Source organism: Fringilla coelebs (assembly GCF_963513975.1).
Source record: "Fringilla coelebs genome assembly, chromosome: 7".
NCBI classification, from domain to species: domain Eukaryota; kingdom Metazoa; phylum Chordata; class Aves; order Passeriformes; family Fringillidae; genus Fringilla; species Fringilla coelebs.
Window position 1 is genome coordinate 6,509,645 of NC_140035.1, and position 118,487 is coordinate 6,628,131.

A 118,487-nucleotide genomic window follows, 5' to 3' on the forward strand; every position below is an offset into this window, starting at 1 on the left:
CAAGCAAAACAAACAATAAAGAGTAATTAGGACATCACAAAATAGTTACATGCAAAACTATTTCATTTTGGTGTTTTTTTAGGTTTGTTTATAATATTTTTGCACATATCTTGTCATGCTTTAAAAAATTTAACGTGGTTGTTAGTAGTAAAACTACTAGAACAGAAGATGGCAGAAAAAAACTCCAGGAGAATGAACTCTAGGGGAACTCTAAATGACTTGCCAAAATATTTGAATGATTAAAGTGATTTATCCTCCTCCTCAGAAGTTTAAGTAAGAAACAAGAGAAGAAGCTGACTCAGATTGCTACAAGATCTGATTAATATTATGTACAACTGCAATGGTTTAGGGGTAAGGATTAGATCTGCAAAATTACATAAATACTGAATTATCCAAGTTAGATCATCCACCAGTACAAACAGTTGATTAGTCTGTTGAGAACATTATCCTTGTTTTCCACAAAAACCATTGTATCTGCTTTCAATCCATTTTTACACTTCTGAGCAAATTTACCCTAAACCTCAAAGGTACATTTCCAAGCTGACTGTTCCTAGACATTAGCTTTAGGAAGAAGAATCAGCACAGAAAAGCCTCTACTTTTTTACCCTCTGAGAAAATAACAAGAAAAGGCAGTTAGGATGAACTGATATATTTTCTCAGACAAAATTGTGATGATTTGTGTCACAGAACTGTAATGTTAATTACTTTTACAGCTTGTTTTATTGAGTTACATGGATAGCTTGCTTTATTGAGTGGATCAAGACAGAAGTATGCACATCAATTAGACCTAGGACATATGACTGGGTGAACTAATTGAGTCTCTTTGGTCCACTGGAGACCATTTCTTTTTACTGGCAAGATTTCTTTGGCCTTGCACAAACAAAGCCTTTTAGCAAACAAGCTCTAAGTTATCTCTCTGAGTTCAAAATAACTTTCAGTGACTGATTCTAGTTTTGTTCAGCTGGGAGATTTCTTGCATCTTTGTCCCAAAATTATGCCATGTTTGGAGGTTAAATTTTAGGTATAATCTATCTCAGCCTGTGTAAGAGAAAGCAGTCTGAACTAAGTAGCTACAGCTTTCTAAACCAAAAAGGAATAAATGTAGTCCATAGTCTTTATCATTAGCTGAGCAGTAAGGATGAAAGAATGAAAAACACCAAGGCCTTTTTTCTCCCCCACATAATTAATTGGCTGATGCCTGTATGTCTGGAGTGCTGTAATAAAAAGGGACATTTTTAGGGCACAAGTCACCAGATGGTGCTGTAACATACAGGTTTAGATTTTTTTTTAACCAAGCGAGCACTGTTTAGTTCATGAAGAAATATTGTGATGCTGCTTTCATGATACATTTTCTTTTCTGGAGAGCTGCTGCAAAAACTTGAAAAAAAAAATCCTCCTGTGTTTTCCCTTTGTCTACAACAAATATATGGGGCAGAACTGCTTTGTAGAAACTTGCCATTAGTGCTGAGGGAAATATCTGAAAGAGAAAGATGCCCAAAGGCTATTTATGATCCACTGTGTAGTTGAGTGATTTGGTAATTCCCAAAATCCCTGAGCTAACTCAGAGAAACATTACAGCCTAGTCAAGGCATGATTCTATGGTTCTGTGACAAGGCAGCATATTTCAGAGTCTGCAAAGGCTTTCTGGAATTACCATTAAATGTCTAATGGCTGGAGTTTCAAATACTGCTTTTCCAGGGTGAAAATGAAGTAGATGAAAATTGTCTAAATAGTGTTTACATAAATTGCCCACTATCTGGTGGGTTCCCAAGCTGGCCTATGTAATGTGTTGCATTAAACCTCCCTAAGAAGAACAACCCAGACTATCTCCTAACACAGAATCACAGAATAATTAAGGTTGGAAAAGACCTCTAAGATCATTGATTCCAACCATGAATCCAGTTCTGCCAAGCCCACCACTGGACTGTGTCCCCAGACACCACATTACACATCCTTTAAATCCTTCCATGGATGGGGACTGCACCAGGGCTGTTCTAGGCTTGACAACATTTCTAGTGAAGAAATTTTTGCTGATATCCAATCTAAACCTCCCCTGGTGCAATTTCAGGCAGTTTCTTCTTGTTTATTATTTGTCATCTTGGAGAAGAAACCAATTCCCCACTGGCTACAACCTCTTTCATGTGCTTGTTGAGGGTGATAAGGCCTGAGAGGAGGAAGCAATTATCATAAAGATGCTACTTGTGCAATATCCACTCTTTGAAGCAATTCAGGTGTCAGTTCCTTATGAAAAGTTCAAGATATTCAAGTTGTGTCTACTGGGAAAGTGATGTAGGAACTAATCAGGCCTCAATCTAAGAAAAAATAATCTTTAGTAACATATTATTTCTCTTACAAGAGAAATTTGGAATTACAGCGTTAATAAGAACTAGCAAAAATAATCGATCAGCCTAGAAATTCCTTCCCTCATCTTCAGTCTCCTGTCTTACCAGCCTTATTTAGTAGCTTGCATGGAACATGATGGAAAATAAATTTGCAAATTTGGCATCTGGTTAAATTTCTAAATGAGGAAAACTCCCTTTTCTGATAAAGTAATTGTACCAGTCTAGGCTCAGAGTCCTAGAGCAAAAACACAAAATGAGGCTGAAACATGGATAAACAGAAAAAAGGTATTAGAAAAGGAAACAGACATACAAGAAATTCTGTGTGTAAAAAGAATGTTTTTAATATTTGGAACAAAAATGAAAGGGCTTCCTCCTCCTTCATGAATGTTTTAACTGGAATGTGTGGTGCCATTTCAAGTCCAGGGTCAGTCATCCTTACTTCTGTCAATGAGTTCCTTAAAATTAATAAATTCTAGTGGGGAATAAATTGCTACTGAGAATGAGGAAAGTTATGGGCACAGCATATATACTTCTGAGTGTAAAGCATATCAGTTTCCAATTACTTTCAACAGATTTAAACCAAGGACTTAGTATGCTAAACCTTTTTTTGATATTGTTGTTGAGCACTTTCAGATGGACTGACAGAGAAGTTGTTATTCTAAGTGAAGCACAATGATTTGAGTTCCTTTGTGGAGGTACCTGACTGGTCCATCTCTTTAATCCGTACTTCTGGATCCCAGCAGTTCTCTTGAATGACTCTAAAAACCTTTCCATCCTTCATCATCTTTGCCTGTCCCTGTGGAATGACATTTCCATATATTATAAATGTGACAAAGTAGTACCTGCTAATTTATAGTCTCTTGATATATTGTGCTCCTTACAGAAATTCAGTGGCAAAATTTTGATCTTTGATTTCTATTCAGTAGGTATTTTTAAACAGAAACTATTTTAAAAATAGATATGAGTAAAACAGTCATTTGTAGTTCTGATTTAATTCTTCAGAATTATAAAAAAAAATTCTCTTCCTTTTGCAATGTACATCACTCTATATTTATTTGGAAGAGATACCAGGTACCTTAATCCAAGTTTATCCTCAAACCAAATTTTGACCTCAAAACAATGCTCTAATTAAATCTGTGCTAAATTTTCCCTTTGGGTATGTGTGTGTTGTTTTAAAGTCAATAGCATCACAATGATTCCAGTAACTACAGAAATAATTGTGTAACACAGTTAATTTCAGTCCAGTGATTTCTTAACATCAGTGATACTGAGACAAAAAGAGACCTATTGTGTTGTCTTCAGATTACGTTTTCTCCTTGTTAAGAAAAAAAAATATTGAAGAATTTGGAGAAGAAAAGTCCCAAACAAAACTTATACACAGTATAAACCCATGACCTGAATTAGTGTAAAACCTTTCTCATATGCCACCAACTCCCAGACTTAGGAAGTTCAAAATATTATCAGAGTCATGAAATTTGTTCCTTTATCAGCCTGTAAACTTTTGAAATGTCATATCTGGTTGATTTGTGAATCGTTCAAAGAGAGGCAGTGTCACCACATTAAGGAAATTGTCTGTTACAATTAGGGGTGCCCACCAGCTGCTACAGACACAACAGGATTTCTGCTGGCACAAATAGGTGAGATACAATTCACCAACACCTGCAAGCCCTGAGTATTTCTTGGTGGTTTCAATCTGCTGCAGGGGTAAATGGAAAGTCAGAGGATCCCCTGGTGCTGTGCATGAGGGCTGGGTCAGTGCAGTCCTGCAGCAGAGGCACTGGGCAGAGAACACACTCCATCTGCAGGTAAAACCCAAAGCCACACAAGAAAACCCAGCAGCCATTCCTTCACCTTCCCAGTAAACAGGGGCTGAGGGCAAGGCAGTCTTTGGGTCCTTCAAGAAAGGGATTTCTTTCTCTCTCCAAAGGCCACTTTATTTTTCCTCACAAAATTGGTCTTATTTAGGATCCTGTCAATTTTTCTAAAGAAAAGAACCTGTTAAATCAGAATATTTACAACCAGTGTGCCCAGCCAGGGTGGGGGTTCTGTCCTCCTCTTCTGAGAACTCAAACTGTTCTTAACCTTGAATTTGTTACTACCTTCACATATCATTCACAGATATACTGTCCTAATGAATATTTTAAAGCCATCCCCAACAAATCTAAGTGTGCTGCCTTGGCAACCTGTCAAGTTACTTGTTAGCTGTATCATGGGTTGTGAAAATTACTTGAAATATTACAACTACAGGGTCCTGATCCCCTGGTGAAATAATTCAGGTTCTTGTAAAACTGGTTTTCCAACCTGATGGAGAGGTTTACTGTAGCCATGCACTGAAATACATTAAGAAAATTTTAGTGTATTGATACAGGTTGTCCAATAAACAAAAGAATATTTGGGGTGTGAGAAAAAGACACAGTAGAACCAAACACTTTGTCACATATGAATAGATCACCTGGACTGGAACAGTAACTCTTCCATTCTATTCTCTACTTTTCTACTCCACCTCATCCTAAAAATTATCTAATATTTATTTTGATTAATGTATGTGGAAATTAAGAGAGAGACATTTAAAAATTGTCATGCAGGCTGATTTGGTTCTGCAAACTACATTTTAAATTCTCTCCTCACTAAACTCCTCAGTCACATCCCAAAATGCACTTTTCAAATATGCATGTAATTATTTTCTTCCAGTTTCACTCTGGTGCTTCTTCAGAGAATGCTATGAGAGGCCTTTGGGGTTTTTTTTTAAAATCTTAGGAGTTAACATCCCCAGCTCCACACGTCTGAACAGGATTTTATTTTGCCATGCACGTTTTGTCATGCAGAATTTTCAGACAGAAGTAGGCTGGATGGAATTCTTGGAGGAGCATGAAAGGCCATTATTGACTTGTCACAAAGTTCCTCTGCAAACTATTTTTAGCACAGAATTTTAGACCTGTAACAAAATGACCAGAAATGTGTCCAATCCCTGTCTCCTTCCTGCAGCTGTATCCCAAAATCTGTGCCATCCATGCTTTGGCTTTGCAGGTAGCTTGTTCTTGTTTATTAAAATATCAGTTCCTTTTGGGTTTGCTTGTCATACAGATGACTGCATCTAACTCAACCCAAATCTGTATGTAATCTGCTCTAGCCTGACCTATCTTGTTGGAAAGATTCCAAGTGTTAAAGTGAGATGATAAAGAAGAATAGATGCTGGTTCATACAAGAGAGTCTGCGTTTCATCTTTCAGGCAAAAGGCTCTGCTGAGGTATATTAGGACTTGGCCAGATACAACTTCATAGGAAATAGACCTCTAGAGAAATCTGTATCAAAGACAGAGCCAATCTTATTGCCATTTTGCTTCTCTAATATATCTCCTGTGACTTTCTATTCCTGATGATGACACAAGAACAGCTCTGAGCACCAAAGAGCCCAAACCTTGCAGTGATGATCCAGCTGTACCCATCCACCATATCCATATCTCTGTGGAGGAAAGAAGAGAAAGACAGGGCTAGTTAGCTCTCTGCAACAGCAGTAGTAATAATATTAATATTAATAATGATAATAATAATATTAGCAGTTCTTACAAAAATACCTCATTCAGGAGAAACACTTGCACGTGCTGAGCTTTCAGCCAGAGCAGCCTCACTGACGTCAGCAGAAGTGCTGGAGTGTAGCTGGACTGGACTAATGGTGTCTGTACAGCTGGAATTTTATTTTCCAGTTCAATAACATTTTTAAACAACTGCTTTAGAAATGCTTAAAGTTGCTTACTACATTGGGGTTCTAACTGAAATAATTTTGACACTGAAAATATTAAATTAAGCATCTGGCAGTGTGAAAATTGAGCCGACAGCTTTCCAATCTGTGATCAGTTAATCATTAGCACAAAGATGCATTGATTCCACTTTTCAGCTTCCATGACTCAGCAGCAGGAGTGAAGGTCAGCCTCTTGTCTATTAATATTTAAACAGGGAAGAGAAGCTAAAAAGGAGAAGCTTAGATGCTCATTGATTCTTTCAGAGAGATTCAGAATTGTTCATGCAAAAATCGCAAAATCTACATAAGATGCTGATTTCCTTTTACTTTCAAAAATTATCAATTCGAAAGGAACGAACTCTTGAAATCTCTGAGTGAAAACAACACTCACAATTCCCATTTCTCAAAAAAAACAAACATTTAAAATGAAACTAAGTAAGAGCAGGCACTTGTTTTGCTGAAGTGTAAATGATTTGGACACAGTCCTGAATTTCCTGTGATAGCAAATCATCACTCAGTGCCACTGTGAGCTCTCCTAATGTGGGTGTGAGGAGCCAAACCTCCTGACCTCAGCCAGAGGTGCAGTCACTGAGGCTGTGTGCTCTGTTTAACTAGTCAACTATGTAAATTTTATTTAAATTTATACATCTATGGGTTTATACACATGTAAAAATACTGAAATTTTGGGAAAGTTTAATGAGTGACAACTAATGAGAACTTTAAACTAGATCCATGCTAATTGCAATTGTAAGCTGAGCAGAAAACAAGTACCTGAAATGGGTACTGAAGGAGCCCATAGGCAATAGAGAAATTCACTGGTTTTGAACTTATTTTATTCTTTCTTCCCCTCAGGTATTAGTTGTAGGTATTGACAGTCCATATCTGCTTTTTCTGTGATTTTCTATACTTGTGATATTTTCCTAGGCTGTTAAATCAGTATTTTGACAATAGAATTTTCTAGTTTGAAGGTCCAGTACTTACAAAGCTGGAAGCAAGAAAGAGAAGTTTAGCACTAAATAAATGTGTGCATGTTAAGATGCCTCATTGGTTTTCCTTGCATGATCTGTGTTAATGGCTTGAATTTCCAGAGGACTCCAGGGAATTCTGAGAGTTGTTTTCTACTCTGAGCCCATTAATAAACCATTGAATCGCTCAGAACCGAGGGAAAAAAACCTAGCAGGTGGAAATTAAATTTTAAAAATTTGTTATTTGCCTCTTTATCTCTGTTTAAAGAAATGCAGTGCTGGCCCACAGTGTCTAACATTAGTGAATTTAGTCTTGATGTATATCTGTGAACATCAAGGAATTCTTGGGGTCATTTTATGTCAGTGAATTTATTGCCTTTTTAAAGTACTTACAGACAAAAATATTTATTTTAAAAAAAAACTTCATATAACATCAGAATGAATTCTGTAGGTGTTTTTATGAAGTTATTGCACAAAACCAACAAAATCTGAAATGTGCAAAAGCAACCTGTCTTTCTAGTATGGATATTTAAACTCCTATCCATTAAAAACAGACATAATTATTCTAAAAGTATCTGTATCCTCACCTACATTATCCAGTGTATGTGTTTTTCATCAGGAGCTCTTATTATTACAAATAGGGTGTTCAAATAGATATTTATAAAAAACCTTCCTAGCCAAACAAGGAAACAAACATTCCTTTCCAGGAGGTTTTGTGCATAATGATGTTATTTTTCACAACTAATGAAGAAATAATCCTATGTATGCTTTCAATGCCAGGTTTTCTCTTGACTTTTTTTTTTTCTAATATGCTGTTTACATTTCCCAGCTGCTCTCTCTCTAATATTGACTGAAACTGGACTGCTTAATATCACAGAAATGCAGAGCTAATAGATAAGAAATCCTTTCAGATTGATTACATTAAAACCTAAATGACATTTTTAATTCTAAAATGCATTTCATAGGATCATGAAAAATATTGTGGACAAGAATAAATTTATAACACTGAATTATAACAACAACAACAACAACAACAACAATAAGTTAACAGAAATTCACTTATAGCTTCAGTGTTCTGACAACTGAGATTTTCTATTTTAAATACAACAGGCTACTTCTTTCCAGTAACTGAAAAAATAACAGATATTAGTAAAATTATCATCATCAATTAGCTGTACTTAGAGTGACCCCACTCCCATTGAAGTTAATGATTTCATGCCTGTGGGTATAATGATGTGAATGAATTTGTCTTAGTTAACATTAATTTTGTCGAATATTTGATGATTTATTTTCTTTAAAACAAAAGTGAATACCATTTAGGAATGGAACAGAACAGCTCTATTTTTATCAAGAAAGTGGAATTTATGCCTTATTATCCAAAAAATTTTGTGTCTTAAAAATCTCAAGGAAAACTTTAAGAATTGCTTCAGAATAAATAAAAAATGGGGATCAGAGACCAGTTTTACATGCCCTTCTGACTGGACTCTTGCTTTTCAAAGTAGTGAAATACAAATATTATAGAGTTGGAAAAATATCCCAAATTAGACAAAATCCTAGAGATATTTACCCCAGAACGATTCATTAATTTTTCTTTCAAAAATCACATTGGCAGAAATGGCTGCTGATAACCTAAGGCACTGAATATCCAAACTCTTATTACCTTTTTCAGGTCAGGCCATTCCTTAGGCAGAATGTGGCTATGAATATCAATTTTCATTTTTGAAGTGCCAAAGGAGCAATACTCCTTCAGTGCTAATGTTTTGTGTGTCAGTGCTGCTATCCCTGCTGTCCCTGGGTCACAGGTTATTCCCTTTGGCTGCTGCCCAGATCCACCTGCTGTCCTATCAGGAGAATGGGATACAGTGGCCAACCAGGGAGCCTAATTCCAGAGGAGTGGCACTTCGAAAGAACAAAGAGTTTGAACAGAAAGTCCCCAGGGCAAAGGGAAAATACTTGAGCAGCTGGCTGAGGGCAAAGAGAAAATATTTGTTTATATCGGCACTGAAGGGATTTATTTTACACAGCGTCTAAAATGTCAAAAATAATTTAATAACATTGAGTTAGTGTAAGTGTATTAAGCATGCTGACTTGAATTTCCTCCTTTCTCCCTCTTAGGTTGTGAAATTATTTGTAGAGGGCATATAATACACCCTTGGAAGAGTCACACATCCTCATCTATTCTCTTTTTTCCCTTGCATTTTCTTTAAAGTTATATTAACCCACTCCAAAATATTGAATTTTAGCCAAATCTATGCTCTGCATTTTATATTCCCCCTCCTCATCATTGGTTCACTCAGGATATTTACACAAGCTACTGCATAATGGTGCTTACAGCCTCTCAAGATGCCTAAATTATACAGTAATACATAGATGTGTTTCAAATATACCAGCTTCTGCATCCTAAGTTAAGCTTAACTGGAGCTATTTCAGATTTCCTGTGAAACTACATCTCATCTTTTGCCCTTTACTCAATTTAGAACTACACTTTGCTTAAGATACCCTTGCTCTTTATTTGTGCTGTATTTTTGTCTGTAATTTATTCCCCCTGTAGTTTTATTTCAGTATATGTTACTCACACAACGTCCTCTTGTGAGTGTTTGTTAACCATTCCCTGATTAGTTTTTTTTAGTGAAAAATGCTGACTTTTTTTTCACAAACCCAAATGCTGTTGTGAATCTTGCAACTTGAAATCAAGCATCTTGAAAAATAAGCATCTTGGCCCATTTTGTTTTATCCTTTTCTTGACTTCTCTATTTTATTTGGGCTTGAAAAAAACCCCAGAATCTTGCATTTCCCTACTTGCTCTCTCATTAAGCAAGGATTTGGTCAGGTAACTTTCACAGGAATTATTTTTCATGTCAACTTCTTGTGACAGGGTTGGTTGGTTGGTTGGTTGGTTGGTTGGTTGGTTGGCTGGCTGGTTAGTTGATCTTGTACTTCTCTGCAGCAAGAGGTCACTGAAGACTGAATGTTCTGAAGAAATAGGAAGCACCAGTTTTGGGAAAGTATTCCCTAAATGAAGCAAGACAGCCAACAATTTGCTTTAACAGATCAAAACTCTGGGATGGAAAATAGCAATTATTTCTGTCTCAAAACCAAAGTCAATCTCTTCATGACCAGGCTGCCAGGTTAGACAGCGAATTTGCTCTCCTGGCCCCAGATGTGACAGCAGCCAGGCTGTGTGATGTGGCACTGCAGTGTCAGCCTGTTGACAGCAGTGTTCCTGCATGGACTACAGCTGCCAGAGGAAAGAAGTATTGATTCAGCTCTGGGAGCTCTGCATCGTGATGTGAGGGAAACACTTAAAGTGAGACCTCCAATGAAGAGATGTCTGGAAGACAATTCTCTGCTTAAGCATAGAAAGCAGAGTGAAGTGAGGGAGAGGGGCAGGGAGAGATTTGTGCACCTGAATAGTCTAAGACACTAAGTCTTCAGTCGCTAAAGCTGCAAGATTCCATGCAGAGCCCAGCTGCATTTCTTCAACACTGAGCTTAATTTTCCTCAGCTCTAAAAAAAGCTGTAGTTGTTAGTTACTGCTCCCAAGACACAGCTTAGCTTGCAAACACTGTAGTACTCCCACGCTGCATTTCATTTGTCAAAACACATCATTTGGAAACCACACCAGTTGAAGGCAAAATGTGTATCCATGTCACTTGATCAGAGGGCAGTGAGACATCTGTCTGTATCCAACATGATCCACTGGGTCAGCAGCAGAAAGTCCTTCACTGGTTGGGAACAAAAAGCTCTTCAGATACTCAGGCACCCAACGTACTCTAAACTGCAAAACATGACTAACAACTCCTCCAAGGACAGTCTAGCCAGAGACTGTTCAGCCAAGGCTGATTTCAGATACACACAAGCCTAGCAGATCTATAGGGTTTTATTTCACTGTAGGGACAGGCACTAAAGTGAAAGTGGTGTTAATTGGAGGGCAGTAAGTGCTCTCTTCTAAAGCTATTTAGCTGCTTTTCTGAATCAAGGGCAGAATGTGAGATTTGGAGTCTTCAGGATAGAAATTCAGTTTTATGTTCTGGCTTTGCCTGTCGGGGTGAAAAGTGTTTCTTTGTGTCAGTGGGAAAACCCTGACATCTTCAAAAGAGGCAGCATCAACAAACACTGGTAAGCCCTGCAGAGAGCTCTGCCACATCCATGCTCCAAGGCAGCCCGTTTTCAATTAGGCTGAACAAAGACACAAAGAGGCAAATTCAGGATGCTGATCTCAGAAAGGGCTAAAGTACTCGTGCCAGTTTTTTATACCTTCCATTTTGCCTGTTCCTCTCTGGCACATTGGGAGTGCACATTTGATTGTGCAAATTGGCCGTTTTACACATGTGCACAGCTACAGAAAAAAAAGTAGAAAACTCTTTGTGCTTAGTAGCTAAGATGAAGTACTTAAAGAATACGTTCTTTCCAAATGAAATAAATGTTGAGCAGCACACTTATATTGGTTGCTTAGCAACAGGTTATCCTTTGGCTGTGCTGGGGACTGCACAGGTCCTCTGAGACTGCCATTACAGACCTCCTTGGAAATGTCAGATTTGGAAAGGATGCAAAAGTCAGTAATTCTATTTTTTTTTCCTGTGGTAATAAATAATTAAACCTCTCCTATTAAATTAGCCTGATCACAGAACTTAAACCTCTTCTGGGACCTTAAAGCACACAGACTTCAGTGGGAGAGGTGTGGTCTGAGTTCTGCAGGGAAGAGCAACAATGGTTATGGTTTCCCTCCTAATGAGGAATTACATTATGCAGTTCCCATGCAGCACTTTCCATGTGTAGCTCTCCAGTGCTATTTTTCTCAGGAAGACATTATTTCACCTAGCAGAGCTGCACTAGGAGGACATATCCAGCTACAGCTACACCAGTAAAGTCCTTAACCAAGATGTATCCTGGAGAGTGAGTGGTATTATGATTCCCTGTTCTCCAGCACAATAAACCAGACACTCCAGCGTGGCTGCCTAAGCTCCTGGTGGCTCACAGAGCCATCTGGACTGCAGTGCCAGGATTTTCTTTATACACATTCACAGAAGCAACTGAAAAGGCACACACACCTCCAATCTACAGCCACCTAAACCAGCTCAAGGTGGCAGCAGTGAAGGTGTACTCATCATTAAATCCTGAAGAGCAGTAGATTTTTCACTTTGTTATTAAAAAGCCTTTGCAGAAACAAACAACTCTAAGAGCCTCTGTTTAGGCAGACATCAGAGCTGCTGCTACTGCTCTGTATCTTGAGCCCATTTAGCCTTGCAGAGCATTTGGGCTTTTTAGCTCAGGTGTGGCACTGTACTGGTGCCCCTCAGATGTTTCCAAGGTCTCAGCTATTAACTCTGCATAGTGAAGCTTCACGGTTGCACAAGCTCAGGGTGATGCTCTCCACGTGGGGAGAGCTGCCACAGCCTTTTTGTGTCACTAAAATTTGTAATGTAAAGGTGTCCAAGGTTGCTGACGCCTTTGGCAGCCCTGCACTGCTCTGTGACCACCATCCTGCAAGAGTTCTGATGAATCACACGGTGGTGAAAGCAAACACTGTCCTCTGCCAAATTCGTGACCATTACTGTGTTCTCTGTACCTAAGTGAAGACATTAAAAAATCCTTATTTCTAGAAAATATTACATAGTTGAAATTCAACTGCTATTCTAAAAGAATAAAAGAAAATTATATGGCTAACCTTCAACTAACATAATTATTTTCTTAATACACTACAGGCGCAATCCTGCAATTCACACTTACCATGCATTTATCTTGCATAGAGATATTCTACCAAAAATGTAAATTAAATAGATATTTTCTAAAATGTCAGTACGAGAAAAATAGAACTTTATTATTTTTTTCCCCATTATTAGAGTCAAGCAAATAAAAAATACTCTATTTAAGCATGAACCAGGTCAAGGTTCACTCCTGGGCAGTGACAGCAACCAGACAGATACCAGCAGTATAAACATGGACCAGAAAGAACAGATGGAATGAAGCTTACAGATACCAAAAAGTCACAATTTTCAAGTTAATACCCCATGGTAACATCTGAAATAGTTTCAATTATTTAGAAGGCTGGTGCCTAAAACAAATAAATACTAACTCCTACTGTATGTTGTCTCAACAACTTTTTTTCCTGTGTGCTAGATAGCCAAATCCTCACTTTTCCCTCTTTGCAGAGGCTTCTCTGTGGCACTCTTTGGGCACATCTGAGTTCTGGGGACAAGGAGAGTGTTCTCAGAGCTTTCACTGCTTCAGAGGGGAAGTGAGTGCCAAAGCACAGACCTCTGCACATGTTTTCAATGTAAATGTTTGGTTTTGCATGCTGCAGTACATTAATTCACTCATCTGGAGGGGGGAGTTTGGCAGAGGACTTCCTCCCCAGAACATTTCTGGAGCCTAGTTTCACTAGCTGAGTCCAGCTACAAACAGGCAGGTACTGCCTTTTGTTTTTTTATTCTGACATTAGGAATTTAATAACACCCTCTGAGGATGAGCCACCTTCTTCACAATTACTAAAATAGATCTGTGACTTCCTGGCTGTGTTTAAATGTGCTTTACTAATTTGCTTGATGTTTTTATTTTTCTTTATTTGCTAAAAAAGATTAAGAAATTGGCACTTTCTTAGTCACAACGACAGCCAAGACTGTATTGCAGATACACCAAAACATCTGTGTTAATTTCTCTGTGTGAAGATCAGAAAAAAAGCTGCTCCTAAATAAGATCTATTTTCCCCTTCAGGATATTGCCACTCATCTCCCTCTAATGTTTCATTTAAACTTTTTAACAATTGAAAAAAAATTCAGGTGTTTTAGAAGAGCTCTATGGTAATTAATAATTTCAGACCCAACAGAAAGATCCCTTAAGTCACCAGGAAACCCAGTTGTTACTGCAGAGATCAATCAAAAGGAGATTCAAAAAGCAATTTTGATCCCCTGGAAAGACAGACCCATTTAAATGAGGAATCACAGGTAAATGAGTTCAGTAATTAAACACCAGAGTGCTGGTTTTGGACTAGATGTGATGGCCCGTGCCAGCTTGGCGCCTCAAAAGCAAGATATGCATTCTAAACCAGGAATTTTTAACTGTTGGTGCAGCTCCCTGTGAGCTCTGCAGTTGGTGGAGCAGCGAGCAGAGCTCCCAGAGAGCACAGATCTCCTATCCATGGCCCTGGGCTGTGGCTGTGGGACGTGAGCCAGGCTGGCCCTGCCCTGTCCCCCTGCAATGTCAGAGCAGGATGGGGCAGAGCTGCTGCTGAGCACGGTGCTGATTTATAACCAGTGCTTTACACATTGATATCATGCACTGGCTGGGGAATGGGGGCTTTAAAATCCCTTTGTCTGGAGGAATTCAGCTTTTTTGGGAACAGAAAGGAAACAGGTGCCTCCAAATATCCATTTTTCTAACATGCTTGCTTGTCTCTGCTGTATGTTACTGAACAACTGGGTGTATTGAAATCCCCTGGGGAGCAACCATTAGGATCCCAATATAGAATGCATGCTTCAAATACCAGGATTGGCTGGTTGCTTTTCACTGAGTGTTCACCATTGACTAAATAATAAGGGAAATTTCTCTCACTAACCTTTCCATATGGAAATCTGTTAATTAGCAATACGATTTTATACCATTTGGGAAACGATCAAGTTTTGGATCCTAATAATGAAGCACATGTATTTATTAAAATTAATCCATAACAAAATTAACAATGATTAATGCCTATTAATTTATAATATTACTAACCAACCAAAAGCTACATTCAATCGCTTCACCTCAAGTAACAAGAGGAAACCAGCTGCTCTAATTCAGTGGATCTATACCTAGTTCATATTTGAAGTTTGCAGGTACTTCAACAATTTGGTTGAAGGCAGATCTCATGAGGTATTTTTATAGCAGTGTCACAAAAGGATTGAATCCCATCACCCATCATAGGCAAATACAAACCATAAACACTTCTATGTCCAGGAATCACACACTGCATTATCTACAGCCATGCACTGCACAGGACAATTAAACTCATAGTTTAGCAAACCTTAGACCATAGCATGAGTAAAATAAAGTTTTAAACAGAAAACACAATTTAACAGCCTGAGTTCATGGCGATCTTTTGGTAAGTTTCTCCAGGTGGCATTGATCTGTCCTCTGCACAAAAGCCAATTTAGCTTTTGTGAAGAGGAAAAGTTCTACTTTTCTATTTCAAACTTGACACAAAATGTGAGGAGGTACTCAAAACACTCATACTTTTCTCAAACAAGCACAAGTTCTACTTTTCTATTATTTGTTCCAACAGCATGAGAATTTAAAACACCTTTTTAATACTAAGCTAATATTTACTTGATTTCTTGTCCTTGGGTACTTTTCCATGATTGGCCCAGGCTAACTGAGCTGGTTCATCCAGCTCATACTCTACACCTCTCTTACAGTAAAATGTCGCAATATTGGATTGCCCCTTTCCAGCCTGGAGCCTCTTGCATTCTACATAAAGACTAAAGAAAAAATCCAGCTCAAAATACAGAATACAGGGAAGTGAACCCTGGATAACACATATCTGATCAGTTCTGTTCAAGGTGTTGGACTTCTGCTCCACCTCAGATGGACCTTCACTGATCAGGACCTTAGGTTCTAGAAGCCTCACTCTTGAGCACCACATAATTTTGTAATGGGGTTGCTAATAGTTCTTCTGGGTAGAGGAAACAGCAGCATGTCTATATTTAAACTTGAAGTGATAAATTATTCTGATTACCTATCCTGAATTAGCTACTAAATTAAAAAAAAAATCATGTGGGTCTCTTTAGTTAAAAACAATTTTCAGCAGCTTTACTTAGGACACCTCCCATCACTTCAGCTGAAGCCATGCAGCCAGAAAGGAAGCAATCTGCAGCACTGAATCACTCTTTAAATGTTAAATGCAGAAGTGGCTGGACAAGTTTTATTCTGAAAAGCACATTGCACACATGATCAGATATTGTTGCCATGGCTGACTTCCTTTATTGCTTTGAGTAAATCCATACTTAATGCTTTAAGGATGGGTTGGGTTGCTGCAAGGTAGAAGTAGGTCAAGTGATTTTTAAGCCACAGTTCTAAGCATAGAGTAAGAGCAAACACAATAGATAATTTCTTATTTTTTAAATCTTTATCATGTGCAATTACAGTCAACCTATTATTAACTGGCACTTAATGCATAATGCCATCTAGTGGGAAAATCAACAGGTCTAGATGCAACAAGTCTGGATATCCCAAGCTGTATCAATCTAACTAGTGTTGCAACCACTGCACAGTTTTAATATGGAAATAAGTTTAACGCAAAAGAACCTCCACAAAAACAAAACTTCACAGATAATCATTAAGGTCCCTTCCAACTCAAATTGTTCTCTGACTCCATGAAAATGTAAATATCTTCCAAAGATGTTTTATCCTCAGTGTTAAGATAAGCAAGACAATCTCCATTCTATTTAAACTTCTCTTTAAAATGATTATGGGATGTGAATCAGACCTCGGTAGCTTCTTGATTTTATTTCCTGATTAAATTTCATTTAGAGACTGAATTTTTGGTAAACGCAATTACACAAACTTCAGGCTGATAAAGGAGACAATTTGAAGTTTACTGATATATCAGCCAGAACAACCTGTAATTCCAGAGAGTTTCACAATTAATGATCTTCATAAGCATGAGGTCACTTTTCTGTACCCATAAATAAAAAAGGAAACAAACTGACCAAAATTCAAAGTTTTATAAGGTAAAGGCAGTAGACTTATCATAAAAAGATAGAATAGAATAAGGGGCTTAGATAGACTATAAGGTAAGTAATGTACTCCATTGAGAGCCCTTCTAAAATCAACAGTAAAGCAACAATCCAAGAAGAGTAATTCATCAGGATTTTATCCTTCAGGAAAACATAGCACTTATCCTTTATTGGTAAATTAACCTGCTCTTAGGCTGGAATTATCACTTTCTCTAAACCTCTTCACATTTTGTGTCCACCTGCTTTGACATGACTTTATTTATCAGTTACAAGGTAAAACCTTACAGCAGTATAACCCCTGATGTTTATATTGGTTAAATCAAAGAACTTTGGGCCTGAAGGACCCTGTGGAGATAATTGAGTCCAACCATTTTCTCTGGGCAGGACCATAAGCACCACTATCCCAGGTCAGCTGTGGTTACCTGTGGCTTTTGTGGTAGCTGAACTTAGAAATCCTCCAAGGGACAAGTTTCCACCACCTGTCTCAGTAACCTCTTCTGGTGATGCACCAACATCATAGTGAAGAACATTTTCCTCATGTCCCACCCGAACTTCTCATGATGCAGTTTGTGACTGGCTCAGGCCATTCATTCTCATTCTCCCTCCTCAGTTTTGAAAAGGGAAGAAGAACAAGAAGCAATTCTATTGTAGCAGTAAAAGAGATTTTGCACAGCAGAATAATGGAGAAAAAAATTATCTTATTAAAAAATTGACTGTGTCACCCCCCAAATTCTCAGCATGAACGTAAGGCTCAAATGAGTAAGCCAAGAAAGAGCTATCCAGAGAAAAATTAGAGGAGTGTAAGTTAAGAAATACAAATAAAAAAGCCAGATCTATCTTATAACTAAGTAACAACTACACCCAAACACGGATAATCTCTTGCAAGTCTTGTCTGGTGCAAGAAGTGTGCTCAGCTGCTCCAAGAGCAGAAACTGGGCTCCTTTTGCACATGAAATGTGCTGTGGGTCTGTATGAGTGTTTTGAGGCTGTCACTGCCACAGAGAGAGCTTTATCTGCTTCACAGGTCCACCTTACAATATTGGTCCACTTGTTAAAAGTCCAGCTAATTAAAAAACACATCACCTTGCCTCCATTAGCTGAATTTCAAACTTTATAGGAAGAAACTTTTTTTCTTGTGACACACACAAAAAAAATCCTGCCTGACCCAAATATGGCTTGACTCAACCTGAAAAGTCACTTTGTGATGCATCTCCTGCTAACAAATTATACATTGATATCCTAAATGTGACAAACCCCAGATAGGTGAAGTGAAGACACTTTGGTACGAAGACAGGACAAATCTGTGAGCAGGTTTTTAATTAAGGAAAAAAGCGAAGAAAGCAGGTACTTTTGGAAAAACAAATCCTCAAGTCAGGAAGACAGCCAGCTACACTTGCTGAGTATACTATTTGGAAATTAATTAAACCAGCTGGTTTAATGAAACTTATTATTTCTCTTTACAGATATTGCCTCTGTTTGCCTAAATATATAACTACAATAGATTTCTATAGCCCAGTATCAGCTGTGCTAGTCAGTGGATAGAGCAAAAAATAATCAAACTATATCAGTTCTGTCAGTAAAATACAACCTGTTAAAATTTAAATTTGCTAACTGAAGAATATGAAAATTAAGTGAAACTTCTGTGGCTATTAAGGCATCCCTGCACCCCAATACCAAAAGTATCAGTGGTCTTGATGATGGAGAGGGAGCTGCCTGCATCACTCTGTGACTGCCTGTCCCTTGATAACTTTTAGGCCTCATCAAAAGCTTTAGACACAATCTGAAAGAGACAGAAATTGACTTTCATCATAGTCTGATCAAATTATATGACTGACATTGTCATCTTTCTTTTTGGGTACAGGACAATTTTATTGCAGCAGAGGTTCAAAATTTCGCTGGTATTTCGAGCTTCAAACTTCAATTGCATTTAAATTTTAATTTTACTGGCTGTTTAGGAAGGCATTTGTAGGTGGAGTGGATTTAACACTCTTCATTCTACAGAGAAAAGTTCTTCAATTTCCTAAAGATGCTCCTCTCCCTTTTAAAATTGATAAATGCTAACAGCCAGGCACAACTGCTAATATAACATAAATGTTATATTGGAGTTATTAACCAACTACCTTATCCATCTTCCATAAATCCAGATCTGACAGTCTTCACTATGGATTGACAAATGTCAATATTCACAGTGTTATTTCCCCATGCAAGACCAAATAGAGATACATTGCTTTTCCTACTGCTGCATGCAGAGAAGGGCCTGGCTTTTGGATTCAAACTTTTGGGGTTGAATTCCACTAAAAAATGGCCTCCATTTCTTCTTACAAGAAGTACAACATGAATTATGTGCTTCACTCTTTAGGAGGATGAGAAACAATCAATATACTGTGAAAATAAAGAATGCAGAAATCTATTATCACTCCCCTGCAGGCTGTTGACAACATTTCTGCCTCTTCCCAAAAATTAGTACCTAGAGAATTTAATTATTTTACCTACAGCATCTCCCTTCATTAAAATTAAGTATTCAAACCCAAATTATATGTCAGGGCTCAGGAAACTAATTTTATTTCCTCCAGGAAAGAAAAGCAACCAGAAACAAAATCAAACAGGCAAGAAACATTAAGTGGGCAACAGATTCCTCTAGGTATTAGAAATTTTATGTCAATCAAGACCTAGCAGAGTTTGATTTAAAGTGTCAAATATCTGCTTGAGAAGGTGTCCAAAAGCCCTCAAAACTGGCACACAGAGAGATGTGAATGGTTTCCTGGCTATGAAGAACATGTTTTACAAAATACTCATTTTGGCAGTGGCTATCAGGCTTTTCCCAAACACTCTATATAGTTATCCTTGCTAAATACTCAGGTGGGAATGGGCAGATCCCCAGGAACAATTCATTTGGCATCAGAAAAGGATAAAATACTCTTCAGTAAAATGCAGAAATATTATCATCTCAGAGAGTTTATCAAACAACTTACAGCAATAGTGAGCTGTACTTTTGCTGTGGAGTACTTACTCAAGAGCAAAGAAGAAGCAATTGAAGAGGAGTAGAAAGGTAATTCCCTCAAACATTCACAGAGGGTCTTTTGATAAAGATGAAAATACAGCAATAAAAAGAAATCGTGTTGCTGATGACACAAGGAATAACACACCAAACTAAATCACAAATTAGAGCTTAAAATATGAGAAAAGATGTGAGTTGGGCATTATTCCCCATAAAATCTATTTTTTCTTTTTCTGTCTTTTCTGACACAGGCATTAGGTTCTTACCTTCAAAGTAGGGATTACCACTCTTGAATTTTTTTCATTTTTTAAATGCACAGGATAAAATTTATAAACTATAACTATTTCATACATGCAAGGGGAGAATCTGAGAATGAAGTATATGTGTATCTACCTTTTCATGCAGCCTTTTTTAACAAAACCTGGGTCTGGCATGTTGGGAAAAGGGCTCAATGGACTGGTGCATCAGGAGGAATGGACTTAGGAAGAGGAAAAGTGACTCAATCTATATACAAAAAAAAGAATGTTTTGTGACTCCTGTAGTTCACTTATCTCATGTTTAATCATATGAACTTAATGGAAAATTGTGTATAAATTTTCAAAATGAATGTGAGAAAACTTGAAGTTATGCAAATACGTTGGAAGTGTCTGGTTGCTAAAATGCTTTAGGATGGGAATTATCATCAAGTAATTATAAGCAATTGGATAAGTTTATTACAAAATTATATTATTTTGCTTCCTAGGAATTTCCTAGCTTTCTTTTTTTCTTTGATGCAAAAATGAAATATCAGCTGCTTTAAGTCACATCATCCAATAGGCTATGGTTAGAGTCTCATTGGGAATAAGATCTCTCTACATGCTTTGGAAAGCAGGAAAAAAATAAAAAAGAGGAAGATTATGACTTAAGTAACAGGTTGTTACCTCTTGAAAATTAATTTTCCCTTCCATTTCTCTTCAATACTTGTGAATATTAACAACGAAATAAAACCACAGTCAAATAAGCCAGTTTTATTTAGTTACACAAAACCTGGAAACCAGAGGTCTGCAATGGTATAAAGAAACAACATTGTTTGGAATAGACACATTCAGTCTCACTTAACTGCAAAATATTTCTCTGAACAAAACAATGAGATTAGTTTTTATGGTTTCTCATATTTACACCGCAGTTTTATCTCGAACTAAGAATGGCTCTTAAAATAGTCGGAAAATGCTCACTGTAAAGAATCTTTTCCAAGATTTTCTGCTCATTTTCAGATTATATATTTTGTAGCCTCTTTTTATTCCTCCTTTGTTGCCACAATGGAATCTGTCAGCGCTTGTGGCTCATGCTGGCTGTGGCATTTTTTGCAAATATGATCCTGCAACTGCATTCTATAAAGAAAGGGTAGGTGCTTATGTGAGGTCTCATCAATTACTTACCAAGGTCACTGCATGCTGTATTCTCTGGGAATCATTATTATGTGCACTCTTCATAGCCTGAAGGAAAAGGTACTGAATTATCAAATTTTTTTTGCCAAAACAACATTCTGATTACTTTTGACCCAAGTTAATATTCAGTCTAAAAATGCCAAAAAGAGACACAATTTCAATTTAAACTCTATTTAACCCAGTGCAAGAGAAAAAGCACTAAACCACTGACATATCTTGGATAATAATTTAAGCAAGTTCAGTGGTTTAGTGTAGTGTTGTGTAGCAACATCAACATTATTTTTAGCTCTAAAGGAAAGAAACAAGGTGACAAATACTAGGCTGAGAGGTATCTAGACCAGGTTAAAAGAACCTGCTGTTCTGATCCTACTGACCACTGAAAATGCTGTGGGGCTACAGGTGAGCTACAGAACAAGAGCAAGATCTGTGTCTGCCTCTGCCTGAATCCCACCAAATAAACCAGCAAACAAACAAACAAACAAAGATTAAAAAACATCCTACAGTGTGTAGCCTAACTTGTTTGTAGAAGAAAACTGTAGGAGAAAAGAAGGCTATGGCAGCCAATGTAGCACAGGACTGTTGAAGGAAGTGATAAGGTTTGTGAAAAAAAAAGTGAAATACAGAATCTAGAGGTTTTCATCACTAAACAGACATATTTAACCTAGTCATTGGAGAAGGACATGTCTAAATGATCTCAAGTATCTTATCACCTTATCCACAAAAAGACATGAATAGGGAGCTGTAATGCCAAATTACTGAGCACTTAAGCACCATAAACACGTATGGAAGGCGCTGCCTTTTGGAATACCAGGAAAACTCAGTTTCAGACTTTAGTTCTGGAGGAGAGACACTGAAGATGAGCTATAGTGATGACCTTTATGGGACTGATGGGCACCTTTAGAACTGGATTGGTTCTTAGTTTTGTTTGAGATGTGTCCCTGTATCACTGCTCCTGCTGTAGGGCCATGAAAGGCATATTGATCCAGTAAGAAGTGAGGATTTTCTTTTGACTCTCAGCCATGAAATGTATGATAGACCAAACTAATAAACCATCCTGGCTGACACTTGCACTTCCTGCAATACAATGCCACTGACAAACACAGTATTTTGTTGCCAAAAAGGGGCAGTTTTGTGTTTAGTGCAAGGTGTGAAATGCAACCCAGCAAACAAAATGGTGTATGGGATTACCTTGCTCTTATGCCTTTAAGCACAATAAAAAGTAATCACCAGGTCAGCTGACCAGCTCTTTCCAAATCTGCAAGAGTGCTCTTAATTTAAGTGCTGCACTTAAGATGTTGGTCAATATGGAACATAGACAAGCTAATATCAATGAAACCAAGCAAAATTCCTTTACAGGAGCCTTTGAGTGCACCAATGTGTTCTGCTAATTCAAGTGAAAACATTCCAGTCAGTAGTGCAAAAACAAAAGGAAAACCAGAAATTCAAATCCAATTGACATTATTCATAGGGAGGGAGGGAGGGAGGGAGGGAGGGAGGGAGGGAGGGAGGGAGGGAGGGAGGGAGGGAGGAAGGAAGGAAGGAAGGAAGGAAGGAAGGAAGGAAGGAAGGAAGGAAGGAAGGAAGGAAGGAAGGAAGGAAGGAAGGAAGGAAGGAAGGAAGGAAGGAAGGAAGGAAGGAAGGAAGGAAGGAAGGAAGGAAGGAAGGAAGGAAGGAAGGAAGGAAGGAAGGAAGGAAGGAAGGAAGGAAGGAAGGAAGGAAGGAAGGAAGGAAGGAAGGAAGGAAGGAAGGAAGGAAGGAAGGAAGGAAGGAAGGAAGGAAGGAGATAAAAGAACCACAACAAAAGCAGAGCACAGACAATACAGATAAGGAAGAAGTTCTTTGTGTTGTTGCTGTTTGCTGTGGTGCATGAGACTTCCATCTCATCTGAAATCTCCTTTCTCTGGAAGTCAAAATATAATGAAAATTACAGGCAGCTCCAGCTGGGAACAGAGTTCTGCAAATGTGTATTAATCTTGCAGCAGCTACAGGAGATAGGGTGGTGTCAGTCTAGTTAGACTGAATCCAGAGACATTGTGTTGTTTTTTTTTTAACTGATTTTGACTTTCCATTATTCCTATCCAACAAAAGGAGGTTTGAGGGACCAAGAAATAAAACAATGTATTAATATGGCTATTAGAGTGAGGCTTTTTATCTTCATTAACTTTGCCTATGGGTTTCATGCACAAGATGTCCAACAGGGCTGGAAAACAGGATCCATGACTTTAAAAATCTAGCCCTACATCTTTATCCAATTGAATACACTTTGTGTGAATGGCATGAGAAATAAGAGGCAATTCTGGAAAGCAGCTTCCAGCAGCTATGATATGACAGTCTTTCTGCTCCTTAGTAGCCAGTTTGTGTAGACAATGGTGTGTTCTGAAAGGCCCTTCATTGTGGATCTGCCTAATGTTTTGAATCTGTATTTGCTAAATGCAGTGTATGACCCTTCTCATGCTGTGTTTGAAAGCACTGAAGAGAGTAATTTAAAAGAAACTATAATACTCTTTGCAGGCATCATATTCTTTGCTATAGCCTGAACACTATAGCAATTATACAATTAGAGATAGCTCCAGTCCCTGCCAGACACAGTTTTATGTAAGAACAGCAATTGAGGGCAACTGAAAAAAAGAGAAAGAAACCCATTAAAGTTTAAAATTTGTGCTCTGGTGTTCCTAGTTCCTATTTTTCTCTAAATCATTTGGAAACCTACCCCTTTGACCTCCTTTTAAAGAAATGGAATTAGGAATCTCCAGACACTTTCCTCTTGGTTTGATTTCTGGAAGTTCTAAGAATACCAAAATAGCTCGGAGAGACTAAGAGGAAGGAGGTAGTGTTCAAGGAGAGTCACTGGTCAGTTTCTCATTTATCAAGGAATAAGGAAGTTCTTACTGGAATGGATCAGATATGGATTTATCTCCATAAAAGAGGAGGGATGCTGCAATAACTGCATTAGGGAGCATTGTATCTGTGGCAGCAATTTCAAGGGACCCTTCATGGTTTGTCCTGGCTGTGCTCTGCACGGGAGCACAGAGGTGCCACCAGAGGTTTCTGTGTCCCTGCAAGGTCCCTAAGAGTGGTTGGTCTCCATTCCTTCTCTCTGACCAGGTTACAAAACTGCTTCTACTCATTTAAGGATTCTCACTTTACAGACACATTTTAAGTGAAAGAGACACACCACAATCTATTTTTACAGTAAGCAACAAAAGGTGAGGCTTTTCTACTTTTCCTTTACCTCTCACATGCATACATCCATCTGCTGTAGCATCTTGCAGCTTCTAGGTAACTTGAGCTTAATACAGAGCCCTTAAAGAAAAAAAATCCATTTTAAAAAAATGCAATTACTAGTTTTCAACCCCTTCCAACTCGGTCCAAACCTCAATATAACAGTTCCCTCAAAAGAACTCACTTGTGTTAACTTATGCACATGAGAAAAAACCTCTTTTGGCATTAACATCAAATAGGTATGTTGGAATTTATTATCCATTTCATGAGGAAAAAGCAAGTAATTTTGGCATTGCTTGCATTAATATTAATGCTGATCCAGCTAGAAGAGCAAGAGCTCTGGGATCACAAGGCAGGGGAGGATAGCTAGGGGTGAAGGTGACATTAAGGTGAGAGGCTTGAAGGCTTCAAAAATATTTCATACAGTAGGTATGGTACACTATACAGAAGAAAAATCATAAGATTAGGTAAAAACACCAATCCCTCACATTACCACAGCCATCTTCATTCCACAGGATAGCCAAAATGCCAAGCAGTTTCTAAACCAGTATTTAATGTAATTTAACATTTATTTATATTTACTTTCACTTTTTCAAATAATTAATGATTTAAATTTCAGATGGAAAGATTTTAAAGATTAGTATACAGTTTTAAGAGGCATTTCTTAAAATTAAGACATTTCTTAAAATTAAGACATTCTTAAAATTAAGACATTAACAATGTTGCACTGACCATTTTTAGACAGGTATTACTAAACAGCTACAAAACTTTTTTGTAAGGCTGACATCAGCAAGATTCTGACAGTTCATAAAATCATGTCCCTATGTTGGCATAAATATTAATTTCCTCCTGGCCTTTCTATACTCTCCAAATTCACTAATTTCTCAAAGGAGAAAGGCAACCTGATCTTCATACAACTTTAATTGGGATTGTACCCTTGTGTATCACCAAAGGACCAGGGCTGCAACGCTTAATTGTCTTTTGATATTTTCCTAGACAAATTTTTCAAGTCAAAACATGCTGCACCTTCAAAATATATCTACATGCTAGTAAGCACGCAGTTGGGAGACTGTGCTCACACAAAGAATGCTTTGTTTGTTTGCACCTCTCCATCTAGCCGTCAGAAACCAGCACAGAAGAGCAAGCAGCCCTGGCACAGATTTATCTGTAAAATTTTACATTTTTAAAAAGCATTTCTGTGCTCCTGAGATTTTAGTTTTCCCCCTACGTTCTTTTGCAGGAAGGCAGGTAAGCAATGTTCTTCTTCTAGGGAAGGCAGGTGAGCAATGTGAGGACAGCTCTGAACCCCATGCTTCAGCATGAGATCGCTGCACGTTCGAGGGCAGTTTTAAGGCAACTCCGAGTGTGACAGAACCTCAGTGCCGCGGTCGCCGAGAGGAGCCTGTGTGAGGCGACTCTGCTCCGATCCCGAAAAAGGGCAAAGGCAGAGGGAGAACGAGCAAATCCCCAGCCAAGTGGAGCTGTGTCTTTACCTGTGTGAGGGAAGGCGAGGTGGACGGGGCCTCGCTGCGCAGGGCCGGCACCCGCAGCCCTCGGGAGCGCTCCGGCTCCGTGCAGCCCCTGGACAGCGCTTCCCCCCGGGGCTCGGCTGCGGGAGGAGGAGGAGGAGGAGGCAGAGCCCGCCATGGCGAGGGGAGGCTGAGGAGGCTCCCGCTTCCTGAGCCGCTCCCGCCGGCGGCGGAGCTCGGCGGGGCGGGGAGGGGACGGGCAGCGCCGGGAGGCGGCACCGCGCTCCACCTGCCCCTCTCCGCCGCGGGCAGTGATGAGGCGGCCGCGGGCAGCGGCTGGCGCGGAGCACCCGGAGTTTGTTCGCTGCCCGTCCTCGTCTCCCTGATGCTCTGAGCCGGAGTCTCCTCCTCTCCCCGGGCTGCACCCGGGCTGGATGCTCCGCTCGCTCCTCGCTTCCCCGCCACAGCCGCCGGCCGCTTCCCGCCGCCCCGCAAGAAATGGAGCCGTCCGCTGCCCCTCTGGACACCACTCCGGACCCCGCCATCGTGCAGCCCCCCGGGGCCAACCCGCCGGGTGCCCCCCGGGAGCAGCAGCAGGAGCAGCTGCGGATCGGGGAGAGCGGGCAGTTCAGCGAGGGGCTGGAGGACAGAGGTGAGCGCCCGTCCGTCCGTCCATCCGTCCCCCGCCTTCCTGCACGGTGCCCTGCTCTGTGGCGAGCCCCACCACCTCCCCTGCGTCCCGAGGCGCCTGATACCCACCCCGACGGCTCCTCCGACACCCTCTCCGCAGCATCCTCTCGTTTGCTCTCCCCATGCCGCCGCAGCAGCCCTGCCCGTCCCCTCCCCTTCAGCCCTGGCAGCCGCACACCGGTTCTTGCCCCTCGAACTCCCCCCTCCAGCCCAGCTCGCCCACCCCTCATCCCGCCGCTGGCAGCCGCTTAACATCCCCTCCGCGCCGCCCTCGAAGCTCTGCCCCGTTTTAGCTCCCGTGCGAGCGCTCCGCGACAGCTTTGAAGTATTTTTATAAACTCTATTCGTGGCTGTTCCCAGCTCGCCCGGGAACTTGCCTGCCTGGCGGCGGAGCGGCTGCCGGCGGCACATGGCTCCGCAGGCAGCGCCCGGCCGAGGGGCGCGGGCGGCGGCGGCGCTCCCGGGCGGGCCGGGCTCTCCTCGGAGGCCGCTGAGGTGCCCAAGCCGGAGAGGTGGTCGCAGCCGCCCCCCGGGCAGGGTCACAACGGGGCTTTTCCTGGGGGTCCGCCCCAGCCAGGCTGGGGGTTGAAGTCGGGGCACTTGTCTCCCTTCCCCCACCGAGCTGTGCACTTCCACACAACTCGTTTTTTGTTATTTACGTAAATACCTGACCAGGTATTTGGAAGCTGCCTGCTTCCAGGCAGCGTAAGGCTTTAGTGAGAAGCACATCCATTTCGGACATCTGTTCAGGGCTCACTCACCTGCCGCCCACAAAGGCAGCTGCCATTTTAACCCTCCCCACTGCCCTGTCCTCCACAACGCCTCCAGCCTCCTCTTCCACACAATTTGTCTCCCTCTTTTAATTTCATCTATTGGCTTCCCGTAGCCTCTCTCTCTGTTGCCTTTTCTTCCTTTTCCATTTTGCTTTCAGCATCCAGGAGTCCCTTTTGTGTTCTCAGTGTTCATCCACAGCCCCTTTACATGTAACCCCTCTGTGTCCTGCTCTTTGCCCAGCTTCCCGAAGCCCGTGCCCGCTCCCAGATCGTAGACACAAAGTAGAGGAGTGATGGGGAAGAGCATTCACCACCTTCCTGACAGCTTCCAGTCGTGCTGGGGCTGGGGACAGCCCTTACTCAAGGGGTGCCCTCGCTGTCACTGCCAGTGGCTGAGGACAGACATTGTGCCTGCCTGGGGGCAATCTGAGCTCTCTTTTACATGAGTGAGGAATTTTGAGTATGGTTCCAACGCAGAAGTTTGGTTACAGAAAATTGTAATTAGTGCCCAGTATGACAGAGCCAAAGGTGAAAGCTGTGCCTTTTGGCATTAAGGGTAATTCCATGAAGATAGTGTCTGTTGTACCTAACCTATCTCTGAGGGAGATGAAGCTAAAGCTGCTGATTTAATTTCCTTCCTTGCCTCCATGCTCTTTCTATGTCCCTTGCAGTACCTTTCTTTTAGCCTTTCCTGTAGTTACTGATTCCATGTATACCAGGATAATTCACTGTCATTGTAGAGGGAAATCTGGTATGCTTTTTGCAGGTTGTCCCTGTTGAAAATGTTAGCAGTCTGTCCTTTTAGATTGTACTTTTTCCTACAATCCTTTCCAGTGAATCATACCAGATCCAGTTATAGAGATGATGCTTCCATGTTTGCTAAAAATAAATACTAACACTAAATTTTGGAACAAGATATTTGCTCCTTAAGAGCCAGATCCAAAATCAGTGGGAATTTTGTGGATGGGACCCTTAAATTAACATCCTTAGGTGAACAGGTTTTTTATTAGCCTTATCTCTTCCACAATTTCTAACTTGACATTTTAAAATGATCCCTTAGCCAAATAGAAAAGTACTTCTGGTAAGTCAGCATATGGTAAAGAATATCCTAGAATCACTTCACAAATATGCCAAGCTTGTGTTCTGCAACTGTTAGGCAGGTTTTTTTCTCCTTCTGATTTTTTTATGGGAAGAAAATCTGTTAATATGTGAAGATACTGAAAGATAAATTTAAAAATCCAGTGAATTTAGCCAGTTTCTTCATCTTTTCTATACCTTAAGGATATCCATGTGTTAAATAAATTATTGGCAATAAAATTACTCAGTATGTTAATTTCAGGGCGGAGGAATTTCATTTGTAGATGGTAGCTTTTGATTTTTGTAGCAGTGCAGGTCATACTGAAAGATTAACTTTCAGCCTCCTGTGGGTGCTTGCTTTCTTATGGTCAATGAAGAAATATGGAAGCTTACCTTGTGAATTTTGTTCTTGTGTGTAAATTAATGAGCTGTTGTTGCCTCTAAATAATTTTTATTCTATGGGCTTGGTAGTCATGTGAATGAGTTTGTATTTTTCTGTGCTGGCCTCAGGATGCTCCTGAGAATTATAGGATCTTTCTTGGGGGTGAAAATTTTAATGACAGAAAATGTATTTGAATTATTTCAGAAAGGAAGGGATCACATCGCTGACAGCCAGAATATGCCAGCCATTTTGAGAGACAGAAATACACACACACACAGAGCAGAAGTGGTTGAGTTTTATAAAGACCGCAGTCTCTGTCATACTGGACACGTGCTTGACATGTGAATAGTAATCAGGAGTGCTGCACTAGCTCTGGGGCTTGTTATTCATTCCTCAGTTTAATTAGGGTATTGTTTGATTTGTTAGTATCAACCATGTATGTTGGACTTCCCAGGTAATGTGAGCTGTAGCCATGAATTAAAAGATGTCTTAAAAGAAAGAAACAGGTGAGGATATCTGTCATTCTGGTCTGTGTTTATTTGAGGTTTGAAATATTGAGAGCCAAAATTGGCTGAGAAAACCTTTGCTTTATGTTCCAAAAAGATTTGGACCATAAATTGAAATCCTTGGTTTGGGGAGGGGATGGGAGGGGTGAATACACAAAATGTGAAAGGTATATTTTCTCTATGGTTAGATTAGTAGAAATCCCTCCTATGTTTCAAGATGTGTTGTTGAATTACCTCATAGCAGACAGCAATTAAACTGTACATCGTTATATATAGTAGCAGAAGATAGGCCAAACATTTATGGGGAAAAAAAAAATCTTCACACAAATTAAAGCAGGCATGTGAGAAATAACTGTGCAACACTATCAGCAAAAGACTCAAAGCTTTTAGAGTTGTCATCTATCAGTTTTTGTGTATTAGACAGACAAAGAATGCATGTAATAAGAAACAGATATAATTCCAGTATAAGGCCTGGTCCATGAAAGTTTGTAGATTCTTTTCCATTCATAAAGGGGGGAGTGTGTAGCACAAAGTGTGATAATATTTTAAATTTTCTAAAAATACAATACGAGCATGAAATTCTCAGAGTGGCTCTCTGAACTCCCATAAAGAAACTCTCTGTGCTTTATTGTAACTGGGGTGTAAAAGGCATAAAGAATTTTTCCAAAACAGTGTGTATCCCACCAATTATGCTGGCATTACAACCAGTAATTTTAACAGACTCCAAGTGGCAGAATAAAATCTGATGGCTCAAATTCGACCACCCGTGGATGCCTGCCCCTCTGCTGACATAATGCTGCCCCCAAGGCAGAGATGTCTGATTCAGTTCTGAATTGATTCCAAAACCATTGCAGTTTTCAGCCAGTGTATTACAGTCAGTTGAAATTAATATCTGTAAAGGTTAATAAACTTGGTTAAACATGGTGTGGATTCAGGAGTACACTGAGAACCAGATCAGATGTCCCTGCCTTGAAAGTGGCAATAGCCACCAGAAGGTGAGGGTAGTAACAGCTTCAACTCTTCTGGTCTAATCTGGTGCTGAGTCTGACACAGCCCCTGTTCCCCACCCTTTGTCTGAGACCTTAGAGCAGCTACTGGAAGTCGTGCTGTTAAACCAGTGTCTCAGTTCCATGCATTCAGTGCAGGCAGATCTCTCTGAAAACTGCTCATCATCTGAGAGGAGCCACCCACATCTTCTGGAGTAACTCATTAAGAAATTTAAAGCCATCAGGTTTTCTCTCCAGTTAAGCAAATTTGAGCTGAAACATAGTGGTGAGAAAGAATGTATGTTTCAAATTAGATTAATGTATTAAGCATTAACTAATCAGAATGGGATATACAGAATGGAAATTTGTAAAATTCTGAATGCATTTTAGAAGTGGCTTAAGACTCAGACTGAGAGAATAAAAACCAAAGAATGTTAATTTATGTTTAACCTGCATTCTCTGTGATGTAAGATCAGTGGACAAAAGACTTCCACAGACTGAAATCATCATGAAAGAGAAAAAACAATAGCATTCCTTTGTGTTCAACAGCCTTCTGCACTGATTGCAGCAAGGACAGAGCTGGTTCTTCAGTTAGTTCTCAGTGGGAATGTGTTCTTACCCCAAATGAAGGACAAGGTGCTTGAAGAGGCTTTTCCAGCTGTGATAGCTTTGATTCTGGGGCATGCCCACTTGTGCTTTGATGATCAATATGTGCAGTGTATCCCTGTGCTTTGGGAGGTGATTCCACAGGGACTGGTGAGCAGGAGTTTTTCCTCCTATGTTAATTAGCCCCAGGATCCTCAAGTTCTGAAACAAGTTTTGATCTGAGGGAGTATGGGACTGAGCCATTTCTTGTGTAGAGGTACAGGTGGAAACCACATTGATTTGTGAATTTCCATGACTGGAATGCAGTGCTCTTTTTAAGAGATTGATGTGTGGAGTCAAAACAGCTTGTGTGTGCTCTTCTTGCTTACTCACATGTTTCTGGTGGTCTCATTCACTTAACCTTAATAATGTGAGCAGGATTTGATTCTGTATTGCTTCTGTGTGTAATATAGAATGTAAATGTGTCTTCTAGGGCTGAACTAACACAGCTGTGTTTTTGAAAGGAGCAATGCATTGTTCATACCTTCTTTGCTTATTGCTTATCAGGTTTACTAGAAAGCAGTACAAGGCTAAAACCTCATGAAGCTCAAAGCTACAGAAAGAAGGCATTGTGGGTTTCCTGGGTCTCCATTATTGTCACACTGGCTCTTGCAGTGGCTGCTTTCAGTGAGTATTGGGAATATTTTAAATTTCACACCTCTTCCTTTTTGTTTTTCTTTCGGTCTCTCAGAATTTCTTTCTTTGTGGAAGCTTTCTCATTTTTTTTTTTTCTTTGCAACTGCTATAGAGGTTTTTCTCTAGACTGCCTGTGTCTGCATGGTGCTTATAAATTAGTAAAACTGTTGGGTTTTTTTCTGCAGAGTACAGAGTTGCTGAAGGTCGGAGAAAGAAACAGGAGATGTTGATTCCTGCTAGCATTTATACATGTGGAACTGTTCATTTTGGAGAATAGTGTAAAAATCATTATGCAGTCGGTTGCCTTTTACCAAAGAGGTCAAATATGACAAATCTTAATCTGTTTGGGATTTCTAGTGGGAATGCTACAATAAAGAGTGGTGAATTGTAAGGGAAAGGTATATAATTTATCTGTATTATGCTGACAGATAGCCTAAAACAATGCTAATGTGAAAGAGAAATTCCATTTTCTTTTTAGAACAGTGTTTTTCTATAAGTTCTATGACATTTTTCTAGTTTACCTTTAAACAAAGAATTTGAGTGGGAAAAAAAAAATCCAAACTAAACCCAAATCACTTTTATATGGGAAAAAATAAAATCTCTTTCTTTTATTTCGAAACAGGAAAAAATGCATCATTGTGTAAATACAAATTTTAGTTCAATGCAGATTTTCAAAATACGGGCTTTCTATCTTGGGCAAATAAGTAACACATGAAAGACAAAAAGAAACATGGAATGTGGAACAAAATCTTTTCAGTGGCACATTCTCTGTTTTAGAGAGGGGAAAAATCAGAAGCGATTGAATTTATGCTTTAATACAAACAAAAGGAAGGCTCTGTCTAGGAGACATCAAAGAAGTCCCAAAACATCATTCTTAAGCTTGATAAAGACAGACTTGTATTGTTTTTCCCTTTTTTTATTTTTTTTTATTTTTTGAATCACAGCAGCATGTCTTTTGTTATTCTAATCTGCATTGTATGACCTGCTGCTGGAAGTTGGTGTCAGCTCCCAGGAGAGGTGATTAAAATCTGACCAAATGGTCTCTGAAAACTCAACATATATTACTCAGAGCAATTTATATGGAAACACAGGTACAATAACTTGGTTCAGAAATAAGAAAAAAAGAGGAGGGACACTTAAAAGCAGAATCTGACACTGTAAAGAATTTGAATGTTAACAAGAGAGTGAAACAAGTTTCCATTTTGTTTTGCTTCATGGAAATACAGTGGTCTGTCTTTGCTACTGAAGCAACATAAAGGTAAATACTAAGTTACAGAATAACCTTGTTATCTCTTAACACTTTAGTTTTTAAGGAATATTGTGATATGGCTTAATTTTATTTTTCATTTTCATTTGTCAGGCTCACAAGAATTAAGTGTAATATAGATAACTAAAACTGTGTCTTTTAAAAGAATCCTTAAAAACATTTTTTTAAGATTATTTAGGCTGAATTCTGTTTTTCTTTCCTTGTTGTTGGCACTCTGGTAGTGTTTAGAGAAACAAACAACAGCAAAAGTGTAGTCCCTGGATATCCTGTGACTGCATTTTCAGCTGGAGGGAATAGGCACTGAACTACTGAAATCAGTAGCAGACTAATTATATGGTTTTGGAATGTATCTGTCCCCATGGTTTGCTGAGGCTAAATTTATGAGGAGTGAGAGAGGAATCAGCACACAGATACGTATTAAATCTGTATGGAATCTCTTATTAGGTAGTTGACAGTTAACTTACATGCCACAAAAGCCTTGCCAGGGCTTTTCATGTCTTTACTATTAAAATTTTTCAATCTTTGAGGAAAATACAGTGACTTCTGTGATCACTTTGCTGTCCCCATGCAATTTCAGAAGTTCTGCTCATTTTACTGCCTTGCCCTGGCTGCTGTCTTCCTCAGTGCTGTCCTTTTAGCAGGTTCCTCCAGCCAATCCATGAGTTGGGAGAGATGCCAGGTGACCAGAGTTTGCTGCCTGTTTGATAGAAATGTCTGGTTGTCACTTTGGGGTATCTGACAGTGACAATTCTTTGCAAGCAACTGCTATTTAAAGCATCCTCTTTCCATTTTACCTCCTGTCTGTAATGGTGAAGTGTTGGAAATACAGCCCTGATGTTCCATTGCAGTGAAAAACAGGGACCTGTTCTGGTAATTCTCAGGCTACACTGACTATTCTCCCTGCTCTTCCTGACTCCCCCAGAAATTCCCATTATATTGTTTGATAACTATAGGAAAAATGCTAAGGGGAGAGTAGGGAAGAGGTTCAGAAGCTTCTTCCAACCAAGTGTTTGTAAGCAGACTTCTTTCCTTTTTTATGGTCCATTGCCCACCCTTCCTTTCAAGGCTGGTCTAGTTGCCTCCAGTACTGTATTTTTCCAGCATTAGAGTAAGTTGGAATGGTTTGTCTTGACTGGAATGAGATGTTTTCTTTTGGTGGGATTGTGATGCTGTCCTGGCTGAACTCTGATCTTTCACCAGGTAATTTTGAAGGAGACTGAAAGATCTCACGTTGATCTGAATGCATAAAGTAGGTTCCTTATTAGGTAATGTTTATGGCAAATGAGGCTTCAGGTCATAGAATCATAGAATTTTAAGGTTGGAAAGGAAAAGGTTGGAAATTTTAAGGTTGGAAAGTCACGTTCATGACTGAAGAGTGTCCCTAAGTGCCACATTCACACTTTTTTTAAAAACTTCCAGAGGTGATGATTCCACCCCTTCCCTGTGCAGTCTTTTCCAGTGCCTGACCACCCCTTTCAGAGAAAGCTGAACTAGGCTAGGCTGGGGATGGAGCAGAATCATTGCTTAAGGGAAAATGAAGTTGTTACCTTCTGTTCACTAATATTGACAAGTAGGACTTAGACCATGAAATCAGCTTTTCCACTTAGCTGAAAGAACAGATCTCTTACTGTCAAGCACTTAATAAACCTAATTTTACTGCAGCAATGCTGTACTTGTAAAAGACCATTTGGAAGTTCCAGCTGCTGTCTCTGATACTGCTCCTGCCCTGTGGTAGCCACTGTGATCTCAGGGCTCTGAGAGCTGCTGCAGATGCTGCTCTCCAGCATGAAATTACACAAGGTTTCAGTAAAATCTGTAGACTTAAATGTGTGAGATCCTTGAAGTCAGAGGACCCCCATGTATCATCTTTAGTGGCTGAAGGTTTGGTGCTTTCAAAATATTCTGGCACTGTTGTTTTGTGCAATACTTTCATGATCAAGTGCTAATCAATGCCTGGTCAATAAATTCATTTTGCTCTTCATTTCAGTGCTGCCTGAAATATGCATACTTGTAGAATTCTTCAAGAGTGGATTTACTTTGTTATAAATATATAGCAATAAACAGAGTCTGAGCATGATAAAATGAACATTAAATTATTCCTTAGCACCCGTTGTAAGTGCCAGAATAATAGTTCTAATATAATTATTTCTGGATTACAGTAATGTAAGGAAAGAATGATAACAGAGAAAAGAATGATAACAGAATAAGAACTTTTTTTTTTTTTGCAGTGTATATCTGCGTAGTATGAGGCTGCAGTCATTTCATAATAACAACTATTATTTATTTCTGTAGCTGCAGTATTGTGTGTTCATACTGAGCCTAGTTTAAGAATCATAATGGAGAGCAGGTGGAATAGAACTCTGGTGTTTTGAAACCCATTATTCTTAGTTTCTTGACATTTATGTTACTAAAGCATAATTTTGAAAAATATACAAATACAGCTTCTGCTGTTGCAGTTCAGTTTCTGCTCAGGCAGCTAATCTCTGATAATATTGTCAAAGCAGAAGACAAGCTTGTTCTGTCTGGTGTTTTTTGTCCAGTGTAGACTTGTGATTCACAGAAAGCAGTGTGTTCATTCATCTCCCTGATCTGATCAGCCAAAATTGTTTCCCAGTGAATGGAGGACTCCCATCACTGCATCACAACAATGCATAGACCAAACTCTGCACTGAAGGCTTTCTTTGTGGTCAGAAACTGAGAGAAGGTTCAGAATGTGTGGGTTTGTAAATGTGAGCTTTGTGAAGGGCTGTGGCCAGGGCAGGTCTGACCAGCCCTGCTCACTGGGAGAGAGGGGCAGGGGCTGTTTACAGCAGTGGCTGCTCACATCTGTGCCCAGGGCTGCTCTGGAGATCCCCCCTTCCAGCCCACCACAGGCACAGGTGAGGTTCAGCTGCACAGAAATAACCAAGTGCAGCAAAGAGCCACATCCTGGTAAGTGTTTGGTCTGGTGCAGTAAGAGGTGCTGGTTTTGAGAAGGTGAATTCCATTTATCTGTATCAAATCTCAGGTGGAAACTCAGTAGGTAGAATTCTGTGAGTGGGACTATTTTACAGGATTGGCTTATCCATTAGTCCATGGATGAGATATTAAATGTAAATGCAGACACTGATTTTATATAAAAAATTATTTGTGTTTCAGAACGAATTGCTGAAAAATGATTTACCATAGTGAGCTCCCACATACTGGGAGGAATTTTGTTTGAAATATATGGTGCAAATGCTTACAAATTTCAGGGTAGGTTTTGCTTTCAGATTAATGCTTTATGCTAATTCAGATTTTAACAGTTATAAATGCCAACAAATGTAGAAACTGTGTATCCAGGCCCACTTTTTTCACTGGAATGACTGCACTGAGTCATAAAGTCTCATGTGGGTTAGCTACAGGACATGAGTACTGGTTTTCCTCTACTCAGGTGCATGCAAATCAAATTACATGGGACAAACATTGAGCAATTGAAGTTGTTGTCCTCTGGATACTCACATGTGGATGTACTGATGCAATCTGTCACTCTTCATCTCAGCCAACTGATTAATTTTTTGATGAATATATCATTTTCTCTGTGGGCCATTCCCGTTCATGCTTGAAAAATTAAATATATGTGGGCTTTCCCTGATGTTTGCACAATGCTTAGTACACCCTGGGCACAGCTGTGAATCATAATATTACTAAAGAAAAATGTAGGGGAAGGTTCATGGTTCAGAGGCTCTTTAGTTTGGATATTTAATTCTTCAAAGGTCATTAATTTCAGACAAATGATGGGCATTCAGCACTCAGGCTGAAGTTAGAGTGTCTCATCTGGGAACCTAAACAGAGCTCTCCAGGATCACAGAAAATGTGAAGAGTCTTGGTCTTTGTGTTTTCTCTTCTAGGAATTATACAGAATTGCATTCCTCACTTCTAAAGACCTGAGAGAAGGGTATTTTTAGATTTTTATTTTCTTGAGTAGAGCACATTGCATTTATTCAGAAACTTACATGTCAAGTGACAATTCCATGGAAGCACTTAAAACCAAGTAGAGAACTAAATAGAGAATAAAGCTCCTCCGTGGTAGTGTACAGATCCCTCACTTTGCCTGTTTCTCAGGGTGTTTAATTGCACCAGTTACAAAAAGACAGATGCTTCAGGGCTATGGGCTCACAGAAGCGTTAATGAAATGTGGAACTCAGATTCCCAAGGAAGAGTTCTGATATTGGTGACTCTTGTGCTTCCCTGTCATCCTCGTTACAGCTGCATCACTACAGGTGAAAATGGAGTTTGGACATAACCATGTTACACATAAAAGCTAAAGGACAAAAAATCCTAACCATGTTACACATAAAAGCTAAAGGACAAAAAATCCTAACCATGTTACACATAAAAGCTAAAGGACAAAAAACTCCATTGCCTGTGCAGCACTGGCAAGAGACAGCCTTTTGTATAGGTCAGTCTGTACTTAATAACAGCAAAATGCAATTTTCATTCACTGAAAATGAAATGAGAGGCCAGTAAGAGCCTGTCTATTTTTTTTTTTCCAGGCACACAAAGCTCTAAGTGACTTTCTTGGGAGGAGAAAATAACATATGGATGTCAAGTTCAAGACTGATAGCTGTTGAGCAGAAGTGTGGGTCTAAAATCTGCAGTGCTTCACACTTCATGAAATCTTTTCCTTAGCTGGCAGGGAAAATGATGGTAGAAGTCTGTGAAATCTAGAACAGGCTAGATAATGGTATAATGTATTTGAACAGCAAACAAATAAAAAATTATTGCTGTGGTAGAAGTTTGTTAAAACAGCTGAATTTGTGTTCAAATGCTAACCTTTAAAACATGCTAGCCTGTTGTATTTTTGCAGTAGAAAATTGCAATTTAATAATTGCTTATGTTAAGTAGTTACTCGTTTCTCATGAGAAAAGATCATCCCAAAGAATTTTGGAATTAAAACAGGGTGCTGCTGATGAGGGAAAACCAACACTGTAACACGACTTCATGGAGAATAAGAAACGTGCAAGGACATTGTTTAGGCTGCTTGGTGTAATAATCTCAATCACAGTTCTTTCCTTTGTTGTTTTATTTTTCCTTTCCAAGGTTTATTGGGATTTTTTTTTTTTTTTGTGTGGAGAAGATTGGAATGAGTCTGTGCAGCATTTAGACCAGTAAGAATGGTTACATCTTTCAAATGAATTTACATCTATGTTATGTAACGTAGGTAATATATGTTGTATTTGAATTACTGCAGGAGGTTTTAAGACACTTGAAATTTGGTGTTCAGTTTTGCCATCAGATTCCTGCTGGATTCTGTCAAAGACAACTCTGTGTTTGATGCTTCAGAGGTTCCAATGATGGGAATCAGACATTTGTATGTAGCAAGGTGCAATATACAAATAATTATAAATAACTATGTGTAGTTATTATTAAGTAATTGTATGGGTGTCATGGGTCCTCCTCTTATCCCTGAGAAAATTCTACTGTGCCATTACAGGCAGGTGTAGGTAGAGGGTTAATTTTTCTTATGGGAAAAGAATTTAACCCTGAATGGGGAGGGTTTTGTGCAGACCACTTCCTGCTAACTGGGTGCTGTGGGAACAATGTTCCCTACAGCCATCCCTAGCTTGCAGTGAGTGAAAAATGTGTATCTTGACTAAAAGCAGATGGAAGTACTTAGGAGAAAAAAAAAGTAATAATAAGTTTATTGCGCGTGATTGGTGTTAACTGTTATCCGTAAAAAAACTGCTTGAATTTTATGTGTAAAATTGAAAATAAATGATCCTCCAGCAAAAGTCTCAATTGTTGCTTTTGCTGTATTTGCTGCATCACACAAGTGGGTGTACATTTGCCCTTTGAAGGACCATCCCTGCAGTCTGAAAAGTCAAATGTATTTCCAATCAATTGCTGTAGAATCACTTCCACAAAGTAGTGCCTCAGCTGCTGCAGGCTTGTGCAAGGGCACAAATGTATTAACAGATTTCTGTCTGAATGCTTGCTATACCAATAGAATTTGGTTCTCATAGATCATTTCATATTTTCTCTGCTTTCCCAATTTAAAAATGCACTTCTTTGCTTATTGGCAAAGGCGAACTTGTAATTCTTCGTATCTGGAGCTGAAAATCAATATTAATGACAGAAAATGTATGTTTAATATTCATCGTGCAGTTTCACTTTATTGTTTGAATTTTGTGAGCTTTTAAAGCACTACTGGATTCAAACTTCACGGTCATGGTAGTGAAAATAAGGAAAATCAGTGCACAGCTTTCTTCTTAGGTTTCTTATGCCAGAAATTTTAAAATATTCATGTTTTTTAACTTAATATGCAACAGCATTTAAACTGGTAACTCAGTTATTTTTTTAATAGCACTTGTAACTTTTGCTTTACTGGGGAGGTTGATAGTGCTTGGTGTTCCCTTTTTGGCACTTATTTTCTGTGATTTTTCAGTAACAGTGTTTGAGTTCCTTTCATTGAACATAGAAATTTGTTAGATTTTAATACTTTCTCAGAACAGAATATTATTTGTAAATGACTCATTTTATTCAAACTGCACTGTGGGAGGACTTAGTAAAATAATCTCATAAATAATATGTGTTCTTTACCCTGCCCTTGAGCTCCCAGCAGCTCCATCCCTTGGAGCTGGATGTGAAGCCGTGGTAGTGTTTGGTGAGAACTGGGAGCATCTGGGAGCTGGGGGGGACTCACAGAGTGGGAGCAGAGGAAATAACAGAGAATGGGGTTGTGTGGATGGGTGGCACCACCCCTCACCCCTGGTGAGGTGAGCAGCCCAGTCTGAGCTGAAGGACACGTTGGTTTCTGAAAATGCCACCAGCAAGAGCATAAACCTGGTGCCCTGGGTGCTCCTGCAGCTCACATGCCACGGCACTTTGTGAGAGGAGGCGTATGAATACTGTGTGAAAAATCCAGTTTGGTCAGTCCAGAGGTTGGAAAACTTTGATGCATTGTGCTAAACGGGTGGTACAAGCTGGTCAAATTGGTTTGGTGCAAATGAACATTGTCACAGCCTTTATTAAAGACTGAAACGAGAAGTCTGGAGATTGGGAAAGATGAGATAACTTTTAATGGACACTAATCTTCATTTGCAAAGCAGTCTTCTTCAGGAAAACCATTAAGAGCTCCTGTGTATCTCTTTTGACTCTCATGTATGACTTCCATTACTGTTCTTTTCTTTGGATATTGGAAGAAAAGGGACAGAGAAGCTTATCTTCAGAGTTCAAAGAAGCAGATTACTCAGTGCTTAGTCAAAGAAGAATGACCAGAAATAGCCAGCTGGTATTTTGCTAGACAGAAGAACTGCAGAGGAAGTGGGATGGTCTGACAGATACCATAAAAATAGGTAGACAAGAGGCATCTGCCTTCCAGGAACTGTTGCAGGATAAGTGGCTTTTGGCACTTGCACCACAAGCTCTCCTTTCTAGAGAAATCTCTGAGCCATTTTTGTGCCAGGTGTGATGCTGAGAATGAGTAACATCTACTGCAGAACAGGATCTTTGGCTGAATCCTAAATGGAATTTTCTCATCAGATAAGAGGATTGTTTATCTTCTGCTATTAAAGGTTTTGCTTCTAGGAACTGTTAAGTACAATGTATCTTTGCAATATATCAAAGTGAAGAAAATACACATCTAGGTGCATCATCCCCAGACCACATTCTTTAGTGAAATATTTTAATGGCCAAAGAATGACAGTATTTCCCCAGGATATGAAAAGAAAAATTTTAGAAGAAAGATTTATCATTGTTCAGTGGGAGATTTAGTAGGATGGAAATGCAGCCTGCAGTGTCAGCTAGGATGCATAGTTGGGGAAAAAAAACCAAAACTCCATGCAATCCCATTCTGGTAGGGAACAACAGACAGGTTAAGGTATACTTGAAATGTTGATGTTAAATTCACATTTAGTGTGAATTGAGTTTACTCAATTGCTCACAGGTCCATGGAAGGCACGGGGCAGAGTCAAGGACCCAGCATCAGACCTGGCCAAGACCGTGGAAGCCAGAGACAAAACTGATGGTGATTGCAGTGGTGGCAGATCACCAGCTTCCTAAATACATGGCTCAGGGGCTGTGGGAAAACTGCTCAGCAGCTCCAGCAGCCTGTGCAGGGCTGGTTTATGGGCATCAATTTGCATGTGTGCTGGAGCGTGCTGCCAGGAGGGAGGAAGACAGATGTAAGGCATCAGTCTCAGCTTGTTGTGTAAAACAGGGCTGTGTGTATGCCCAGAGGATTATTGTGTACCTCCCAAATTGAGAGACAGCCCTATTCTCTGACTTGCTGCTGAGGCTAACATATATCAGGCTATAATGTCTAACTATGTGGAACTAATAGTACCCAAAAGAGCCAATTCATCTGCTCATTTCTGTGGTACATTAAAAACTGATAGTAAACTGTGTCTCCTTTTCATTTAGCATGACTTGATATTTGTGTGCAATTGCCTGCAACAAGGAAGGATTGTTTAACAATCCTCTCTAGCCATGAAAAACTCAGTCGGGAAATTAAATTATTAAGATTTTTAGTTAAAGAGGTAGAAATCAGAGTTATGTGCCCCTTACCACAAGAGCTCTGATTGTGGGAAACCCGTAGTTACTGCCTGTGAATGTGTCAAAAAACCAAACCCACAATTATTTGATACTGAGAAGTGGGCAGGAAAATGATTCAATTTTTGTATTTTGGGTCCTGCCACTTGAGCAAACCCTACTCACAGTGAAATTTCCTGTTACTCTCCCACTAAGAGATACTCACTGGGTTGTTGTGTGTACATTTGCCTGCTGAGAAACATCTGGTGGATGAAAACAAGGCTGTGATTTAAGGGATAATGTTGCAAGTGATCTTGAATGGCTTATGGAATCTTTAGACTTGGAATCACCTGAATACACTTAAGGTAATTTATAGGGACAGATCTTCAGCTGAAGGCCAGGGATTTGTTGACTTCCATGGGTTTATTTCAATTTGAAGCAAATAAGCATCAGTCCCTAAAGCATATGACAAATGACAGGATGAACTTGTACTAGAAGAGGTGTTTTCAGGATCTGTTTAGCATTTCCTTGGTGTTTTGGTTGTAAGTTGTTTCTCACTTTTGTTAGGAAATATTTGCTTAAGGCAGTCTGTCTTGACTCTTACAAGCATTTTTAAACACTGGGGAAAAAAGGTGAATTAACAGCAACTCAGATCCTGCTAGGTTCACAGAGGCTGGGCCAAGAATTTGCTCCAGGGACTGTTCTAATCCTGGGCATAGCCCAAGCTTTCTTTGTGGCTTTGGGAAAATGATTTTGCTGCCATAAGCTTGTTCTCCATATGCACACATCAGGCTTTGATAAATGAAAAGGTAACTGATCTTTCTGCCAAAAACTGGAGTGTTGCTATACAGTAGCTGACACATTTATATACAACCTATGTCTTTCAGAGCGACAGCATGCTCTGAATTTTGTGTGTGGAGGAAGGCATTGCTGGCTGCTCCATCTCAGTGTTAGACCTGTTGATTGGTGGGGTAATTTCCAGAGTTTGTTGTGGTTTAACTTCTGAGAGCTATTTCAAAGTCACAGAATCCCTAGTGCTGTGATGCACTGAATGCATTTAGATGTGTTTGACTCCTTGCTGCCTGTGCAGGGGTCACTCTGCTGTTTGGTGATGTGTTTTGGGCTGGTGGGTTTTGAGGAATGTGTTTTCATGGTGTAGTTGACCCAGTTACTGATGAGCTGGAATAATTTGGGGACAATTTAGAGTAAGAGGAGAGGGTTGGGCAGGTGTGTAGAGTGGTGGCTGTTGGTGGAATAGCTTCACTTTGTGCAGGGCCTCTCAAGGTCCCTGAAGTACTGAGGAGCTTGAATTTTCTTTTTTTCTGCCTTTTTTTTTCCCTTCTCCCTTTCATAGGTGGTAGAGAAAGGTAAATGTTATTAACATTGGTTTTTCATTGCTTGTAAGCTTATCTTTGTTCTCTTTCTTTGAGTAACCATTTTCATTGGTCAGGTAGAGGTTGGAAAGGATTTTTACAGCTTGAAACTGCTGCCAAATGAGTACTATTGAGAAATGAAAAGCACAGGAGAATGCTATGAGATAACCTGCCTGGAGTTCTAAGTGCATGAAGTTCTTGAGATCAAGGAGGAAATCTTTACAGAGGATGGCAGTTTAAAAAATTTGGAAGTGTCTTGGAGCAGCAGGTAAGATGGCTTTAACTATTGACAATTGTCTGGAACACATCAGTGAGGCCTTGAATCTCAAGGAAGAACCTATTTTGCCACGTCTTGACCTGATGTTCAGTGTAACTTCTCATGTTTGATGTTATTTTTTGCAGGGCTATGCTAGGTTTGTTGCATGTACTTTTTCTCTTTTTGGGAAAAACTGAGCTGGAGATTTTTGTAACAAAGCTCAGCAGTCCAGAGTTCAAAGTAAGGTTTGAAAGCTGTATAAAAAGTGCAGTTGGATTCCCTGAGGTTATAAAATGTTTTTCCTCTTTTTATTTTGCCAAGAGTTGAACAGACATTTGAGGTTTAGCTGGCTCAGGTGTGGCAGTCTAAAACTAGGTAAGTTACATTATTCACAGAATATATAGACAGATTGGTCACTGCATTTAATGCTCTGTAAGAATCTGCTGGTAATTTGTAACTGAGCTGTGAATATTTTTCAGGGCATGACACAGGGAAGTTAAATGGGTGTCTAATGGATCAGATTAGGTACAGCATGTATGTCCCTGGAGATTGCTGTGGTGTTAGAGGATGTTTCCCTGTCCCTTGTAGCTGAAAAAAGAAGCAAAAATCAATTTATGAAGGCTAAGGATGTGTGCCAAAATGAACACTGTCAAGCAGAAGGGTGTCCCTGATGGTTTTTTTAGGTGGCTGGAAGTTTGTATTCCCCTATTATAGAATGGAGAAGTCAGTCTTGCCATGTTGTTTTAGAACCATAATAAACAGCTCTCTGCATATGAATGTTCCCTTTATCTCTCCCCCTGGTGTTTTTAGAGTTCACTGTGAAATAAATGCTGTTCTGCAGTGACCATGAGGCACACTGGAGTTTAGTGAGTTGGTGATTTGTTACCCTGGCTGGGTACTCTGCACATTTTCTGCATAGGCTTCCTGCTGCAATGCAGGTTTCTGCTAAGCAGTAAAAACCCTTGCTAAGTTTTGCTTTTGCAAAAAGCCAAGTCAAAATAATAAGCCAACTTCTGTAGTAGAGGAAAAAAGATTTGCTAGGTATGGTATGACTCAGACAACATTAAAAAGTACCCAAATGCTGGGTTTTGTTTAAAAATTAGGGTTGATGGTGCTTATTACTGATGGAATCAATTTTTCATGACCAAATGCACATCACTTGTTTAAAGGACATGTTCCTGTGCTGCTGTGCCCTTTTCTGAGCCTGTTATACTTATTATTCCAGTGCCTGGCATGGAGAGGAACCTCAGGTAGATGATTTGAGGAAGAACTGCAAAAGGATTGTTCTCTTGCCTTATCTTTATACAGCTACTGCAGCCTTGTGTGGCACTTGAGGATGTGGATGGGAAGTAGGGAAGAGACACAGAGAAGTTCTGAGGAACAGGAGATTATGTGCTAACAGTGCATCTCTTGGGTCTGCAGGTTAATCCTGGGAAGGTTTCAATGTGTGTCACAAAGTCCTCTTGTCAAATCTTTGATACAGACTTTGTGTAAAGAGCTGCTTTCAGTCCCAGTGTCTTTGCTATTCTCATGTGCACTGGCAAAGCTCAGTGTTCCTAGAATGAGGAGAAGCCAAAGGTTTTTTTAATCATCATCTGGGCAGATGTCTTGGGTGTTTTTAGGGGTGGGAGTTGTTTTTGATGCTTGGTTTGCCTTTGTGCATTCTTGGTTTTACTGTGTTACTGCAGAGAGGTGAGCACAATCAGCCTTTCTTTCAATGGCACTCTTAAAAATGTAGTTGGGCCTGAGGATTCCATGACTTTCATGCAATTGAAGAAGCAGACATTCTCCCAGTTGGAAAGAAAGGATGGAACTCAGTGATGTCAGTGCTAAACACGAGTGGAAACAGACTCTTAAATGGATCATCCAGGGTAAGACCCATCAAACCTGGCAGCAAACTGCTTCACAAAGAGGGAGGTGATATTCCACCATCCTGCCCTACATAGAGGACATGTGGGAAAACAGATTGCACAACTGGGTTGCAAAGAGGCTGCAGGACTGACAAATTGGTTTGGAAGCCTCGTACAAATGCACAAACACAGAGTGCAGATCCTGTTGTTTAAAGCAAGGGCACAAACTGTGGGTGTTGCTAAGTACTATGTAATAAGAAATTACTTTGAGGGGATGTAAAAGCATGTTCTCAGTTCCAGACCAAGTCAAAGCTCTCAGGAGAGCTGGGGCTGCTGAGGGACAAGGGTTGTAAAACCAGGCTTGCACTCTTGTGCCCTACAGTCAGTTCCCTTGCTGCTTGGCACAGGAAGCAAGGGTGTTTAGGGCAGATAATGTTAAAATACTGGTTTTACTCAGGACTTTTCTACACTGTCAGTGTTTGAAACAAAAATCTTTGGAGAAAATACACTTTTGACTGGAAAGAATGGAGTTTTCTGGAGCTTCTGGTATTCAGCTGTGTTTGTTTGTTTTAATTTCTCATAAAAGTATAAGCAGGTTATTGAAGAGCAGTAGAGGTCACGTGAGGAGCTGATTACCTTTGCTTGTAATTAATCTATTTGACTGTCATCCAGGTGATACATTTTGCAGTTAGTTTAAGAAATGATATTGCTCCCTGTCCCTTACAGGCAGTTTCACAATTACAAAGCAGTTTCATTCCAAAAAGCAGCAGATTTGATCTTTGGTTTAAGTGTGTCAATCTCCGGGGTCCAATTAGGAAGGAATGGAAATGGTTCTTTACCTTTCCTGGTGGCCTGGGCTTTGCATTTGCTGGCAGATAGAACTGCAAAAAACATTAGTTACTACACAGTGCAAAGACACCTTTTAGACCTTAACATTTACAATCTGTTTTCTCAGTTCTTTCTGTGTGTGTATACAATGATTTCACTAGGTAAGGTGCAAGGAAATTAGTAAAATGTATCCCATTAATAATGCTGTGTAGCTCCCCTGCTCACAGAACATATCTGCCTTGATTTCACTTCTGTAACTTCAGTCAGAATTGATTTTTGCCTTTGTGTGCCTCTGTCTTGTGATGCTGATGAAAGGAGGATAAGAAATGTCGAGGCCCTGGGTCAGCAGAAGAAGTTGATAAAGGGGTTCTGTTTGGGAGATGTTTGGTACTCGTTATCTTCACTGCAATCAAGAGGAATCCTTTGACGTGGGACAACATCAATAGCTGGGAAGAATTTGACATGCAAAGAAGTGCCTGACTTTAGGCAAATCTGAATTCAGTTTCCAGTTCTGGTGCTGGTAGGGATTTAACTTTTCTGTCACCACTTTGCACTTAGGTTTTGAGGGCTGCATTTGGTTTTAGAAACTCTGATTTAGGATGAGGAATTTGAAATTAAATAGAAATTTTAAATTACTGAAGTTATTTGTTTTGTTTTCATTGAGATTATTCTCATTGTGCTCCTAAGCCTTAGTAAGATCCATGATCTTGAGCTTTGAGATTGCCAGGAAAGAATGTATTTTTCTAAGCGTAGATATAGTAGAATATGGTAGAATATAGTAGAATAGAAAATTCCTCCAGTTTTAGGCAAAAGTGACTGTGCTGGATAGTTATAGAAAGCAAAGAAATACAGGAGAAGGTACTTAGGATCTTGAAGGAGGTTTAGAAGCAATTTCAATGTGGTTTTGTTGAATTTTCACCTTTTAGTGTCATCTATAAAAAAAAACCAAACAAGATTGTTCAGAATTCCAATAGATAAGGACAAACTCCCTGGCCTCAGAGGTGGTGCTTTTGTAGGGTTTTTCCTATTTCTTCAATAGGTTCAGAATTTAATTTGCTAACAGTAGTAATGATTGCAAGGAGTATTTGGTTTTCAGAAAACATTCCCCTTGGCTCAGATGACCCTTTTGGAATTTGATTTCTGTGATGAAATCCCCAATGTGAATATAGTTTTCTGTACATGAAACATTTGTTAATCTTGCTGTGTCCATTTCCAGTGGTGGTTAACTCCAAGTGGAAGAACAAAACCCAATCCTTGATGTCCCACTGTTTTCAGTGGCAGCAGTACAGGGGTGTGCCAACCCTGATCTCCTCGCTCCACGCCAACTTTTGTCTGTTTGACAGTTGGAAAGAGGGAAGTTTGGGCACTGAGAGTTATTAATCTTCTCAAATATTCATTCACCTCCTTTGGCAAGGGCTGCCCTGCTCTGTGTTTCATTTCACAGCAGCTGTGGTCCTGAGTCACAGGGAGAAGCTCTCACGTAGTGTTTGCCTCCAGTGCCGTGCCCACTTCCACAGGCACTGGGGAGGGATGCAGAACATCCTGTTACTTTGCTGTTGTGTGAAATGGTGATTAAATCTGAGCTCTTTAGCAAATAACAAAGTGATTCATAACGCTGCACGGAGCACATGTTGAGTTTGGAGATTAGTAAAAATAGTAGGGATGGCTGCTTCGAGCAACTATCAAGTTTCTGACTCAAAAATTAAATGGCAATTTCTTTACTTTCTTCTTTTTGGATTATAGAAAGAGAAAATTTAGCTTTAGGGGATAGGAAAGCAACAGAACCTGGAGACATGAATTCTTTATGCACTTCCATTTTTTCCCATCAAATTAAACCATTCTTCAAAGTTTCTTAGGTTTTTAAATATTTTTAAATTTTTTATTGAGAAGATAGATGATTTATCAAACAGATAAAGAATATTAGGCCACCTCCTCTCTTCTGTGCTCACTGTAGAGGTAGTGATGCAATATTTTAGCTATTTCATGATACAGGACTGTCTTGCTGATGTAGTTCCTATGTAGTTAATTGCCTTTACCAAGAGTTAGGTCAGCCTTGAATGTAGTAGACTTCAAAGCAGTATTTTTGGATGGTTTTCATTCCCTAGCAACTGAATGGCTTATCATCCTAAAAAATTAAATTAACTTCTCCAGAAGTACTTGAGAAAGCAATTGTTTTGTAATTGAGGTTTAGGATTGGAAAGGAAAGGTTGGAGAGGGAGAGGCAGTCTTATTCTGGAAAAGAACATTACCCTAAATGCTGTTTGTTGGGCAAGAGAGAGATTGAGGGTCCTAAGAAGGACAGAAATTGTGTTTGCCTGTGCTTCAACCCCTGAAAGAGTAAACAAGTAGCTTCTGCTCCTCTCATCCAGATGGAGAGGAGAACACAGATGCAGCCCAAATTTCAGTTTTCTGAAATTTGAGATGCTACTGACTTAAAGGAAGATGAACACAAGCTCAGAGTCAGGTCTGGTGGACATGTTGGGTTGCTGGGATACTAATCAGTGGGTAACTTGTCCCCTCTGATATTTCTTCTCTTTAATTTTACCTTTAAAAAAATAGGGAAAATTTTTAATAATCTGAATAAAAAGCCCTTAGAAGAAAAACTCCATTAGAATCACATTACATACTTAGTAATATGAGATACTATTTTAGAAGTTATACCATTTTAAAGAAGTGCATATTCCCTTTCTCTTCCTCTTTTTTCCCCCACTGTACCTGTTGGTTTTCTGTTTTTTTTTTTCCTAGTGTCCCCTTGTTTTGAATCTCAAGTTATGCTTTGTTCAAGTGCTTAAACACTTCAGACCATTCTGATCACTGAAAACTTTATTTTTTATTACATTTTCATCATTCTTAAATGAAAGTATGTGGTCTTGATTTATACATACAATGATTATTGACTTCAGGGGCAGGTTCTTTGGCTGTTACCTGGCTTTAAATAAGATGAACATTGATATCCTTGCTGTGTGGTGTCAAGGGCATTTTAACCAGCCCCTCTCAAAAGTGCATATTCAGGTCCCAGCTCTGTACTGTGTTGCAGTATTTTATGCTTCTGGTTTATTATTTATCAGTGAATGCCTGTGGATTGGATCATATTTACTATTGCATGCCACTGGGAAGGTTACACTGAAGGAGAATAATTTGAATACTTATTTCAGAAGTTTGACTCTTCATATCTCAGATCACCTCTTTGAACATTCTCCCAGTGGATAGTTTTGCATTACACGATGTTTTCTTAAAATCTTTAAGAGGAGTTATAGAAATATTGCAACTTTTTCCCATATCTTCTTCATTTTAAGGGAAATTTGTCTGTAGTATTTTCACAGTTATATTTATGCTTATTAATGCTTAAGGACTCATAGGCCAGGGCACTGGTCTTCCATTAAATTTTTAAGATCTAACCCCTTGCTGGGGATTAGCAACTGAGGATTTCAGATTTAATTGTGTTTGTCATGGTGTGCCCTGTGCTAACAGGCAGCTTTGGGAATTGATCAAGTCAGGGATGATGAAGTTGTGAAGTTTGAGTCAATTCTCTGTCAGCACTCAGAATTTCAGGAGGAAGCCCATGAGTGGTTGGTTAGTCTCTGCTTGTGAGGAGTGTTTCTGTACCAGATATCTTTGGGAAACCCAGTGTTGGTTGAAGCACATTTCAGTAGGACCCGAAGATGAAGGAATGGGTGTGGAGCTGGTAAAAACATTAATGAATTAATGGCAAATATTTATGCATTGTTGGCTTCTGATCTGCAGCCTGACTTGGGCACGTGCTGGGTTTCCATGTGTAACAACACTGTAATTATCAGACAGAGCAGAGCATGGTGATAGTCCTCATGGGTACTTCCAGTAATAAATATAATTGAGTTCACTGAATAACAGTCCTAAATGTGCATTGATTTCTGAAAGGAGAAAGAAATAGCAAAATGATTTCCAATTAAATATTTATTTTATTAGTGCAGGAGTTCAGGAGGAATCTTATAAATTCACCACTATGCTTTGAAGCAATCTACTGGGGGAAATTGTAATTTTAAAAATTGCACCATGAGTTAAATTTATACCAACTCAAAATACCAAACTGTTTTAACAAGCCCAGTGCTGTATAAATGAATAGATTAAAGCTGTGTTTGTGTCAGAACCTGAAGGTGCTACCACTGTGGAGTTCTACTCCAGCAGCTTTCACACATCACATGGCAGCTGGGAAAGATGCATTGCTATTAAATCAGCAAGGCTATCAAAGAAAGGGCCTCTGAGCTGTCTGATCTGTTTCATCTGATAATTAAATGGTAATTATGCAGTCAGCCATTCTAGTGTAAAAGTTTGTTTAAGGCAATGTTGGAAATTAAGATCTTATGTAGAGCTAGAGACTTTTTTGGGGGGTATACTGTACTTTTTTCATCCCTAAAACTGGGTGTATCAATAAAAAATGTTAATGGATCTAGAATTAGAATGACCACTGAAAAAAAAATCAACAAAAAATGCTAGAAAATTTAATTTAATAATTCCATCCTTTAAAGCATCTTGTTGCTTTAAATGGGAAATGATTTTTTAACTAAATCAAAACCCTACTGTTGAGTTCCATACCAAGAGAAACATGTGACACATCTTTCTTTCATAAATATTGGAACTAGGAGAACTAGTGTGCAAGGACTGAAAGCTCTCCTCACTGAAAAATATTTTATAACCTTGGTACTAAGTTTATGCTGTGTAAAAATCTATATATTCAAGAATACATCCTATTTCCCCTCCTGCCATATGAGAATGTTTCCCTCTACAGTGAATTCTGTCTCCCAGATGCAGTATTTTAATTGAATAATTTTCTTAGCCCAAGTTTTCCATATTTTTTCCTAATACTGACTTTTTATTATCATCATCTATATATATGTATGTAGTCATTGAAGATGACATTGGAATGGTTGCACTGTGAGCCTCACTATTGACTTCATAGCATGAGTTTTTCTGGTTCTGATTTTGCAAGTTGAAAACATTTGGAGGAACTCGAAAATCTCACTTATATTTTTGGTAGCTAATATTTTACCTAAGGGGAACAGCTCTTTTCAACTTATGCAGTGATTATTTCTAATCCTGGAATAGTGCCTTCTGATGTCTTAGCATTTGGAAGTACAAGTGATACTTGATATAAATTATTCAGTGTTCTTGAAATATCATTTATAACATAATACAGTATAGTCTTACTGGTGGCTGCAAGATGTACTTGGCCTGTGGGCTTATTTTGTGCAGACCTGGACTAAAAGGACTGAAGAGAGCAATGAAACAGCAAATGAGATGGGAAGAGGAGCTTTCTTGGAGCAGTTCTTTGGTTTCTTGCTTATTTTATCCTTTGAACCTTCACCATTTACTCTTCTTGGCCCCTCCCTGAGCTGGGTGGCTGAGGCTGAGCTGAGCTGAGCACCTTACCTTGCAAAGGAGAAGGTTCAAAGCCTCACTGGGAGGAAGAAATGTTCTAGTGGATTTGTTGAGTTGATCACATCCTTTATTCAGATTTGCAATCAAACACATTTCAGCTCTTCACCCGTATTGGCTTCTGAAGGTCTCACAGCACATGCACAGAAGAGGTGTTTGGCTCATTTTCTGTGTCTCCAAGGAATCCTGCAGTAGTTCAGTTTCAAGGGTCTGCAAGGACATCACTGGTTCTCCAGACATGTCTTCAGCAAATCCCAGAAGTTTGTGACAGTATCTAAAGTTCTTGCCTTTTACAGAACAATGTTCTGCTTTGAAGAAAGGAACCTCTGTAAGTTATTGATCAGTGTTTGTGCCATTTCTGAAGCAGTTATGAATTAAAACTTAAGCAATGGACTTTGATGTCTGATATAATCAATATGGCATGAGGAACCTGAGTAAACCTTTCAGCATTTGCTCTTCTAATGCATTTATATTAAAAATCTGATGGAGTTGCATAGGCAGCCCTTAGACTTTTAGGATACAATTTAAGGATCTCAGCCATCAGAGATCTTTTGATAGCTGGGCTTGGTGTATTTTGCTGATGGGATAGTACTGGGTAGTGCATATGTATTGAATTACCCTATTATCATTAGTGGACTCTGCAGAGAAAAACAAAGTCCACAAATACAAATCATAAATATTTCAATAGAGTAATTTAAGTGAGGCTCGTTTAACCTTGTTTAATAGAGAAGAATCACTTATAAAGTGTTATGGGATATTTCATTTAAGGTTTGGTACTTTGTTTTTCTTGGAAGAGGCTGCTCTTTGGAAGCATAAGCACATTTTCTGCCATGAAAAATGTTTAAAGCTAATAGTTGGACATCATCCTTTGCTAACTCTCAAGTGACAGAGTGTAGCAGACAGGGCTTTGCTGGTGTCTTCCTGAACAGCATGCAGCATGGTTAACTGGACTGAGGACACCACACAAACAGAAACCTAGAGGATTTTCTGTCCCTCATTTCCCTCACCATCCCTATCTCAGTTTTTTGTAGTAGTCATGAGTGCCCTGGCTTTGCCAAAGTTCACTGTAGGACCTGGTAACACACCCCATCTACTGATGTCTGCTGCAAGCAGAGGGTAGAGATGTCTCTCCCTAGCAGAGGAGAGGATGGATTTTGTAGATCCACTGCCTTTCCTCCCTCCTGCTAAGCATTTTCTCCTGGACCAGGGTGAGTCCCTGGGAACAGTGTAGGTGAACACCTCATTTCCTCAGATTTGTCAGGGGTATGACACAAAATGGCATTTTGCTGTCTGTGGTGTAGCAGAAGCTTCCTTTTAGCTTTCTATTTAGCTGTTTACCCTAATGGTGTTTTAAGTGGTGTTTTTAATTTGGGACATCTGACCAATCAATGTCATTAAAATGCATTTTACAAGGAGGCTATTGAGTGATTTATTCAGAAGATGCAGAGCATGGACAGGAAATAATTGTGATCCTTGCCTATATAAAACTCACATTCTAAGCACCAAGTCTAATGACAATAAAAAATCCCTGAATTTGCAGTTGTAGCTATTAATCTTTCTTAATGAATGTAGGAGTTTTTATACCTTAGTTATGCAAAAACTGTTTTCAGATAGGAAGATTCTGAATTATTCATGTTCCAGTCATGCATCAACACATATGTGTCCCTTGAGAAACCAGTGCTGTGTATTCTGCTGTTTGTTGTTTTTGGGTTGGTTTTGTCAATATTTTGTGGAGAGACTGGCAATTAGTAAACCAGTGTAACAGAAAACTGCTCTCATAATGGCAGACATGGAAAAGATAAGTAACTTGACCCACTGGAGAGGATTATGTTTAAAATGTATTTGGATTTTATTTTTTTTCTACTTATTTTTTATCTCCCTGCTAATTTCATTCTTGTTATCTTTTAAATAAAATCAGCAGTAATAGGATTACAGATCCATTGAAATCCATCTCCTCAGACCGTGCATGATGGCTGTTGCCATGCAAAAGTGATGTTGTCTCATACTGAGAAGATTCCAAAGATTCTTGGTGGTACATTGTACTTAAAAAGCACTTTCCACAATGATAACTCATTCAAAGGTTGGTTTTTTATTTATTAAACTATGGGCCCTCCCCCAAACATTGCAAAGTACTCTATAAATAGGGCACAGAAATACAAATACCTTAAAATAGCTTGCATGCATAATGATTCCAAGCAATCCAATGATAACCTGGATTTCTGTGTGTATTTGGAGAGCTCAGCTGTTCTGACTGGAAATGCTGCCTGCCCTGGAGCTCTCCCTCTATTTTGTGGCCCACCAAGTATTGTTATTTGGGGACATACAAAATTATTTAGGGTAATTATTTAGGCAATACTGACTTCTGGGTTTCTTCCAGCAGTGACACTTCATCTGGTTTCAGGGACAAACTGCTCTGGTAACATGGATTAAATCAAACAGGGATCAAAGTGGTTCACTGATTTATCGATGGCAAGTAATTAGCTGGCAATCAGTGAATTGTACATTAAGGATCAATGCCAGCAGTGCAGTGGATAAGCCACAGCATTAGGCACTGGAAAAATGTCTGTTGGCAACATCAAACTCCCTTGTACAGCTAACCCTAAGCTCCCCAAGGTTATATGTGCACCCCCATCCCTTCATTGCAGAAATAAAGTTTGGAGCCTCCCCTGGCCGTGTGCTGGATGTGTTGCCACCCCTCCAGTGGTGACAGATGTGAGTGTTCTGTGCATCCTCCAGGGCACATCCCCAGCACTCCCTCAGGTCCCTGGGTGCTCTGGGTCCTGCCTGTGCTGTTCCTGGTGTTGTCCCATGGCTTGGAGTGCTGGCTGCACATGGAGCCTGGCAAGGAGGCTGCCCAGCAGCTCCTGGGCTGGGCTGTAGTGCTGGGGGGACTCCAGGTAGTGCCAGGCACCCTTGGATTGCAGATGCTCCCATGATGTTTCCTGCTGCTGTTAAAAATGCTTATCTTTCTTTCTTTCAAAAGTTTCTTCATTCTTCCCCTCATTTCATCCTCTTTAGCAAAGCCAGTTTTGGGCACACACTTTGTTTCTGCCTTCTCACCATTCCTGTAGGGATTACTTGGATCCTGACATTTTGTTCTCATAGACAGGGAATGCTGAATGTTCATCCCCTTTCAAGTAAGTGTTTCAAAGACAGATGGATGTTTCTTATTCTCTCTGTTGTGAATTCATAAAGGCAGGCCAAAACTTACAGAGCTGATTGGGCCCTGCAGGGATTGTTATGTTTTGCATTTTGTATCATTCTCTCTGAAGTCACAGAATCAGGCAGAAATGGAACCCCAGAGATCAGACTGCCAACTCCTGGCCTGAGTGCTGGAGATATCTTTGCCTTCTTGCCCTGAAATTCCTACCTACTCCAGCCTGATCAAGTTTTTCTGAAGTTCAAGATAAGTATTTAAGTTAGGGTAATAATTGGTATTATATCTGTTTCTTATTTGCATTGAAGTCTCCAAGCAGTTTTTTTCCTTTCAGAAATAGCTTGAAGTTTAATAGGTTTCATGTGGATGAGGGACCTGCAAAAAATCTGATTGCAGGAAGAGGATTGTTCCTGGGATTTGATTCTTTGTGTTGAGGAGTAAGAATTACAGCCTTCAGCATTTCTGGAAACCTTGGAAGGTGTAAGTGTTGGCTTAGCTAAAGAGCTGAGTAATTCACTCAGAAAACAGTGAACAGTCTGCAGAGTGGGGTTTTTTTTTCCCCCTCTTCTGAGCTCTGCCAATGTATGTTATGGAAAAATGGCTAAATGAGGAAACTCATGAAAACATTTCCTCAATTCACACCTCCCACTCAACTGACAGTTCAAAAACTGAGTCAGAAGGACTAAGAATTGCTCAAAAGTACTGTTGGAATTTGGCAAGGACTTTGCAGCTAGGATTTTATCTCTAATTTGTAGTAAGATAGCTACTGCTGTCATCAGCTGCCATAAGTTTTGACCAGTGAAAGTCCTTCACTGAACATTAATGGTTCCAATTCAGTTATTTTTTTCTAGTTCCCTTATTTGGATTTTTGACATTGGGAATCCTTTGAGGTTCTGTTTTGGCAGGAGAGTAGCAAACTGCTGTTGTGTTAAATCCAGCTTCCTCTGCTTGCTATGTATTTTATTAGATTGTGCTTAACTGCACTGTCCATGGCTGCAATCATCTAAAGTATTGAAATAGCTGCTCATGGCTGGGACTGGTGCAGTGTGCTGGGTAAAAGCCTGGCTGGACATCCAGTGAGTGGTGCTGACTGGAGTTACATCCAGCTGGGGCTGTCACCAGTGGTGCTTCCCAGGGCCCAGCCCTGTTTAACATCTTTACTGATGATCTGGACAAGGGGATTGAGGGCACTCTCAGCAAGTTCATGAACAACATCAAACTGGGCAGGAGTGTGGATCTGCTGCAGGGCAGGAAGGCTCTGCAGGGGGATCTGGACAGGCTGGATCAAAGGGCTGAGGCCAGCTGTGTGAGGTTCATATGGTGCCCATGAGAATTAGGTATAGTGAGGGCAAGAAAGGGCACCTTGTTCATACAGATTTGGTTATTGTTCTTTTTGGCTTCTTCATTGATAAATCCAAGGTTTGCTGGATTATATTCTTAGAATATCAGACTGGGTGGAAGGGGAGAGCATGAGAAAAATGGTAGTCTCAGAATATATTACTTATTTACATTTCTTTATTTGAATTTTTAAAATTTAGTTACCATTCTGCACAAACAGAACCGCCTCATTGCATGTGCTACAGCTTGACTTGAAACTGTTTCATGGTTGAAATCTGAATTTATTTTCAGCCCAGTTGTGTTAGCCATCTCCAGGATGATTTTAGACTGCAAGTTGCTAAATCATATAAAGGTCTGTGTGTGACTCTCCAATAGGAGTAGGAAAAAAGTAAGTTTTTTTCTAGGGACTTGGTATGTGCAGAAGTATTTTCAGCAGCAAAACTGATACTACTGTACCAGAGCAGGATGAGTTTTGTACTTGTGTTGAAATTTTACTCTGGTCTTTTGTGACTGCTTTCCTTTAAAGTGTAAAATAGAATCTGATCTGTTTGACCATACATGGTTTTTCTTCTTGTTTGGTTAAACAGAACTGGCATAACATAAGTGTGGAATTTTAATTCTAAACTCGCTATAACTTAGTTTTGATTTGAGCAACCCCTTACCCTATATTACACTTTTATGTCTTGTTTTTGAGAAAGGAATGACCACAAAAATAGAGTGGCTCTAAACCCACTGGAACATCCAGTACTTATGTGCAAATTTTAATAAGTCATTCAAGAAAAACCCTACCTCTGAGGTGAGTATTTAATATACTTTAGAAGGCTATGTGTTGCAGTAGACTGTAGTGGCATGACTGGTGTTACTAAGTGCATCTGTTTTGCTCACAAACAGATACAAATACAAATTATTTTTGTTGTTGACATTAATATTTATGTTTCAGGGTCTGCATATGTAATAGGAATTCTGCTGGAAAATGAAGTCTGTTCCAGGCTGCTTATTATACATATGAAGCTCTGTACCCGTTGTTTTATTCCAGTTATTTTAAAAATAGAAATCAAACAGATTTCTTTTTCCCCTAATATGCATATTGGATCTGATACAAGGACTTTTAGACTGCAGACAACTGAAGAACATAAAACACCTTCTATTTCATTATTTTAACTTGAAAACTTAAGTGCCTTGCTTCTTTACAAAAGCAATCCCTCAAGGATGTATAGGCAGTGCTGCGAGGTGAACATTTAATCTAGATGTTTCTAAAGTGCTCTAAGAAAGCCATCAGCTCTTGTTGAGCAGTTTTTGCATGTCTTTCTTTTCTTTCTGTCAAACCAAAAAGTCTTCTAGTTATCTCAGCAGGAGAGTGCTATCTACAAGGGCTACAGGAAAACAATATGCATTTTCTTGAGTTTACTCAATCTACAGTACCTCGAAATATCAGCACATTACAGCAGAAATGTAGCACAGGAGGTGTTTATGAATCTGGTATAGGTAAGGATTTTACCTTTCCTTTAAGTCACCAAAAGAGGTAGATGCTTTCTTTTTTTCTTTTCATGTGTAGGGAACATTCAGGTACACAACATTTTTTGATTTGTTTTTGTCCGGATTTCCAATCTATACCCAAGGCACCCAAATTCTCCAGCTGCATAAACCAATGCTTGACTTTCTCTGAATGCCCCTCTTGCCTTTAGTGACCCAGGCTCAAATCCAGTAAGTACTTGGAGGCTAATGAACTTGGGTGATGTCTTTGTGTAGTGCTTTTGGTTTGCCAATTTCAGATTTAGGATCAGGTCAGATAGGATTAGGAGAAAGGTTTTTGTGTCTCTGGAGCTCACACTTGGCTGTGTCTGCTGCTGTCCAACGTGCTGCAAATGCTTGACTCAGCAGCCAGCAGGGCTGTGCTCTGCAGCTGCCAGCCCTGATCCATCCTGTCTCTGCAGAGCTGCCTGAGGTGTCGTTTCGCTGGTCTCAGTTGCATCAAGTCGTGTTGCCTGCACATTGCTGCTGAGATTTTGGGTGTGGGAGATCCTGGAACAGACCTGGCATTTCTGTGCCTTGGAAATAATGGAGGAGGGTCTGGCAGCCACCAGCTGGAAGAGCCAGGAGCAGCAGCCAGAGCTCTGTGCCATGTTTTGGTTAGCTGGGAGTAGGTGAAGGAAGAAAACTCAGCAGCTGCGAGGATAAGTCTGACAGCTCCTTCTTCCTGTTTCATCCTTTCTGGCTACAGATGTCGGATTTGTCGAGGAAGTTGCAGTTTGGGAGAGATTCACTGGTTATGGATGCAGCCTCTGGGTGGACTTGGAGAAACTCAAACTCCAGCTCTAGGCAGCTCTTATGTCAGCTGGGCACCCAGCAGCTGCAGTTTAACTGTGTGAGGGAAAGAAAGGAACTGAAAGAAAATCTGTAAGAATGAATAGTTACCAATGCAAGGCTGGAAAAAGAAGGTTTATCCAAGCACATTCTGGCTGATAGTGCTGGTTTGTTACCACAGGTCCAGCTCTAATGGAGGCAGTAGTTCAGCATTTCGTGTTCAGCTCATTTGGCCAGTAGATTGAGTCAGTTTGATGCCTTTGTTTATGTGGTACTGCAAAAAGCATGTAGGCAGCAAGGGTGTGTAGGAAACTCATGCCCTCCAAATCCTGGAAATACTGATAAAGTTGTAACCTTGCCCAAACACATCAGAATCCTCAAATTTTAATTCATCTGCCACGGAGTTTTGATCAAATGCAGAAGTTAGCATGCACTTCTTAGTGGCAGTAACCATGCTGTGTGAAAAGGGATTGTCAAAATACATATTATATACCAGGGCATGAGCTGTTCTGGCAGAAGGAATCCTGTTAGCATCATATGAATATATCCTTAGTGTAGCCCATGTTAATGCTTTTTAGGTCTGGCAGAAAGGGCTGCATGCTTCAAAAGCACCATCATGTAGCATCATAAGACTGCCACCAACAGCATTTCATTAGTAGGGAAGTGGCAAATACGTCTTGCTTGAATTTCATGTCAGGATGAAACATTACAGGTAAAACTGACAGATAATAAATTCCTAGTAGGCAGGTTTATGGGGGAAAATTCCCAAGCAAGTTTCTGTTCAGGAAGAGACTGCATGGAAAATTGGCTTCATTTAAGAATTGTTTCTTGATCATTACAAATGCAAAAATCCCTCCTGTGTCTGCCCTTAGCTCTGCTAGCAGAATGAGAAGGAAGGAAATTCCCCCAGCTAATAAATGACACATAGCTGTTAGACATCACACTTAGTTTTATGTCTGTTTACACATCTGTCAAGGAGTTGCTTAAACACACTTTTTAGTGAGATCATGTTATTTTAAAGTCCTGTCTGGTTGAGTTTGAAGTCTGGTAGAGCTCGGGTATCTGTTACCCAGAGCAGTTAACACAAATAGATTGTTACACCTGGAATGTCATGGTTGGAGGATTGCAGAGCATCTCTGGGGCATTCCCATATTACTCTCCATGTAACATTCCAGGTTTTTTAGAGAAATCTCCAAATTTCGGGTTTTTTTCCTTTCCTCTTCTATGTATTTCTCATATGCTGAAAACCTACTGAGGATAATTAGCAAATAAACCCCTGAAAAAATATCTAATTACTGGGAAATTGGAGTCATGCAGCTTGGCTCTAGAGTTGAAAGGAACCTGTGTGTCTGTGTGCACAGTGGCCCTGTGTTCTTTCCTTAAAGGATTTCAAGGAAGTAAAGTGATAGGTTGGAAAGGCTCTAAGTCTTTTCAGAATTAACCTAAAATCTATTAAAATAATGAAAGTGTTACATATAAGCATTTGGGTAATCTTAGCCAATTTAAAGGAGGTATTGGACAGGGGGGAAATTGCTAATTTCTGTGTGGTAGTTTACAGAATCAGGACTTCCACTTGATATTTATTGGTGATATCCATCAGGATCCTTTCTTTAATGCTTATTATGACTAAATGACTTTCTTTTGGCCATCATGTTTAAGAGCAGCAAATTTTGCACCATCTCATGTGCCAAAAATTGCTATGCTCATAAGCTTGATATTTTCTATCAAATTACCTTAATCAGAGGAAAAGATGATATTATGTTTCAAGATTGTATTAGTTTGCTTAATAAAAATCTCTATTTCAGTGTGTTCATATAGATTAAAGAGTCCTGGGAGAGCAAACTGAAATCTGCAGCTCCAGCCCTGCACGTTTCCTTTTGTGGTGGCTGCGGGTTTTCAAATGCAAACGAGAGAATCCTCATTAGATGGAACCTGGCCGTGTCAAACCCGGGTTTAGAGCAGCCCCTTGGCCTTTTGCCCTCCATCCAAACCTGACCCTGGCACAGGCTGGGGCAGCAGGCAAGGCTGGAGCTGATGCAGGGGCACATCCTCGCTGTTCCAGAAGGAGCAAGTGTTGATTGAACACATTTGCAGAGCATCCCTTGAGCCCCGGGGCTCTGTTCACAGCACTTGCCTTTGCTCTGGAGGGAGCTGATTAACTCCATTTAAATGCTGCAGCAGCCACCAAAAGTGGGCCTGAAAGGAAAATGAGAAGATGAAATATCTATCTGCCTATCTATAAATAAAATGTAGGGAATGATTAAAGACGAGTCTGACCTTATTTAATGCATTCCCTTATAGGTCTTTACAACATTGCTGTGTATTTGCCAACAAAAATACCCTGCTCCCCAGTGTCATCTGATTCTGCAATATATGTATAGAAGCAATCAAAAGTATAAATATGTGTTATCAGAGTAGAAGCTCCTGCATGGAGCTCCCTGCATGGAAAAGAGGGGACAGGATAGAACGCTCACATAAGAGGCTAGTTTCTTTTGGGAGTGGTTTTACATTATAATACCTATGTGAATGTCTTCATAGGCCTTTGCAGTGAAAAACTGATTTTTTTAAAGGGCTGGCTGTTCTTTTTCTCCTTGTTTGCATATCTGTTCTTAAATTATTTTAGTCAAGTAGAAAACTAGAACAATTTATTTAATTTCTAGTTTTCCCAAATATTTTTATGAATGTAGAATTAAAAATAATGGAATCGCTGTTACACGTTTACAAGTACGTGCTTTGAAACTCACCTAGAGACAGATGGGAGTGTTATTATCCTAAAAAAACTGTTCAATGTTTATGATTAATATCCAAAAGGAATTTAAAACAAAGATCCAAACCTGTTAATTGGAAATTTCCACAAAATATTCACTTTGAAATATTGAGAAATTTGAAAAAAATTGACACACCTCAAAAAATATTTGACACACCTTAAGTTTCTTAGTTGTAAATAAGTTATTGTGAAAGTCTTGCTTTCTGATAGACCTGAATTTTTCAGGACGGAAAATCAGTTGAAACTGCTTGTGTGTGCTCAAGACAGAGAACTCCTTACTATGCTGCTTCTCATAAAAAAAAAAATTAACATTTTTTCTGGTTTGCGCTGTTGAAATTCTTCAATGTTCAGTGAATAGCAGTATGACTGATCTGTGTAATATTTCTTCCTCTAATAAAACCAAGAGGAATCCTGCCCCCATTCCACAAACAATAGCTGCATGAGATATATTCAAGATTTATGTTCATTTATACAATATTTAAAGTGAGAGCGCTTCCCAGCATGGGGAGATGTCATTGTTGTCATGGCAACAGATGAAGATGTGGCAGGATGGATGAAGCAGGTCTCAGCACTGCCCAAGCTGGAGCCAAACCTCACCTGTGGCTTTGAGCCTCTCACCTCAGGAGCTGAACTGTGCTGCTCTCACTGTGGGAGGTGGCAAAACGAGTAGCTGGCCTTGGGGGCTGAGTTGGAAGAGGTTTTTTAAGCCTCCACACAATTCCCCTTGTTTTCCCCCATTTTCTGCTGGTGACACAGGGCTGAGCAGGGATCTGCTGGTGATGGGTGCTGACAAGTGTGACTGTTCCTGTCTTTGGTGGGTTAGGCCAGCTCTGCTTCCTCCATTCTGCGTTTCCACAAATGTCACAAGTGCCATTTCTGTCAGCTGGGTTTGGTTTACCTTCCCTCCTCCCAGTCCACGTGTGATTGTGCCTACACACACATGGAAAGCACATGGAAGCATTTGTTTAGCACCTTTCCTGAGCTGCACTGGCCTTTTCTTCGGTTGGAAGATGTAAACAAGTGGCTAGTTTGCATTTGATGATTCCATGTGAATTCTGCTTTGTGCTTCCTTACAGCTTCTCAGATCCTCAGTATCACCTAGGGGCTGAGGGAGGGGTTTTGGCCAGTATTTTTTACTGTTTTTCAGTGTTTGAGCAGTTTTAGGGATGGTGCTTGTTCTGCAGTAGTTGCAAAAGAAACCAAAGGTGAAATAAGAATAGATATCTGTGTAATTTTCATGTTCTGATAATGGAGTTATGTGTTACAAGAAATACATTGCGCTAAAATCTATTACAAAGAGGACCTGTATCTTTAAACTAACATCAAGGTATATCATTAATTGACCAAACTCTAGGAAATGACCTCATCTCTGCAGGACTTGCTGTGCAGACACTCCTCTGTCTTGTAATGTTTACAATAATCTGTACAAACCTGTGTAATGACATTATACAGGTTTTCCTTTGATGCTGGTTCTAGATATTTTTATTCACACAATATTTGGCTGTAAAATAAAAGGCGAGTTACAAATTGTTCTGCAAGTTACATTAGGGTTTCTTTAAGAAAGAAATTATATTTTCATTATCCTTGTTGTGATAGACTTTTACATGAATCCTTATGCAGATCTTTGGAAGTTTAAGGATGAACCAGTACCTTACTGATGTGCTTTATTTTAACAGTTGTTTTGCCTATGGATCAGAACTTTCTCAGAGAGTTAATTTTATAAGGAAAATGTTCTTGGTATGGAACTGAACAAATTTAAAGTGATGCTGAGAGGAAACAGATGCTGTACATCCATTTCAGGTCAGCTGCCAGAGATTTAAAAAAAAATTAACACCAGCAGATTTTTTTACTTTTCTGAGAGTTTGTCTGAACATCACAGACTGTTAAAGGCCAAGCCTCTGATTATTGTCAGATCTAAATTTGCAAATAATCAAAGTGACTGTAATTAACCTTTTCTTAAGGTGTAAGAATCTGAATCTGGTTATTGCTGGATGCCAATTCAGACTTCTGTCTAAATCTGCCAGTCTAGCTGTATCAATAAATGATAAAGACTGTGTGCTTTAGATTGGTGGAAACTGAATTGTATAGGGAAACTAGACTGGCACAAACAGCCAATTTGAATCAATGTTAAATGTCCAATTTTACTGAGTATTTATAAAATTGTTTCCATTGGTTTATGCATATAATCTTTGAGCTGTCTCAATGAACTTTTCTTTCTGACACTGCTCTCCATGGTACCTGTCATGAAATTAATCATCTGGCCTGTGCTCAGTACTGCAGTTCTCAAATGCCAACACATGTTTTTACAATTTCTTTCACTGTAGAATAGAAAAATTCATTGATTCCATTTGCATCAGTATAAAGCTGCAGACTTTTAATCCTGAGTTTGTTAAAGAACATCAAAGATATGGATCAAATAATCACTGTTTCTTCTTGTACCATGACATGAAATAATAGCAGAAACAATTGAGAGAATAATTTGTATTAATGTACAGCATGAGCAAAGATAATTCCCAATTTTATTTAAATTTCTTGCCATCATATTTACTTAATAACTCCTGATAAACATCTTTTATTCCTTTATTGTATTTGCTTTTGAGTAAATGCTTTGTTTGCAGTAAAAGCAACAACTGGTCAAAAGCCATTACCCAGTTCTTAAGGAAGTGGCTTATTTTGGACTCTACTTCATCAGTATCACACCACAACAAGTCATTATCTACTGGGACTCTGATATTGAAAATATTTCCAATTAAATTAGTGTTAATGAAAGTGTTCTGCAAATGCATATGAGTCAGTGATTATCAGATCTCTGCTCAGATAACCAGTGAGGTCCCAGCTGTGGGCTGGTGCTGTGCCACTGTGAGATGAGATCTGAGCCACCCCAGCCCAGGGGAGCCAGCCTTGGGCAGTGTGGGTGCCAGCCAGAGTCATGGGGAGGAGGTATCTGAGCTACTAATGGGCAAGATTAATTAAAAATAATTATAATTGTACAAGAACAGGAGAGCACAGGTAATTTTCCTTCTAGGCTGGAGGTTGGAGGAATATTAAAAGCCATGCCAGTGAGTTTGCTCATAATTCCCACTGTAAAGTTTGTAACCTGTTGATTTTGTTAAAGCCCAACTCTAACAGTGAAATCAGGTAGGAATCAGTGTTGGCTTTAACACACAGCTGCCAGGTAGGGATCTGTCATTTTGTTCCTGTTATGACAAAAGCAATGCCAAAGAAGTCTTTTATACAAAAGAGGGATGCTTTTGCTGTGCATTCCTGGGAAGATCATGCATGTGAAGGAAAAAAATGAAAAGTAAATAGATGGAATCTTTAGAGTATGATTTAGTCTTTTGATCCTTTCCTCCTCTGAATTTTCCTTGTTGTGGCTGGGATCCATCAATCCACCATCAAGACTTTGATTGCATCAGTTTGGAATGTGGAAAGTGAGCTGTCATTCCAAGAGCTCATTTGTGTACCAGAGTTTTGGATGACATAGCTGGGGGAGTTGTGCCCCAAGATCCCTCCTGGACAGTTTGTGCAATCTTGTGGCTGAAAACTCAAAATACAGTGCAGTGCTAAATGCCACAGAATGGGCTTGCAGTGATTAGTGCCTAGTGACTGATCCTGAACCATGGCTCTTTGTTTTTTGTCATTTATTTATAAGAAATGCACATGAGGCCAGAAATAAATAATTATTTTATTTGAAATGATGAGCCTATAGGTATAAGCATATTATAAAGATTGCTTTCTGTGTCATGAGGGCTTTCTTACACATGGGAGATTGCAAATCCATTTTAAAAACATAATTAGAACTACGTGTGTGCACTGTGTATGTTCAGAGTGTTCACCTCCTTTCCTGTACCAGGATAAATTCTTGCTGCAGAAGAACTTTCAGAATTGTTCTTAAGCCCTTTCAAGACTTTATGTGAGAACTGTGACTAATCTCATGGCTTCCATCTGGAGCAGCTGTGTCATTCCTACTTCCTACCCCAGAGGAGTCTCAGCTTTAGCTCTGAATTAATTTTTTTCTCTCTGGAGATTCCTTTCAATTGCCTTTATTTTATGTTTTGAAATAATGAAGTAGTATATGGCAGCATATTTTTTAACAGATAGTATGCAGAAGGAAGAAATCAGGATGCTTAAGAAGCTGTTAAAATTCTCATTTGAAGAAAGGATATTATCTTTCAGCATTTCAAATCTATATTTAAAAAATCCTGTTTTCATCTGTAAGTATTCTTTTATCCAGCACTATCATTAATCAAGCTATCTCAATTTCCATGGAAATTTTTAGACTTTACTACACACTGTTCAAAATGGGAAATTTCAGGTGAGTGTTACAAACACAGACAGTTGCATGAAGATAAGATAATCAAGTAGTATAAATAAACAAACATATGTGAGGAACTTGGTGTAAATTTGCACAGTCTGAGACTCTGGACTCGTACCTGCTATGTGTGCAATCCAGTTACCATGAAATACACAGGGAGGTGAATTCAGAGTACTCTGGAACTCACTGTAATTCTCTTTGCATGCATGACAAAAAGTAACCTGTTCTTTCTGCCTTCCAAAAGTAAGCTGCTATTAACAAAATAAGATAAACTACTTTTTTTGAAGGTTGCAATAGTATCTCCTGAGTCAATGTGCTTGGGGATAGAGGGAAAATATTTGTTAGACTCTTCCATAACAAGGCTACAAAGATAACTAACTCGTGTGCTTGCACACATTAACTTCAAATCATTTACATTCATTTTCCACTGCTGATTTTTTTTATTCTTGATTTTTCTCTTGAAGTGGCTGAATGAACTTGCTGCAGTGTCTTTTGTGCTGCTGCAGAGCAGACTTAGCTTGGTCTTATGGCCCTGACCACCAGGCAGCTGGAAGGATGAGTAAGAGCAGCCCAGGGAGAGCCATACAATGACTTGTAAGCTTAGAGGGATGTCTCACCTGTGGGGGAGGACACCAAGAGCAGTGGCTGAGCTCACAGAGAGCTGTCAGTGAGTATGAAATACCTGTTTTGGCTGGGAAGGCTTTGCAGAAGAAGCAGGGCAGGGAGATCACGGCTGGGATCGCTCACCGGGGTTTGCGGCGTTCGGGGGCTCGGGCTGGGGCTGCAGGGACCATCCGGCCAGGGAGGTTTGAAACCTCACCTTGCAAGGAAGGAAAACACCAAAGTGGCCAAGTGGGAATGGTGAGCAAGACATCTTTGCTCAATCTGCAGTGCTGCAGCGGTGTTACAACCTCAGGCATCACAAAACCCACCTCTTCTAAATTAATCTCAGCTTCAAGGGTCAGGATTGGTGACTGCAAATCCAGACCACTGGATTTTCTGTAAATGCCAGTCCAGCATTCTGGTGTTAGTAATTCTAGGTTTCTTGCTTTGTTAAACCAGCAAGTATTTTCAACATGATTTAGAAATGAAAAAAACCCAACCAAAACTCATCATTACTGAGATGGGGAGCCAGAGAATGAGTAGATACTGGCTGATCTCTAAAAGGAGAGCAAATAACAATCTAAGAATGATAAAAGTGTGTGTGTGTGTGTGTCCATGTCTGTGTGTTTGGGGTTTTTTGCTTTTAATAATCTGGAAAAATGTTTAAAAAAATATAGTGTTGCCAAAAATCCATTACATCCATTTTCAGAAGGCCAACTGCAGAAATATTGAAATTGGATTTCCAGAGACTATGCTTATCATTGCAGAAAAATTAAGGCAGGATATTTTGGATGATTCCATGGATTGTTGGTGCATAGTGCTTAGTGCCTTCCACTAAAAAGTCATTAGGACTCCAAGTGAAGTGCATATCAACTCTGCTTTAAACATTCCCTGTATACTGATAAATAACATTTTCATCTTAGTTTTGAAGGCTGCATAGCAGGAAAGAAAAGCAAAAAGATCAACAGCAGAAATTCTTTGTATGTTAAAAAAATACATGTATGCTGCTTGACATAACAGGTTTTATCCTGGGAATATGTTTGTGAGGCTTTTCAAGAGCTTGCCCTTTGGAGTTGTGCATGGAACAGAAAAAATAATTGATGTAGTTTAAGTTTTATTGACATGATTACACGTGGTAAATAGTGATGTACAACCTTGTAATATCCCTCTGTCTTATCATCACATTTTTTATGATATTATCTGGACTGTTTTCTGTCCAAATAAATTAAGCTCATCTCATCAGAGTGGTTTGCAAGTCTTCTGTTACTTTGATCAGAATTAGCAGAAGACGTGTCAAGCCAATTACTCTGAAATTGGGCAGATGCAGAGCAGTGTGGGATGTCAATCACTTAGTGGGTTTTCTTTTAGTTTTACAACTCTGGCTCTGTCAGGGAATCTCTTCCCAGTCTTTGAATTGCTGGATATGATTTCCTATTGCTGCCTCTTGTCAAGACCCTGCAATTGGAAGAAAACCGTAAGAGTTGTAAAATGTTGCAGGATGCTTTATTTAGAATTTCTGCATTTAAAAGCTACTAACAGGATTGTTTAATCAAACACAGAACAAAGGAAATTTGCTAGTAAGGCTCATATTTCATTTTAATTTTTGTTTAATGACTTGGAGCTCACAGCTGACATGATACATTGGGTTTGCTCTTGGGCTCTAGACCAAGCCTGAGTGCAGAGCGATTTTATGTGTGCTGTGTGTCTGTGGCATCCTCGCTGTCAGAGCATCCCCATGCTGCAGCCCTGAAGCGGGATTGATGACAGGGTTCTTTATTGCAGCCCTTAGCAATAGATTGTTGAGATTAACACATTGTCTGAGCAAAAGATTTGTCTGAAGGGCCTGCAATTCCTCCCTACAGTTACATTCAACAGAGAACCAGCAGACAGTTCCTTCTCTCCCCAGAAGGTTTGTTTATATTTCAGCTTAGAAAGAGAAAAGATTGCACAGAGGATTTATTTTTTCTGTTTTTCTTTTTGACTTTTGATCTGTTTAGAAGAATTGTTTCTGTTCGGAACTTGACCGTTTAATTAAATTTGTGCAGGAAGGGTGAATTTTCATTTCTTGGTGGTTTTTATTAAAGGAGCATTAGTAATCCACTTCAGGTTTGAATATTTCCTGGCATTCCAGCAGCTGTACAAGAAGTAGAGCCAGGGTCTGCTATCTTTCAGTTGGTGAGCTGAAATCAATCCATTTTACTTGAATTACCTGGACTATTTCAGTGCTTTGTGCAAATAACATAATTTTCCCTATCAGAGGTGGAAATGTTAGTGTAATGTTACTTTGATCATGACCCATGATGAAATATATGGAAATAGGTGATAATATCTGCCATTTGGTTTAACTGAATGAAAAAGGCAACATTTTCAGTCATGTCTTTATTTCAGGTTACCTGACCATAGAAATGAGTTCTTAGTGTGACAATCTGAGTGATAAACTGCCACAGATTATCTGACAATACAGTAAATGGAAATAAATATTGATAGGACAGTACTGAGATTAAATTATGAATAAACTAGTTTATTCAGAGTGCCCATTGTTGTTTTGGCATTTTGAAGGTTTATTAGCAAAATGGACCAGTTAAATTTCTTATAATTGTGAGAGTTTTCCCATGTTGCCCAGTGTTCCAAAATATCTGCTACTTTATTCCAATATAATCCTTCCAGGTGTGAATTTTGGTGCTTTGTCAAATGTACCTCCTAAAGAAATTCTTGAACATACTCACCAGTAAAGGGATAGCAATTGACTTTGCATTTTTAAGACTCCAGATTCTTAGTGTGGGAACACCTCTGTGAGAGTTTTTCTCATTTATGATGTTAAGTGGCAGGAATCTCACTTGTTAAAACTGAAGATTAAATAGAAGGAATTAACAGGGTATGGAACATTTGTGAAGAAGTATGTAGAGGTTTCCTTAGCATGGTGTGCTGTGTGCTTAAGTTCTGAAAACAGGTCCTCAGGCTCCTACATACTAAATTGGGCTGGAGAGGTCTGGGCAGATGTCCTTTCCCACAGCCAGTTGAGGTATCTACATTTTTTCACATCAAAAAACAAGTTTAAATTGGAGTTCTGTTCAGACATGTACGTAAAACCAGGTTTTAAAGTTTCTCCCATAAGTCACTGAGCTGTCTGGGATGGTGCACTCCTAATCTCCCTTTATAAAAGGAAAATCTCTAAGATTGTGCTGGATTCTGGCAGCCTGCTTAATTGTACTTGGCAGCTTGTTTTGGCTCTGGAGCTGCTCACCAGCCTTCTAATTAAATAGGGGTGCCCTGATATGTGTCTTGTCTCTGAAATCGATAGGGATGATGAAAAGGGCTGTGAAGGCAACTAATTATCTTTCAACATCCAATGCTTTTCAGTTTGGATCTTCCCTGGTTTTCATATTTCCAAGTTCATTAAAATGCTCAGAGAACAAACATTTTGTATGAGATGAGAAGTCATGAATGTGAATTTCTTCTGGCCTTGTGCTCACACACCTTGTTCCATTCTTGGCATGTTCAGGAGAGCCATGCATAGAGAAATGAATATAAATATATTTTTATATAATTTAAATCTCCAGCTTTGGTTTTGGTCAGGTGGGCATGGGCTCCAAGGGGAGCAGCCTTAGGGCTCTACATCCCAAATGCAGACGTGAGGAGAATTTATTCTATTTCTGTTTATCTTCCTCAAGAACAGCTTTGCAAGGCAACCACCTCTGAGTTAAGGGAGGAACCAGACAAGAACATCAAGGAAAATGCCAAGCAAATATCTTCTTTTACCTTCCTTAAAAAATGGAACACAGATAGGTAGTTATACTAGAAGTGATTTTTTAAAAAAGTTTCAGGCTGCCTCTGTGTTCTCAGATACCCGAGTTTGAATGTAATTTTTAATAGCTCTTTCTTGTAATTTTTTGGGGTGTATTCATTATTTGGTGTCCAGCTGACAGTTTTGTATGGACTCATTTTTCTCAGTTCCAAATTCAGAACTTTTCAAAGGGTGGGTAAAATGAGGGATGCTTAAAATAGTCACCTTTGCATTCATGGCTCCCACTGCATTTGTGTTCTAGAGGTTTCAGCAGGACAAAACCAAGCTTTGAAACCTGTCAGTGGGGTGCACAAGTCACATCAGTTTCAGTAATTATAATTACATTATACTAATGCAAGTTAAGGAACAAGGCAAAATCATTTTCAAAATGAATATTTTTTTCAGCACTTGATACACTTCTGAAGTCGTGCTGTATTTCTCCATAGAAGGAAACCTGCTTTGATTTTCAGAAGTCTGTTCAAATACTTTTAGTATAAAAATAGTCTCTCACAACTGTTGAGCTGTGGGAATGCCATAAAGCTCCTCCAGATCGTTTCTAATTGGGGTAATTTTCCATGGGTAAAGTTTGCAGATCTAAAAGTGAAGGCTTTGACAATGTGAAATAGAAAAGGCAGGTCAGAGCAGGACACAGTTTATTAGAATAGATGAGATACTGATGGTGCCTGCTGTCACTTTTTGCAGAATTTCTCCATCCTTTTGTAGGATAAAATGATTTTCCTTGTGTGCAACCCCCTGGACTGTGGAAGTACTTGCACCCTGTTTTAGGGATAAGAATCCTAGGGAAGGAAATGTGGAAGGGTTGGCAGTAGGGTGTACCAGCCACCTGCATCTACCTGGCTTTTCACACAGTTACACTCTCTCTTCAGAGTCCAGTCCTTCTGGATTATTAAACTTATTCTGCATCCCTGATCTTCAAATATCTCCTGTGGTCCCTTATCCAATCCTCTGAAATTGGAAGACTTTTTATTTTTATTTTTATTTTTATTTTTATTTTTATTTTTATTTTTATTTTTATTTTTATTTTTATTTTTATTTTTATTCGTATGTAATAGTAAATATAATTTCATGTCTATAATGACCTCAAACCCCATGACTTCCTCCACACACGGACGGAAAGGAAAAGTGAAAATCCATAAAATAAAATAGATTCTAATTTGTTTGGAAAACTTTTCATGGTAAATACAAGCTGTTGCAATGCATTTATTCATATGATGAGCTGCTTAAAATTTTATTGAAATTCTAGGGAAAATAAAAGGACTTTGATTAAAAAATTTGTATATTCACCTGGAACTTCAGTGGAAATTTTCCTGTCTGACAATTTTCTATTTGTTCGTAAGTTGCAAATTCATCTGTGTTGTATCAAGGATTGTAGCTACTAAAAAAAGAGTTCTCACAGTTAATGTGGAAAAGTGAGAATTGAGCCAGTGCCTTTGTGGACTGGTTTTAAATGCTTACCATGGCTAAAATGTGTTTATTTTCTCTACATTTAAAGGCTGCTGGGAAGAGTCATACTGGAGCGATTGTAAACCATAGACAGGGTCTTTTTTCTTATTTAAGAAGTGTATTTAAGCTACAGGATAGGTGTAATACTTCTAGAATATAGATATACTTCTAGAATATGATACAAGACAAAGCTAACTAAATTCTCTCTTGATCTACACTCTCCAAGTTGCACTACTCTCAGCCAATTTATATGGAGCACAGGTTAGATTGCAGTGTGATTCCAGGTATTAAAACTGGATTGTGTCTGTCTGTTTGTCTGCTGCTCTGAGGATACTTTATTATTTTTTTTTTAACAGCAACACTGATTTGTTTTAATGCTCTTGATTTCTTTAATACCCCCACTTGTTCACAGTCAAGTTTGAAATAGTAGCGTGAAAATAGAGAGCAAAAATAAATAAAAAATACCATGAATCTGGAACTTTGGCACTTGGACATTTCTGATATATTTTTTTCTACTTTAAACCTGGCCAACTTCAAATTGAGCATCTTTTTAAAATGAAACCAGTGGGCTTCTTTACAGGAATGGAGACAAATAACCCTGTCAGAGGCAGGGGATTCAGTTCTCACTGGTTATGCTCTTTTAAGTGTGCTGTGCTTCTAAATAAAAGTTATTAACAATATTTTTTTCTTGCAGGCACCAATACACAGCCAATAGCACAGCCAATTATATTCATACTTTTATTGTTGGCTGTGCTGCAGTTAGCCTGAATCCTTGCATATAAATTCTTTGTTAATACATCTGAGCTTTTGTACAATATCTGTCTTTAATTATCTTTTTGAAAGGATCTCTTCATCTTTCTAATGTGACCACAGGACAGGAACTTACCAGAACCTGAGAATAATGGCAGTGTTTCATCTCTTTGATTAACAATTCAAAACCTTCAATGACTGGTAAAAATGTTTAATCAGCGTCCTAGCTGTTACAGGTTCAAGGATATATTTATAAAACATGAGTTGGTTGAATTCCTCTGAAGATTCCAGATTCCCTTTAGGTCAGATAAGGGTCTTCACCTCAGTGTCCTGGTTTATTCTGTTAATTTCGTTTTAAATCAACTGGTCAGACTCCCAAAACTGTTTTTTTCTTTTTTTTTTTTCTTTTGTGCCGAGTAGAACCTCAATGCTTCTCTTGCCTGCAGTCAGTGAGACAAAAACTGGGAGAAATTTTGTGTTCAGAGTCTCCCAGGTCATTAAATCTAGATAGCCCTTGTCTGGAAACAGCAAGTTACAAATCTTGGCCAGAGGGCTTTAGAAACAGCTGTTCAGTGTTTCTGATATCACCCAACATTTGTGGTAATTTTTTGGCTTTTTTATCCAAGGTACCACTCCTTCCTTGTCCCAGTTCAGGCTCCAAGAGCTTCCTTTGGTTTTGGAAGCTGACTCCAGGCTTGAAATTACAAAGCTTGTGGATTGTAGGCATAAACTGCAAAAACCTCCCTGGTAAATGTTCAGTTACAAGGATTTGCAACATTCTAGGCCATTTCAGTTGTTATATTTGGAGTTGGGGCATCAATAATACATAGTTTCATTAAAAGACAATGTGCTTTAATGTCATTGCAGTGAGTTATTTTGGGCATTTCAAGTGACCCCATTTGAAATACAACAGCTGAAAGTATGCACCTGTATATTCAGTTGCAGAGAGTTTGCACCACATATCTAGCTGGTTTTTTATAGACCTAAAAGTTTCATTATTTCTATTCTGAAATGCCAACATATGCATTTAGTATCCTGATAAAGCTCAACTGGAGCTGTAGCATATGGGCCCTCCTTTAGCTCCGGCCCCCTGGAAAGCCAAAACTAAACAAAAAGACCAAGTCCTCCTTTGCTCTGATTTATTTGTGTTCCCTTTTTTTTGAGATGATCTTGTTTGGAAACAGAAGGTTGGCACCTGAGAGAGGAAGCACGGGCGTGTGTGAAGCAGTGGGATGCCAGACAGGAGGGATGCTGCTCTCTCCTGTGCTTTGCAGAGCACTTGCACATGCTGGAATATTGCTGGAATATTGCTCCTGAGCAGCTCTGGAAATTGCTGCTAGCTCTGCCTGATGGGAGTTGCCTGATTTCTGCCTTTACAAGCAGCTTCCCCTCAAGAAATGGTTCCTGGTGTTCATCTCCAGCAATGCTGGGAAAGAGTGCCACAGAAAATGGAGAGCTCTGTATAGCTGGCTGGCCATTTATTAGTGCTCTACTCACTGAAGAGTGGCAGGGAAAGCTTGCTGGAGGTAGAAGATATTTCAGTAGCTGCTAAAAGATATCCCAGACATTATTTTTTTCTTTTTCTGAAATCAGGGACAGATTTACTGTCAGTGTCTGTGTGTTTCTGTCATTCAGGGGCTTTATTTATACCAGGATTCTTTATATCACTGCTGTGCTCAGTTTGCTGTGTGATGCAGCTCTTGGGTCACTGTGCTCTCCAGGAGGGTAATGTTTCCATCACTTGAAAAGATGTCCCTTGTTTGCTGTAGTAGCATTATTTCACAGTTCAGGATTGGGCACTCCTGTGAGTTTGCCCAGTCTGGCCCATTTGTGGGACATGCCAGGGGAGGCCTGGCTGCTCTTTTGGTGGCAAAAGGGGAGGTGAAAACAAATCAAACAGAAGGGAATCTGCAGCCTAAGTGAGGTTTAGGACTGTTTTGCCATTCTTGCTTCTCTGCTGCTATTGCTGAGCACCATGGTGTAATGGATAATCAGTTTCAAATGGAATCAAAAAACATGTAAGTAAAGGGAGTTAGGGGAGAACTGGCATGTCTTTCCAAGAACCACAAAAACAGGTGTTAAAAACTTCTATCATTGAAACATTGAAAAATGAACCACTTAATACAGAAAATACTGAAATCAGCAATAATAATAGTAATAAATAATAAAAAATCTGCTATCATCTGAACAAACTGGAAAGAACTGTTTTGATTAAACTCAAGGGAAAACCTTTGAACAAAGTCCTGAAACTTTCTTCTTCTCTAATAATAATAAATGAGGAATACATTCAACTTATATAGGCTGTAGTATCTCACTGCAGAAAATGCAGTTATGGAAGTTTGCAGCTACTAAAGATTTGACCACTGTCAAACAAACAAGCAAAATAATTAACTGCATAATAGACAAGGAGAGACAATTATTCCTGGAAGGTTTTACTACTGCCAACAGTAAAATTTGTTACCTCGATGAATCTGCAAAGATCTTTTTCAGGATACCTTGAGGATTTTTTGTGGTTTCTTGGCCTGAGAGTGCTGCCCCAGGCATGGCAGAGCTGGATGGTTGATGTCTGGCTCTAGAGCCTCGTTCAGTCCCAGAGCTGAGCTTCCCCAAGGACTGAAATCTCCCAGGACTCTCCTGCAGCTCATTCTGCACAGCGTTGCTGTGACACCTTCCAGGCCAGTGGGAAAATGAACCCTCTTGGGGACTTCTTTACAATTGGTGGTGAATTCTAATGAGATGGAGATCCAGGTTTGATGTGCATGAAGTTTAGGCTTCACTTGGTAGATGCATCACAGTCTAATGGTGCTGAGCAGAAATGAGAGCCTTTACCTTGTTGATGCAATATAAACTGAGAAAATCAGCCAAAGATTTTGGATAGATAATGTTTTTACACTTTTGCCAATCGCTTTGGGATAGGAAAATGGGTCTAGAAGGATGACACTGATGGATAGCTCTGGATCTGCCATGAAGATAGGACATCTGGCAGACTTGTGTCTGAGATACTGAATGTGTGGCCGCCATTTGTAGATGCTGATTGCAGAAATTTAATGCCTGTGCATAAAAATCCTTACATTTTGCTCTACTAGAATTTTGGGGAAGGGAGAAGGCACCTGAGGCACCTGTTGATTTGAGTCAGTAACATTTTTAACAAGTATTAGCATTATCAGACGTGTCTGTTCTTTGCCTTCAGTTGTTGTGAGTGATTTTTAGAGAATAACTGTTTCTTTGTTTTTCTCTGTTTGGAATGGATTTATTTTGAAATATTTGTTGTTACATTAGTTTTAGATGTTTTACCAACACTAGGCAATGAAAACAGACTGTATTTCAGTCTCACTTCTGATTCAGCAGAACTTCCAGTTCCCCTTGCTCGTGACTGTACAACCTGCAAGATCTGCATTGTAATATATAGAGACACAAACCCACCATTTTCAGCAGTGTTCAAATTGCCTGACTGACTTCTGCCAAGTGCAGGTCATGTGCTTTTGAAGCCTTGGTATTTTATGTGCTGACACCCAAGTGTGTCTTTCAGAAAGTCTAATTTCAAAGCAAACATGATGGAGTGATTGTCCCATCTAGAGGAGCTGCCTAAAAATAACTTTTCCCTTTCTGAGTAGTTAAGAGGAGATTTTTATGACAGGTGGAGGAGCAGTTTTTATCCATCTCTCATTTGTAGTCAGACTCATCCCAAAAATTTTTGTTTGAAAGATCTGGAGTCAGAGTTAATTTTCTACCCCGTTCCTTGTCTCCTAGCTTTGCACAAAAAGGTGCTAGGGAGCTCTCCCAACACAGGGGAGGAAATGAGAGTCCCAGGCTAACAGCAGGGTCCTCACCCTAGAACAAATTTGAGCTGGATTGAACCTGCCAAAGGCTGGTGGCAGACTAGATGTCTGGAAAGTTAAATTGGAACTATTCTGTAGTTACATGATTTCTTTCTGAGGCACATGAAATGAATAAAACCCTTATTTTGTTCAGAGTAGAATGTGTGGGAAATAGGCTATTTTTTAAATTATTTGGAATCAATTTGAAAGGGGTGAAGGAATTCCAGCAAAACCTGACCTACAGGCCAGCAGACTTCACAAATTGATATTGCTGTGCAGGTGGAGACAGAGGCAGATTTGTTGCTTACTGTGCTGGCTCTATTTTTAGCTTCTGACTGCTTGCAAGTTCTGTTTACAAATGTCAGGGAAATGCATTAGGATTATCTGCTTTATTGTAGAGGTAATAAAACCTTGTCCAATAGAGCCAATAACACAGCTAAAAGCAGGCTCCCCCTGCCATGGCAGTGCATCTGCTCAGTGTGGCCTCGCAGTGGCTTTAACCTGCCTGCTCTGTTCTTTCCTCATTCCTTGTTTCCCACCATTGTTCTGGCTCAGAATGGAGATTCAGAATCTCTGGGGGGGTTTTATTCCCATCTGGGAGTAGCTGAAAAGGCACTCTCAGAGGAGGGAAGGTGAGGGATCAGCAGAAGCTCCGTGGCCCATCCCTGCAGTGCCCTCCTGGAGCCCAGCAGTGACTCTGGAGGCAAAAGGACCACAATTATTCCTCTGCCCAGGGCTCTCAAATGCTTGGCTGCTAAGAAATGCCTCCCCAGGAGTGTCCAGCTCCAGTGTCTGCAGTGGGAACCAGTTGTTTTTAGTGGATGTGGTTGGTCTGGGGCAGCCTGTACTGGCTGTGACCGTGTTCACAGGGGCCCCGGGATGAGGGAAGAGATGGGAATGTTGGCTCCATGGTTCAGAAGGCTGATTTATTATTTTATGATATATATTATATTAAAAACTATACTAAAAGAATAGAAGGAAGGATTTCATCAGAAGGCTTAGCTAAGAATAGAAAAAGAATGATAAAAAAGGCTCGGACTGACCCAGACAGTCTGGACAGCTGGACTGTGATTGGCCATTAATTAGAAACAACCAGATGAGACCAATCCCAGATCCACCTGTTGCATCCCACAGCAACAGAAAATCACTGTTTACATGTTGTTCCTGAGGCCTCTCAGCTTCTCAGGAGGAAATATCCTAAGGAAAGGGGTTTTCAGAAAATATCATGGCTACACCCTGCAATCCAATATTAGAGCTGCTTTCACTGCCACAGAGCCTGGACTCCTGGACAAACATCCTGTTTAAGCTGGGATGACTTACTGGGGGGCTTTGTGACTGTACTTGCCAGCTAGAAGTATTAATGTGCTTAAGTCAGGGCTGAAGGTGCTTTTACATTGTCATTTGACTCTGAAAGAAAAAAGAAATGTGTTGTTTATTCCATTAGAAAACCAGTATAAAATATAAAACCAAATAAATAGTATAGAAATACATCTTTCCAGGGCTTAAAAGCTCTTTATTACCTTTATTATGGCCTTCTACCACTAAAAGTTAGTGTTGTAGGATGCCAGTCCTAGTCATATTCACTAATTAGCAAAAAGGTTTGAGCAGAGTTGTGACACTGTTAGTTAATACTTGTTTATCATTGCTGTTTTAGATAGCTCAGGACAAACAGATTGTGTGTTACTGCTGTGATAGAATACATAAAATAAAAATAGTTCTCATGCAGAATTCCCTGTGCTTTAAATATACCAAATATGTCCCTTCAAGCATCCTTAAGGTGTGGAACTGCTATCTGTATGCAGTTCATCACCAGAGAAATTACATATTCATTTTTAAAGGAACCATACAATTCGTTAGTTTCAAGTCTGGATCTGATTTGGGAAAGAAACTGGCAATTTAGTAAAAATGGAGGAGTTAATTCCACTAGAGGGGCAAGCTAGAAATAGGAGGAAAAGTGTTGCTTTGAACTGCATCATATGGAAGCAGCAATGACAGGAACATTGCAAGTTTGTATGTACCTGTGAATTCCCATATTTTATTTTTTGCAATGTCTGCTGATTTTGAAACTATATTCCTCTAAGGAGGCAGACAATGAAAATTTGATAGGCAATATATTATTATGCAGTGAAGTGTTGAAATTTGCAGATCACTGGCAAGTCTGACCAAGAAATATGGCTTCTTTTTTTACCTAGGGAATGAAGTGTGGGAGATTATGGTTTAAAAATGAGAGGGAGATGTAAATCTACACAGTTTCAATACTCTTGAAACAGTGTAAATCTACACTGTTTCAATACTCTTCAACTTTGAGAAAATTGGAGTCTGGAGAGGAACCTTGATGACTTTTCTTTGTCTTTTGCCCAAATGTAATGATAAAGTCCAAATATTTGTGAAATCTGTCTTGCTCATGACAACACCTATGTCTTAGATCCATAACAAAAAGGTTTTCTTTCCCAAGAATTTAATTTCTGTTTATCCAGATGAGTGCCACAGGTCTACAGCTTGCTGTTACTGAAAAGAACAGTCAAATCATAGTGTCTCTGTTCTGCCAAGCTGCTCTAATGAACACTGAGAATTAGATATTGTGTTTGTCAGCCTGAGATTGACAAAGTCATTGATGAGTCTGTTTTTTGGTTTATTTGTTTGATTTTCTACAAAAATATGTTATTAAGTTAGCTGATATCTGTTGGTGTAATAGTAGTCAGATTAATCCTTCTGGGCTTTATTTCAAGTCCTCTTAATAAGTTCTGTGAGTTTATCCAGGGAGCAGAGGTTCAGGTGACCCTTCACAGACCACAGCAAGGAGGATGGAGTGCTTGGGGTTGCTGTGACCCTGAGAGCTGCATTTGGTGAAGTCCCATCTCCAGGAGGCTCCTCTCCCACTGCTGCCTCCTTCTTCCCTTCTATTCCTCTGGGCTGTTGGAGTATTTGTTCTGGCACAGGCCTTCCTGGAATTGGAAACTGAGGTGATGAAATTAGGATGTGAGGAGTGAATTTTTTTAAAATTGTGTTTTTTTCCCTAGGTATAAGCACATTTTCAGTCTTGGTTATGTTTTAGAAGGTGCTGGGTGGTCAAAACCAGGACTGCTCAAAACTTTTCCTGCTGATATTTTTGCAGTGGAAGCCACTGAAATGATGGGATCTGCAGCATTTCTTGGGGCTGTGTGAGTTACCCTTGGGCTTTTGGCCAAAAAGATGAAAGACGGCACTCAGGAAGTCTCAATGGGCCTGTGTGGTTTTCTGTCATCCAGTCCAGGTGGCCTGAAACTCCTGGCTGGAGCAAGGAGCACTTTGAAATGTATTAAGTTTTCTGGGAGTTTGATATTGTGGTTTCAAAATGTTTTTGTTAAAATCTGCATCTACACCACAGCTTGTTTTGTGAGCAGACTTTTTGAATGCTGCTCAATCTCCCCATTGCAGTTTTGGAAGAAATCTCTTCAATGTTCTGACCATTTCCTGTGGCACAATGTCTTTTTGTAGACATTTTTAAAGTGTTGGGTCAGGTTGTTCTAGTGGGAATTGGGTGAAAGTAAATCCATGTGTTAAAACTGTTTTTTTAGCACTTGAACAGCAGAAAAAGAAGCAGCAAAGTAAGTTAAAAGTGATTCTAAATAATATTTTCTTTCCTTCAGCTGTCTCCGTAATGAGATACAGTGCATCATCCTTTGGATTTGCTGTAAGTAGAGATACAATTGAAATATTATCTACTTTTTTTTTTCTTTTCCAAGGGCCTTTTCTGAGCATGAAATACTGCATTTTTTCTTATGGTAAGTTCATGGAAAGGTGTGCAAAGTCAATAATGAGTTAGAAAACATGTTGTTTAAGTCAAGCATTGGAAAGGGTGGCAAAGGTACTCTAATTATACTTTTCCAGTTTCTTCCCATTAAATCCTATCCTGGAATTAAAAGCCACGCTTATTCTTTATTGTTGATGTTATCCAGCAGATATGGTTTTGTTATACAAAATCTCTCAACTACAAATCAGTTTTGTTGTTGAACTTGGACCAAATTCTGAATTTCCCTTCTGAGCTGCTCCCATTGAAGCTGGTGGTAAGACTGCTCTTGACTTTGGGATGTCAGCTTTCCTCTCCAGTCCTTGCCATGACTTTCCAAATAAGGGGCAGAGCAAAAAATTCCTAATGGCAAGCAATGACTCACATCAAATAATTTATCTTCAGCTTTCAGTTCTGAAGGTCAGGTTGACTCTGTAGGAAGTTTGACATGGGAGTGAAAGTTCTTACAGTGGGACAGGCCTGATTTTCAGTGCTCCTGACACCACATCTGCATTAATTGGGAATACAAACATGGCAATTTTGCTGATGATACAGAATAATAAACTCATATAGGATGAAATCTAGGTGGGATTTTGGAGAAAAAGTTAATATTTTCTTGGTTGGAAACAAGAGCTTTTGCAGGAAAATAGCGACTGCAGGCATTTTTCTACACTTATTTCTTTACAGTCTTTGCATTGGGATTGTATTAGTATTTTAACTCTTGGAGTACTACAGTGGCAGACCGTGATGTTTGTTTTTGTCTTAACTTCTTCACAGCTGATAGATTAAAAATTCAATTTTTTTTAATCCTTTGATTGACTTTCTGAGCTCTGGGTTGTATCCCTATGCAATAATACAGGGCAGAACCGTGAACATCAATTCAATAAACGCAAATCGTGCTTTCATTGGAGTGATTTATTTGAAGCTGCTTTGTGCCTGTGCAGCAGGATGGTAAATGCTTTGCTCTCAGTGCAGGGCACATTGAGTGGCCCACAGGACAATTGGCTCTGTCTCTCTTGCAGTTTGATGCCACCCTGGACGTTTTGTCATCGGCGATAGTTCTGTGGCGTTACAGCAACGCGGCCGCGGTGCACTCCGCGCACAGGGAGTACATGTGAGTACACCTCCTTCCTTCTGCCTCTGCCAGGGCCCTGCAGAGATTCTGGTGTCAGGCTGGGAGGCTGCACATTCCAGAGCTTTGACAAAAACATTTTGTCCCATCAGCAAGGATTCTTTCCTTCTGCCAGCTCGCTGCTTGCTCCCAAACACGCGGCAAAGCTCCCCGTGGTTGGGATTTTCAGTTTGGTTTTAGCCAACATAGCAGGGGTTAGGCCTTTGCAATTTGCTTTCCCTTGCAGCACCTGTATCAAGTGAAGTGTATTTGCAATCTGTAATAGATTTGTAAATCTTTCATTTTGCATCTTACTGAATTATTCTTACTAGAGCAAGTTTTTTGAAATTGATGCTTGTATTATATTTGTACTTCTCTCAAGAAGTTTGAATATGAATCATTTTAATATTTTTAAAGTAAGAGTACAGCAGTGATGCATGTCTTCTTTATGCTTATTTTATTTTATTTTATTTGCAATAAATTTTTTTCCATATTAAATGTTTGATGTATATATCCTGTGGGGGGAAAAAAAGTCTTTACATATGGAGTGCAGTATTGATCACAGTGGGAATTTTGTTCTGCATCATTATGCAGCATTTCTATGGGTGATTCATATGGTAGCTGAGAGGATCAGGTGGAGATTGAAACAAGAATTTTTCTAACTAGTGCATAAAAAAGATTTAAAATTCCCACTCAAATTTTGGCCATCTAGGTGGAGAATTGCAGTACATTTGCCTGTTTTTGGTTTTTCTCTGTGCTGCCATTGCTGGCAGCATCCCATCTGGCTGGAAAATGGTTCAACTGTCCCCTGGAATGGACTGCAATTTTACAGTAAAGGGGAGTAAGGTAGGTTTGGGCTGAAACACCTCTAATGATGTCCCTTTAATAAAGGGCAGCTTGATGAAAAGAAACGTTGCATAACTGGTAGGATAAAAAAAACCCACAGAAAACTGACAACAAAAAGCCACATGAAGACTCTCAATCACATCTTCACAATCTTTTTCTAAAAACTAGGAAAGAGTAAGCAGTATTTTTACATGCCTTAACTCGGGCTCATGCAACAGCTTGCCAGGGCTGTGAGTTCCTTTCTGGCAGGGCTCCATACAGAACAGTTTGGAATAAAAGGCCATAAAAGACTGATGTGGCATTGATTCATAAAAATAAATTCAGAAAAATGTGATTTAAATTAGTCTTCCTGCACAGATTTGGAGGTTTTAACAGACATTTTCTTAGCATCTTGCTTTTGTGGGTGTCCACAGAGATTCCTGTCAACATTCAATTAACATATTTTTGAAATCTTCTGTTGGGCTTTTTCAAGTGAACCTTGTAAAGTATTTAAAAGTGAAAGTAAATCACAATACAAGAGAAGACTCAATATATCCCTATGGCTAAGCCAGTTAACTGAACAGGCAAAGTAGTAAACATATTTTCCTGTTTTTTTATGCTCATTTTTAATTTGCTTTCATATAATCCCTCTGCTTTAATAAGGCTGAATTAAGTCAGTGAATTACTTGCCATGCCCATTAGTTGAAGACAGTTAGGGTTTCATTATGAGTTCAGTATCAAGTGAAAGAATGTTCCCATGTGCTGGGAATATGAATCACTGGGTATCAGCCTGGTTATCCCTGTTTCCAGAGCTGACAGGAGAACCACCACAGTACTGACAGCAAAGAGGTGGTGAGATGGTTGTGCTGCTTAAGGCAACTCTTACTGTGTCACATTTTTGAGGGTGGCATATTTCTGATTTCCTGTTGTGTTTAATCAATCTCTAGCTTGAAACACTGCATGTAATTATTTTTCCTCCTTGACACTGGGAGAATGTTGCAATGATGCCTGCTGGCTGCTTGCTCAGCTTATGAATAATCAATCTTTGCATCATATCTGCCTCTAACTCCACCTGGTCTGTCACCATCCCTGCTTTCTGTGGGCCTCCTCCCCCAGACTCCTGGACAGTGTGGTGCAAATTTGTGTGGGTGCTTAGGTTGTGCTGTGTGTTAATCTTGTTTTTGTGTGCCTGGCCATCTTCTGCCTTAGTGCAGGGGTCTGTTTAGCAGAATAAGGTGTGCCAGAGTAGCTTCAGTTTAGTTCTTTATTTATAGGTCTCTCTTATTGATTAAATATTACATTGTGTCTGTGTATTCTAACAGATCTGAAAAAATCCTTATCTCCTTGGCAAAACCTGAGTGGAATTGCCAATTAATTGTGTTTTGCAAATTTGTAAAGCTTCCTGTTTCATAAACTTGACAGCAAGAGATTGATCCAAAATCTGTTAAAATCAGTGTAAAGCCTCTCATGGAAAGGCAGTGTTAGAGTCAGTCCTAGCTCTTGGACGTCATTGAGAGAGAACATAAAGATAGCCTGAAAAACACACCCCCAGGAGAAGGCACAGAGAATACAGCCTGACTCATGATGTGCTATGAATTAAATGCTGAGAATAAAATGCTAAGATGTGAAAGAAGTGCGTAGTCTTGCCTAAGCTGTGGCCATATGGCAGTTGGAGCTGCAGCACTCGATGGGCTGGCACTCCCAAGGGTACAGAAGTGCTTGCTGTGCCAAGTTCTGCTGAGAGGAACCAATGCATTTCCATTTGACTTCAGGGCAGTTGGAGTGCTGAAACCATCATGCAAATGTGTCCTGCTGAGCTTAACTCTGCTTAATGGGTTTCATTTTTATTAGATGATTTGATTTCTCTTGTTTTCTGGGGTGAGATGAAAAGCTTCTTTTTCAGAGTTCATCCCTTTGGTTCATCCCTTCCCTCCGGGTGTCAACCACAGCACACAGCTCAGAAGAGGCTGAACCCCTGGCAGGGACACCAGCCCTGTAACCATTTGTTGATTCTCCAGATTCAGCCATCTCAAAGCTCTCCTTTCATTAGGAGGATTGATGAGAAAACTCCTTTTTCTCCAGAGTCCTTTACTGCCTCTTCTAGAGCTCTGTCACCCTTCCTGCTGCTGCTCAGACTGCTCCTGATGTGTCATTGGTGCCCAGATGAAATAAAAGCCAAGGCTAAAACATTCACCAAGATCAGGAATTAAACCACTGCAAGATTGAGACAGTGCTTGACTCTGCCTAGCTGGCTCATTAATGAAAGAGTATGTGGGAGTGGGATGAATATTTGATGTTTTTTAGAAGAGTCCTTGAGAGAATTGTAGGTCTTGAGGCAACACAAGAGTTGGAAGGACTACAGATATCTGGGAAGAGTCAGAGTACATGCATAGTTCATGAGTACTTGATCTGCTCAGTGTGATCTGCTAGGTTGTAAATTAACATGCAGGAAATGTAAAGGTGCTGAACAAGTCATCAAAAAGCAATGATCAAGGAATTAAAGAAAGAAAAAAAAAAGTGCTGGAATAACTGGAGAAATAATTTGAAATCTCCACTAAAGATGAAAATCTACAACTGAAATTGACTGAGATGTGCAAAGAAATGTCAGTAGTCCTCCTGGCTGCTCTCCATAACCAGTTTACAAATGCCTTGAACATTCTGCCCTTTGGTAAACCCTTGGTAACTTGGTAGCTCATTGGGTTGCTGAAGCAAATACAAATCTGCTGAAGAAGAACTTTATTGACGCTGGTTTGGCAGCAGTGGTTTTTCACGTGCTGAAATAAAGTCAGTAAATTGCTGTAGAAGAAATCTCTTAATAGAAGACTGGAAAAAGGTCTCATGAGATGTTGAACTAGTCACTGGCTATACAGCCAGGGGCAGCTTTTAGCTTCTGTTAAATTCAGGAATGTAGTTGGCTGGAGTGCAGGAACTGTGTCTGAGGAGAAAGTGAGAAATACCACCAAAAAAGGAAAGGTTGGAAAAACAGAATAACAAACTACATGTCCACAGCCTTGTGGGAAAGCTTTAAAAACCTCTTTCAGTACAGTTGGTTGGCAAGATCTTGCTTTTCTGTACAATGCAGTACAGGACCCAGTATCTGCCTATGCCTGTGAGATCCATTGATTCTGGGGGTTTTGGCTACTGGGTTTTTATTGCAAAACCCAACTCTGTACAGCATATTTAAAACAGTGATTCTTGACAGTTGCAGCTGGTGTTTGCTATATATTATTTTGTTGATGGTATCAAGTTAAATTCTGTGTTTCTCAGGAACCAGTCTGTCAACATCTTTCTTAACCCAGTGCCAGAGTAAATAGGAATCCTGACTCATAATGAACATTCTGGATTATGGCAAGAGCAGAAAACACATTTCTTACATTTCTTTCACTGTTTTGGTGTTGTGGTTTTGTTTGTTTGTTTGCTTGAGTTTTTTGATTACGTATTTCAGACTCTGGCTATGCATTCCTTAATTACCTAATAAGAAAATTCAATTCTATCATGGACTAATCATTTTAAACACACTTGTGGTGCTCTGTGTTGCCATGACATAATACATAATGAATGCAGATAGGTCCTTTCTTTTTTTCTATTGGTGGAGCTGTTGTCTGAAACATGAGCAGTAATACTAAAATTATGGGAATTAAAATCTACAGTGTGGTAGACAGGGGTGCAGATATCTGTCACACCTGCTTCTGAGAGAGCTTTTTGCCAGAAGAGTCATTTTGCAATTGGGCATTACCTAAATGCTTTGCTATGTGCCTGCAACTTAACTTTCTTCTCCCTACCTCAGCTGTGGCTGTGGATTTGGTACCTTCAGGATGCTGAGCCCATTTGCCCTATGAAAAATGCTTTTTCTGGGGATTTGCTTCTTAATGGGTTCCTAAATTATGGGGAGGAAGAACTGGTGTTCTCACCTTTTGTGACATTCAGAAGAACACAACTATAAGAGTCAGCCTAATCCAAGAATTTCTAATTTAGCTTCAGCTAAAAGCAGTCTCTTAGAAAGATATTTGATCGCTTCTCATCAGAAATTATGTGAGAAACCACATGAGAAAATGTGATGAGACCCTAGACAGAGAGAACCTCTCCTTCCAAAGTAACTGTAACCCTTTTTTCTCTCTTGCTCATGTTCAGATGACACCACTTGGGAATATTTACCCTGATATCTGGTCATGAGGAGTCTTGAAGAAGTTATACTGAATATATGTGCATTACAATTAGGCATATGGGAATATAGGAATAGGGGGATTGTGATGTATCCTACTTTTGCAGTCAAAGCTTGAAAGAACTAGAAGCCACCTTTTATGACTGCCATACTGCAAAGTTAGGTCTGGCTCTTCTCTCTTCCTCTGATTCTAAAAGAAAGCATATTGATCTATATGGTTCCAGGGCACATTCTCTCTTGGTTCACAGAATTGAATAAAACCACCCAAATTTTCAGTATTTCTATTGTATTTAAATTTTCATGTGAGGGTTGGCTCTGCTGTACTGGTTAACCCAGCTAAATGAGCACTGTCTATTTAGGTAGTGTTGAATGAAAATAATCCTCTGGGTTCAGACCCAACATATCAGTCACATTGAAAAAAACTGTGGATAAAATTATCTATACCATGCACACGAAAGAGACTCGAAGCACAGATGGCAAAATCCACACCTACCCACAGTTCAGGGCAAACCTCTGTGGCTGGAGGCAAAGCTCTTTTGTGATGAGTGAATGGAATACCTAAGTGAGCTGGAAAAATGGCAAATGCATGGAGCTGCAAACAGCTCAGAAACCACCTCTGCAGCTCATGTGGGGTTCTCAGCTTCCAGGGGTTTGGCCTCACAGCACGTTTTCACATCTCTCCCACAGAATGAGGCACAATAAGGAGTTTTCAAAGGTAGTGTTCACCTTTTTTTGGATATCTGCTTTATAGGAGGAGAAGTATAGTTTCTGCTTAACACACTGAAAATTTCTAAATAATTCTTTCTTCTGAAATATATGGCCAAAAGTTCTACATCCAGGTACAGTGCTAGATGCAAGAGTTGCTTCATATGGCTGATTTAATAAACATCATAATTTCTCCATAAATTCATTTTCCCCTATTCAGACAAAAGTAAATCAATCACCAACTTCGCTCTTACCCAGACAGAAATGCATTTATGCCTATGGGTGTGCAGCACACCCCAAAAAAATCATTGCACATACAAGTTATATTAAATTTGAAATAGAAAATGTATATATTTATATATTCTAAAATCTGTTTCAAAAACTGTGGCATCTGTAGGCTTGGCAATGATTTCACTGGAGCTAAATCCAAAACCTATGAAAGCCTTTCCTTTTACTTGACTGGTAGTTGATTAAGCAGGATTTGTATGTATTGCCTAGTATGTACACATAGGCCTATGTGTATAAAATCAGGATATGATGTTTCCTGGAATTTGATGATCTCCATTAAAATGAATATTATAGAGGTTCTCAAAAGGGTTTAATTTCCAGGTTCAGGGGAATGGCAGTCTCTGATCATCTCCTGCAAGGGAGGAGCAGTGCTGGAGCCAGGAGGGTGGTTGTAAGGCAGGTGTACTCCAAGTGCAGCTGCAGAGTCTGTGCAGACCTAGGAACTAGAAAACAGGTCATGAGAGCTTTTGAACTCCCCCAGCTGTAGAAATGTCTGTTAGCTTTTTCTGGTAGATATTCCATACCTGGGGTATCAAATTATTTATGGAACTGTTGCCCCAGTTCAGCTGCATGATGTTAAAGTATGTAAATACCCTGTTCTGCAGCAACTAGTTGAAATCCTAAGGGATAATAAAAGTTTTAGAAGGCCTGTAACACTTTCAGCATGAAATGGTTCCCTAGCAGAGCTGATCTGAGTTTCAGACATAAACAGCATTTCCCCTCAGTGTCTTTTAAGAAGTCAGACCACGTGATATCACAGCACACTTTTCTAACACAATAATTGAAAAACTGATTTTCAGTGGTCATTTAGACTATTACTTGTATTCTCTTTATTGTGTAATCTAGTTTGGGCTTATGTTTTTTTATGGTGAGAAAAACAGAGTAGCTGTAATGATGCTGATCTGGATCCTGGCAGTTGGGGGTGGATTATGGAACATGTGTGATGAACAGCAAGCCCACTTGGTTCCTTTTAAAGAGTCTTAAATTGACTCCATTCCCTCCTCACTGAGCACCAGGCAGGTGTAAATACCCTGAACAGCTGTGATTCTGTACAGTTTGGTGTCCAAAACCTCTTCAGGAGCTACACCTGATAACAGAAAAGCTACAGCAGTAGCTGATATAACTGCCTAATTGGACACAAGGAAGCTTTAGATTAGCAGTAGAGCATGACAGAACTCTCAAGACTGAGGCTGATGTTGTATCTTTTGCCTGTGTATTACCATAATATGTCACAGTGGCTAGTTCCTTTTAGAAAAGTCCTTTAATGAGTTTGAGAGGCAGATGTTACAGTTGTCGGAGTTCTGGATGCCACCCTCATGGCAAATGTGACTGCCACGTTACAGAACAGCAGCAAATGTTGGTGAACAGCTGCACTGTAATTTGGATTTCTCTATTTAAAGGAGAGAGCAGCAGAGCTGTGGCACAGTGGGCTGTACACTGCCACAGAGGTGCCGTCCCCAAAACAGAGCTGCTGCTGTCACCTGCCCCTGCTGTGCCTGGGCTGTGTGCGGGGTGCTGTGCTGTGCTGGCAGACACCCCCAGCTCAGCTGCTTGGGGCTCCCCTCTCCTTCTTTGCACACCCTTTTTCATGGCAGGAGTGGCCCTTGCTCAATCCCTCCTATTCCTCACTTGTGTGACAGCAGATTTTCCCTGCCCTGGTCCTCGTCATCTCCATCAATCAGATCCCACTGATTTGCCACCAGAAAATCCTTTCTTGGTAGCCAAATTTGAACCTTTTCCTCCAAATCCTTATCCTTTAGATTCCAGCATTCAGTTTTGACTGCACTTGAGGATTCCTGGGCTGGCTGTCACTGGCATTTTACACTTGACTACTGTAAGTAGGCTGTGAGAGCTGCCATAGTTCCAGTGTTTAAACAGGCTGACAGCCTCTCCTCCAGAAGAAATGTGGTGCAAGTTATTGCAAGTTCCAAGTTATTAATGAAGGAGCAGTCACAGAATGTAATTTGTGTTTGGTTTGGGGAAGGAAGAATGAAAACAAGAATACCAGCAAGGCAAAGAGGTAGTAAGTAAAGTGTTCCTCTCATGTAGTTAGACATGGAAGACAATTGAGAAAAAAGTATAGATACAGAATTAGAAAGTGAATGAATACTTCATGCTCAAAAGTATTTTCCTAACTTCTGATAGCAAAAACCTCCTGGACAATTGCCTTCTGTGTTACACCATGTGACTTCCCCTGAACGATTCCCTGCATGATATTCACTCTGTCAGCCACTAATACTAAAATCCCTTCTAATCACAGGGAAACAGGATTTAGCACTTTTACAGATTTTATTAGAATAATTAATTTTATTATTTTTTTTCTTCCTTAAACTCTGGAGGTTTCATTGGTGGGTTTACTCAGAGATTAAATTCTGTATCCATCATAAAACTGATTTTCTCAGCTTTGCTGAAGAAGCTCACATTACTCCTGGGCTTAGAGCTCATATTGCTCTTATTGGCCTGCAGCTCATTTTAATGTGAAGTTACAGTTCCTTGCAAAGTAATATTTTTCACCACTTCAGTGGTGAAAACAGCCTGCAGAGATTTTAACATTTCCTTTTCTGTGGGCTATTAGGAGTCATTAGTACTGAAAGATCTTGACAGAGCCTGCAGAGTTAAAGATTTTGTGACTAAAAATTAATAGGTTCACAGGATACTGCAGGTTGGAAGGGGCATCAGGAGGTCTCTGGCACAAGCTCTTGCTCAGAGCAGAGTGAGCTGTGAGATCAGAATAGGGCACTCAAAACTTCATCCAGTCAGGTCTCCAAAACTTCTGAGGATGGAGGCTCCACAGCCTCTCTGAGAAACTGTTCCACTATAAACCTGTGGTGGAAGTCTCATTTCTCTTAGGAAAATATAACATGGTAAGATTCTTAACAATCAAGTAAAGGCAGTATTAAAACAGAGTAAACCAGCTCTTGTAGAAATTCTTCTACATGTAGAAATGAGAAGTATTGTCTTTTATTTACAGCATTGTGGCTGCCAGAGAATTGGATGAGGAATAGAAGCTTGTTTAGATGGCAGCTTTGCAAATGTGAGAATAGAGTTTCTGTCTCAAGAATACGAATACAAATCCTGGTGCTTTAAACAATGATTTTTTTCCCAGTTCTTTTTGTCATGTTTACCCCTGTAGCTCAGCTGAAATGATCAAAATGTTTTCCACGAATAAGGCAAGCAATCTTGATACCAGAAAGGAAGTTTTTACAGTGATAACAATCAATCACTGGAACAACCTCCCCAGGGATGTGGCAGAGTCCTCATTGTGGGAAGTTTCCAAGATGCAGTTGGGCAGGATGCTGAGAATCTCATCTAGGTGCTGTGAAAGGTTGGACCAGGTGACATTTGGAAGTTCCTTCCATCCTGGGCTCTTTTGTTGTTCTGTGAGCCTCTTTGCCTTGGTAAAAGTAATAAACAGCCCCACCCCCCCCACAAAATAACCCATATAATCAAAACAGGTCAGCTAATCTGGGAAACTGCAATGAATGAAACAGGTGGGAGAACAGAGCAAACCTGGGAAGCAGTTAGACTGCTCCTGACAAACTTGTTTTATTCCATGTGGTGTGATCATGTTTGAGGCATTAGTTTAATGAACTGGAAGCATGGTGCTGAGATAGTTCCAGGCTGTAACACACAAACCATCAAGGGCATGAGACGCTTTTCCCTCCCCACTGCCCCAAAACAACTCCCTGTGAGCTGCTAGGAGAAAGCTGACACATTTTTGCAGACTGTGTTCATATGCATCACTAATTTTTCCTGAATCCTTAATTCTGTTGTCCCACCTTTGCTGCATGAGAGCAGATTGACTTGAGAGGAGGAATTTCCAAGGGCTTCATTGTAAACCCTTGTTGGTGCTGTGCTGCTGTAAAGATCTGCCAGGAAGAGAATGAGATGATAATTAAGAAGGGGAAATTTTTGCCTTGGATGTTTCATAGCAGTCAGTTGATATGAGAAAAACTCCATTTCCAGTCACCCTTGTGTAGCTTTCCCCTGATCACTTTTGAGGTAGTTTATAGCAGAGCTCGTTACTCAGCATGTATTTGTAATTTCATTGCTATTATTGATTTATTTGTATAATATGTTACCAAACAAGTAGCTGAGAATTTAAACCTGTAGTCTTACATCAATCTGACTGCTGGTCACCTGGAGGAGCAGCCTCTTTATCTGAAAGGGATCAAGGATCAACTCACATTTAGTGTGGCAAAGCCATGCTAAAGGTAAGATTGCTTCATTATGTTGAAGATTAATCACCACAGAAATCTGACTGAGATTAATCCCTAATTCTGTGTTGGCAACATTACAGAATTTTAGTCTTATCACTATCTGTAGGAAATTATGACAAAGAATTTCAAACTTTAAGATAGAATTAAAGCTAAATCCACGAATTAGGAGGGTGTTCTGCTGCATCTGCTGAATGCAAATGAATTGGATCTCTGGAGTTACTCTCCTTAGGAAATTAATTTTATTATAAAATGAGGGGAAAAAGTGCTAACTTACTAATAGCAGCTTGAAAATTCAGTTTGTGGAGATGGAAGCCCCTGAAACTCAGTACTTTTTGTAGCTACCTGCTTAAAAGCCATTGACTTATGCAAAGCAACAAAATTTGATTAAGGAAAAGAATATCAGGTGCTTACAGTGATTGATTTCCTTTTCTGATTTCCTTATGAGTTGTGAAAATTTGTTATTAAAATGAGGAATTGTGTCTATTAGAGCTCCACACAGGGAATATGTGATGGAAGAGGTGAGGTGGCAGCTGTGTGTGCTGTAATGCAGTTACACTGATCTGCTTCTGATGGGTGTGAAATATCCAGGGCTGCTGTAGTACAAAATGGGTATTTATAGGGCTGTATAAATATAAATGGGTTGTATGTGGGTTGTAATGCTGCTTTCAAGAAAACATCTTTTGAAAATTGTCAAGATTCAATTGTCAGAATCAATCTTTTGCTTTTAAGATTTCTACAGGTGTCTGAATTCCACTAGAAGTGATCTAGCAGGGACAAAAGCTCCAAAGCTGCATCAAGTCTTTGATGGTTTTGAGTATTTAAATTATTTCACTCTCAATGCCTGAGGCTGCATTACAACCAATTTAACAGAGTGGTTCATCTGTGACAAAATAATGCTGAAAATTTGACAGAAATTATGAGGCAATTTCTAATGGAATGAATTACAGTTCATATTGTCTTCTGGATTTTCACATACAAATACTGCCTCAAAACCACATCAAGAAATTTTGGGCAGATCATGATCAGCTACCAACACTTAGAGCAAACTAAAGAAGGCTTGGTGGTTTTACTGTTAAATTTAACAGTTCTGTAATATTTAATTCTCTTGTAGTTTTCATTACTCTTGCATTCCAAATGCCATTGCTTTAAGAAAAAAACCAACTTTGAAAGTTTGAACTGTAGTTAAAAGTTGGTTGCTGCCTGAATATCAGAGAGATGTCCTCACCTTGTTCTTTGTGAATTAGTTTTCTGTTCTTCAAACTATACTGCATTCTGGAAGATTCCAGAAAGTTTATTGTTTCTGAAAAAAAAATAAAGCTTTTACACTGTGTTTTAAAATGTTTTGACTAAATTTTCTCTCTTCCTCCTTCTTTATAGAAGCAATATATGTAACATGAGACTGGAGAAGATTCCAGATTCATGCACTCTTCATTAGAGCTTTTCTGTTGCCTGTCAAACCCATAGCATCAATTCTTTTACCTTACAGATCAATTATAGCTATAACTATTTAGTGGGTTCAGTGGAAAGCTCTGACACTAACCCAGGTAGAAATGGCTGTAAAATATGGACATGATCTTCAAGAGGTAATGGAGATGTGAGTCAAGGGTTAGGACAAAGCTATCAGGGCTTTAAATTCTTCTCTGTGTTATCAGTCCACCCTCACTTTTGCATCACTCCTCTTTCACTAGTTTTTAGGGGTACTTCTGAGTTGATTTAAACCTGTTTAGAAATTGCAGTTTGCTCATCTAATTTAATTGAATGTTATTAGTGAAATGGCATTTGCCAAGCACCTTGGCACTAGCACCCTTGGTGTGCAGTGAAAACACTCTTTAGTTACACAGCAGTGATTGTTAGCAGATGGAGGTGAGCTGGCTTGTATTTACATTTTTGTGGTCTGGTAGAGTGAGAGTAGAGCATGCTTACAATAACCAATTGCAACTTGTTTATCATGTACTGCAGTTTCTCAGATTAATTTTAGGAGGTTTGTTATTTTTCACAGTTGTAGTTGAATTTTGCATGATTTGCAGTCTAGTTAGAAATTATTTATTTCTAGCAAATGAGATTAAAAGAATACACAGTGCAGTGTTGTGTCTTGGTGGTTTTGCAGATAAATCAATACACTCAAGAAGGCAAAAACCATGCATTTTTTTGCTTGAAGTCTACTCACTATTCTCATGAATTTTGCATGGCTGTGGATTCCAAAAGCCAGCATATAAAGCAGAAGCTAGGCTTGCTAAATACGACTACTGAATGCTTATTCAAACCTCAGACTGCATTTCTGTCTGCTATTAATACCCTTGTCACTGTTGTTATCATCTTCCTTTTCTTCTATCTGCTTCAGCTATTTCTGGGTAAGTAGGTGGATGGGAATTCTTTTGCCACAGTAAAACTGAGCTGGAGAATAAGAGAAACAGATCAAGATTGCTGAAGTCGTTGTGTATCTGCTGGCAAATTTGCAAAATATTTGGGTGGTGGGCAAGTCCACAGAGATAACCCCAAACTCTCTGATTTATGTGGGAACAAAATCCAGCCAGTGGTCAGGGCATTCCCCAGGGAATGTTTGCCTGCCTTGCCCAGAAGTGTGCAGGGAATAAAAGATGTGCTGAGGGAAAGGGAAGATGCATTCAGTGGGCATCCAGTTCTAGGTACTGCCACAGGGAGTGTGATCCACAGTGTCCAGCTCACAGGTCTGGGGCTGTGTTGGTTTCAGCCTGTTGGGGGGATAGAAAAGCTTGTCTTTCAGAATGGCTGTCGGATGAAATGTCAGCATATCCTTGCAGGAAGTTCATGTGGCTCATGTCAAGCAGTCACTGGCTCAGCAAGTGGCCTTAGGCAAGTCAGCCAGCTTTTGTGGACCAGTTCCTGAGCCACATCATCCCTGACTGGGGGGGAAAGGGGAGGAAACAGCTGTTCCAGGTTCTGTTATGCTACTGACCACGTTTGCCAAATATCTCTGCTGGCTTGGTAAAGAGAATGACCTTCCCTTCATTATTTCTAATGGGAGATCCTAGCAAAACAAACAAACAAACAAACAAACAAACAAACAGAGAGAAACAGTCCTTCTCTAGAGGAGACTGTGATAAATCATCAGGAGCAGAAGTGGCAGTTTTTTCTGAAACATCAGAGAATGGAACAATATCTGCTATGCCCTGTCTTCTCATACATAATCCAGGTTTTAAGAATGGGAGAAGAGCTGGATGTTTCATTCTGTTCTTTAATTTAAGCCTCTATCTTTAGCTCCTTAATATATTTTTTTATTATTAATATTCTGTCGCCCTCTGTTACCCTGGAAGAGTTGGCAACTTCAAATATGTTCTTAATATTTCTTTGTATTTTTCTCTATTTTTTTTCCCCCCAGGGCTTGTGTTATCTTGGGTGTCATATTCCTGCTGTCATCAATATGTATTGTGATCAAAGCCATCCATGATCTTGCGAAGAGGGTGCTTCCAGAAGTGGTAAGGTGATTCCTGTTCTTTTAAATGTTCTCTTTGCTCCCTGCCCTGTCAGTGGGACTGACAATTGCCAGTGTCTCCTTCCAACAGCCCCACTGAACTCTGTGGAGCTCTAGCAGGTGCCTTTCCTGCCTGGCTCACATACTGGCTTTGCTCTTTCAGCAGTATTTTTTATTTATGTGATGGAGTCTGGTTAGCTTCTGGAGTTTAATTATAGGTTTTTATAGGCTTGACCCCAAATCTCTCTCAGTGTAACCACCTGAAGCTTCTACACAGGACTGTGGGGGTTCATTTACAGAGAGGAGGCCTCTCTGAGCTTAATGAATGTACTAGAATTTTGTGAGAAGAATGTTTTTACAGTTTACTATTCCAACAGCTTCAGTATTTTATTTTCAGTGTGGAAAAAATATACATTTTGGATTACATTTTAATGTCTTCCAGCTCTTGCCTTCAACTCCAGAGCCATGTACGTGTAGCAGGGATGAAACAGGTGAGGGCAGCATGCTGGGTGAAAGAGCTGGCTTTCAGACTGACTCACTGTGGAGCACCACAAAGGGCTTTTCTCCTGCTCTCTGCTTTCTTCTGGCTGTGAAAGCAGCCCCTACCTGGCCTGTGGAGCAGCTCTCCCCAGCTGCCTTTCTCTCAGCCCTGCTCTGACCTGTCCTTGCTTCCTTTCAGTACTGGCTATTAACTTCTACTCATCTTAACAAGCTGCTGACTGGGAAAACCATTTGGCAGTGGTTCCACTCCCACGAGACTCTTCCTAATGTGCTCAGATAAAATGAGGCTTCAGCTCAGTTGTTGTGTGCACAGCCTGGCTCAGAGCTTTGTCTCCAGCCTTTGAGAAGTTTGGTCAGGTTGTGTTGCTCAGCCTTTCACACCAAGGATTCGCCCTGCCAAGTGCCACTCTCAGCACAGCATCACACAGGAACCAAAACTCCTTCCTTTCCACCAGGAGATGGAGGCAGAGCTGGGAAATCAGAAGGCCAAAATGGGATTCCATCTGTTAGCCACTGTTAGCAGTGCAGATGACCAGCTGAGCCCTGCAAGGAGCTGGGCAGTTCCAGAAGCTTGTTTTCAGGAGTTTGTGGAAATCTGCGTGAAGATGAGTAGCACAGCCCATGAGTGAGCAGGTTACTGAACTGCAGCCAGGTGCATTGTTTGACTGCAGGTGATTCATGTTCTCTTTGCATTTTGCCTGCCCTCTTTTCCACTCTTTTCATCATTTACTGCCTCCTCAGCTTTGCCAGCATTACAGCACATGGAGTTCACCAGCCTGGTTCTGTCAAAATGATCTGGGTTAGCTTAAACACTTTCAGGAGTCAGTTCTTAAACCCAACCCAAACATTTTGACAGAACTGGGTCGGGGAGTGAGCATGGGGCATGTGCCAGTGAGGCTGAAGAGAGGCAGGTGAGGGTGAGGGGAGACCCTGCTGTGATGGTCAGCTAAGGGACAACTGCTGAATTTGTCTGTAGCCAAACAGGGCAAACTGGCTACAGCTTGAGTCCTGTTTAGTGAGAAAATGAAATATATAGTCCTGACTCAGCGAAGGAGAAGGGAAAAGGGAGGTTACAACCATAATTAAAACACTCATTTTGGTGAATTTCTGGTAGTGTGTATCAGGTTAACTTAGATGTCTCAGTCTAATTCATTATGGGCAAATGCTCCAATAATTGTATCAGTAGGAACAGAAATTTAAAAGCTGTTTCGTCTTTATCTTATTCTTATCATTACAAGTTCATCATTACAAGTTCAATCTACAAGAGAGGGCTCTATTTCTGACATGGGGAGAAATGTCTTATATTTGGATTGTGTTCGTTTTTTATGATTTGCAGGCAAATTGTGCTTCCTCATTTTTAATGCTTTTAAATGCAGTTGGAGTAAGAAAATACATGGAATCAGACCTGTAAATATGGATGGATAATCTTCCTCCTGTGGCTGTTCTCACTCATCTAGGCACTCAAGTACTACCAACAGTTTGAAGGATGTATCTGGCAAGGCATGGGCTGTGGATGGCTGGTGGCAGGGTAAAAGTCACACACACACACCCCTAAAGGATTTTCATACCTGGCAATTCTGCCTGGAATGTAGATTGGAGCATGGGATGGCAAGAGATGGTACTTTTGTTCAGTGTCTCTTAAAAACCACGGCAAGGATTTTAATTTCAAAGCCTTTCAGTACATCTCCCTGAAACTGATTCAGCAAGGGTTGTGTGACAGGTGAAATATCTCTGCAAACTCAGAATAACAGTGAAAAATGGGAAGGCTCAGAGGGCAGCACCACTGCTGCAAGTCATGGCCAGTGAGGTGTAATGCCTAGGGGCTGCCAATATTAAAAATAATTGGGGGAAGAGGATGTTGTTGAATAGAAACCTTTCCAGTTGCCATAGCTGTGCCTGCCTGTGATGCTGATTTTCAGGTTGCTTGTTGCTCCCTTAGCTGCTCCAAGCAGAAATAGTTGCTCTCCTCAGTTGTTTGGGTCTTTGTTGATTGATTGTGCTCCCAGCAAAGCTGCCCCTGCCCAGGCCATATTGTCAGCATCTGAGCAGAGGGGAAATCTGCTCAAATTTCATCAGTAGGAGGCAGAAGTTTCTGCCTCTGCTCCTTTATCCAGGGTGCTGTCTTCTACTTCTTGGGCCACTGATGAACTAATTGCTGATGATACTAATTTCTGTAGTACCTTACCATGTAATTTGGTTTTAATGTGTAGCTATATATCATATATTTGTTTTTTGCATAGCGGTGAAGTAACCAGTTCTGCATCAAAATAGTGACCTGAAATATTTTCTGCTGGTGATATCTGTTACTGGGGTTGGATACTAACTTGCTATTCTGAGACCAGGGAATTATCCTCGTGGTGTGAGCAAGAACAGAACATTAAATCCAAAGGTAGTGTAACTCCACCAGTGTCCCAAACTGGTATAAAACTGGGGTGAAGAGCTCAGCACTAAATTGAGAGGATCTGTGCCTCAACAGAAGTTTCACATGTGAGTCAGAGTCCCATGATTTTTTGGTACAGTTTACATCCCTGTTGCCCTTAATTGCAGCAAAGGTCTTTGAAGATGTGGGTAATTTTTAAAGAATCTTGTGAAATTTTAGCTGTGTGACTTCAATCTTAAGGGAGATAATGTGGAAAAAACCCAAGTGGAAAATGTTGCTCTTGGTGTTCAGATGCTGAACACAAAGTTGGTACTGTCAGCCCTGGGATTGGAGATGGTTTGGAATGCACTCTTCTACATGGGGAATTCAAGATTAACCTAATGATAATAAGCAACATGACTAACTGCATTGTTCTCAGAGCTATAAAGTCTCTTTTAATGTCTTTATTTCTGGTAAACTTCAGAAACTTGGGAATAATTTCCCTGAGTTCATTTCGAATTGCAGAAGTTTTGGAGAAAATAATATGATATGGACAAGTTTAATTTTAGAAATTAAACAGACTGTGTACTTAAGTATCTGCTTGCTAATGGTAAAGAACTATGACTAGAATACTAAAAGCAGAGTCAATAACTTTTTAATAATTCTGGATCAATTATAGGAAGTTCATGGTATTTCTCATTCCTTATGAGATACACTGGTTATGTATCTATCAGCTCTTAATGTGCACATAGGAAAAAAGTTTCTTGGAAACAATTTGTGAATTCTTTGATGTAGAGCTTCTGTTTCCTTAAAGTGAATCTTGAAAGAATTGCTCTCATGAAAATACTAGCAATAAGAGAAAATATAAAAATCATGTGACAAAGAAATCATTTGAAGCATTTTCCAAATGTTTTGAGCAGATATTCTTTTACTTATGTGGATACTTAGAAACAGGAGTCTTGTGTATTGTTGTCATTTCACATGATGATCTCAGGTGCAGGTCTGGCTATGCTCAGAAGTATTCAGAGGACCAGGAAGAGAATGACAGGTTTACTGCACATTAATGGCATTTCCACCTTGACTCCCCCACTGTGTAAGGGGCTTAAATGCCCCCAGGTTCTTATTAGGCTGCAGGGAGGTGCTGCTCAATGTACAGGGCAGGAGCTCATGGTTAACTCAGTCAGGCATTTTCCAGTCACCCATTTGAATTCTCTTTTCTTCCATGCTGGATGTAATTTTGTTGGAACCCTGTGAGTGACAGCACCCCTGATCTGCACTGGCACAGGAGGGAGGACAATTAGAGCTCCTGACTTTCTCTATTTCTTAATATTGCTTCTGACTTCCTTTTCTGCTTCTTGTCTGTGTTACCTCTTGCTGTGTCTCAAGTAAAAATAACCAGTAGGTAGTGTTATGTCACAACACAGGCTTTCAGCACAGGCAGGGATTTTGTAATTCTTTTGAATGCCTCAGAACCTTGAGAAACACAGAAATAGTGGATTTCTCCTTTTGGTTCCCCAGCTTGATATGCTGAGGGCTGTAGTTTACTTTGGCATAGCCTGTAAGGTAGGATATAAATTACTAGATAGATTAATTAGTTTAAAATAACTTGGATGAATTTAATGAGAAGTGTTTGTCTGGAATTTTGGCTTTGGCAGTGTGAGTGCTTCCTACATGCAACAGCAACTACTGGCCCAAAAAGGCCCAAATTTGGTATTCAGTGACTTTCTTCATGCCTTTCTTTTTAATTTTATCTCCATCTTTAGATGAGGAAGCCTGGAGAGCCCACAGAATTCAAAGGATAAGGGTCACCAGGGATTTATGCAATATGTTCACTTTTGCAAATTACTGTTTAGCACTGAATTGATATTTTTAGAGAACTTTAACTGTAGATTTCATTTCCTGCAGTTAGCAGCAAGTCAAGAAATTGTCATTATTAGGTAAACTTAAGGTTTTCCCTTTGCACAGGACTTTATATTTTAATTAAAAAGAAGCCTGCCCTGAAAAATTATATTTGGCGTCAGGAGAGTTGGCCAGACAATTAATAATACACTTACTGTATAATTCTGTATTTTTATTAATTATTCATTTCTTAACTCTGTGGAAAAGTTCATTTTCAAGCAACTGAAATATAATAATAATCCTCAGTGTTTAAAACACAATCCCTTGTGCCAGTGTTTTTTGGTATGTGTGATGTAGAGCAGTGTTCTTCAACAATGATCCATGGAATGGTGTCTGTCTTGAAATGAATTTTTTACTGAAGTCATATGACAATTTCAGGGTTGATGGTAAGGTAGATGTAGGAGAAATTGCAGCTGAAGGGGTTGGTTTGTCCAAGAGGGCTGGAAAATGCCAGTATTGAATATGTGCAGTGAGAAGTGGAATGGATCTTTTTTCTCCCACAGTTTTGAAGGTTTTTACATTACCCTTTGTGAGCATTTAAAAACATATGATGGGTCTTTGATTCTTGGAGAGAGGAGTAAATGAGGAGATTAGAATTTTCCTATAGCTTCCAGAGGAGATTTGTCTGCCATGTAACCTGACCTTGGATTTGTAGAGATACTTCATTTTCCTTTGGAGGCAAATTTGGGTGTGGGGGTGGAGACAATTTCTGCCAGCACGTACGTGCCAGTGGCTTTGTTGAGCTGTGACCTCCACTCTCACTTGCCTGAAAATATTTTTAATTAAAGCTTCCTCATTTCGAGAATTGAGAGATGTGATGACATTTTCCACTTGCCTTGGAGCACGTTTGGAAGGAAGTCTTGCTGTTTCTCTCCTACTCTTCTGTCTCTAGAATGCTCCAGATTTAGGGTAAGATTCCTGTACAGGAGCTGTTTAGAGCCCACACCCTGCTCCCAGCCCTTTCCAGGATCTTTCAGTGCCACTATCAAACCCCCCAAAAATATGGAAAGATTACAAAACCCAAAGAGACCAAATTTTATACAGGAGAGAGAGATGTGCCATTAATGTGTGGGAACATTACAGCTGCAAATTCCAGTTCTTTCTGTGTTCTGGTCCTATTTTTTTACGTAGCTGGGAATTTTTTATTTAGCTGGGAATATTTATTCTGGATGGTCCTGCTTCAACATGACATGCTGCAGTTATTTCAGTTTCATATCATTGATCCCTAAGGAAATATTTTTCACCAACCAGATCTTTGACTTTTTTTCCCCCCTCTCCCTTTTTTCTTTTTTTCCTTTGTTCCAGCTCTTGCTGAAAGTGTTAGATGAAGTAGGCCAGCTGCTCTTCTTTCTGGAGTGTTTGGAATTAAAATTTCTGATAATTTTAGCTCTTGTTCAATACACCTGAATTAAAAAGCTAATCAGTAATTGACATTTGGAAGAAAAAGTCTTAATTTTTGTTTACCCTTCAGGTTAATTTTAAATGAATATGTCTCAGATCATGTAATTTAAAATGGGTTTTTTTTTCTACAGTGATGAGTGTGGAACCTAAAATAGAATCATTTCTTGTTGGCTCAGAAATAATTTACTGAGGCTCCTTTTCCCCTAGCTATGAGATTCAGAATATTTCCCTTATTGTTACTTTCAGCATTTGTTCTCCAACCTGTGTTAGCCATAATAAGATAATTCCCAATAGGGGAAGGAATTACCATTCCTTTATTGATGTTTCAGAGAGCAATATCCACAGCCAATGCTGTCCCTGAGGATTTGATACACACACATCTCACTGCAAATAAGAAGCAATAGTGATTTTGCATACTGTTGATGACTTGCTTGGATTTTAGTGTCAATTCTAGAGATTTTTGACATTTTATTAATATATTGAGAAGGGAATCTAAAAATCCTTGAGTGTAGGTTTTGAGCATTGCTTTGTGTTTGCATTTGCTGCTGTTAGGGCTTGCCAGCTCTGTGATAAAAAACCCTTCCTCATTTGCCCCTTTACCTTCATCATGTCAATCACTAGATATTCTTGGGTAGTACAAATATAATTTAGTGAATGATGTGCTTTATTTTGACCATTGCCACAAAGAATTTGCAGACTTTTTCTTGTTTCTTGAAGAAGGCTCAAAAAGCCCAACCCAACCACACTGAGAAAGGCTGTTTTAATTTCACCTGGGGTTGTAAATCAATATCCATTTACTATTCAGTTACTGCTTGCATTTCCCTGGGTAATAGTATAACACATGTAATGTCAATGCAGTTTGGCATTTGTCCTCATTAGTATGGCAAAGGACACTTTTTTTGCAAGAGTAAGCAAGCATCATGCAGTATTTGTGACATTTCCTGCAGGACAAAGGGAAGATGTAATCAGTTTGTGTATGAGGGATGTGCAGCCCATCTCATGTGGTGCCTCCAATGCTTTCATAAATGAAATCTCTTGAAAAATTAGGCCATATGTTATTCTATTGTATGTTATTGATTACAGCTGAAAAAGGAAGGTAGGGGTGGCACAGTGTAGCTTTGTGAGTTCCAATTGATTTATTGGTTTAATAGTTTCAAATAAATACATCATAAACATATATTCAACAATGTCAGCACTTGAATTATAGACCAGTAGCAACATAACAAATACCACTTATGATTATATACACATATGTCCTTATACACGTTTCCCTATACATTTATAAACCTCATATATAATTTATTGCTTGCCATTTCAAATCAAAGTGTCATACACATTAATTATACATTAGAATCCTGCTTTATAATTGTTATTTCTATGTATGGCTTGGAGTTTGGCCTAAAACACTTCTTGCAGGTTGTTGATACTTGAAGAACAAGCCAGGGTTAGGGGAAATGAGCAGCTCTACATCATTCTTTGCTTAGGTGAAAAGCAGATTTTCCAGGTTTTCCCATAAAGAGATTTTTCCAGATTTTATAAGAAAGAAGAGCTGGTGGCTGCTCCCCTCTTGGTGGGTGATGTGGAAAGCATTGCTGCTCTCAGCTCCCTGCTCATCAGAAAAATCAGTCTCACACTTCTGTGGGTAGACAAATGCAATTTTAATTTGTGTTTCATAACTTTGGTGTTAAAAAAATGTGGCTGGATTCTGGGAGAATGGGAAGCATGACTGATCTAATAGTTAAGCAGATGCTTTGCAGGAGTCCTGAGGTCACCTAAGAGAGTTCTCTGCTCCCTCAGCCCCCGTGCCTTGCCGTGGCATCCAGCACACCCTGTCTTTGTTATCTGCTTCTTGAAAAAGCATTCTGTGCTGTGGGATTGCTTTGTCACACCAAAGACAAGTTTAAACATTCATAAGATTTTTTTTTTTGGTACTAATAATAGATCTTTGTATCTCCATGTGAAGAGACTGTCTCCTGCTCGAGTCAGGGACTGGGCTGTTGGTTTGTTTTCTGACAGTGAAGTGCAATTAGAACTCATCCCTTTTGAAGCTTGCTGGTGAGAGAGACCCTCTGGCTTCCCAGGAGCTCCCTTTAGACTGATTACATAAACTATTTATTACTTGGGAGAAAGTGTGAGAGAGATTTGAACTTTTTTCTTTTTATAAGTGTTTGTATTAGAAACATCTCTGTTGTTCTCTAGATAGTAACATAATCCTTCAGGGGAAGGAGTCCTTTTTGACTGAGTGACATGCTCTGCAGAGGGGCTTTTAGTGATCCCAGTGTGCCCAGATGACTTGGCAGCTGCTGGGGGAGCTGGAGGAGCAGGAGGCTGTGGGAAGTGTGTGAGGACAGGGATGGGGAGCAGGGTGGGAGCAGAACCTGGCAGGTGCTGGGGATGATGGTCACCAAGCACCTGGGCTGAGGAAGGGTCATTGCTGGCTTCCAGGAGACAGATGGTGAGTTGCAGAGATGGGCAAAATTAATATTTAACAACACAAACTCAGCTCAGTTCGGGCCAGCCATGACTTTGCTCCTGCCAACACCATCTGTAGCATTCCAGAAACACATCCCTCCCTCCTCAGCCAAGAGGAGCCAGGCTCGGCAGAGGAGAGGCAAAACACTGTGAGACACCAGCTTCTCTGGAAAGGGAAAAAATGGCAGGAAAAAGGCAGCACCAGTAATTCCCAGCTCCTGCAGGAGTGTGGAGGAACTTTTGGCTGGTTCAGAGAGGGCAGAGGAGGGGAAGGAAGCCTGCAGGTGTTGGGGTGGGAAAGCAGCGTGTTCTGGGATTGCTGTAGGATGAGTGACCAAGGAAGGACAGAGTTCCTCCCATACCAGTGAATATCTTTTGACTCCACACTGTACAGTGCAGGTGAAATGAGAACATTTTTACATCTCAGAAGTGGAAGGACTGTAACTGAAGGAGAGTGGGCAGAGAGGAGCTGGTAGAAATAAAACGTGAAATCAGGGCAAAGTTTTAGGGTCAGAATCAGCAATATGCATTCTAGGGAAAGATTAGGAGCACAAATCGGCTGCAACTTAGTTACTAGGCTGGGAATCGGGTTAAAATATTTCTGCCTAATAAGCCAAGAACTGAAGAATCCATTGTGAGGTTTTTTATTTTTTTTAATTTCTACAATAGATTCAGGAAGAGATCAAAGTTGCAATGTAAAAACCAACAAACTTTTTCTGAAGCCATAAGATTACTGCTGCTTTTGAAGAAATCCTTAAAAGCAGGGACAGAACTGTTGTGACAGTTTTGCAACCCCTCTTCTCAGCTGCTCAGCTGAGGACAGTGCATTTGGACAAAGTGGAGGAAAGCTTCCTGCTGACTTCTGTTATTCCTTTCTTAGGTAAAAGAGGAAGAGATTTTATTCCTAGGAAAGAAAGCATAAAACCACAGTATAAAACCTAGCATAAAATAAATCTTAAGTAGGGACATTGTAGCTATTAAAATGCTGTGTAATGAGAAGGCAGGATGGGCACCTTGCTTTATGTACAGTGCTGTCTGTACCTGAAGCCATCTAATCACATATAGGTGTCCTTTAATTAAGGGCTGATGTACAGCGTAGGAGCAGTGAGGAAATATGATGAAAAGAAATGGAAGGTGCTTTATTTACCACACTGGGAAGCCTTTAACATATGGAAATGATCAGAATTTAAATTTTTATCATCTGTCACAATTTGCTGCCGCTTTAATTAAAATAGCACCGAGGACACGTGGGGTGAGCCCGGCTGGATGTGCTGCGTGCCCCTGGACTGTCAGATGGGGAGGCGAGGGCTGCCGACAGGGCAGGGCTGCGCCAGCATCCGGAGGGAGATGGTGCCAGATGGCCCGGCTTTTTTTTTATTAATTTAGGTCTCCATTACGGCTTTTCTTGCCTTCATCTCTCCGAAGGATGAGTTCATTGATGGGAATCATTTCACAGCCGCCTTTAACCCTCTGCAGCCCGCAGCGCTGCAGCGCGTTTGTCACTGGCGGGTCCCGCACCTCTGCTCAGCCCGGGGCTTGGCCCGCTGCAGCCCTCCCTCGGCTGATTCACTGAATCCTGCTGTCCTGAAGCAGTTCCAGCTGCTCGGCACCCAAACAGTGCCAGGGCGATGCCCGGAGCTGTTTCTCTTCCCTTTCACCCTCACCTGCCCGGGGAGGTGCCCGTGCTGCCGGGCATCGCCGCCTCGGCTCTGCTGCACCCGCATCACCTCCTCGGCAGCCCGAACAGCCTCACTCTTCTTCTCCCAGGCTCCAGAAAGCACAGAGAAGTGCTGAAAAAGGACAGGTTTTTGGTGGTGTTTTGGTTTTTTTGGTTTTTTGTTTTTTTTTTTTAGTTTTAGGGTTTTTTTCCTCCTGGGTTTGGTGCTCACAGCCGCGCTCGGTTCGTGCGGGATCTGCCGCCTCCCGGTGGCTCCTGCGAGGAGCTGCTGGGTTTGGGGAGTGTTCAAAGATTTTGGGTGGTGTTGAGAGATTTTGGGTGGTCTTTAGAGATTTTTGGGTGGTGTTGAGAGATTTTGGGTGGTGTTGAGAGATTTTGGGTGGTGTTTAGAGATTTTTGGGAATTGTTCAGAGGTTTTGGGTGTTGTTCAGAGATAAAACCGGGAATATCGCCTTCCGAAAAGCTGTTTGGCACAGCCGAAAGCATCTGCATTCGGAGCAGGGTTTTTTCATTTCTTCCCTCTCTTGCATCCAGCAAAGCAGCTTCAATTTGTTTGGTCTTTTCTTTCATCAGGGGTTAGTATTGGTGATTAGTAGTTAGGGATTAGTATTGGCAACAAAATGAGCTTGTTGTGTGTGATTCAGTGGGAAAAAAAAAAAGAGGTCAAACTTAGAAACAATTTCTAGATCCTGAATATGTATTTTCTATAAAAAAAGCTTGTTCAGTAATTCATGACTCCATTCAGAAATCTGTGTTACATTTATATCATTCTTGGATTCCAGAAGAGTAGCTAGACTAATTTTGATCATGACTGTATAGCAGAACAAATAGCAAGATGCATTTACACATACTGTGGTTTTAGTGACATGCGCAGGAAAAACACTGAATTCACCCCAAAGATTTGTGGCATGCCATGAAAAGAAAAAAAAAAACCCAAGAAAAAGCTCTGAATAAAGTGCCATGAAGAGGACGAAACCTGATATGATAGCAGAGGGAATAAGGCATTGCATTTTCAGGATTCTGAATCAAAAACTGGAATTTTGAACATCTCTGGAACAATTTTCAAAATGTCTTGAATTGTGATCCATAGATTTTTTTTTTTCCAAATTATGCCAGTTTGTAGTGGTTTTCCCGCGCGCTCCCAAGGATTTCACATGTGTAGGAAAACTGCATTTTGTCATCCCAAGGCTGGCAGTGACACCAGTGTCCATAGCAAAATGATTTATTCTGTCACCTCTGCAGTGTCCAGCTCTGTGCTGGGGACAAAGCCTGTGTCTCACAGAGGGGGAAGGCAAAGACAGGAGGTGGGGATGTCAGGGAGGAATCAGAGACTCTTTGGAGGGTCTGTGTGGTGATGGGGAAACAGGGGATCTCTTGTAGTCCTTGTGCCAAGTGGGACATGAGGGAAATGTTGGTGGAGCACAGCATTCTGCTCCAGATTATTCTGAAGCCTTACACCTATGCTGTATATTAAATACTAGTAAAATATTAGATGAAATTAGATGAACCAATCAAAACTTGTTAGGCTAGCAAAATGAAGTCTTTGGGCACTGACAATACACATTTTTAAGAAAGATGTGTAAAAATTAGAGGCATAGTTTTGACAAGGATCTCAAATTTTGTGTGTTTTTTGCAAGGCTTGTCTAGACTTTTGAAGCTTTGTCGTCATTTCAGACCTTCTGAGAGCTCCCAGCTTTCCTTGTTAGATTGACAGCAACCAAATATTTCCTTAGTCCTTCCCTGGCACTCGGAAATTGCTTGGATATTTTTCAGTTGTTCTGTTAAAATAACTTTATGAATGCTTTTTATCCTGCCTTTCCCAGTACTTGAGTTCTGTGTTCTCATTGCTTCTATTTTACTCCCTTTCTCTCAGTACATTTTGTCTCAATACTTTGTTAATATTGTACCAGGTCTAGAGAGAATGAGCTCACGATGTGAGCGAAGTAGACTTTTAAAATTATACGACATACAAAATTGTATAAAAATATTGGATGATTTATTTAGGGATATGAGTACATTACACCGGTAATCTAATTCCCAGTATCTTCCTAAGCAGCTTTCAAAACCATTTTTTGATTTCTTTGGGTTTCAAATTGCTGCTAAAATAATGAAAATGGATGGAGCTGCTGATGAATCATCATGGCAATGTTTGGTACCAATGGGGACTTTTGCCAGAGTGTTTTCATCAGGAACAGGGTCCCAGTGGCACTGGCCCACTTAGACCTGCAGATACAAATTAAAAAAGAATTCTTGCTGTTTCCTTTACTTGTGCTGGTGTTGCCACAGCTTGAATTAAAGCTTCTATTGAGAGTGATAAATGAAGGTAGCTCAAAGCTCTGTGGTTGGGTGGCAGGCTGAGAGCTGTGGGTTTTTCTGCAGCCCGTGGGCTGATGTACCTCAGGGGGAAGAAGGCACAGGGACCCCCTTTAGGCACCTTCTTGCAGCAGCCAGCAGTGTCCTGCCAGCCCAACCAAACACAAACCAGTCAGCAGGAAGGGCTGGGGGGCTCCTGATGGCCTTTAGAGAATGGTGTTAAACAATAATAACTAACTCTTCTTTGCCCTGCCCTGACACACAGCTCTCTCCTGAGGGAGCCTGGGGAACCCATGTTTCACGTGCAAATTAAGCAATGGGAATGTTTCTGTGAAATGTGAAGTCCATGCAAAAATTTGTTTTCTATGAAAGAGCTAAACCTTGCTTTGCACATCAGCATCAGAAGTTTCATGGATGTAGCTTGAACTGGACTTCTGAAAAAGGAAATGAAACAAAATCAAAGCGAGCCCAGAATCAGAAACAACATTAAATGGTTATTTCTTACACCGAGAATCAATATTGGGCTGGTAAGTGGGATTCTATTTTCAAGCCTTCCTCCTGCCTGTGGGGACTTTATTACTGCTGGCATTAGGCATTGGATGACCTGGCAGTCTGCACTCAGCCCCACAGGTAAATATAATCCCCTGACTCTGAGGAGGCTGGGTCAATTCACAGTTTGTTGATTGCAACTGTCATTAATTATGGCTGCAAAAGCAATTGCAGGTGACAATGCAAGCAAAATAAGCACCAGCTGTTGTGGAAGTCATAAGGTAAGGTAGGAAATCTTGGTCTCAGGTTGTGTTTCTCAGTAGCACAAATAATAATAATAAATAAGTAGTACAGTAATTAGTACTATTTTTCATTTAATAGGTGGGACATGACCAGAGGACATACTAATGTCTGACATCTCTCTTTTTTTTTCTTTTTTTTTTTTCTCCAGGATGATTTTCTGTATAGTGTCTCTGTTCTAAGTGGAATCCTTTGCACAGTCTTGGCAGTAATCAAATTTATGCTGGGAAAGGTCCTTACAAGCAGAGCACTGATAACTGATGGTGAGTGTGACATTGATCCTGCTGCTTTTATAGACCCTTCAGGTACCCCTGCATGATGAGAGCTGTGAAAGAGCACTGAAATAAAGCAGCCACTAAGAAATGGGAGAGAACCCAGACCCAAACCCTAGAACAGGGTGTGGTAGCACTGGCCTCTAGCACAGATAGCTCAGCTGAAATGGAATGCCTGGTGGAAGCCAAGCAGTGGATGGGTGGATAGTAAGCAATAACAGAGTTAGAAGTAGAGCAGATAATGGGTTAGAGGGGTGTTAGTCAGAGCTAGGCTGCAGCAGGGGGATGACACCAGTTTAGAGAGCTTTGTTTGGGTCACCTCCCTCCTCACTGCCTGTGCCTGGTAAAATCCTGAAAGCTCAAATGAAGCAAAGTCTGCTGCAGAAACGCTGCCTGCCTTGAGCAGGGATCATCACCAGCACCCACAGTGCTGGTGGGCTTCCCTTTGGTGTCATTTGTCACCACAGAGCTTCCCCTGCCGCTCAGCAGAGCTGCTGGGGCAGGGCAGGTGTGAGACAAAGCCTTCCCTGCCCTCCTCTGGCCCTGCTGGGCTTTGGCACAGGGTGGATCTGCTCCTCTGCACCCTTGGAGCACCTCACTGCTACCACTGACTGCACCAGCCCCTGACTGCTTCTGGTTTTAAAGGCAGGTTTGAAATCATGCTTGATTCATAGTCCAGATATTCCCCTTACTGCCAGGGCTCCAGCTCCTGAGTCCCAGAAATCCCAGGGATCTGCCCTTCACACAGGTGAGGCCACAGCGATGGCAGAAGTTTCACAGCCCCCTACAAATCTCTCCCAGTTTTATCTGCCAGGGCAGTGTGAAATACTCAGTAAACAAACACTGTAGGGTGTTCATGATTCATGGGTTGTGGCACCTACATTATTTTACTCTCTGCTACAGATTTCACTTTAAGGAAATTCAATTCTCAGCTTACTATAGAGATACATAAATTTTGCTTTATTTTAAGCAAATTAAACATACTTAATTTTTTTTCTGGATGATGTGTGATAGCACGTATTACGAGTATCTCTGTCATCCCACTTATATAAATTCTTCATGAGTATTTATATTTTAAATCTGAAAGAAGCAAAAAAAGGCATCAGAATAGCAGTGAGCTTACAACTAAGCTATTGCCTCCCTGCATTTGGGATTCTCTCCCAACAGACCTCCAGTTCTTACCCTTTCCAATGGGCTCTGCCACCCTAGACATTTAAAAACAAAAATAGCTCCAAGCTGCAGAAAGGATGCTGGAAAGGGTGCTGGGAACTGCAGCCCAGTGAGCCTGACTTCCTTCACTGCCAGGGTGGAAGTGGGACACGCTGACCATTTCAGAGCTGTGCCTAGGCAGGCAAATGAGGAACCCTCCCTTCAAAAAAATGTAGCTTAGTTTTGAAACAGAGCAGTTCATTCAGCCAAAATATTAACTGAAAATTCCTAAAAAAAAAACTCCAGCTCTGAATTGTTCTCCTGTATGACAGGGAAATCTCTTTCCCCATAATTACATCCTCCTGCTAATGATACTGCTTCTGAGCTGGAGACTGCTCATTCTTTGATTAAAAAAATTAGGGAAAAAAGTATACAATTACCTCAGCCTGGTTTTTATCTCTCTTGTCCCCTTTAGAACTGCTTTAGAAAATGTAGGAGGCTGATCTTAACACGTGTGGTTAAATATCTGCTTTCACAAGATATATTTACATATGTACTTGATTTATTAATGATCAGGAAGAGACAATGCGATTCAGCAGCTGAGACAGATTTAGCAGTCACTTGCATATCTTTTTTTAGTGTTTTCTGTTTCCTGCTAATTTACCTCCTGTGATCCCTGGCTCCAGACCAACAAACTGTTTTGAGTAAAAGGAGCATGAATTTTTCTTCCTAAAAAATAGGTTTATTTTCAGAACAGCAAATTCTCTTTTATGCATGTCCACCTCTATTAATTTATTTTTAATTTTTTTTTTGGAGTAGGGCTTAACAGCAATATCTCTTTAAATCCTGGATGTATGAATCCTAATGAGGCAAAATGTCATTTGTACAGTTTGTTTACAGCAAAAGCTCTTGGCCTTTTGGGTAATAAAAATAGCCATTTCCTGCCTTGAATTTTGTGACATCCCAGAGGACAACTCTGTGACAGTCAGTGATGTCAGCCAACCTTCCTGTAGGTTTTAGGTACCCGTTTCCTACCCAGATTTAGCCACCTGTTTTTTCCTGTGCTGGCCTTGCACTCAGAGCAGTGTCTGGATTAATACCTGCAGCCATTACGTGATTTCCTGCCACATCAGCAAAGGAAGGTTTGCCTGAATGAGAGTCAGGAAGGGAAAACAATTTCCTTTGCAAGTAGCTTTTAAATTATTTGGAACCATCAGCCAAGAATGGCATGAAAATGTTCTTTTTTTTCTTTTGCATGAATCCATTTTGCTGGTGGATTCTGAATAAAGCTGGAGCAAGGGAAATAACACTGGTTTAAAGGTTTAATTATTAATTTATATTTTATATTCTTTATATCTATAGACACAATATATATAATTTCAACATGTGTTAGCAGCATAAATGAGTAAATAGACAAAGACTGGATGTGAGAGGTGTGGATCAAAGGACAGGCTCAGGAACAAGTGTCAGGTGAATCATGGTTGGCAGTCATGGGAACTGCAAAAACCTGTAAACAGCAGCTGGCTAGAGCTGACTCACCAAGCAATATAGAATATTTCAGGTGTGATATTTCATTTGCTATCTGGGTAAATTGGGTATGGATCTACCAAATTATTGCATTCTCAGTGACTTTTTTTTTGTGTGGAACAACAGGGGTATCTATTGGGTTATTGTGGAAAAAAATCAGAAAAAGGGAATTTGGAGTTAAAACCAGGACACAAGGAATGACTTCTAAAACCCCAAATCAATAATCAATCAAACAGGAGTAATGGAAAAGGGCATTAATTTTTCCAAAAGCTGTGAGAATTTTGAAGAGACAGTCCTGGAGAAGAAGAGAACTGGTTAAAAAAAAAAAAGGAATCTAAAAGGATGTTCATTAGAATTGTAAGTAGTAGATAAGGAGCTACTCTGGTATATCTAAAGCATAAATAGAAAATATTACCAGGATTATCCTGAATGTCATCAACAATGTCTACAGCTCTAAGCAATAGTGCCAAGCATGTAAATAAATATATGGAATGGGATAAAAACTCCAAGAGAGGGCCTTTGGCAGGGAAAATGTGCAAAACCATTTCCCTTTCCATGAGTCCCTGGCGTTCATCCTTTAATTATTTCTTTTCCCCCTTCCAGGTTTCAACTCTCTTGTAGGTGGAATAATGGGATTTTCCATCCTTCTTAGTGCAGAAGTGTTCAAACACAATTCCTCTGTCTGGTTCCTGGATGGCAGTATAGGAGTGTTAATTGGACTTACAATATCTGCCTATGGAATCAAGTGAGTATCTCCTGGGCCCTGAGAGATGGGAGGTCACAGCCTTTGGGAGTTTAGGTAATTCCACTGAAATCAGTCCCTGGAGTTTATTAGACAAGCAGCCAATGCTGGAGCAGAATGTGTGGAAAGGGTTATAAAAGGTTGTGTTCCCCCTATCAGCTGGAAAGCAACCAGGACTTAAAAAGAAATAGGAATAATTTTAGATTTTTGTATACTTTAAAATACAATATCTGAAAAATAACCCCAAATAATGAAAAAAATCAGTCCTCTTTTAATTTATGGTACGTTTCTGAGCACTGCTTTGCCTTGGATTAAAGGAAAGGTGCCCAAAATCAAAGAGGGATTTTACTAAGATTTCTGTCCCAGCCCTACCTTTGGCAACCTCTGAACTGAAGGTTGCTGCTCATGTTTCAGATGCTGTTTCTCTTGAATTTTAAGATGCTTTCTTGATTCGCATCAGAAACAGAATAAAAAAATCAAATGGAGCTCAGTTATGCGCTTCATTGCTGCCACAATTTCCCTTGACTGCATGGACTGTAACTAGAATTTTGGACTTTGTCCCTTATGGCTTATCTGCCACAAGAGAAAGTGGGAGATGGAGCATCTTAGTTGGAATTATGCCCACTGAGAGCAGCCCTTGGCCAGGCTGCAGTCAGCCCTCAGCTGGAAGCTGTGTGGGTTTAGTTTTTTTTTTTCCAACTTGGAAAATTCAATTAACATTTTAATGGGGAGTACCACTCTTAAATGGGTCGGTATAATCACAATTTCCACTGTAAAACTCAACTGTTCTGGAAAGCTGTAAAGGCTGTTATGCTGCCTCCTCTCCTTTTTATTCATGAGTATTTAAATATTCAGTTCTGGGGCTGTCCTGTGCATGATCCTTTGTGTGGTGGACTACAGCTGGCCTCTTATCTATATTCCTAAATAAATAAAATCCTTTGTCTTAATTTCTTTAAATATATAAAATCCTTTTAATAATGTCACCTGTTTTAGGGTATACATGGCACTAGGCATTTCCCCTTTTCTGTTTAAAAATATATTTTAAAGTGCTATGTAGTGGATACTAGTGTGTAACATACCCTGTAGCTGTAAGAATTTTATTTAGTGAGGTGTACAACTGCTTCTGACAGTACTATTTGCAAGACTAATTCAAAATTATCAAAGGGAACATCTCGTGTCTTAAGTTTCACAGGCCACATCTTGGCACATGAGGAGAAATGACACATTTTTGTGTTTGTAATGTCTTCAAAATATTTGATTCTTGAAGTATTTGAGTAAAGTTACAAGTGAGTTGCCATTCTGAGGGTCTCCTTGATGGCCCAAGGTGTATTTTTCTTTGAAGGGTTATCAATAATCATTAAACTGAAAGTGACAGAGTTGAGTGTTATGTTGCCATTATGTAAAGTTCTCACAAGGTATGTCCAGCTAGATATAAGGTGATGAAATCTGGGTAAATATTAGCATGAACATTGTTTGAGAATAATGTATGCGAGGCTTTCTTTTACAAGCATATTGAATAGGAATATATTATATAGTATTATATTACATTGTATTATATTATATAGTATTATATTTTATTATATTATATAGTATTATATTATTATTATGTTATATTTTATTATATTATTATTATGTTATATTATATTATATAGTACTATATTATATAGTATTATATTATATTATCGGTACATACCTATATGATAGGCATATAGTATTATATAGTATTATATACTATAATATTATATTATGTTATATTATATTATGTCATATTATATTATATTATATTATATTATATTATATTATATTATATTATATTATATTATATTATATTATATTATATTATATTATATTATATTATATTATATTATATTATATTATATTATATTATATTATATTATATTATATTAATATACCTATATTATATGTATATTATATTATATAGTATTATATAGTATTAAATATCATATAGTATAGTGTATTAAATTTATTAATACATATTAAATAGTAATATATTAATATATTATTAATATATTAATACATTATTGTTATTATATATTGTTATTGATATATATTGAATAATAATATACATTTAATATATTTAATAAATCCAATAACAATTATATTATTATTAATATATTATTATATTATTAATATATTATTGATATATTAATATCAAGATATATTAAATAATATATATATTGTATAGAATATTCTATTATATATTCTATTATGTTATGTTATATTATATTAAATATTATACTATATTATATACTAAATATTATAGCATTACATTTTATTAATTATATAATTTAATATATTTATATACCCATATAATAGATATATTGCATTATATTATAATTATATTATTATACAACCCATAGGATAACTTTTGGTGTTTTCTCAATAACCCTCTCAGCTTTAGGAGTTTCTCAGTCCCAGCTGTGCTCTGTGCTCTCCCCGCAGGCTGCTCATCGACATGGTGCCCCGGGTGCGGCAGACGCGGCACTACGAGATGTTCGAGTGAAGGTGCTGCCCTCTCCCTGCAGGGACTGTAGAGCCACAACGTCCTGGCCAGCGGTGCCGACGGTATTTTCCCGAACATGCAGTTTGTTCCCCCGTGGTCTGTTTCTGTTGAAGTTTGTTTGAATGGGAAATCTCTCTGTAAATCTGGCATATTGTGCACACTGCTTGCGATTCAGCCAACCCGCAGCGTTTTTGGTTTTTTTATTTTATTTTTTATTTCTTATTTATTTCCGGTATGCTATTGATTCCTGTGACAATAGAAAACATGCAGTTTGCAGCTTGAACCCAGCTGCCATGTTGTATATTCCAGAGTGAAAGTGTTCTCAGTGGTGTGGTAAGCCTGTGGGTAAAGAAGTGCCAGTTTCAGATTTGAGTTTTGGAGTTTTTTTTCTCCCCTGGCCTGTATTTTCCCAAACACATGCTGTAACAGGAGTACAATCCTTGCTAACCTCTTCGACTAAGAGTACCTTACATAGAGTCTGGACACCAAGAGCTGTGTTGCTTAAAACACTTAGGTAGCTACTTCCACCCTCTTGTTGAAATAGACACCCAGAAAGAGCAGGTACTGCCCTTCCTGTGATCAAAGAGATACTGTATTTTACCCCCAAATTGACTGAAACAATACCTCTACAATTTAAATTCTGTTTTTTTCTTAATGAGACACTGTTCATAGCTTTGCATGGACCAAACAAGCACACACAGTATTACTGTACAGACCAAAGCCAAAAAAGTCATGCAGGGAAGAGGAGCTGCTCAAGGAATGGGATTTTCATCTCCTATTTACCATCTGCAGCTGTACCAGCATGTGTGACGTTGTGGTTGCTCTGTAGTCTGACAACGGCACAGCAGTGGCTCAATCTCGTGGTGAGATACAGATCTATTTATTAGATTTAGATTGTCCTGTAAAGTGTTGCTCACTTTCCACCACACATCTTATATATTACTTAATAGCAGGTTAAATGATCAAAGAATCTTGATGTATAATCAATAAAACTGGTATCTATTTTATACAGTATCTGTAAGTAACATTTGAAAACTATTTCCAGAATGTATCATAGGACAAAGTCTTCCTGTATAGCAGCCTATTAAACTGGATTCTCTGGCTATAGCCATTTTATCTTTATTTGATGTATTCCAGGTTGGTTTTCACAACAGAGAATCAGTATTGTTGCTTCTATTTATCACAGATGAATAAAAAATAGGACAGACCCTGCAGAGTTTGGAATAAGGCCATGGTAAGTGGGTGAGTAGCTAGAAATGCCCATTTCGAGTACATAACAAAAGACTACAGATATGAGAGTAGATGTACAATTAGACTGACCACTGAGGGATGTACAGTGGAGACACTGGGTTCTTTTTACAGGTGTGATGTTAAAACTGCATTTCCCATCCTCTGTGACTTGACCAGGTCCCTAAGGATCTCCAGTCCAAGCCCACTCCCACTGATATGTGTTGCAAGAGACCCCCCCAGTGGTTTCCCTGACCTGGCATTACCCATATGAGAGTGACAATATTGGAAAGACAACATGCCTTGATACAGGATTCCTTATGGCAAAATGAAACTTGCCCTGCTGCTATCGTTTGCTTTTCCCATATTTTGGATCAATTAAGTTTGTGTAAATATTTGTATGCAAAGTGGTGATGCTGCTTTGCCTTGCTGTCACAGGATGGTGTCACCCAGCTGTGAGGTGACAAAGGAGCTGCTTCAGAGGAGCATTCAGCAAGGACTCCAGATGGACTGGAAAGTGTAGGACTGCTCAGTGTACTCAGCACAGGGGGATTTTTAAATATCAAATGCCACCCCAAGACCCTTTTGTTTCTCCCATTTTGTTTTTCTCTCCCACCAGTTCCATGAAGGGAGCTGTGAGCTGGTGTTTCCTCACTGATGAACAGTGTTTGTCAGGCATCTTCAGCCTCAGAATCACAGAGCCAGGGCCTGAACATAGCAAGATTAGACATTTCATGAGTTTATTACTTGCCTTGACTCTGTTTACCCTTTTCCACTTCCCTGAGGGCTTTATTCCCACTCAGTCCCATTGAGAATTTTGAGAATGACATTTGAGAACTACAGAAGTGCTGCTCCCCAGGGCCTTGCAGTCCAGCAGCCTGTTTGTAGCTGCAGAAAACTGAGAAGGGACATGGTGGTGGCTGAACTCCTGGTATAGCCTTTGCCACACCAAAGTCCTAAACCACTGAAAGTATTCAGGGCACTCAAACCAACAGCCAGCTGAAACATGAAATAGCTCTGTTAGAATGCTGAGTGTAAACAGGAGCACAGATGTGCTGCTCATGCACAAAGGAAGGTTAAACACTCAGTTAATGAAGTTTCACACTTCCTTCTGGAACTCTGGAATGCTCTGAGGATGTTTGTAGGTACAGACACTTGAAAAGGATATGTGGTTAAACAAGTTCATCACACTCTTATCAGATTAACTTAAACCAATTGCAGAGAGTTTTCAGTTACCACAGGTGCTTCAAAGCATTGCTGGTATTAGCAGGTAAATGCAAGAAAATAACAGAAAACCTTGTGATACTTGATAAAGTCCAGGAAGAAATGATTCTCAGAAATGGTGATGAAGCCAGCTGGCATCAGAGATACTCTGTGTGGTACGTGACAATAGCAGAGAAAATAACTGCTCATCCATCTCCTGTGACACTGCTGGAGCCAGCCACCTCAGAGGGAACAGCTCCTATATGAGTTTTCTTTATTAAATGTCAGTGCCTGTTGATTTTTTCCAACTATGAGATGGCAGGTTTGTTTCTAACTAGGTTAAGGGAAGGTGGACTTTTCAAAAGCTGCAACAGCGCAAAAGCACTGGGACTAATCACCTGAAACTTGGCACTGGCCACCATAATAACCTGCCTGGTGATCACAGCAGCCTCAGCCCTGCCAAGGGCTCTTTGTTGTGCACAGGGTGCGAGGAAGGAGCCTCAGCACTCACACAAGGAACAGCACTGGCCAGAATGAGCCTGCAAACTGACACTTATTAAAGGCTGGCCAAGCTCAGAATTGCAAATTAATCCCTGAAAGTGACTGTGACACTGAGCAGATGCTTTGAATCTGGCCATATTGTTCAGCAGGGAAGGGAGCTCAAAAACTCTGTCAGGATTGCACGAGCTGCAGTCTCCAATCCCCAGGCATTACCCACACACACCAGGTAGGCATGGGAAATGATAAAGTTCACTTTTAGCTAAAAGCCAGATTGTTTTTGAATCTTGTCATTTTCAAAAATCACCAGACTAACATGTGCTGCTGATTTATTCCATTTTACTTCTTGCTATAGTAGGCAGACCATAAATAAGCATCATCCAACCACGCTGGAAAATGAGCCTCAAAAGAAGGTCCCTGATGCTGTTCCAGGAGTGAACCTGAAGCAAAGATCCCAGACAAGAAGCTCCTCAGATGTGGGCAAATTCAGCTGCAGGTACACCTGCAGCTGGGAATGTACCACAAAGGTGCTCACCACTGCTAACACCACTTGCATTTCTGCAATCCCAGCTGCCTGGGCAAAAGTGAAGGCATTTCTGGCATCCTTTTTTGTGGGCAAGCTCACGGAGATGCTAGGCCCCAGGACAGGGATTAATAGAATAGTTTGGGGTGGGAGGGATTTTTAAAGGTCATCTAGCTCAAGGTCATCCAGTCCCTCTATTAAGCCTTAATAATCTGCAGACCAGGAATGTTTGTTCCCAACCTGACAAAGCATTTTCCTTGGCAGTCAAATAAAGAGCTGAGGAAGCTCCTTGAACAGAGATTATCCCTGGAATTCACAACTTGTGTACATGCTTCACACGGGGGTTCCACACAGTTCTGCTGTGCTGGCAGTGATTTCTCACCTCTCTGCCTGTGCTGGGTGTGCTGCCACCAAGAGGAGCTGTGGCAGAGCCATCCCTGTGCCTCTGGCTGTGCTCATCCAGGACCAGGAACTGTAGAGGAGCAGCACACAAAAACACATTCCTGTGGCCTGGCACGTGGGGCCAGGTTATGCAATGTGAGAGCATAATTAATGCAAGCAGCAGAGCAGCCAGGGATCTTTCCCTCTGCTGTTCCCCCAAGGCTGGGAGCTGCTGTTTTCCTTTCAGCCACGGGATTGGGGGTAGCCCTGAACAGTTCCTGCTTTCTCTCTGTTCAGTGGGCACAGCTGCCTCCAGCCCACTCACCAGGAGCTGCAGGCAGGCTCAAAGTACATTTTCTTCCAAGTTAGTTTGGCAAGTTACTGGGAAATGTCCCATTTTGTCAGCTCCCACTGCTGGCACCAAACCCAGCACCCTTATGAGCTCACCTCTTGCTGACCCAGGCTGTAGGGATTATTGTCACCCTTCACCTCACCATGGAGCAGGGAGTGGAGGCAACTCCTCTTCAATGGGCCAAGTGACAATGCCAACCTCCTGTCACTGGGCAGAACCCAGGCCTGCACACAGCTGGGGCTGATCACACCAACTCCACCCTCCTGTGGAGGTGAGGAGGAGATTAAAGCCAGGAGAGGGCTGTAGGGATTTGGCAGCTTCCCTTCCAAGATGCCCTGTGCTTACCCTGGAAGCTGTTACCTGCTGAGCCACCAAGGGCTCACCTCGGTCCATTTTCCTTTGCAGTTTTGACTCGTTCAGCATTTTTGTGCAGCACTGGTTTTGTTTGATGTGTCTCTCCTCAGAAAGGTGCAGGAAGGAGATGTCTTCAGCCAGGCAGTGCTTCCCTGAGGTCCTGCAGGAGCAAGGACCCCTGAGCCAAGGCTCCCAAGCAAAGCAGGACACACGGGGAGACCAAACAGCTGGAGTCTGCTCTCTGCAAACTGGCCCCAGGTTTTTTTTTTTTGCTACAAAGATTTACTACCTAGATTTCAGCTAAATGCAATCTCCACTATCAATAAAATAAAATAACAAGTCCTGACAAGCATAAACACAAATACAGGGGAGTGTGAGGCAGCAGAGTGGGTGCTCCAGCTCCTGCACGCAGAGGGGAAGTGTTTTGAGAGCAGCACAAAGTCCCAG

The 118,487-nt window shown here is 39.9% G+C and overlaps 2 protein-coding genes across 2 annotated transcripts in view; one reads left to right on the forward strand and one right to left on the reverse strand.

Moving 5' to 3' along the window:
* Window positions 1-5,788, reverse strand: part of ACMSD (aminocarboxymuconate semialdehyde decarboxylase) — an 18,295-nt gene extending 12,507 nt beyond the window's left edge. The window contains exons 1-2 of the mRNA XM_084209105.1: window positions 5,760-5,788; window positions 3,042-3,138 (exon numbers count right to left, since the gene is read on the reverse strand). Coding sequence (XP_084065231.1) covers window positions 3,042-3,126 — 85 coding nt within the window. The 5' untranslated portion in view covers window positions 3,127-3,138; window positions 5,760-5,788. The remainder of the gene's footprint in view (window positions 1-3,041; window positions 3,139-5,759) is intronic.
* A 20,413-nt stretch (window positions 5,789-26,201) lies between these two features.
* Window positions 26,202-114,450, forward strand: TMEM163 (transmembrane protein 163). Its single transcript, XM_084209026.1, has 8 exons — window positions 26,202-26,526; window positions 31,441-31,560; window positions 78,975-79,018; window positions 80,137-80,228; window positions 93,784-93,880; window positions 107,440-107,551; window positions 110,840-110,981; window positions 113,442-114,450. The coding sequence occupies exons 1-8, from the start codon at window positions 26,373-26,375 to the stop codon at window positions 113,500-113,502; spliced, it is 822 nt and encodes a 273-aa protein (XP_084065152.1). The 5' UTR covers window positions 26,202-26,372; the 3' UTR covers window positions 113,503-114,450.
* The last annotated feature ends 4,037 nt before the right edge of the window (window positions 114,451-118,487 follow it).

Bases quoted from the DNA above. Each gene is read 5' to 3' on its own strand.
- TMEM163 (XM_084209026.1), top strand. From the start codon at position 26,373: ATGGAGCCGTCCGCTGCCCCTCTGGACACCACTCCGGACCCCGCCATC. The intron at 31,561-78,974 runs GTGAGTATTGGG...TCTTTCCTTCAG, and splicing joins TCTTGCAGTGGCTGCTTTCA to CTGTCTCCGTAATGAGATAC. The intron at 93,881-107,439 runs GTAAGGTGATTC...TTTTTTCTCCAG, and splicing joins AGAGGGTGCTTCCAGAAGTG to GATGATTTTCTGTATAGTGT.